The sequence below is a fragment of the Manis pentadactyla genome, chromosome X (assembly GCF_030020395.1).
Source record: "Manis pentadactyla isolate mManPen7 chromosome X, mManPen7.hap1, whole genome shotgun sequence".
Taxonomy (NCBI): domain Eukaryota; kingdom Metazoa; phylum Chordata; class Mammalia; order Pholidota; family Manidae; genus Manis; species Manis pentadactyla.
This window is the reverse complement of record NC_080038.1, coordinates 140499257-140643435: the sequence shown is the minus strand read 5'-3', so window position 1 is coordinate 140643435 and position 144179 is coordinate 140499257. Positions and strand designations below refer to the sequence as shown.

Here is a 144179-nt window from a genome sequence, read left to right as displayed (position 1 = left end):
AGGACTAAGAGAAAGCAGGACAAGTGGAGTCGAGGGACGGAGGACAGCAGGAAGGCCATTATCTGTCAGGCAGCCAGGGAATACATCCCTGATAAGGTGACATGTCAGGGAGACCTGAAGCAGGTCAGGGAGTGAGCCACGTAGAAAATCCCAAAGGTCCTGAGGCACAAACAGGCTTGGTGTGTTTAAGGACAGGCGACTGTGGCCGGAATGGAGTGGGCAATAGGACAAATGTCATGACGTGTCATACTGTACGGATGCTGAAGTGCGTATCCTTCAGCCATGTGCTGAAGGCCCTGGCAGACCATGGGCAGGAAGTCAGATTCTAGCTAAATGAGACAGGAAAACATGGAAAGGTACTGAGTAGGTTTATATTTTAAAATGATCATAACACTGGCTGCTGTGTGGAGGACAGGCCATAGGAGGGCAGAGGTATGGAAACGTACAGTGATGATCACTGCCTCCACACTTGAAAGAATAAAAATCAGAAACAGTTCACATGCCCGTTTGTGAGAATAGGTTAAAGAAACAGTGAGGCAACCATCTCCTGGACCACTAGGCAGCCATTTGAAATGATGAAGCAGAACTCTACGTAATAATTTAGAAAGATACCTAGGTCATACTGTTAAGTGAACAAAAAGCCCATTGTAAAACAAAATGTCTGTTAGGAGCCTTGTTTGGCTAAGAAAAGAAGAAAATATGTAGAGCTACACACACACACACACACACACACACCTATTTGTAGAAACAGAGAAAAGGGAATGTCATAGAACAAACTGGTAAACTACAGTAGGTATGATAATGGCTTCCCCAAAATACACACATCCTGATTCTTGCCTCTCTTCACCTGCTTATTTTGGCTAGAATTTATCTTACATTTGGTGCCGAAAAACCCGGGAAGGAGCGTGAGCGCGTGGCCCCAACTGGCCATCAGCAGCCCTGCCCCCTCCTTCCCTGACCCAGGACCTCAACCTGCTCTCTGCTGCATGGACTATTTTCCAGTGAGTCCCTCAGTTTCCCCTGGTCTGTCTCCCTAACTCCGTTTCACCTGGTCCATTCAAAATCGTAGCTACATCCAGGTCAGGGCATTCGGCCCACCCTCTGTGGGCATCTGGCCCACCCCTGGCCCTGTGGTGTGGGAGACGTCCCTACCCCAGGCCCCAGGACGTCTGTGGGCATCCAGGCCGCCCCTGGCCCTGCGGTGTGGGAGACGTCCCTCACCCAGGCTCCCTCCTGGATGTGTCCCCTGACTTGGTGCGCTTGGGATGCTGGGCACTCCTCTCAGTGGGATTAGTTGGGAGGGTGACACAGACATGGGGAACCAGCCCTCAAAAGCAGAGGTTCAGACCCCGTTGCAGTGCCTCATTTCTAATTTGGCTACTCTGTATTTGTCCTCAGAAGTTCACAAACAGAAACTAGTCTTTCTTTGCTCTGAGGCCAGGCCTCAGTATCCCTTGGACAATCAATCTCACTGGCCCCCTGAGGGAACTTTCAATTTTGGCCTCCTCACTAATTATTGCCTCTGGAGCAGAGAGTGGGGTGAAATCCCATATGTGCAGGCTTTTTGGACTTTGCGCTCCCGCCCAGACCTTTATGTTAAGTGTTCAACAACTCAGGTTCTCCTGGCCCAATCTCCAGTTAAAGATTGTCAGCCTCTTACTCTGCCCAGTCCTCCCTTTTCAGATCCGCTGGAGGACCTTAGTCTCCCACCTCTCTCAGCTAGCTACCCCCACACCTCTCCACCACCATCTTTAAGCTCTTTGTCCTCCCCTGTTTTGCTGCCATCTTCAAGTCCTTTGTTCCCAGCCACGCCACCTTCCTGCTCCTCTCCTCTTCCGGTGGCTGCATCACCCCCTCCCACTCTCCTTCCGCCTTCACCGCCCTCTTCCCCCACCAGAACATGCTCCTCCTGCCCTCTGGTTCCGGAAGCCACAGACAAGAAGCTAAAAAAGGAAAGAAAGCAATTAAATATCAGTAACTCAAATCTTTATACCAGTTTGTCTGTCTGTGTATATGTTTTTATATGAAGAGTGTTGCTAACTGTAGTCGTTATGTCTCAATTTGTATGTTTGTGTATCTAAGTGTGTAAATGAAAAATATTTTCCTACCTCCGGATGGTATTAATAAAAATTGATTTAAAAACAAGCACTTGTGAAAATTAGGCATTGTAGAACTTCCAGAAAATCTAATAAAAAATATTAAACATTAATGCTAATTTAAGTTTAACTGAAACGGACATGTCCTTATAGTTATCAGCTGCCAAAGTTTACTTAGTCATTTAAGTTGATGTTATCTGTTAAATATTTCAAGAAGATGCTTAAAGAAAAGCTTGACTTTACCTAATGTTTAGTAAAAGTTTTGTAAGTAAGCCAGCATAGTTGCTAAAAATAAGTAAACACGTGTAGCAAATAAACATCTTAATAATAATACTGTACTAATGTATAAGTGTATATATATGCAAACAGCCTGAGAATTTTTGTAGTAACCAAAATTCTTAAAGTTTGCTAAGTTGTATAGACATATTTTGTGCCTAATGAGAAATTGTGCTGTAAAGCACATTTCCAAAAATGATAATATATGTTCATAGATGTAGCAATCTGAAGAACGCTAATGTAACAGTTTACAGTGGCCTATTTTTCAGTGTTCACTGAAAGTTAAAGTAATAGTCTTAAGTTCTAATGAAAACTACTTAGTATAATAAGGAAAATATTTCTGTATGCTAAAGATGTGTGTTTTAATAAGAGAAAGTATAAAGAATGGAAATTTGTTTTGTTGAGAGTAAAAAAAAGTAATTGTTCTAAAGTATAGCTATTTATTTAAAGGGGGAGAACACTGAATGTAAAGAGAAAGTTGTAGAAAGCTTGTAGAAAGATTGATATAGTCATGCTATGTGAGATTAAAGCAAGTGAGTCTTGATATCAAGTACACAGCAAAATTAGAATCTTGTTTTCAGTTAAAAAGACAAAGTTTTCTTAAACTGTTAGTCTGCTCTTAATGTTGAAAAATTGCAAAAAGGTGCTTTTATCGCTAGTTAACTCTGATGTTTTCCGGAGGGCCCCTGGAACATATCAGAGGAATTTTTTTCTCATTGGAGAAAATATTTGGCTAATTTGGCTTATTTATCTGATATATATTTACCTAGAAAGCACTGTCAAAAGGAATGATGCTAAACTTTGTTACTGAATGTTTTGTGTTACAGAAATATCCAAATCTCCTTATGACAACTGCCTTACAGTAAGCTCTCATCAGATCTTTAACCATTGTCATTTGTAACTCTTTTGTCATTTATAGTCACTGTTTTATTATTCCTAAACTAGTAAAGAACTAGATTTCAGCAAAACAGGTATTGGTTACATAAGATTAAGTAAACTAAGGGATATGATTTTGTGACCTTTTGTTTCAAATGTTGCTGATAAAGTGTTTAAAGCTTTTTCTCTTAAGCTGACTGACAACAGTTTTGTAAATGACAATACCTTTATGAGCAGAATTGTAACTTTATCTTTCTCTCTACTTGATCCCTCCAGAATTTAAAAACTCTCAGTGACTATTTTTATATTTCATGGCAGTATGTTTATTTGCACAAGTTCAATAAGAATCTACTTTCTTGTAAGAGGACCAATACAGTGCCAGTATTTGAACTTGCACAGTCTGGACTCTGGATTCCTGGAGCCCAGGTCAGTGTTATTAACCCTACACAACATCCCATTGAGTTAGGACTCTCCATTTACTCACATCTCTCTATCCATCAGTAAAGCATAACATTTCTTGTTGGGTTTCTGTCTAGGTATTTGTAGTATCTCTTGCTGTTGTGATGTGGAGCACTTTTACCATGACACTTTCTAATTAGCTTTTGCTAGTATATGACAAAGCTATTCATTTTTATGTGGCCATCAGGCATTTCTTTGAGTGCTTATTACTTTCAATAGTTTTCAGGTTGATTTTCTTGGATTTTATAATTGGAAATGTATATAATGACAGTTTATCTCTTCCTTTCTGTTATGTTTTTATTTTTCCTTTTCAGTATCTTTCAGTTCTAATTTCCACTGTGATTCTGTTTTTGACACATTAGTTATTTAGAAATACACAGCTTAATTTACAAACATCTGATCATTTTCTGTTTATATTTTTGTTATTGATTTCTAGCTTAATTTTCCCAGGGTCAGACAATTTACTCTGCATGATTTCAGTCCTTTGAATCTTGCTTTAAAGCACTATATGTGGTCAATTTTGGTAAATATTCCATGGCACTTGAAAAAAATGTATATTCTGCCATTATTAAATGCAGTGTTCTATAAACGTCAATTAGATCAAGTCTGTTAATCATATCCACATGTTATGTATATTTACTGATTTTTTTAATCTGCTTATTCTTCAGTGGTTAGTTTAGCAGTTGCAGCATGCATTGTTAAGTTTCCCGAGTGTAATAAAAATTAGTACAGGGCCATGCAGGGACCTTAAAACACTTTAATTATTCTTTCCTACCACTTGTGCTATTTATGGTCAGGTGTACAAAGAATATTTGTATTTACATGACACTGTTGTGTTTGCTTGACAAAATATTTAGATTTTTCCCTATGGTAATAATTACCTTCTCCATTGCTCTGCATTCTTTCTTTCATCTGCTACCTTCCTCTTGGGATAATGTTCCTGCTGCCTGAAGAATACCTTTGAGGTATTTCCTTTGGTGCAAGTCTCGTGGTGATTAAATCTCCTGATTTCTTTTTATTTAAAAATGTCTTTGCAGAAGGTAACTTCATGAACAGAGAGCTCCAAATTGGCAGTTATTTTATTTCATTTCATTACTGAGATCTCATTTTGTTTGCTTCTGGCTTCTACTATTTTCATTGAGAAGTCTACATCAATCTTATAGCTTCTCCTTTGAAGAGGACGTGTCTTTTTTTTTTTTCTTCTGGCTGCTTTTAACATTTTTGCTTTGTCTCCGTGTGGGAAAAATTTTAACATTTCGAGTCTATCTCACCTGGCTTTAGTACATTTACATATCCTCAGGGGTGGAGAGAAGTTCATCTCCATACCAATGGGTAATTACCTGGGCAACCGAGGGCGTGTCTGAACATGGGAGGTCAAGGGGAGAGGCTTGCTTGCTTGCTTCTTCAGGAACAGAGGAGAGAGACGGCCCTGGACTGCAGTTTGTAAGCAATAAACGGGTTCTCCCTTTGACTGATTTCAGTTTTTAGAAGTATTTTACCCCAGGATTTCTCCCTGGACTTACACTCTGGTTTTCAGCAGTTTAACTGTGATGTGTGTAGGAGAAATTCTACTTGAGTTTCATAAGACTTCCTGAATCTTTGGCTCAATAATGTGTTTCATCAATTTTAGAAAATTCTCAACCTACATTTCCTCCAACACTGCTTAAGTCTCCTGTCTGGGGATTCCAATCCCATGTATGTTATATTTTTTTCACACTATGACACACTTTCTTACCTTCATTTCTGGATTTTCTGTCATGTTGCCTTTTTGTGGTTCATTGTGAAAAATTTTTTTCAGAATTATCTTCCTGCTTACTAGTTTTCTCCTCAGTTATACTCGATCAGTTCTTAAACCTATCCATTAAGCTCTTACTTACTGATTTCCATGAGTCTGCCAAAAGCTTAGCTCAACTGCTTAGCCTCCCATCCACAGCTCGTCAGAATCAGCACTTTCTTGGAAGGGTAAAGCCCCACCAAATGCTAGACGCAGAGCCCCTGGCCTGAGCTTCCACCCTCTCTGAGATCTTGGCCTGGCACATTTTCCCTGCCTTGGTAGCTCTCTGGTGAATTCAGAGGAGTGTTTTTAAATATTTTGTCTAGCTTCTCTAGCCATTTTAAGTGGGAGGGTTGGGATGGAGAAGTCCATTCCACCATTGCTGGAAGTAGAACTTCTCCATTATTTGGGAAGGCAGAATAGCTCCTAAAAGGCTTTGAATTGTGTCTGGCACAACAGTATGTTTTTCTTGCTTTTTAAATCATATACCTGTTCAGTTTCACTATATTCGATTTTTAGGAAAACAGATTTTGGTTTTATGGTTCAAGTCTGTTGTTATAAAAAACAACGTGTGGATTTGGGGCTGAGGTGGTTTAAAACTCTGTGATCTCTTGCCTTGGTGACATAGGAGGCCACATGTTCCAGGTGGAGCAAGACAGACGAGTAGCATGCAATCCACATCAGACTCTGTGAGAAGTCAACCTTAACTTTGTCCAGCCACTGAGATATCAAGGGTTATTTGTAACTGCAGCACAGTCTAGCAAATTCTGATTAGCACAGTAATTTAAATATTTTGGTACCTTAGTGAGACAGGGACTATGGGTTTACACAGAGTAGGGTGAGGGCCTCCAGAAAAAAAGAAAGCAAGATAATCCATTGTGAGATTTGCTTTGGCCTGCGGGGGTGGGGGTCCAGTTTATTTTTCTGACTTTACCCAGGTGCTGCTTTTCTTCCTCCAGCCCTAATCAAGTGATTTGGTACCTGGGCAATTTAACAAACAAGCCCAAAACAGCATAGCAAAAACAGGAAGGATTTCATCTTGAAGATAAGATTGCATTTTAAAACCCAATTTGTTAAAAAGTCAGTTTCCTAACATACTCTTTAACAGACAGTAACTCAGCCCATCTTGGGAGCAAAGCAGGCAGTCTTGAATGATATGCTCCCAGGCCAGGAAGCTGCTATCCTGGGAGGAAATTAGAGCAGTAAATTTCTTGTAAATAACCTGGAAGACTTATAAGAAACTTAATGTCTCTTCAAAGATAAACATTATGGGACCACTTAGCAGGTGTACAACCCTAGCCCTTTGTCTCTCAACCACCTATAAAGTCCCTCGACAACGCACCACCCCGGGGCTCTCCTGTCCCCTCCTGGCCTGAGCCAGGAGCTCTGTCTTCTCGCTTTCCCTCTAAATAAAAGCCTCTGCCTTGCTCTCCTACCTTGAGTGGTTGCGAAGTTCATTCTTTGACTCTGTGAAGAAGAACTCCAGCATCACTAAAACATGGTCAAATTTTTAAAGTTTCATGGATATTTAAAGGATGTTTGTATTCTTTGTCTCTTCTTGGGTGATCCGTTATTTTATAATTGTTTTGAATCTTAATTTAACTTTTAAAATATCTTTCCAGCACATCAAGGACTTTGGGGTAGAAAAGAACATGTACTCAAGTCCTCATTTTGATCCCACCTCTATCTTTTGTCTACTTATATTTTGAAAGAGTTTGCATTTTGTAACTGGAAATAGATGTTTTTATAAGAAACCAGGTAGTAAAAGTTACCTAGGCTTTATCATTTTAGTGCTGACCAAAGAAACGTGAGCTTTGTAAGTCTAATCTCTTTGTTGACAAGTCAGAAGGTAGTGAATTATAAACATGAAATTCCACCACCACCAACCCTCACCCCATCACTGCCTTCAGCTACATTCCTGTCTACTAATGACATCTCAGATAGATGTCCCAGCATTTAGGTCACTTGCAGCAGGAGAAACTCCATTGCAGGCTAATTTGGTCAACTGCAAATTTTAATCTCAGAGCCTCCCCTCAGCAAGTGCCATCTAGGCTTCTCCCTGTAGAACTTGCAGTGAGAAAGGAGTTGTCCTCTGACAACTACCCTCTCCCTTCTCTGGGGCTCCCTTTCTATTTACAAGTGCAAGTGATTTCTTAGTCCTTTGGAATATGTGCAAATACGACAATGTGGCCTTGTTTAGATCCTAGGGCTACTCAGAGCCATTGTTGACAGAGTTTGTCCTTTAGCCACAGATACAACAGGAAATCTTACTCAGCATACTTTAATGATATGCATCCCAAAGAAAAACTTAAAGGAATGAAGAATTCTCACTCTTTTGAAAGGCCATGATACCCACATATTGGCTTAAACCCCGAAGACTGTTGTATTCCTAGTACTGGTGATAGACATTCTGTATTCTTTCATTTGGGGTTTGACAGATATTCTTTTAAGTATGCGTGAGTTCCTGGTAGAGGCTAAGGTCCTAGAGTGCAGAGGTGCCAATTCAGATGAGGAGACCTACCTGAAACAGGAACTAAAGTTTGTGGTAAGGGATATGAAAGAAATACAAGTGGGGAATGTGAGAGAGTGAAGGAGCATGTGAGGCTACTTTAGAGCCATCAGGGAAGACCTCTGAGGAAGGATATTTAAGCCAAGATCGGAAGCATAACAAGGAGCCAGGAACTCAAAGGGCCTGGGAAAGAGTTTCAGAGAGAACAGTAATTGTGACGTAAGCCTGAGCCCGGAGTGAACTTGGTGTAACAAACAACAAAGAAGTGCCAGCTGGGCCGCAGTTACATGAAGGGCGCGGGTGCCGAGTTAGGCAGGGACTCGACCAGGTCCTTGCAGGCCGTGGGGAGAAATTTGAATTGTATTCCCAATGCTATGGGAAACCTTTAAAGGATTCCATAAGGTGCTAAAAATGGAGTGCTTTACATTGTTTGAAACGGTAATTCCAGCTGCTGCTGGAGACTGGAACTTAAGGAAGCAAGAGAAGAGGCAGGGAGCTCAGGACAGAAGCTGGCGCCGTGGTCCAGACAACGCAGTCTGGTGGCTGATACAGGCAGCAGCACCGGAGAGGAAGACAAGGGGGTGAACTAGATAGTCCAGAGATGAAATTATTGACACACTCACATATTTTCTGTGGAGGATGAGGACATGGCAGGAATCAAGGATGATCTAGGTCTGGGGCTTAAACAACTGGGTTGATGGTGGTACCATTTACTGAAATGTAAAAGATTGGGAAGGACTGAGATGGTAGCGGAGGAATCAAGAGTTCAGGTTTCCACATACCAAGTTGGAGAGGTCCGTGAGTTACTCAAGTGGAAAAATCAGGTAGGCAGTTGGAATCGAGTTATAAATTGTACGCATACACTGAGGCGATATTGAAACCCATGGCACTAGATGAAATCACACAGGATTAAAATGTAGTAAGAAAATCTTAGAATCCGCAACATGACTACAATATTTCTGCCCTAATTTTTGCAGAGTTATTTACAAGGAAGTCCTCATTAAAGAAGGAAACTTGGAGGAATTAACACAATAGGGGTATCATATATTCACAGAATCAATAGAATTATCTTAATTTTCCACTCAATTACATGGGGACATCTCCCACCCCAGAAAGATGCTACAACGTTCACTCTAACAGTTAGAGGGCTACATATAAGGCCAGAGCCCTTTCATGCTACAGATAGGTAGGAGACAGTTAAGTATTTTCCTCATTAAAGCCTGATGCAAAAACAAGTAAAAGAATTAAAATTTGTAACAAACATGAGTAAGATGCCTAATTGTACCCAGGTGTTTGTAGTTCCCTAAATCTTGCTCTAAATTATATCCTATTTATATTTAATATTTATGCTAATACTAGTTACTACTTACATATAGTTGATTCAATAAAGTGGCTCTCTCTATGGAAAAAAAATGTAAATAAGGGGAAAATCATGATAATTCTCTGTAATCCTGTTTATCATGTGAAGCTATTTATGACACGATACCATAACCAAAACACACTTTCAACTTGGTGGCATCTTATTCAAACTGCAGGGAAAGAAGGGTGAAAAAAACAATCTCTGGACTGTTAGTCTTGCATAGCAAATGGTGGATGAATTAAATTACCCATATCAAAGTATTTTCTAAAATGTTGGATCCCTCAAAATCCCAGATACCTGCTTTTACTGAGACAAAATACTTGTCTTACAAAACAATGGGTAGATTAGTGGTCGTGATAAGGAAAATATTCAACACAGCCGTCAAGGTCAGCAAAGCGCTTTTTTCCTCTGGTTAGCAAAGCCTTCCCAGCTCCCCCCTCCCCTCCTCCAGGCTCCTCTTTTGCCCTGTGCGTGCCCAAAGGCCACATATCAAAATTATAAAAATTGCTCCCCTTGCTTGTGCTCAGGGCTCAGACCTTGGGAGATGACTCCCCTCTGAGCCAGCTGGTGTGAAATAAAACCTCAACATGCCAAGACCTCCGAATGCCGCTTGGTTCTTCCGTCAGCGATCCAGTCCAGGTTTTCCAGTTTCTTCCATAACAGTTGAAACGGAGGTGGATACAGTAAAGAGCAAAAGAAAGTTCTTTGATATTTTTAAATGTTTCAAAGAAGTAATATAATAACTGTATAACTCTAACACTAGTCCCATTATGAGGGACAGGAGGGGTGAGACAGACCATTTTTCTTTTCTATTTTTTGTTGTTGAGTAGGCAGTGGCATTTCAGAGAACCAAAATGCCCGCTTCACCAAGCCTGGAAATCCAAACCACTTTTCATCTGTTGTCTTCCCAGACTTGAGTTTACATTACAAAAGCTATTACTCTGAACCCAGGTTTCTCTGCAGAGTGTAAAGGTATGCTTGCTTTCAGGGGGATATTTTCTGCCAACCATGAGAATGGCCACAAGTTGTACCATAAGAGCTTGGGGTTAGTAAATCCACTCTGTAGATCCAGCATGGTTTATTGAAACATAAACTGAAGGAATTTACAGAATCATTTATTTTACCTAAACCTTTGATCAGAACACTTCAGGTTTTACTATTAAACAGTGATTAATGTGATGGTTTGTGTTACTCATTGAGAGCACAGATTTGTAGACATATAATCCAGCAATCTCACTTCTGGGCATACATCCAAAGGAATTATAATCAGGATCTTGAAGCGATAGCTGCACTCCCATGGTCACTGCACTATTATTAACAATAGCCAAGACATGGAAGTAATGTAAATGTCCATCAGTGGATGACTGGATAAAGAAAATGCAGTATGTACACACAACAGACTATTATTCAGCCTTAAAAAAGGAAATCCTGCCATTTGTGACAGTGTGGATAGACCTGGAGGGCATTATGCTAAGTGAAACAAGCCAGACAGAGAAAGACAAATACTGCATGTTCTCACTTATATAATGAATTTAAAATAGTCAAACTCATAGAACCAGAGGGTAGAATGGTGGTTGCCAGGAGCTGGGGGTGGGGGAAGTAGGGAGAACAGGAAATATTACTCAAAGGGTACACAGTTCCAGTTATGCAAGATAAATAGTATCCTTCTAGGGTTCTACTATATAGCATAGCACCTACAGTAAACAGTAGTGTATTGTATACTTTAAAATTTGCTAAGAGGACAGATCCTATATTGTATTCTTATCACACACATCCACACACAAAATAATAATAATAATAAAGAGGGTGGAAGGAAACTTTTGGAGGTGATGTTTATAGCATAGCTTGTGGTGATAGTTCCAAGAGTGTAAAGTTATCTCCAAAATCATCAAGTTGTACTATGAAAACCTATATGCTAACAAGCTGGAAAACCTAGGAGAAATGGACAACTTCCTATAAAAATACAACCTTCTAAGACTGACCCAGAAACAAACAGAAAATCTAAACAGACCAATTACCAGCAATGAAATTGAAGGGTAATCAAAAAACTACCCAAGAACAAAACCCCTGGGCCAGATGGATTTACCTCGGAATTTTATCAGACATACAGAGAAGACATAATACCCATTCTCCTTAAAGTTTTCCAAAAAATAGAAGAGGAGGGAATACTCCCAAACTCATTCTATGACGCCAACATCACCCTAATACCAAAACCAGGGAAAGACCCCACCAAAAAAGAAAACTACAGACTAATATCCCTGATGAACATAGATGCAAAAATACTCAACAAAATATTAGCAAACCAAATTCAAAAATACATCAAAAGGATCATACACCATGACCAAGTGGGATTCATTCCAGGGATGCAAATATGGTACAACATTCGAAAATCCATCAACATCATCCACCACATCAACAAAAAGAAAGACAAAAACCACATACATGATCATCTCCATAGATGCTGAAAAAGCATTCGACAAAATTCAACATCCATTCATGATAAAAACACTCAACAAAATGGGAATAGAGGGCAAGTACCTCAACATAATAAAGGCCATATATGATAAACCCACAGACAACATCATACTGAACAGCGAGAAGCTGAAAGCTTTTCCTCTGAGATCAGGAGCAAGACAGGGATGCCCACTCTCCCCACTGTTATTCAACATAGTACAGGAGGTCCTAGCCACAGCAATCAGACAAAACAAAGAAATACAAGGAATCCAAATTGCTTTGGTAAAGAAGAAGTTAAACTGCCACTATGTGCAGATGACATGATATTGTACATAAAAATCCCTAAAGGCTCCACTCCAAAATTACTAGAACTAATATCAGAATTCAGCAAAGCTGCAGGATACAAAATTAACACACAGAAATATGTGGCTTTCTTATACACTAACAATGAACTAATAGAAAGAGAAATCAGGAAAACAACTCCATTCACAATTGCATCAAAAAGAATAAAGCACCTAGGAATAAACCTAACCAAGGAAGTGAAAAACCTATACCCTGAAAACTATTAGACACTCTTAAGAGAAATTAAAGAGGTCACTAACAAATGGAAACTCATCCCATGCTCCTGGCTAGGAAGAATTAATATTGTCAAAATGGCCATCCTGCCCAAAACAATATACAGATTTGATGCAATCCGTATCAAATTACAAACAGCATTCTTCAATGAACTGGAACAAATAGTTCAAAAATTCATATGGAAACACCAAAGACCCCGAATAGCGAAAGCAATACTGAGAAGGAAGAATAAAGTGGGGGGGGGGGATCTCGCTCCCCAACTTCAAGATCTACCACAAAGCCACAGTAATCAAGACATTTTGGTACTGGCACAAGAACAGAGCCACGGACCAATGGAACAGAACAGAGACTCCAAACATTAACCCAAACATATATGGTCAATTAATATACGGTAAAGGAGCCATGGACATACAATGGGGAAATGACAGTCTCTTCAGATGGTGCTGGCAAAACTGGACAGCTACATGTAAGAGAATGAAACTGGATCACTGTCTAACCGCATACACAAAAGTAAATTCGAAATGGATCAAAGACTTGAATGTAAGTCATGAAACCATAAAACTCTTAGAAAAAACATTGGCAAAAATCTCTTAGACATAAACATGAGTGACCTCTTCTTGAACATATCTCCCAGGGCAAGGGAAACAAAAGCAAAAATGAACAAGTGGGACTATATCAAGCTGAAAAGCTTCTGTACAGCAAAGGACACCATCAATAGAACAAAAAGGTATACTACAGTATGGGAGAATATATTCATAAGTGACAGATCCTATAAAGGGTTGACATCCAAAATATATAAAGAGCTCACACACCTCAACAAACAAAAAGCAAATAATCCAAGTAAAAAATGGGCAGAGGAGCTGAATAGACAGTTCTCTAAATAGGAAATTCAGAGGGCCAACAGACACATGAAAAGATGCTCCACATCGCTAGTCATCAGAGAAATGCAAATTAAAACCACAATGAGATATCACCTCACACCAGTAAGGATGGTTACCATCCAAAAGACAAACAGCAACAAATGTTGGTGAGGTTGCAGAGAAAGGGGAAGCTTCCTACACTGCTGGTGGGAATGTAAACTAGTTGAACCACTGTGGAAAGCAGTATGGAGGTTCCTCAAAAGGCTCAAAATAGAAATACCATTTGATCCAGGAATTCCACTTCTAGGAATTTACCCTAAGAATGCAGCAGCCCAGTTTGAAAAAGACAAATGCACCTCTATGTTTATCGCTGCACTGTTTACAGTAGCCAAGATATGGAAGCAACTTAAGTGTCCATCAGTAGAGGAATGCATAAAGAAGAGGTGATATATATACACAATGGAATATTACTCAGCTATAAGAAAAAAACAGATCCTACCATTTGCAACAACATGGATGTAGCTAGAGGGTATTATTCTCAGTGAAATAAGCCAGGCGGAGAAAGACAAGTACCAAATGATTTCACTCATATGTGGAGAATAAGAACAAAGGAAAACTGAAGGAAAAAAACAGCAGCAGAATCACAGAACCCAAGAATGGACTAACAGTTACCAAAGGGAAAGGGACTGGGGAGGATGGGTGGGGAGGGAGGGATAAGGGGAGGAAGAAAGAGGGCATTACGATTAGCATGTATAGTGTGTGGGGGGCATGGGGAGGGCTGTGCAACAAAGAAGACAAGTAGAGATTTTACAGCATCTTACTATGTTGATGGGCAGTGACTGTGAAGGGGTATGTGGGGGGACTTGGTGAAGGGGGGAGCCTAGTAAACATAATGTATTTCATGTAATTGTAGATTAATGATACCAAAATTAAAAAATTAAAAAAATTAAAATTAAAAAAATAATAATAAATAATAGATAAATAAATAAAAGAATATTTAGTGACATGTAAAGATGTTTATGTTCTATTAAATTAAAAAACATGATTTCAATTTTGTGTGTACCTACACACATAGACACACATACACACACACACACAAAAATAATATAATTTAAACCAAATATGGGATATAGATGTCTCTTGGTGGTAGCAATCTAGGTGCTAAAAAAAAATCATCAAGTTGTATACATTGAGTAGGTGCACATTTGAGTATTTCAGTCGTACCTCAATAAAGTGTTTTCTGTTTTTTGTTTTTTACAAGAGAGGGATTGGTAGAGCTGATGTTCTGTTATGACACTTCATATTGAAAGCCATGGCCAAGACTGAAGTTCTATTCTTGTCCTGATCCCTTCCTCACCTTACGGATCTCAACCCTACCCTGAAACTCACTTTCTGCATTCCGTGTACCACACACTCAGGAGTGTGCACATGTCAGTAACAAGGCCCTAATCTTCACCCAGGAGTAAAGGTGGGACATTTCAATGGTTTTCCTACACCTGCTCACACATCTATTTTCTGCTTCGGATTTTTCCAAATCAGATGGGAAAGATCTATGGAAGACCAAAGATGAGAAAATAAAAATAATAAGTAACACAGAAAGGGAAGACAGAAAAAGCCCCCCAGCAGGGATGGCAATGTGAACAAAGACAGCATTGGGAAAGAGCCTAGAGACTTGGGGTTGGGTCTTCGCTTTGTCTTAGATTCCATGTGAGATTTTGGGCAAAGCTCTACTGCTCTTTGCTGCTCAGTTTGCTCTTCTGTAAATAGAGACAGTAGTTTTTTTTTGAGAGGGCATCTCTCATATTTATTGATCAAATGGTTGTTAACAACAATAAAATTCTGTATAGGGGACTCAATGCACAATCATTAATCAACCCCAAGGCTAATTCTCAACAGCCTCCAATCTTACGAAGCATAATGAACAAGGTCTTACATGGTGAACAAGTTCTTACATAGTGAATAAGTTCTTACATGTTGAACAGTGCAAGGGCAGTCATATCACAGAAACTTTTGGTTTTGATCACGCATCATGAACTATAAACAATCAAGTCCGATATGATTATTCATTTGATTTTTATACTTGATTTATATGTGAATCCCACGTTTCTCCCTTATTTTCTTTTTTTCATAAAATGCTGAAGTGGTAGGTAGATGCAAGATTAAGGTAGAAAACATAGTTTAGTGCTGTAAGAGGGCAAATGTAGATGATCAGGTCTGTGCCTATAGACTAAGTATTAATCCAAGCTAGACAAGAGCAACAAAACATCCATGGATGCAGAAGATTTCTCTCAAAACGGGGGGGGGGGTGAGGTTCTAAGCCTCACCTCTGTTGATCCCCAATTTCTCACCTGATGGCCCCCCTGCGACTGTGCCTGTCTTAGGTTGTTCCTCCCTTGAGGAATCTTACCCGTCTCTGGCTAACCAGCCGTCTTCCGGGGCCATGAGACAGTAGTTTTTAATCCCTAATTTTTACCTCAAAAGTATTGTAAGATCCCAAAAGATGACATAAATATTATAAAAATATTTTGCAGACCATCAAGAGCCAAACCTATCTAAGGGATTAGGCAATTCTTTTGTTGTTGTTTTTCTCATACTCCACTTAGTTTCAATTCTTCCTAACATAGTATATGGAATAGTCCTGTGATCCATTCATCTAACAGCTTCTGACTTCCTTTATCTTTTTCCCAGTTTCTACTTCAAAGTGATCTTTCTAGGCAAACATGCCTTGAGGCCTCTTCAGGAGGCAAAAAAATGAGAGGAATATGATTATTAGATTATTTTGTGTTACATTGCATAAGGACATATATTGGTAATAGTCTTTCAAGTGTATACCCTGTAGGCCATACCCACATATATGATTAAATACAGAAACACAAATACATACATGCTTACACACATACACACACACATCCCACAGGGAGGTCCTTACCCTCCTTTTTACCCCTAGCATGTCACACAATAAAGGGTTACATGGTCCTTAGGAAGGAAAGTATGTCAATCTAGGTCACATTGTTAACTCATTCTTCCAGGCATTAGTTTACCCAGTGAGATGCTCCACCAATTTCACATGTTCTGTTTCCATTTTAATGTGAGTTGAGGCAGAGCTGAATTATCTTAAAGCACCTGCCAATAGGCCACTTAGTTTCATGTTCTTCACAACCCAGTGTTATCATTTAGAATCTGTTTTGTGATCCATTTATATAACGGTTTCTGAGTTTTCCTTCCACTTTCTCTTTCAAACTGATCACCCCAGGGGGTCACAGATTTCATCAAAAGTGAGAAGAGGAGACAGATTGTTAGATTACTTTGTGGCATGTCTCATAAGGAAACACCTATATCACTAATAATCCTTTGGATTTATACAAAGTATTTTGAAAACAGCCGAATGCTAGTTTACATGACCATAGGTATCACTTCCCTTCCCTTTATTTCTTTCTTTATCTGTAAATGGTGATAATATTGGTCATTTAAGCAACTTATGTGGGGCATAGCCATTCAGCCAATTAGAAGTTGACTTAGTCATTTTCTCATTCACCCCGTTCTCTCTCTTATCCATCTTATGCATGAGGATATCATGAAATACTTTTTCAGATGCCTTAATGAAATGCAGATTCACTTTGCTTAACATTTCCTTGAATGACAAGGATAGTAAAAAACCTCATCAAAAATTATAAAGAAAGAAGAAAATCAGATTGTTTGGAGTGATCTCTACACCATATCTCCATGCTATCTTCTCCTGATGGTCACCTCACTCCACAATTGCCCACAAAACATGTATTTCCACTTGGAGAAACAATTTATTGGAACTTCAAAGATACTGACAGGTATTTTCTAAAAATGATAATTTTCTCATTTTAAAAATAAAATCAGCTTTTCCCCAGTCATCACGTCTCCTCCACAAAGTTTCCTGAAAGTCCCAGAGAGGAGTTTACATCCACCAGGAGAGAAGAATTCAGAGGAAAAATCCCATGGATGCACATCCCCATCCATTCCTCACCTACCCTCAAAGGACCTCAGCTCCTCCCCAGGAGTCTCCTGGCCCTCCCAGGTCAGTGGCAGCACCACTGTGGATGTCCTGAGGAGCCTCTCAAGTCACTGAGAAGTCATGTGCACAGTTACACACATTTCATTTTCATTTCAACCATAGGGGGCCTACTGTATGCGAAGGTCCTGCAGACATAGAGTAACTCTATTCACAGACTTCACTGTCTAACATGAAAGACAAATACATGAGCAAATATATAACCCAGTTGTAAGTGCGTCTGAACTTGCATAGTAGAACTATGGTTTCAGTCTCTCAAGTTTATGGGCACTTCCATTATACCTAAGGGTGGGGCTAAGTATGGCCTGGTTTACTGTAGGACAAGATGGGTTGAATGGCACCAAGACCTGGAAAATATGCTGGATTAATGAGGCGAATCAGGTGCACAGATGGCAGGCCCTTCTATAGGTTCTGAAGGACAGTATGCTCTGGAAGGGAATGACAGCTATAACTTGGAGAAATGGGATGACAAGGGTCCAAGCCTAGCTAGATACTGAGTCTCCCAATAGGTGGCCCAAGTATAATGAAAGGAAATTTAGGGGAAATCAATGCTTACATTCCAAGAAAGCAAACTATCAGTGTCAGAGAGGTTCACTAGCAGGTGTCAAACCCCAGCCACCAAGCTGAAGTTCAAGGGAAGTTCTCCTGTTAGCAATTGCCCTGCTTACAGCACATGCTAAGCTAATAAAATTGACAGTTAAGCCACTATAGTTGGCTTCATTGCACATCTGGAAGGCTAACGCTTCCCATGGAATAGTAAATCCTAGCTCTAGAACTCCCTGCACATACCTCCTGAGGATGTAATGAGCAAGTGGTGGTTGCCAGGTAACCCTACAGGTTAACTTCAATGCCTGCAGCCACCATTCCTGAAATCTGCCCCAAGTTCTAGCCGATGTGAATGTATCCATTGAGATAACTTCAAAATTGAGTATGAGGGCCCCAAAACCTCTGGAAATAAGGATGAGAAGAGAGGGGTAAGGATTGCATAGATGAGCGGTTTTTATTTGGAAGGGGTGATCAGGGACCAGGAGAGGGGAAGAAATGGGGGGAGTGTGTAATTTGAATAAATTACCTCCAAGTCCTTCTTTATCACACACACATACCCCAATGAGAATTACTGGCAGAGTTGAATAATCTTATTCAATATCAAAATCTCTATCCTAGGGAATCAAAATGTTTGTCATATTTGGAGAAGGGACTAGAAAGATCGCTTTAGTTGGCCTGACATTCAGGGGGAGAACTCAAGTAACTCTTCAAGCAATTAAAACTCTAACCTTCACATAAAGTGTATAAATACTCCCATTTAACAAGAATGTGCTTACCAGCAAAGTGCTTACTGAGGCTTCAGCACCATGACTCAGATTTTTCTTTCAACTAGAAATTAAGTCCCAATTGGAAGTCCGTACAAACACTGGCGCGCCACATCTAACTCTCAGGCCCGCAGCTTTCTGACACAGTCCCGGGGGCTGCAAATATCTAAGGACATTTTCTGAAGGACTTATGAGGCTTATGATCATTAAACTACACTAAACTCAGATGTTTTGGAAGGAAAGCTCCAGCATGATTTCCTGGGGCTGGTCCCTGACATAAATGTACCGGTCTGGGAGTGACTTCTGTGGTACCGGCAGTGGGGCAGCAAAGGAGCTGAGTACTAGGCCTGAAGGGATCTACGAAAAGGGTCAGATGTACCTTCTGCATTCTCACCCCCACCCCGGACACTTGCTACTTTCTTCTGAACTCAGCTGAGAGGTTTATTATATTTTATACTTTTTAGAGTGTATTGTAATAAGAGGGCTTTTGAAGAACATTTAGTTGACCATATTCCTGGAATCATAACTTCAACACTTAAAACTTAAAAGGAAAAAAGTGTCTTTGTATTCTTATAAAATTGATATTAAACATTAGGATGTGGGGATTGTCATGTAGAATAACCCTCAAGAAAGGACTTCTTGCCCAGCTGCACACGTGCCGTCCTTCAGAGCCCACCTCACCATTCGAGCTAGCCACGCTCTTCACAGGAGAGCAACACAGTCGATGAAGGACCTTGCTGTTTCCATCCAGGATTCCTTCCCAGGATTCCTGTAAATAAGAGGCAGTATTTGCTTTTATCTCCCTTCTGGGCTGACAGATACTTTTTTGGGTCTACACTGTGGTCTGAAAGCTCCCTCTGCCCAGTTCTACTTCCCCCCTTTTCTTTTCAGAGGTACCACCCCACAAGCAACTTTTCATACCCCTACAACTCCTTTTGTACTCCATCCCAGCGTCTGCTTCCCATGGAACCCAAATTAGCACATGTATCATATTAAGAACTGGGAAGATTTTATGGGTAGACCAACTCCACAAAATCACCCAAAGGGAATGGCATAACACTAATGAAAAGTGGACAAATAACACTTTTATAAATGGGACCCCGAAGGGGAAAACTGAACTTAGAGTGGTACACTGAACTCTAAAAAGAATGGACTGAGAATGCACAGATGGGACTCTAGTACCTGTCCAGCTATTCAGCCCCAACGTCCACATGAACTGTACCCTTAGGCATGCTGTCGTCTCCTTGGTTATCTGATCTCAGCTGACAAATGAATATATGTGTCACCAGAAGGGGGGTCCAAAGGGGGTTCCTAAGGAACCCATGGACCCTTAGGCCCATAGGTAACTTTCATTAATCTCTGAGATTCTGAGCACGACTGAAAATGAATAGTGATGAAGACAACTAAAATTAAAATGTCATTCCATTTTCCTTTCATCAGCAATATCTGATGGTCTGAAAACCTATTCATTGATTGCAACACTACATGGATGATGTGATTTTATAAAGGATAAGCAAGAGAAAGATAACAGGATTAAAGACACATTATTTAGGCTATCCTTACCTTTCATGTTTGTCAGTTTCATTTCTAGAGAATAAAGATCAAGTAAGTGCCGCAAACCCTGTTTGAAATACTGGAGACCCCCACTGAGATCAGAGGTGAGGGTAGGAAATGACGCTTCTGCATTTCCAGATGAGTGAAGACAAAAATAGAAGAGAGCAAAGGGGAGAGAGGGACAGGAACAGGGGGAGCCGGAGCCGGAGCCAGAGCCCACCAGAGTTCAGGAGGGAGCTGAACCTGAGACTTGTCCTCACCAACTTGTCCAGGTCCTTAGAGAACAACAGACTTCAGCTTCAATTTAACGCAAATATACCCCAGCCAGGAATACATGTCACATGTGGAAAATGAAATGCAGTTTGAAAGCAAGAAAATATTGCAGAAATAAGAAAGGAGTAGGGAATTATAAGAGATAAGCATATGTTACAGATCTTTCTAAGTCTATAGTAAGAAATGTAATACTGATAGGAGGGTAATACTGTCACTGCATAGACAGTGGTCGATGTCTACCCTGTAATTTCCCCCATCTTCCTTCCTTCCACCACTCTGTCAAGAGTTAGCCCTCACCCTTGTCACCCTTTCTGATCAAATTCATACAAACAACTTAACACTCCCTTGGCCCCACCTCTGCTTAGATCAAGAACTTATTCCCTTTCAAGGCAGCCATCTGGTCCAAACCCTCTCATCGGACACTTGGGAAAAGACAGTCTCAAAGCAAAGATAAGACAGACTTGTCTAAGGTCATACAACCACCAGTGAGCAGATAAGTTAGGAATGGACCTCAGGTCCCTGTGGAGTTGCAACCTCACACCTACATGAAGGCTCCTTCATTTGTTCAAACTTACCTGCATGGCCCATCTAACTGCAAAGGGTCTGGGAAGTGTAGCTAAGCTGTTATCTAAGGAGAGAAGAACCAGGTACTACTGAATAGGTTCTATATACCACGCTGACCATTCCCAGCCACTCTTAATAGCATGTAGTAGCCATCCCCAACGGTTGGAGTGAAGGCAGCAAGGATATGAATATTATGCAAGGAATACTCATGTCCATTCCGCAGGATTTGACAATCCCAACAAAGTTAAGACCTGATGTGCCATCTCCTTCTCTCTCCCTGTTTGTCATCCAATCAGATGTAGGTAATGGCTTAAAACAATTTATTACTATGTTTGATGGTTCTGCAGATTGAGTGGGCTCAGCTGAGATTGCCCACACAGTTACAGTCAGATGTTGTGTGGGACTTATTTTCATCTGAAGGTTCAGTATCAGTTTGGTTAAATATCCAACATGGCTTCATACTCAGTTTCCTGGGGGCTGGAATGGCCGGAACGGTTGGGTGGTAGCCAGGCATCTCTCACCAAGCCGCTAACCTGAGCTTCCTTACAGGTTGCAGGTCTCAGTCAGACTTCTTGTGGCGGCTGCCTACGCCTAGAGGGAGCATTTCAAAGGAACAAACATTCTGAAGACAGCATTCCAAGAAACCAAGTCAGAAGCTGCAAGGCTTCTTTAAGCCTAGCAGAAGAAACACGGTCACATATGCCTCATTCTATCAGTTACCAAAAAATCACAAAGCCAATGGACACTCAATGAGAGGAATATGTGAAGCCATGAAACTTGGTGATATGGTTCACTGAGGAGCTTAGAGACTCATCATCAGTGATGACAAATATGTGCCAGTGATATGTGATCTATAATAGGAAACAGATATTTGGTTTGTGACCCCTGTTCCTGGCACACAGCTCCTAAATCCCTTGGAATTTTCAAAGTAAAGAGAACAATAAAGGTGTCTTTTGTTGCTTAACCAGGTGACTTTGTACCGCAGCTAAGGATGGGAGCTGGTTGCCAGTGGAATCAAACATGTAATTGAGAGGGTTGGAACTTCCAGTCCCAAACCACTACCCCCATCTCTGTGGGAAGGGAGGGGCTGTAGGTTGAGTGCAACCAACAGAGGCCAATGATTTAATCAATCATGCCTACGAAATGAAGCCTTAAAACCCCCAAAGATGGAGTTGAGAAAGCGTCCAGGTCAGTGAACATGTGGTGATTTGGGGAGAGTGGCATGCTCTGAGCGCACAGAAGCTGTACACCCTCGGCCACAGTTTTCCCTATGCGTCTCTGCCATCCGTTGTCCCTGAGTTATATCTGTTTATAATAAACCAATCCTCTAGTAAGACAATCACTCTACAGGGACTGGGGGGCGTCCTTACCCCACTGCTAACACAGGGCCTGCAAGTGAGCACAGGACCAGGGAGTGCCTGGGAATCATTTGTCAGGAAGCAGGGGTCTTAACTGCCAGCCTTACATGCCTCCCAGGTTCTTGAACACAGCAAGCACATTCAGGTGCCTGCATGTATTTTAGTTCTGTCAAGTGACAAATGAGAAGGAATCAGGAGCAAGAATTAACCAACTGTACTTTTATTTCTCCATTTCAGGACACCATCCACTTTACTGCTAATTTCCATCACTTTTGGGAGGGAGTGGCGAGGCCGATGCCATGTGACCTAGCTCCGGTCACAAACTCAGATGGAAAGTGTCACCATGTGTCTAAAAACGGCAATGCACTGAACTGGTAAACTGTCCAACATACATGGGATAGATGTCATTCAGAAACAGATACTGAAGCTAAATGCCCTTTCTATGAAAAGGAACAACAGGGGGAAACACACCAGAGGTAACAGAGACCCACTTCCATGGGGTCGGGGAGAACAGGAGCCCAGAGGCTCTAGCCCATGTGGTACCGAACCTGCGCTCCTTAGAGTGCTGGCTGCTCTCTCTCCTAGGCCAGAGGGAGAAGGGGCCTGACTGCATGCCCAGCAGAAGCGCCTGCCTGATGGGGGCTTGGCCTGGGCCTGGCCGCCCCTCTGCTCAGGGACCCTGTTCCTCATTGCTTCTAGCCTCCTCAGATAGGGACAGGAAAGAGCCTGTAGCCATGCTAAGGAGCCTGAGCAAAAACAGCAGGACCTGCATCTTGCTGGCCTCTGCGTGGGCAAGTAGAAGCGAGCAGGATTGCTGTCAGGAACCTGCCGGTACTCCAGGTACTGCTCCTGCACCCAGATCCCAGTTATGAGCTCCCTGGGCTCCCCATAGATGAAGTGCTCCCTCCCGGGGTACACCTTCCCAACACTCAGCAATTTCCACACTTCCTCCTCAGAAGCCTGGCCACCACGCAGGAGGATCACGCCCAGGAGCAGCACCAGGAGGCCGGTCTTGGGGAGGCGCTACTCTTCGGTCACCCCATTCCAGGTGAGGCCAAGGGTGGGGACTAGGACATAGGAGTGGCCACTGGGGTCCACTTCCTTCACATCCATGCCAAAGACCAGCTGCAAATCCTTGGAGGCTTGGCTGAAGATCACAGGGAAGTGGTCCTGGTGATCCTGGGTGACCCGCTCCAGCATCTCTGCCTTTGTGGTCAGCTCCTTGGCGCGGTACGTGAGGAGCAGGAAGGCCACCAGTTGGACCTTCTTCTTGCGCAGGGCATCTTGGAGAGAGGATCCCCTGCAGCCTTGTCCCCATGGCAGCTGGAGCTATGGGCGTGGAGCTCACTTCCCAGGATGGCTGGCCCGGCCTGGGGCGAGGGCTGCGCCCCCTCCAGGCCCTGGGCTTCGCTCGCCTGCTGCTGGGCCTCCTTCAATGGGCACTGCACACTCCTGGTGCCCAGAGGCATGCTGACGCTGCTCAGGGGAATGGCAGCCTGCAGGGGTGACAGAGGGGAAGTGGGCACCGGGGACCCTGGGGCTCTGCTTTGGGGGTGGGCTCCTGCCTCCCAGGGCTCTCCCCTGCTGGGTGGGCAGTCTGTCCATGCAGAACCCGAAGGATGAAACGATGGGGCCCTGGTGGTGTGCCAGCCGAGCCCGAGGATCAGGTACTGGAGGCTGAGGGGACGCGTCCCGTATGCGAGAGCCCTGGGGACACATACAGGTCGGATGCCCCACCTTGTCTCCTGGCTCAGCCTGGTCCTCCATGGCTCTGCGACCTCAGGACAGGTGCCTCAGGACTTCAGCTGCCGATTCCTGGAGTCCCTGCCAGAGGACACGCGCAGGCATTTCAGGTGAGTTCCGCCAGCCCAGCCCTGGGCGCCCCGTGCTGACAGGAGGGGTGGGCCTGCTTCTGTGAGGTCTCTGCCTGGCCAGGGAGGGTTGCCCCTCCAGGCTCGCTCAGGGTCTGCACCTCCCACGGATGCTGGCCTGAGACAAAGCTCTTGGAACAGGGCACACATGCACAGAAAGGATCAGAAGGAAGTGTGGGGACCACACGTACCCAGGCCGGGCCCAGGCTGGCAGTGCTTTGGGCATGGAGACCCTTGTCAGGGCCTGGGGTGCTGTCTCAGCTGGACTGAGTCCAGGCGAAAGTTATACGCCCTCCCATCCCTGAGAGCACCAACGGGACATGAGGAGGGGCTCAGCCTGACAGGCCCTGCCGGGAATTCCCAGGCCTCACAGCAGGGCCGGCCCTCTCTAGGTTCTGGGCATCGGGGTACACTCCCTGCTCCCTCAGGGTCCTCACAGTGATATTGGCAGGACCCCGGACTCCTACCTCTGTGGCGCCCCCGCCCCTCTTCAGACCTCCTGACCCGGGGCACTCAGACCAAGGTCCTCACCTTCCTGAGAACTCAGAGACATGTGTCATGAGGCCCCACATGCACACTCCCTGAACCCCAGCAGGATCCCAAAGGCTGCCATTAGGTCCGGCCCCTGTGCTGGTGGGGGGACTGTCGGCCTCCCGTAGGTCATCCCTTCACCCGTGCCGGGGCCTGCGCTTCCTCCCAGCCCCCACCGGGCATAGTGGGCATCTCCTGCTTAGACTCAGACCTCACGACCCGGGGGACTCTCCCCCTTCCCGCCCATGCGACGAAGGAGCGTGTGACTTAGGCCTTCCGCTCACTATTCATTCCAGGGCTGAGGAAAGAGGACAGCTGGACTCTCCGGAGTCCTTTCCTTTCTGAGTTGGGGATGGGGGTATGGCCGGTCCTCAGGGATGTCCTCACACTGACACGCGGCACAGCCTGGGACTCCTCCCTCTGCTGACATGACGGATCCCAGACCACCAGGGTACTCACCGTCCCCGCCCATGCGGCGGAAGGGGGAGCCTGCCTCAGACAGCCAGCCCTGCCCGGTCTCTGCACAGTCCCTCCTCCTTTCCGGGGAGCCAACCTTCATGCCCTCCCTCCTGCCAAGGCTACTCTTCCTGAGTCCCGGCAGATGCCGGGACTCCTCTCTGGCGGGACCTGGCTCAGCTCCCTCTGCCCCCTCACGTCGCCCCTCAGAACAGGGCCCACCTCCCTCAGAGGCAGAGACAGAGGTGCCAGCGCACCCCTTTAGGCCACCCCTGTCCCGGGTCTTCAGGGATCATGCCGGCAGGGCCGATTTCACGGTCCAACCCCTCTGGCTGGAGTGGGAGTCCCCTCAGCGTCTTCAAGGGTTTCCTATTCACCCCTGGCAGGGCCTGCAAAGAACCCTTCTGCTAACGTGAGGACGCATCCTGCAGGCCAAGGCCACCTTCCTGCTGACACCCGTCAGGAGCAAGTGTGGACGCCATCACTCCTCCTGACACCTGGCCTGGCCTCCCAGGATGGACCTCAGGGGCAGATATGCTTGGGGTCCCCCGTTTCCTAGACAGGGTCCGTTCAGTCCTCACCACGTTCCTGGGCACCCCTCTGTCCACCTGAAGCCACACTCCTCACACCACGGCCCTCACCTCTGGAAGAGTCCCCGCGGCAGGGGACAGGGAACACCTCATGTGCTTATCGTGCTCTGGGGCCTTCCAACACCCCGCCCAGGGGCCCTGCCGCCCTACCTGTTTGGGGTCTACGGTCCTTAGGTGTTCCTCAGGGTCCTCACCTTGCCTCCCATTTGGACCCGGTCCTCCCCTCTGCCGACCCCAGGACCTGCTCCTTATGCAAGTCCCCAGTGCCGTGATACCCGGATGAGGAAGTCAGGGCCAGCTGCATAGGTTCTGAGCACCCTGGAGCTTCCCAGGCAGGCCCTTTTCGGGGGCCCAGGATCCCTCAGTCCTGCCGCGGGCTCCTCATCATGACTTCCCAGCAGGGCCTGGGCCCTCCTGTCCGATGACCCGAGGGCCTGCTCCTTAAAGCCAGTCCCAGTCCCTCTGAGGCCCAGGGGAGGAAGTCAGGGCACACCGCGTGTAATCACTCCGCCCCGGGGCCTCCCATGGCTGACAGGCAGGGGCGGCTCCTCTGGGGCCCCTTCCCCTCCTCCCTCAGGGTCCTCACCACAACGCGCGCATGGCCTGTGATCCTCTGAATGTTGATGGGGGCCCGTCCCCTCAGACCAAGGCCCTCCCTGCCCCTGAGACACTCCTGGGTGATGTCTGCGGCCGTCCCAACAGGTCACTAGGCCCAGGAGTTCCCAGGGCGATGGAAGGCAGGGCCTGAGGTGAGCTGCAGGGGCGCCCTCGGCCCTCCCTCCTGGCCTCCCGTTGACCCCCGGTGGGTCTGTGCCCCCGCCCTCAGCCCACCTGGGGTCCCTCCTCAGACCGAGGCCTTCCCTCTCACAATTCAAAATGGCGGGCAGGGACATGGATGCGGCATGTGGGAGGCGGTGCTCAGCCTGAGGACCCTCCAAGGGCTTATTTGAGCAACGGCATGGCCCCCTTGATTCTTGGGTGGGGGCCCTCAGGCCTCCCCCGCGGTTCTACCTGGTGTCCTTGCGGGTGATGTGAATCCGGTGAGTGACCTGAACCTGGCGACCGACACCGAGGCCGTCCCGTCCCTCAGGCCTCCCTGGCAGAAGCTTATGACGTCACATCCGGAAGCCGGGTCGGAGCGCCCCCTGGAGGCTGCCAGGATGAGCGCACAAGGATTCCGGGGCGGGGTGGGGGATCCTCGCTCCTCCCCCTGGGCCTCCCGTAAACCCCGCCTTCTCCCACCTGCTGCAGCTCACGAGGCCCAGGGCTCTGCCTCCCCAGGTCCCTAGTGGATGTGGTGTGGTGGTGGGGTGGGGAGAGGTGGGCCAGTGGGGGGGAAGAATGGGGGATGTGGGGGGTCGGATGTTGGGTGCATGGGGGGAGGTGTGTGGGCGGGTGTCGGGAGGTAGGGGGTGGGGGTTGGGGGAGCTGTGAGGCGGGGTGAAGGATGTCGGGGCAAGCTGCATAGGTCCTTAGCACCCTGGAGCTCCCAAACCACAGCTGGATGAAGGTTTGTGGGAGCGGGGTGTTGGGAAGTCGGTGGATGAGGGAGTTGGGGGCCAGTGTGGGGGCGCGGTGGTGGGAGGTGTGGGATAAGTGGTGGTAGAGAGGTGTAGTAGTGAGGTGGTGGGGTGGTGACAGTTGGGGGAGTTGGAGAGGGGAGCGGAAGGTAGGGGTTGCGAAGTTGGGGGAGATTGGGTGCTGTGCAGCGGAGGAGGGTTGTGGGGAATGGGAATTTCGCTGGCTGGTGGGGGTGGGGGTTCGGGTGGGGGCTGAACAGGCAGTGGAGAGGGGTAGTAGTGAGGTGGTGTGGTGATGGGTGGGGGGAGGTGGTGGGGCACGGGGGAAGAGGTGTGGGTATATGTGGGGTGGGATGTTGGTGCGTGGGGGGTGTTCTGGGGGAGGTGTCGGTGGGCGGGTGGGTGGGCGTTGTGGGTTGGAGGGAGCTGCTGGTTGGAGGAAGGGGTGGGGGGAGCTGGGGGTTGGGAAGTCGATGTGTAGGGGCGTTGGGACCAGTGTGTGGGTGCGGTGGTGAGAGGTGGGGTGGAAGGGGCCGTGGGAGGTGTAGTAGTGACGTGGTGTGGCAGTGGAGTGAGGTAACTGGGGCAGGGGGGAGGGTGCGGGAAGGTAGGCGGTGGGAAGTTGAGGGTGTGGGAGTTGGGATGGTGGGGGGCAGGAGGAGGGCTGTGGGGGGTGGGAAGTTCAGTGGGTGACAGTATTTGTAATTGGGGTCGGGTGTTGGGGTGTAGTGCTGGGAGGTGGGGGGAAGGGGTGCTGCAGAGGGCTCGTAGTGAGGTGGGATGGGTGGAGCCGGTGCCCAGCCCAAAGACTCTGTAGCCAGAGGACCATCCCGGAACCTCAGGGCTGCTGGCACTGCGGAGCTGGCTTCCGTAACCACTGGCATCCTGGCGCACGTGGACCCCCACTCCTCACCGAGGGGGTTTCCTCCTCAGCCCTGGCATAACAGCCCTACAGCCCCAGGACAGAGGCAGGCTGGGAAGCTGCAGGGCCCCTGGCCATGGGGAGGGTCCAGGAGGAAACATCCCTTCCCTTGGGGTGGGTGTCTTCACAGCCAGCCAGACTTGAGGCACTTTGTGTGTGAAGGACTTCATGTTTCCTGAAGAGGCTGAGCGGGTGCAGGGCATTTGCGCAGGTCCTTGGGCCTCAGGCTTACCGCACATCATGGCCCTGTGGAGTGCCGTGATTTTCCCTCAGTCACCCTCTGTCGCTGCAAGAAAGACATTTCCGTTCTCTACCTAGTATGTGTGTCCACATACGCATATAAACAACATACATGTAGATAATATATGCGAGTGTGTTTGTGGTTCAGATGATGTTGTGCATATTGCCCGGTTTTTGTAAAGATGAACGTTTTAGAGCACTGTTAGGTGTGCTGATACATAAAGAGGGAGTTATAGAGGTTTCCCGTTTATCCCTGTCCCCACCCACTGCTACCTTCCGGAATTATCGACACAGCCACAGAGGGGCGCATTTGTTATCACCCATGAACTTACACTGACCGTCATGATCACCCAAAGGGCTCCCGCCTGGCCTTGTCAATTGCATGGCTTTGGACCAATGGATACGGACGCCTTCCATCATGACCGTATCACAGTGACGACTGTCACTGCCTGAAAATTCCCCTGTGCTCTGCCTGTTCCCTCTCCCCCCATGGTCCCGGGCAACCACATGGGTCCTCTTCCCGTCTCCGTACTCTCGCCTCTACAGACTGTCGCACGGTTGGGATCACGCAGTATGGAGCCTTCTCAGGTGGGCTCTTTCACTTAGGCACATGCATTCAAGGTTCCTCCATGCCTCTTCCTGGCTTGGTAGCTCATTCCTGTATGGCGATGAATCGTTTTCCACGGTCTGCATGCCCCACAGTTTATGTATTCACCTACTGCAGGACATCTTGCTTGCATCTATGTTTTGGCAGCTGTGAGTCAATCTGCTCTCAACATCCATGTGTAGGATTTTGTGGGGACGTAGGTTTTCAGCTCCTTTTGGTAAGTAAAACGGGGGCTGCAATGTACAGTAAGAGTGCACCTACTTTGGGCAAATCTGTGTTCCCAGTGGCTCAACCATTTTTTCTTCCCACCAGCAATGAAGCCACGTTCCTGATGCACACCAGCATTTGGTGATGTCTCTCTACCAGATTTTGGCCATTCCCGTAGGTGTGCAGTTATTGTGTGTACATGTGTGCTTGTGTGTGTATGTGCGTGCCTGCATATGTGTGTGTGTGTGTGTGTGTGAGTGAGACATCATCACCCGACATGTCAGGCGTGCCCATGACTAGGAGCCAAGCTGGGTGACGGCTGAGCCAGCCTGGGCACTTTGTAGAGCCTTCCACCAAGCACTGGGAGGCAGCTTCCAGCACATCACACGTGCACAGTCATGTCGCCAGGGGCACAAGTCCTCCCCTGGCTGCTTTCTGGGAGGAAAGGCAGAAACGGAATTACAAATCTTACAGGTACAAAGAAGTTTAGGACTGGAAGGAGTAAGTCAAGGTGTTTTTTGCCTAGAAAGAGGTGGTGTGACAGCAGACCCGCCGAGGCCAAGCTGTGCCGGGGAGAACTTGGACTGTGGCTCCAGGGCTCCCAGAAACATGCACCTGGAAGGCCGGGGGCAGGGGCGGTGCAGGAGGTTTCCCTTGGCATTCACTGGGTCCAGGTCCCCTGGGAAGAACCTGCCTCAGGGAGCTTTGGGGCGTGGCTTTTGGAGAAAGACCAGGGAGGGAGGGGGGCTAGGGCGGTCTTGAGGCCTCCCTATGGGTCAATTGCCACACCCAGTATATTCTCTGTGCCCCCGGGGACAGGTTTGCAAAGCTCTGAGCCCTGAGAGGAGCCGGCCTGGGAAAGGGATTGTCAGCATGGTGGCTTCCGGAGGCACCCTTGGTCCTCCCTCCTGGCCTCCTGTTGACTCCCGGTGGGTCTGTGCCCCCGCCCTCGGCCCACCTGGGTTCCCTCCCGAGTGGGTGGTTCACTCTCACAATTGATAATGGCAGGCGGCGGCATCAGTGTGGCATATGGGGGTCGGAGTGCCCAGCCTGAGCACCCTCCTGGGGCCTCCGTGGGTGACACCACGGCCCCCCCGAATTCTTGGGCTTGGGCCTCAGGCCTCCCCCGCAGTTCTACCTGGATTTGTTGTGGGTTGACCTGAATCCGGCCTCCGAAGACACCGAGGCCCAAGGCCCTCCCCGCTCAGTGGTCTCCCAGGCGGAAGTCTGATTAAGTCTCATCGGGATGCCAGATCTGAGCATCCCCCTGGGGGCTGCTAGGAGGAGCGCACAAGGATTCCGGGGGGGCGGGGGTCCTCGCTCCTCCCTCTGGGCCTCCCTTAAACCCCTCCTTCTCCCACCTTCCGAGGCTCACGAGGCCCAGGGCTCTGCCTCCCCAGGTCCCTGGTGGAGGTAGTGTGGTGGGGTGGGGAGAGGTGGGGCGGTGGGGGTATATGTGGGGTGGGATGTTGGTGTGTAGGGGGAGGTCTGGGGGGCTGTCCAGAGGTGGGTGGGCGGGCAGTGTGGGTTGGAGGGAGCTGAGGGGTGTGGGGAGTGGAGAGGGGAGAAGAGGGTTTGGAAGTGGATGGGTGGATGGGTGGGAGCATTGGGGACCAGTGTGTGGGTGTGGTGGTCGGGGGTGGGGTGGATGGAGCCATGGAGAGGTGTAGTAGTCAGGTGGTGTGAGGGTGGAGTGAGGAGAGGTGAGGCAGGGGGAGGGTGTGGGAAGGTAGGCGGTGGGAAGTTGAGGGTGTCGGAGTTGGGGTGGTGGGGGGCAGGGGGAGGTCTGTGGGGGGTGGAAAGTTCAGTGGGTGGCAGTATTTGTAATTGGGGTCGGGTGTTGGGGTGTAGTGCTGGGAGGTGGGGGGGAAGGGGCGCTGCAGAGGGCTCGTAGTGAGGTGGGATGGGTGGAGCCGGTGCCCAGCCCAAAGACTGTAGCCAGAGGACCATCCCAGAGCCTCAGGGCTGCTGGCACTGCGGAGCTGGCTTCCGTAACCACTGGCGTGGAGGAACCTTGAATGCATGCGCCTAAGTGAAAGAGCCCACCTGAGAAGGCTCCATACTGCGTGATCCCAACCGTGCGACAGTCTGTAGAGGCGAAGAGGCGAGAGTACGGAGACGGGAAGAGGACCCATGTGGTTGCCCGGGACCATGGGGAGAGAGGGAACAGGCAGAGCACAGAGGAGCCCCCCCCCGGCCCTGCGCCCGGAATCCTTGTACGCTCCACCCGGCAGCCTCCAGGGGACGCTCCAACCCAGCTTCCGGATGTGATGTCATTAGTCTTCCGACTGGGAGGCCTGAGGGACTGGACGGCCTCAGTGTCTGACGCCGGATTCAGGTCACGCACAAGGACTCCAGGTAGAACCGCACGGGAGGCCTGAGGGCCCCCGCCCAAGAACTCAGGGGGCCCATGCTGTCGCCCTAAGGAGGCCCCGGGAGGGTCCTCAGGCTGGGCACTGCCACGGCATGCCACACCCATGTCCCTGCCCGCCATTTTGAATCGTGAGCGTGAAGGCCTTGGTCTGAGGAGGGAACCCAGGTGGGCTGAGGGCGGGGGCACAGACGCACCAGGGGTCAACGGGAGGCCAGGAGGGAGGGCCGAGGGCGCCCCTGGAGCCCACCTCAGACCCTGCCTTCCATCGCCCTGGGAACTCCTGGGCCTAGTGACCTGTTGGGACGGCCGCAGACGTCACCCAGGAGTGTCTCAGGGCAGGGAGGGCCTTGGTCTGAGGGGACGGGCCCCCATCAACATTCACAGGATCCCAGGCCGTGCGCGCGTTGTGGTGAGGACCCTGAGGGAGGAGGGGAAGGGGCCCCAGAGGAGCCGCCCCTGCCTGTCAGCCATGGGAGGCCCCGGGGCGGAGTGATTACACGCGGTGTGCCCTGACTTCCTCCTCCGGGCCTCAGAGGGACTGGGACTGGCTTTAAGGAGCAGGCCCTCGGGTCATCGGACAGGAGGGCCCAGGCCCTGCTGGGAAGTCATGATGAGGAGCCCGCGGCAGGACTGAGGGATCCTGGGCCCCCGAAAAGAGCCTGCCTGGGAAGCTCCAGGGTGCTCAGAACCTATGCAGCTGGCCCTGACTTCCTCATCCGGGTATCACGGCACTGGGGACTTGCATAAGGAGCAGGTCCTGGGGTCGGCAGAGGGGAGGACCGGATCCAAATGGGAGGCAAGGTGAGGACCCTGAGGCACACCTAAGGACCATAGACCCCAAACAGGTAGGGCGGCAGGGCCCCTGGGCGGGGTGTTGGAAGGCCCCAGAGCACGATAAGCACATGAGGTGTTCCCTGTCCCCTGCCGCGGGGACTCTTCCAGAGGTGAGGGCCGTGGTGTGAGGAGTGTGGCTTCAGGTGGACAGAGGGGTGCCCAGGAACGTGGTGAGGACTGAACGGACCCTGTCTAGGAAACGGGAGACCCCAAGCATATCTGCCCCTGAGGTCCATCCTGGGAGGCCAGGCCAGGTGTCAGGAGGAGTGATGGCGTCCACAATTGCTCCTGACGGGTGTCACAGGAAGGTGGCCTTGGCCTGCAGGATGCGTCCTCACGTTAGCAGAAGGGATCTTTGCAGGCCCTGCCAGGGGTGAATAGGAAACCCTTGAAGACGCTGAGGGGACTCCCACTCCAGCCAGAGGGGTTGGACCGTGAAATCGGCCCTGCCGGCATGATCCCTGAAGACCCGGGACAGGGGTGGCCTAAAGGGGTGCGCTGGCACCTCTGTCTCTGCCTCTGAGGGAGGTGGGCCCTGTTCTGAGGGGCGACGTGAGGGGGCAGAGGGAGCTGAGCCAGGTCCCGCCAGAGAGGAGTCCCGGCATCTGCCGGGACTCAGGAAGAGTAGCCTCGGCAGGAGGGAGGGCATGAAGGTTGGCTCCCCGGAAAGGAGGAGGGACTGTGCAGAGACCGGGCAGGGCTGGCTGTCTGAGGCAGGCTCCCCCTTCCGCCGCATGGGCGGGGACGGTGAGTACCCTGGTGGTCTGGGATCCGTCATGTCAGCAGAGGGAGGAGTCCCAGGCTGTGCCGCGTGTCAGTGTGAGGACATCCCTGAGGACCGGCCATACCCCCATCCCCAACTCAGAAAGGAAAGGACTCCGGAGAGTCCAGCTGTCCTCTTTCCTCAGCCCTGGAATGAATAGTGAGCGGAAGGCCTAAGTCACACGCTCCTTCGTCGCATGGGCGGGAAGGGGGAGAGTCCCCCGGGTCGTGAGGTCTGAGTCTAAGCAGATGCCCACTATGCCCGGTGGGGGCTGGGAGGAAGCGCAGGCCCCGGCACGGGTGAAGGGATGACCTACGGGAGGCCGACAGCCCCCCCACCAGGACAGGGGCCGGCCCTAATGGCAGCCTTTGGGATCCTGCTGGGGTTCACGGAGTGTGCATGTGGGGCCTCATGACACATGTCTCTGAGTTCTCAGGAAGGTGAGGACCTTGGTCTGAGTGCCCCGGGTCAGGAGGTCTGAAGAGGGGCGGGGGCGCCACAGAGGTAGGAGTCCGGGGTCCTGCCAATATCACTGTGAGGACCCTGAGGGAGCAGGGAGTGTACCCCGATGCCCAGAACCTAGAGAGGGCCGGCCCTGCTGTGAGGCCTGGGAATTCCCGGCAGGGCCTGTCAGGCTGAGCCCCTCCTCATGTCCCGTTGGTGCTCTCAGGGATGGGAGGGCGTATAACTTTCGCCTGGACTCAGTCCAGCTGAGACAGCACCCCAGGCCCTGACAAGGGTCTCCATGCCCAAAGCACTGCCAGCCTGGGCCCGGCCTGGGTACGTGTGGTCCCCACACTTCCTTCTGATCCTTTCTGTGCATGTGTGCCCTGTTCCAAGAGCTTTGTCTCAGGCCAGCATCCGTGGGAGGTGCAGACCCTGAGCGAGCCTGGAGGGGCAACCCTCCCTGGCCAGGCAGAGACCTCACAGAAGCAGGCCCACCCCTCCTGTCAGCACGGGGCGCCCAGGGCTGGGCTGGCGGAACTCACCTGAAATGCCTGCTCGTGTCCTCTGGCAGGGACTCCAGGAATCGGCAGCTGAAGTCCTGAGGCACCTGTCCTGAGGTCGCAGAGCCATGGAGGACCAGGCTGAGCCAGGAGACAAGGTGGGGCATCCGACCTGTATGTGTCCCCAGGGCTCTCGCATACGGGACGCGTCCCCTCAGCCTCCAGTACCTGATCCTCGGGCTCGGCTGGCACACCACCAGGGCCCCATCGTTTCATCCTTCGGGTTCTGCATGGACAGACTGCCCGCCCAGCAGGGGAGACCCCTGGGAGGCAGGAGCCCACCCCCAAAGCAGAGCCCCAGGGTCCCCGGTGCCCACTTCCCCCCGTCACCCCTGCAGGTTGCCATTCCCCTGAGCAGCGTCAGCATGCCTCTGGGCGCCAGGAGTGTGCAGTGCCCATTGGAGGAGGCCCAGCAGGAGGCGAGTGAAGCCCAGGGCCTGGAGGGGGCTCAGCCCTCTCCCCAGGCCAGGCCAGCCTTCCTGGGAAGTGAGCCCCACGTCCATAGCTCCAGTAGCCATGGGGACGAGGCCGCAGGGGATTCCAGGGCCTCTCTCCAAGATACGCTGCGCGAGAAGAAGGTCCAACTGGTGGCCTTCCTGCTCCTTAAGTACCGCGCCAAGGAGCTGACCACAAAGGCAGAGATGCTGGAGCGGGTCATCCAGGATCACCAGGACCACTTCCCTGACATCCTCAGCTGTGCCTCCTGGTCCTTGCAGCTGACCTTCGGCATTGACGTAAAGGAAGTAGATCCCAGCAGGCACTCCTATGTCCTGGTCCCCACCCTGGGCCTCACCTGGGATGGGGTGACCGAAGAGCAGCGCCTCCCCAAGACCGGCCTCCTGGCGCTGCTCCTGGGCGTGATTGTCCTGTGGGGAGGCCGGATCCCTGAGGAGGAAGTGTGGGAAATGCTTAGTGCCAGGGGGGTGTACTCCGGGAGGGAGCACTTCGTCTTTGGGGACCCCAGGGAGCTCATCACCAGGGTCTGGGTGCAGGAACAGTACCTGGAGTACCGGCAGGTTCCCGACAGCAATCCCGCTCGCTTCCACCTGCTCTGGGGTCTCAGGGCCCAGGCAGAGGCCAGAAAGGTGCAGGTCCTGCTGTTTTTGTTCAGGCTTCTTAGCACACCTATAGGCCCTTTCCTGTGCCCATCTGAGGAGGCTAGGACCGATGAGGAACAGGGTCCCTGAGCAGAGGGGGGCCAGGCCCGGGCCAAGCCCCCGTCAGGCAGGCGCTTCTGCTGGGCATGCAGTCAGGCCCCTTCTCCCTCTGGCCTAGGAGAGAGAGCAGCCAGTGCTCTAAGGAGCGCAGGTTCTGTGCCACGTGGGCTAGAGCCTCTGGGCTCCTGTTCTCCCCGACCCCATGGAAGTGGGTCTCTGTTACCTCTGGTGTGTTTCCCCCTGTTGTTCCTTTTCAGAGAAAGGGACCTTAGCTTCATTGTCTGTTTCTGAATGACATCTATCCCATGTATGTTTGTAGCTTACCAGTTCAGTGCGTTGCTGTTTTGTAGACACATGGGGACACCTTCCATCTGAGTTTGTGACCGGAGCTAGGTCACATGGCATCGGCCTCGCCACTCCCTCCCAAAAGTGATGGAAATTAGCAGTAAAGTGGACGGTGTCCTGAAATGGAGAAATAAAAGTACAGTTGGTTAATTCTTGCTCCTGATTCCTTCATGCCTGTCATTTCACAGAATGAAAGTACATGCAGGCACCTGCAGGCACCTGAATGTGCTTGCTGTGTTCAAGAACCTGGGAGACACGTAAGGCTGGCAGTTAAGACCCCTGCTCCCTGGCTCATGATTCCCAGGCACTCCCTGGGCCTCTGCTCACTTGCAGGCCCTGTCTTAGCAGTGGGGTAAGGATGCTCCCCAATCGCCATAGAGCAATTGTCTAGGAGCTGGTGTCCTGTGAGGAAGGTGGGAGGAACCTTTAGTAAAGGAAGGGGTGAGCAGGCGTGGCTGCAGGGGAGGGCGTGCAGTCCCCATGCCCCGAGCTGGGCCATCTGCGGCTTTGGTCGCTGCCATTCCTCCTGTGAGATCCAGTGCAGTGAGGCTGGGTGGGGGCAAAGCCAGACTGGCAGGTGGTGAGCCATAGGTGTGAGAGGCTGTATGCATTGGGGAAGACGCCTGAATTTGACTGCATGCCCCCTAATTGGAAATGCTTGTCGCATTTTATTGATGAAACATGCTTTTTGGCTGATGAGTTATTTCCTGTGCCATTAAGGTGCAAACTCTCTAGTCTGACCTGCATAACATAGAAACAAAATCCCAGAGCAGAGTGGGAGGGGCTGGCATGCAAAGGACATCCTGCTTTCACCCAAGTTCCATCACATGCCCGGCACTGTGCAAGATGCTTTACCTGTGTCAGAACAACCCTGCCGTCCTGCAGGCCAGAGCTTGTGTAAACCACTACTTCACACTTGGGGAACCCGGGCTCACAGGGCCTGGTTGTTTGCCCAGGATCACATGGCTGCGTGACAGGGCGGAGACCAGACCCTGGTCTAAATTCTCATAGGGTCCTGCTCTTCCCACCCATCCCAGCCCGTGGCTGACCTTCTGACTGAGTTCATTTCTCATTATGGCAAGATGTCTCTCCGGTGGCAGAAAGTGGGACCCTGAGGCCCCGGGTAAAAATAGGCCTGAGGAAGGAACGCAACAAGGAGAATCCAACACAATTTGGGGATTGTCCGAGGTGTGTTGAGCGCTGACTTCCAGGTGAGGCATTTCCCCCCCAGTGCCAGCTCTTTCCTGGGTGACAGTACCCTTCCCCTGGTCTTCCCTTAGTCACTGCTGCCTCCTCTGAAGGCTGCACAGGATCTCCTTAGCCCGTGTGATATTGCAATTATTTCTGTATTTTTTGGTGTGTGACCAGGGCTCCTGACTCACGGCTCCCAGAGCCGCCCTAATTTCCTAAATGTAGAAAGTGATGAAGGTGTGCCTTGTTACTCTGACACAGTGGCTTTCGGACCCCACTCAAGGATGGGGGCTGGTTGCCAGAAGGGCCAACCACGTGTTTAGAGGGTTGGCCCTTTCAGTCCACCCGCTGACCTCCAGGGAGGGGACAGGGGCTGGAGATTGAGATCAATCTCCAAGGACCAATGATGTGACCAGTCCTCCCAAGTAACGAAGCCCCCAGAGAGACCCAAGAGGACAGGTTTCTGTGAGCTTCCGGGTCAGTGAATGAGTGCAGGTGTGTGGAGAGGTGGGGAGGGTGGACCACGTGGAGACGGCAAGAAAACCCCGCGTCCCGTCCCACATCCCTTGGCTTATGCAGCCCGCCAGCCGAGTTCACATCCTTTTACAACAGCATTGCCTCCCACTCAGACTGGGGCCGCTGCTGTGTGGCCTCGTGCTGCTCCAGAAAGCCCCTGGCTTTTTGCGACCCCGAGCTCACAAATCCTAATCGGCCTGCTTTCCCTGGAAGGAAATCCCTGAAACTGTACACTGTGGGCTTTTGCGGTCTCGTGCCAGCTATGCTGAACGGAAGCAGGCAAAGCACAGTGGACAGGTCTTGGGCTCCGGGACTGTTGCAGACTGGGGACAGCACCCTTCTGTGGATCCACATCTGTCAAAATGTCCTGGAGGCTGTCCTGCGCCGTCCGGGTCCCCAGCGGATGCACGTGATGACGGCGGGTCCTCCGGTGGGAACAAGCGCGCCAGAGCGGCTCATGGGTGCTGCACTTTGAAATCCTCGCAGGCGACTGCACCCCTGACGTGGGATGCCTGCCGGAGCTGCACGTGGGGCAGGCCCACCGCAGGGACTGGGAGCCCTCCAGGCACTGCACTCCAGAGAGACACACCCGACGGACACCCCTTCGGGGTGTTCCTGTGCCGTTGGCCTGTTGGGCAGGACTAGCCCCGGTAGTTGCCCCTTGCAAGGAGGACCGGCCACCTGCCTCCCTCGCGCTCTCCTGGTGCCTGCCCCAGGCGGTGGGAGTGTCAGTTGAGGAGGCTCCAGAAAGCCATCCCCCTTTTCTCCACCCCTCGCTGGATCAGCGATCAGGATGGAAAGGGTGGTGTAAGCCCCTTTAGGAAATGGGTGAAAAGTCAGGCTTTCATCCTAACTGCTTTCTGAGCGTGACGGGCCTTTCTTGCTCCCTTGTATGACCACGTTTGTCTGCGAAAATGCTTTTGTGCCTCTTGCAGACGAGGGGGGCTGGGGGAGAAGAGGGGCGATGAGAGCAATGTCAACTCTGATTGCTCAACGGGGGATGGACCGATTTTGTCACCACGGAGGAAACAGCGAACCCGGACACCTGGGCAGCCGCGGGGTGGGGGGAGGGCTTGGCGACCTCGGTTATTCCAGAACTGCTCCTGGTGGCTTTTCCCTCCTCCGGGGGGAGAGCTCGCCCTGCCATGCCTTCTTTGCAGGCTGCCCCATGTGCTGCTGCGAATCCGGATGGACTGCTGGGCCCGGGAGCACACCGACTCAGACCAGGCCGGGGCCCGCCCAGCAGGGTGTTGGGGGGGTTCCACTCAGTTCTGACAAGGTCTGCCCGAGACAGCATCAGACCCCACAGGTCAAAGTATGGGTCCCACTGCCCACCCCCGCCCCTTGCAGAGGCCAGTCGTGAGCCCACTGTCCTTCTGACCCACCGGCTATGATCAGAGGCCCCCAGGAGCCTTCGTGGGGTTCGACTGATGTGCTAGATGGGCTGACAGAACTCCGAGGAACAGGTTCCTGTTGGGGAGGAAACATTTTCCTCTGCCCTGCAAGGTTCTCCTAAGCGGGTCTAAGAATGGAATCGACGTGAGACAGATGAAGACAGATGAACCAGAGAAGGTCAAACTGAATTACGTAGAAGGGGGAGTCCACAGACAGTGGGGCACAAGGAGGCCTGGCTGCCACCCCGGGCTAAGGAGCAGGCAGCGGGGCCTGGCCCTTCACAGGGAAGGAGGGCAATTCACCGGAAGATGAGAAAGAGAAAGAGTAAAGGTCTGATGAGCAGGTGCTCGCGGGGCCACACGGCAACAACGGGACCTGTATACAAGAGGAATTTCAGCAGACTTTGCTGGGCTCCTCCCTGTCTACCACCCCAGGGCATTTTCTAACGTAGTTTTCTAGGGCACTAGCCCTCTTCCCGGAGCAGGTCCTCCAGCTCAACTGTTTTCAGGCAGTTGGCCGGGAGTGGTGGGCGGGGGGAGGGGGGGGAGGTCAAAGGCTCTTCCTGAGTCTTTGGACCTTCCTGCTTTCAGCCGAAATAATCTGCAGCCAAAGGGGCACATTTCAGGGAGGCCTGTCTTTTGGCCCCGATAGTCTCCAGGAAAGATTTCTAGAACACTGTTCTCTCCCTGAGGGAGCAGTGTGAGTCATCTACCCATGTAGACAGGCAGTGAGGGAAGGCACCTTCTCCATGAAAGTAAAAATAATAATAAAACCAATTAAAAGTTAATGTGTTTTATTATCATCCTGCATCAACAATTCTAAACAATGTCAGTGGTTAAAAAGCCTCTTCTCTGGAAAAAAAAATCGTTTATGGGGCTATGTTCTAAATAGATTGCTATGACTACTGTTAAATTGTAGTAATAGATATAAACTTCAGTTCAGCACATTTTAATTACGTATCTTTTAATCGACATTGTATTTACATGGAAGTTAATTGAGAGAACTTCCAGCTTTACAGGCAATCCCCAACACTCGTGGACCCAACAACATATGCTCGTCTTTGAGAATAAACTTATCACACTTTAAAATCAAGCTCAGTTCAGGTACAGTTCATGTCTCCAAACACTTGTGGTGCTCCACATTCCTGTGTTTAAAACAATGATAGCACAGTGATTGTAGATGAAGAAACAGAACTTGAATTTCTTGGGCTCTGTAGTTTATTATACCACTTATAGTTCTTAATTGTGTTTAAAATTCACAATACTGAAACAGTGTCAACTGCAAAGTATAATGTGACTTTTGGTAAGTGTAAATGTTAGTTCATACATGAAATAATATTTCATTCATGAACTATTTTACCCAATTTGAAAAACCCTTAATATTGAGTTGATCCCTCTTTGTAGATTGCTATTCGTCTCATTTGTAATTTTTTATTAAACTATGTTATTATTAATTACTGCAACAGACCTCTATATAGAAATGTTTGTTCCCCCTTATTCCCAAAAGATTCATTAATGTAATTAAGAAGTACTAACCCATTGCTTTTTTTTTTTGCATTCTAATATTTATTTTACTATTTATTTATTTTTCTGGTATGATTATATATATATGTATGAAGTTCAAAAAAATTTTTCATGCTGCCTACATTTCTCTTCTGGCCATTTATTTTTATTTCTTGAATGTAACGATTATTACTGAAAACAACTGTGTCACATAGAAAAAAGAGGTGTTAAAAGGTGATCCACTCCAATATATCTGTTGTGAGAAATGCTTGGCATCCAGTGAAAGAAACTGCTATGCTACCTTTGCTGTAGTTGAAAGGCTGGCACTGAGGAAGTCACTTCCAGAAGTGCTGATTCTAGGAAAACACAACTGTAGCTGGGATCTAGGGATTAGGAACTTGCTGCCTGAACTGTTGATTACCAATCCTCACCAGCAAAATAGATCCCTGGCATACCACTCGGCTCCCAGTTTGGAATTCAGGCCTAACTTAATTGTGTCTGATTGGTAATTCCTAATTCACATCCCAAACCCTGTCTGCTAGGGAATTTGGAAAATGCGGGTTTTACCTTTCTAGCTTCTGCAGTATAGGAGGGTGTACGCACAGAGACTGGATGTGGAGCAAGACACTACTGACTTCAATAGCCTCATACCCAGCCTGTTTGGGGCTACCACCATTCAGGCACACGCCACATCTGATTGTCACTCTATCAGCTCCTCCCACTGTGCCTTTTAAAATTTCCATTTAATGTAAGAAATACTCTAAATCTTCACACTTTTCCTTCTCCCTACCATCCTTCCCCATGAATTAGCCAAGTTTCCCTTCCCACTGATTAACCCCTCCTGGGTCCATCACTGGCTCTGGAAACCCTCTTCAATGGATGCTTCTCCTCCTTCTACTTCCAGGTAGAGAGAAGGGATCAGTAAATTCCTTTGACCACTTTGCTACCCCAAACCAGGGTTTTAACACTTGTGGTCAACCTTGTCTCTTGGAGCTCCCATTATCTGATTCTACTGTTCGGCAGAAAGACAGACATGAGCAGGGTGGAGAGAGAATAAAGCCAGTAAAGCGCACTAAAAGGGACTCAGAGTTAACCAGATAAAACCAGAGGCAGAAAAAACTCACAGTTAATTAGTTAAGTTTCAAAGGCCAGGAGTGACTTGGAATGTCCAGATATTCCCCAGATGAAAAACAATTCCCCAGATAAAGAAAATCATCAGCGTGCAGCCCATGTCTTCACAGTACCAATTTAGATCAGACTTCTAAGGCCAAAGATTGTCAATCAAGGATTTCTCTGCTGTACTTAATGAGGTAGGGCAGGGAAATGGGATAAGGGGCATGCCATTGTAAAATCTACTTAGCCTGTAAAAAGGGCCCAGCTTATTCTTCAACTTAATCTATGGGCTCTCCTTCCTCTTCTTCCAGCCCCTTAATCAATTAAGTAACTTTGTAACCAGGACAGGAGGTAGACCTCCAAAGTGTAAATGAACGTATGCGGATAAAGAACTCCGAGATCCAGACCAACACAGTCACCTAAATAACCCTATTCTTAAGGCAAAACTTTAAAGGAATTATGAATCACCCGTACACATCATGCCTTATGCTGACCCCTACCCAAAAAGCCCTATAAAACTGCAAACCCTAAATCCTTAAGCTCACTTCCTGAGGTTGCCCACACTCCCCTTTCTTCAAGTGTGTACTTTCTGCCTTAAATGAAGACCCTTCACTGCTCAATTTAGCTGTGTTTTGTCTCTGCACTCTTCCAGCAGTAAACGTCTGTGGGTAAAATTGTAATATTTCTATAATATCTCGCTTGGCTTTAGTGCATCTGCATATCAATAAGCATTCCTCAGGGGTGGAGAAAGTTCATCTCTGTATCAATGGGTAATTACCTGGGTAACCTACGGCTTATCTTAACTTGAGAGGTTAGGGAGAGTGCAGGTTTTGCTTCCACCAGAGCAGGAAAGAGAGAGGGCCCCAGACTGCAGTTTGTAAGCAATAAACAGGTTTTAAACTTTATTTCTCCCTTTGACTGATTTCAGTTTTAGAGATATTTTGCCCAAGGATTTCCTTTCCCCAGAGTTACAACATCTTTGTTATTTTGCTATTTCATTCTATTTTCCAGACTTAAGCACAGGTCTTCACTCTGTCTGTGTTCTACTCCAGATAAGTAGGAAGGGGCTACTGAGAGCTCTGATTTGGACTTGCAAGCTCCTGTTGCTTGGGTGACCATACAGGACTGCAGCTGTATGATCATGCTCTTTAGTAACCTGCCTGCCTAACCCTAGGCAGGCCCACTTGTTACTCTGTACAGAGTGAAATAAAATTTACTTTGCTTTCTTGACTTTGTTTTCATTCTGACTTCTCTGCATCTCCAAACCAAATTGCTTCCCAACAATACCACCACTTCATTTTCTGCATCTAAATGGCCTAAATTCCAGAAAATTATATCTTCCACTTCTCTGACTTTCTTTCTATCTGTCCTGCCAGTGGGTTTCAGCCCCAGGCAAGTTCACTATGGATTCAATGAGACCAAAAGAAATGACAGTGGAATGTTCTTGGGGTGAAAGTGTTTATACCCAACTTTATTCCCATGGTGGCAGGTCAATCACCAGAATTCCGTTCACTCAGAGCGAGTCTGCACACAGCAAGCCATTCTCTGCCTCTGGACCTCTTTGCCTCTGCAGCCATCTCAGTCTATCCTCTGTGCTGCCACCACTCCAACCTCTGTTTTCTTGTAGCCCTGCAGCTGTGCAGCAGCCCAGAGCACTGGGTGGATTTCCTTATATAAAGTCAATAACAATGTATAGTCCACACGTGTACAGTGAGCTAGCCAACCAGGGCCAGGTTAGAATCCTGGCCACAGGAACCTTTACTTTCTCCACACCATCACAACTCTTGGCCATTGTTGTTGGAATGAAAATGGCTACATGGCTCCTTCACCTTCCAATTTTCAAATCTGAAGTCCCCTGAAGTATTTATCTGCCTCAAACTGTTTGCAGCATTTGTAACTATTAACTTTCCTCTTGCCCCGAGGAGAGCTATCTGTCCCTATTGGACTGTAAGCAATATGAGAGCATGGCTCTTGTTTGTCTCGTTTATTGATGTATTTTTAGTGCCTAAACAGTGAGAACCACATAGTATTCACTGAATAAATGTATTTTAATGGAGAATTGCTGTGGCAAAGCACATCCTCATGAGTTTCTAATCCTCATTGCATTGGCATTCTCCAAGATTTGGCCTACTGCAACCTTTTCTTTGTGTTCTCTAGCTTTTTTCATGAGTGATAGTCTTGCCTGAGGGGGACTGTCCCAAGGCAAGTTCACTCTGGATTTGGTGACACTAAATAAGAACAACAGAATTTAGGGGTAAAAGTTTTATTCTCAGGATGACAGGTTTAGTGCTGGAATCATGTCTGCCTGTGGAGCAGTGTACACAGAAGCCTGTCTCCATCCCTGCCTCTGGGCAGAGCACTTGGTAAAGCTCTTTATATAGTAACACCAACTATAATGGCTCATTGACACTTGTGTAAACATTAGCCTAGCAGTAGGCCAATTATATCATCAAGTAGTTTAGGGTTAGGTGAGGATCCTGGTCATAGGAATTTCATTTTCCCTACAGTGATATAGTTACTTCCATTTGTTCTGAGATCACTTTTGTGCCACTGATGCTTTGTGATTCAGTGATATGCCATCTTTATATTTCCAGCCTCTTCCCTTTGTTGGAGATCAACAAAGTAAGCTCAGTGTTCTTGCTTGTAGGAGAAACAGCTGAAATAAGTCAGAGGCTCTGCATTCTGGGAGCTGCAGTTTAGTATAGGAAACAGGCATATAAAGTACAGTTTTAAAACAATGTGATGAATGCTCTTAAAAACAAAGGTGAATGTAGTGCTGTAGGAACACAGAGGACAGGGCAAATAATTCAGCCTAAAGTTGTCAGTGAGAGTTACTGACAAGTGACATTTTAATTTGGGCTTTGAAATTGAATAGAAGATGTCCAGGTAAACAGGATGGGAAAGGTATTTTTCATGGAGGAGTCTGAACAGAGACTCAGAGGAATGAAAGGACATGACAGATATGGTATGTCTGGCACTCAGGGATAAACATTCTGCCACATCTAAAGGTATGTCCAAATCTGACCTTTAAATCTTTTCCTCCTAAACCAATACCTTGTCCTGACTTCCCTTTCCCTGTGCATGTCCTCATCCTTCTCCTGATCCCTTTGACTTAAGACCTTTAGGTCATCTTGGATTCTTTATCACTAATACCCAATTGGATGACTGTTGCTTTTGTTTCAAAATACTCCTCGGTCCCATTCCTCTTTTCTATTCCTACTTCAGCAGTCCTGGCTTAGACCCTTATTTATCTTCCCTTGAGCAGAAAACATTTCCTGAGTGATCTCCTGACTAACTGGGTCTCAGTTCTAATCCATCGTACTCACTGCAGTCAAATGATCCTTCCTACTTAATTTCCGTTGCTGGTTCCCGGAAATCTGCAGGGTAACTGAGGATAATAAATCTGCTCCCTCCTTCAGGAGCAGTCTCTGTCTTTGGAGCTTTTAGATCTCCACCTCCTGGTTTTCCTACATGCCTGACCATGTTTTTTGTTTACTCTGCTGGATCCTCCTCTTCCAGGCCTTCTTCTCTTGCCTTCCTCACTCTGCACTGTCTCTGCCAATGACGTCCTGCACTCCTGCAGCTGACTTGCCATTGTGTCCCAATCACTTACAAAATCGCAGTTTAGATCTCTCTTCTGAACCCTACTTAAGCATCTCTGCTTGGATAACTTATAAGCATTTAAACCTGTTCACATCCAAACTGAATGATTTTCCACCACAAGCCTCCACTGTCTTCCTGTTCTCTATCTCAGTTAGCAGTACCATATTGCATCAGTTGTTCAAGTGGAAAATCTGGGAGTCTTTCTTGATTTTTCCATATTCATCAATCCCATTTATTCAATGAAAAAAAAAAGCTCTCTATTTTAACTCTGAAAGTATGTGTGATGGTTTGTTTTATGTGTCAACTTGGCCAGGCTATAGAGCCTAGGCTTTCAATCAAATACTAGTCTAGGTGTCACTGTGAAGGTAGCTGTGGTTAGCATCTACAATCATTACCCTAAATAATCTAAGTGGGCCTTATCTAATTAGTTGGAAGGCTTTAAGAGCAAAATCAAAGTGTCCCTGAAGAAGAAATTCTGCCTCAAGATGGCAGCATCAACTCTGGCTTGAGTTTTCAGCCTGCTAGCCTACCCTATGAATGTTGAACTTGCCAGCAGCCCCCTTAATTGCATAAGCCAATGCCTTAAAATAAATCTATCTCTGTTTTTATATATCCTAGTGGTTTTGCTTCTCTGGAGAACACTGAGTGATACACAATGTTTCTGTTCCACCCTGTGCTCTGTTTCTGCTGACCCCTTCTTTATCTCTGGATTCCCCAGTCTCCTTTCGCCTCTTACTGTAGTCTTACCAAGTCCAGTCCATTCACCACACTGTGGCCACTGTGTATTTGTAGACATGCAAATCAGATCGTGTCACTCTCTTGCTTAATACCCTTCAACAGCTGGTGATTGCCCTGACAACCCAGATTCCTTTCCCTGGTTCATGGTCCCTGAGAGCCACCCTGCTCTCTGCCTTGCTTGCCAGCCCACCTACCTCTTGTACTTCTTCCTCATTCCCATATTATGGCGGCCATACCAAGTGTCCCCAGGCTCATTACAGTCTCTCCTGCCTTTGCATATACCTCCCCTCCTTGTCCTTTAGCTAACTCCTCCTCCTTCTGGCCATAGCTGAAATACTACTTCTTCAGGAGACCTTTTCTGGCCCCTGGACCAGGTTTGATCCCCTTCTTATACTTTTCTATATGGTTAGGTTATAATATCATTAATCCTATAGTGCTTGAAAGTGAAAAATGGAATTCACAGTTAATTCAGAGAAAGTGAAAGATATGCTGGATGCTTACCGCCTCCTCCACTTACTGTTTGGGAGCTTTTTAAGACATAATAGCTTGACGTAGCCATACATCTTCTTGGTGGCTTCTCTGTGTTTACATTGACTTGGAATTCCTCTGTTAAACCAACATGCTTCCAAATCTTGCATCCAATTTCATCACCCCATCAATAAGGTGGAAGAGTGGAGAATGGCTGTTTTCCCCCTCTGGAACTGGCAGAAGGACCCAGTAGGTCACCAGGAACATGATGGCTCACAGGCTCGACTGGCCTTCTCACTGCAGATGCTTTGCTTTTCCCAGGATGTCGCCCTTTCTAGGAGGAGAGTTCATAGGTGACTTACTGAGCTTGTGGGTGAGTTGTATTTGTTGCCATTGGATATGACTTTAATAGCTTCACCTTGGGTGGATTAACAGCCTGACTAAAGAGTGAGGCTATTAGCAGCAGCGCATGAGTCTTTGCCATGTCTCTTTCATTTGTCAAGGAGCAGAACGCTTTGTTACCAAAAGCACCACTTGAAGCCCCACCTTTATGCAGAGCAGCCAACACCAGGGGTTGTCGGCACGCGCCATCATTGTAACAGATGGCTTAGTGTTGCACTGAGTTTGCTCACTCATCGTGAAACAGATTTCCTTGCATGGTATCTCTGGGTAAAACTGAAGGCTTATCTGAACCTGAGAGGTTAGGGAGAGGTCTTGCTTGCTTCTGAAAGAGCAGGAAGAGACAGCCCCAGATTGCAGTTTGTAAGCAATAAAGGGGTTTTAAACTTTATTTCTCCCTTTGACTGACTTTGGTTTTAGAGGTATTTTGCCCCAGGATTTCCTGTCCCTGGAGTTACAGTATCAGATCTCAAAACTGATACTGAAGTCCCCACTGAGCCAGTAGCTCAGGCAAAGCAAGTGTTGCTACCATGTCAGTACCTACTGAGCGAGCAGCCATCTATTCTTGCAGTTGGCTTGACCCCAGTTGGAGTACCATTTCCATTTCACATTTTTTGGCCTGTTGTCCTTGTTCAGTTATTAAGCTCTGGTTCAGTTTCAAACCACCCATCTATACTCTGCTCTGTGAGGCTGAGGCTGGGGCTGGGGCTTTGCCCGCCACATTTTTCCTTCGCTAGTGCTGCCTAGTAGGTTCTACTGATAAGAGGCTCTAGCGGGAGACTGGAAGACCACTTGGTCACTCTGGCAGGAATGGTTTGCTCCAGTAGCAGCAGCTGAATTCAATTTCCAGATTCCCCTCTGCCCCTTCCTCCTCCCAGAACCAGTGGCATCACAGCTCTTCAGAGACACCAGCCTCAGCCAGTTGGCTGGCTCCCCTCCTTAGTGGTCTAAGTCCCAGCCCCATGGCAGTCTGCCTGCAAGTAAACAAGGCACCTGTAGGCTGCCAGTGCCCCTTTCCTGGAGGTCTGGGTTCTCTTTTGAGCCTTACCCCTTCATTTTCCCAGGCCTCCGGATGGCAGATGCTTCCTATAGATCCCACCTTTGTTACCTTAATGTTCCTATTTCCATTTTCAGTCCTTTAATATCTGTTTAACCAATCTCTATATTAAATTCTCTGCTAAAAATCACTGGTATGGAAAAAAAAATCACTGGTGTGATTTCTGTTGTCCTAGCTGGACCATCACTGATACTCTCAATTCATAGAATTTGGTTCAGTGACAACCCATTGCAGGATGGGGATGCTGGCTGGATCTGAGTCATACTTCTTCCTTTGGTGAACAATCTGTCCCCACAAAGGCCAATACTTGCCATACAAAAGGCATGTACCATTCAGTAGTGGAGAGATGACCCACTCCCAATATTGGCAGAGTCTTATTGCCAGAGTTGTCAGATGTGAGACTGGTCACAGATACTTAAAACTCCACGGAATGAGAATGAATTTGGGGGTGGGGGCAGGTATTGTTTTACTGTTGCCTAGATTGCTTCTGTGGCTTCTTGCTGCAGGGGTGCCTATACCAGTTTGGCTACCAGTCTGGTGACAGTACAGATTCCTGGATAATGTTCCTAGGAGCAGGATATGCTGCCTCTGATACCCAAAGAGGTCAAACAGGTCACAAGGGCTCCCTTTGTGTAGCTAGTGTCTGCAAAGCCAGCAGTTTTTCCTGACTGAAATATCTCTTTGGGTGGCTGCTTGTACAGCCCCCAAGATACAAACTCAGTGGCCTGGCCCTGGTCTCTAGTCTGCCTTGAGGCCCTGCCCTCTGTGGACAGCTGTGCTTAGAGAGCAAGCATTATGATGAGAATGCTTTCCTCGGTGAGGGCCACTATCAAACTGTCATCAAGATAATGGAATGGGCTTGCTCAATTCATTACTCAAACACTGCAGTCAAGTATCACCGGGTAAGTTCGAAATGCCTGAGGCAAGACAGTTTGTACTCGGCTAGGTGAAAACAAAAATTTTTTTCTTCCTAGAGAAATCTGGAGGGCACCAACAATGTCTAAGCAGTTCTGTCCAAGAGTAATAAAATGTGAGTCACATATGAAATTTTAAAGTTTCTAGCAATCACTGTAAAAAAAAGTAAGAAGAGACAGGTGTAACTAATTTTAGTGACATAGTTAACCCAACAGGTCCAAATACTATCATTTCAGCATTTAAATAGAAAAATTAAGATATTTTTCATTCTTTTTCAAGGTGTTTTCAAAATCCATCATGTATTCTATCTACATTTACAGCACGTGTCAATTCAGACCAGCCATTTCCAGCACTCAACATGCACGTGTGGTTACTGGCTGAAGAACTGGACAGTGCCCCTCTAGGGCCACATACCCAGTGCCAGTAATGGCTGCAGTCAGTTCAGTCACCTGTTGGCATATCAGGTGCTTTGAGTGCCACTATTAAAGCCATAATGAGCTGCAATCAGGGGCCATGGTCACTGCATTTATTCACTGCCTAAACAGGGCTGGGAATTGGAAGACAGTGTGGCCTAACACTCCCTTCTCACAATAGAATAAGCCTGTGTTTTCCTTCTCACCTACTGGTCTGTGATACCGCTTCAACCCCACAGTCATGGTAGGTTTTGGAAATACAAGAGGTTGTGCACTCATCAGGAGGGATGGTGAAGCCCACACCCACCCAGCAGGTCAGTGTACTCTGGACTGAGGGAGCCAGTGTGGCCACACCAATTATGCAGTCCAACAAAGGCACTGTGAACACGGTCTCATCAAAGGGGCCAACGGCCCCTAGTCATTGTGTCGATGGTCTTGGCAGTTAAGTAAAACCAGTCCCAAATCCTGCCAGGGAAATTCATTTACTGTGGACCTACCAGTCCAAGAATGACACTTCCTTGGGCTCTAGTGTCTGCTCAGTCCAGGTCTGCTGAATCCTCCCCATGCTTAAGTTTCGGGCTTCATGGACTAGGGCAGAAAGTCAGCAATCCCCTTGAGGAGGGTAGCCTGGGCCCGGGGCCAAGTCTGTTTTTAAATGGACTCAAATCTGGATTAAAGGGCCCTCTAGCAAAGGGGCTAGAAATCAGCCTCCTGTCCTGTGAAGATGGGGATGCCTTTAGGAGTCTTGTTTCAGCATTAGGATGTGGCTAACCACTTAACTTCCTCCTCAGGACGCCTCTCCAAGGACTTTTGGAGATTTGCTGGCCAAGCAGTGGGGAAACCAACAATCCCGCTGGCCAGAACCTCCTCGCATCAGCTCTCTATAGGGGTCCCCCTAGTGCCTGCTTTAAAGCCAGTCATTTTTTTGTTTCCTGCATCCCTGTCCTCTTTGTAACCTCCTTAGACTGATTTGGGCTGCTTACCAGCCCATTAGCCTCTCGGCTTTTCCCATTTATCTCTACCCAGCAATCCCTGTATTCAAGACACAGAGCTGGGACATGCTGCCTAAAGGGAGCCTCAGAAGGAAGTCTAGAGTGGTTCTCTTCTCCTTTTTCATTTTTACTGAGACTGGGGCACCTTAGAGAGTCCTTTATCTCATTTTCCCCATTTTGGTGGGGCCTAAATCAGCCCCAAAGAATTGTCCTAACCTTACTCCCTGGCGGGTGCAAAGTTAAGGATGTCCTTGTACAAGATCCCATCAACTTTCCCAGCATTTTCTGAGTTAAGGTCATTTTGTCACAAGTTATCTCCACACCCAGGACTTTCATCCCATGCTACAAGGCAGCTGTGACCTCAGTAGGGATGTTTTACTTTGCACTCAATACTTAGGGAGGTCTCTGTGGCTAAGTGAATCTGGTTTCCCTGAGCATCCAATTCAAGTACAGGGCAGGCACATGTGTTCTCCCCCAGTATTGAACTAGCGAACTTATCCGGCAAAAGGGAGTCTGGCCATTAAACCCTATGCTGGGCATTCAATGCACTCACTTCATGAATGTAGCTTTTTCATCATGTAAGCAGTTCAAATCTCAAGGGTCTCCTGTGACCATTGTTAGGAGTCCAATTCCCTGTAAGGGTACTGAAGCCCCTCAGGCTGTACCTCAATCCACCTCGACCCCACTCCACAAGTCCCCGGGTGGTATCCTGTGCAATGACAGGTTTCAAGTCTGAGGTTAGGTTCACCTACTGTTCCAATGGTACTTGGGGCCAAGTTCTTCTAACTTCTTTTTCCTTAGGGCTCACAGGGCTGGCTGCATGGCAAGAGAGTGCCAAGTGATCAAACTGTTTCAATCTGTCTTACACAGAGGACCTTCCAGGATTTCTGTGGCCATGAATAAGCATCTCAATAACATGATCACCAGTGACTTCAGTTCTGCCAGGTTTCCCACCAGCCCTGGGAGGGATGTCATCTATCCCTGGTATGGCTGCTTACACCTTTTGCAATTTCCAAAAGACCAGAGCTGGAGAAAGTTAGGAGTTCGTCTCATGTTGGACACCATCTGAGAAGCAGTGGGTGAAAATGAACAGCACACAAGCATGCAAAAGGAAAAGGTTTTAATGAGTGAAAATGGCAAGGGCCAGCAAGAAGAGCCACACAGACACCTCCATTTTCTCATGCATAAAGATATGCAAAGGCCAGGACACTGCTGGCTGCACCTTGGGGCTGGACTCTAGGGGTTGATTTCTTCCCTAAGAGTCTACCCTTCCACAGAGCAAGCCTGACAGCAGTGTTGCATGCAGAGGATCAAATCAGGGGTTCGTGCCAGCTTGAAGGGGAGTTAAGGCTGCTAGCACCTTTGACCTTGTGGGAAGCTGGATTTAGACTGTGGGACAGAGGAGCCTCCAGGAAGTTGTATTTCAGTCCAGTCCCTCTTGCTAGCTGGTTACTAGGTAACTTGAAAGAGCTCCAAGTCATGGGGAAAACCTATCTGTCCCTCCACCCTTAAGTGGAAATCTGATCATTTAAAAAACCTCAAGGGCTCCCTGAAGTTCAACCTCATAATGTCCTCCATGTCAGTTATCTCATCTCTTTTCTCTGCCTCATATTGTCTTAGCCACACTCAACTTTTGTAAGCTTCCTGAACACAAGACTTTTATGCCTATATCAATGCTGCCAGCCCCTTTACTCCTGGCTAATGCGTCCAATCTGTCTTCCTTAGGTAAAATTTCACTCCACCCAATAAACCTTTTACTGACTCCATGCCACCTCGATCTGGGTTGTTTCTGTGCTCCTAGCCCAACCTGTGCATCTTTGCACTTCCCGTACCATATGCTAGAACTGCCCATCGACATATTAAACTCTCCCACTTGACACCGAGCTTCTTGAAGGCCTGAAATATTATCTCTGAATCCCTAAGAAGCTTGTGAATAGAGCGAATGGTCAATATTTAATGAGAAACAGATGAAATCAAGTGGGTGGTCCATTAATACACTCTGTAGCTTTCTCCATATAAAACATGAACACTTTATTAATATGTATAAAACTTTGGAGTTTGGCCACCTTAGCAACCATTTATTTAAACCATGAAGAAACCGAAACCTGGAGGTGAAATGACTGGACCAAATTATCACAGAGACATTCTCTGCCCTGGTCAACTGTGGAATGTACCTTATGATTCTTCACTTCTCACAGCAGAACTCCGTATGTCCCTGTATACCATGTGGGATCTATGTTACACTTGCAACTTTTAGTAGTATATATTCTTTAAGCAATGGTACTACTCTGTTCTTCGATGCAATAACTTACAGGTTTTGATCTCCGGGGAAATCTGTCAAAGATGCATTAGTATTTACCAAAAGAACTTTAACAAGTAACACTGGCATTCTTCTTTCCCTCTCAGCATAAGCCATGCAAGCTCTGTATGACACTGAATAACAACACCCCTAATGACCAGGACTCTGTGACCATCCTCTGATGACACTTAAACCTTCCTTCAGTTCTCAACCTACCCCTGCAATCAAGTACATGATACACAGAAATTGGTGGAAAGACCCTTAAACACTCAATTTTGAAGCTTAGTCTTTAATCGTTTAGCAAGTGCAACTTGCAGACTTTTAATGCCTCACCCATTAAGATAAAACTCCTTAGCATAAAAAATGGCCGGTTTCTTCATGGAAAACTCTTGAGAGAAACATAAAGAAAATTTCTCAATATCCCCACTGAACACACAGAAGAAAAGAAGCTCATGACTTATACTCTGGTACCTGTTAAGCTTTCTGAGCAATCAAGACTAGAATCTGGTAATGGCTATTTTAGAATAACTGCTTAGCAGAGGCATTAGAGGGTCATGAGGGAAAGATGCTGTGTATGGCCATCAAACAAACTGGTCCAATAGGGATCAAACCAATATACTGCCTCTAAAGGCACCATATTCCTAAACACCAAGAGATCTAAGATCATGATCAGATGAGAGAAATATGGCTCTGAGCAAGCCAAGTTGAGTCTCAAACCTGCTACTGCCAACAGACTAGGCTGTTCATGTGTAGCACTGAAAACCGTGAAACTAGGAAAACGCAAGCAAATTACTTAAGGATTGTCATCTACTTACCACCTCCAATAGACTGTGCTCAGTTCTTTTGGCTCTGGAAGAGCTCGGAACCAGACAGAATGATAGCAGAGAACCAGAAAAGTACCAGAAAGGAGGTGGGGGGCAAAAACCAAAAACAACCCATCAATGTAGACAAGACTTTCATGCATCATTGGAGCATTTTGGAGTCTAACACTGGGTAGAATTTGGTCACCTCTCCACTTCTACCCTCTTTTCTAGGCCTGTGCCAGAGTTCCTTGAAGAGACCACAACGGCCAATTCAGGTACATTCTACCTACAAACCTGACATTTATTTAATTACAGAGATATTGATATTGTAAGACTTTTCTGCCTTTTTAAACTATACACATTAAAATATTTTCCAAACGGCAGGGTATGTTTATGTGTGCACAGACAGGAGTATGTGTTTAGTATTATTTATTGGCACTCTATGTAATTAATGTGCTAAAATCTTATAACTGGAAATATGGAGAATTATTTTTGCCTTTGAAGGACACATAAAAGATTACTTGCAAGGCATATATATATGCTTCACATGATAAATAACTTTTCCCCCACATATTTTATAAAATTTTCGTTATACTTAGAAATTTAAGACCAAGAGCAAACATCTGTCAGACTAATTTTTTGCTTTTTCATAAGTGCAACTTTTTAATAAAAATTTACATCTAGATAAACAATCTTAAGATTTTTGAAACTTTAATAAGATTTTAAAAACATGACTTTGAACCGAAAACATACACGTTTAGCACACAAGTATTGTAATATGAATCAACTCCAACTCCATTTGAAAACATGTGAATCAAATTACAGTTTTAGAAGTTAGTAATTCACACTTAAGCAAGTTAGCGCCTTGCTGAATTCAGCCTTTGTAAAAAAGAGACTTAGTGCATATTTTATGGCACAAAGTGCTTTTGTACCATTTTGTTGATTTTTTTCACCTTATTAAACAAGATCAAATTCTTGAAAGTTGGTAGGTAACGGCTAACTTCCTATAACATGTGAAATTTCCAATGGTAACAGTTACACTTTTTTAACAGAACACTTTCTATAGATTTCTTTTCCTATCTTAAAGTTTTAAAAGCAATCATTTGTAAGGATTGCATCAACATCAATTTAGCAGAGGAAGATCAAACTTTATTGAAACTGCTTGCATACAAAATATATTGCACTATAACCAAACAAATGTCAACATAAAATCCAATCTGTTGTCGCTAATATGTACAGAGAATATTGCCCAAGAGCAGTTACATTACAAGGTCATTCTACCTTGGTTAATTATCTACAGTATTTTAAACCAAACAGCTTACAGATGATGTGTGCAAGGTACCAATTTCTGTTTTCAATACTATACATTCCCAGAATAAATAACTAGAAATCAACATTAATGTTTGGCAATACTTTTAAAAGATTTTTTTAATATTCTTGAAATCATGTGCAGTTTGCTGCCACTTTATATGCTTATTTGTATGCAAGGAAAAGTAACTATGAAATGAAAATTCAAAGAAACAAACTCACAAAACACATCAGAGGCAGAACTTCGGTTTGTACGGCTCTGTACAGATTCAGTGGTACCCCAACTTGGAGTTATTTTTTAAGAAAAATATAACATCTTATAGTGAAGGTCCTTCACATATTTTTCCTTAGTAAATTTCATTCATTTTAAAAAAAGAAGACTCAAAACTCAACATGTCAAAAAATTTTAAAAAAATGAAAAAAGGTATTATTTGATAACCAATCCTAGTTTGGTTTCCAACTCTGCTTATACATTAGACCTAATATTGCAAAGTTTATAAGACATTTAATCTGCTTCCAATGTTTCTTAGATAAAGTACCTGTACTTCACAGGATCTTTATGCACACATGGAAATGACCTTCCCATCACCACAAAATAAGCTGGAAATCAAAATATGAAATATGAAAAACCTCACAAAACTTGGGGAGAAAATTTAAAAAGCCCTAAGTTAAAACTGGTCATCAGGCCAAAGAGCAGGCATATCCTACTAACTTTCGACCAGGAAGATTTGTTCCCAGCTGAAAACATTTTAGCCTCTTGCAAATGAAAAGATAGTTCTTCTCCTGTCTCTACAGAAAAATTACAAATCCCTCTTAACACTATTTGTCAAACTTCAGTGCAACAAAACAAAAACAAAGATAAGCCCTATTCTTTATACTGCCTAACCTGATGTTCATTGTAAGGAAAAAAATATGGAAAGCATGCATCCTATAAAGTACTAATTTTTGACAGGGTTTGCTACATCTTTAACATTTAGTGTTTCCAACTTATCTTCCCTGAACTCTGCATCCAAATATAATATTCCTACCTGCCAAGATATAAAAAAGGCACAGATCATACAACTTTTTTTTTTTGCTATTGAAAATGACAAACGTCACATCACACACATCTCAAAGTCCACTAAAATATTGGAAAAGTGGACCAGAACATAAACTGACACAGGACATGAAATGATATAGTATTTCATGAACTTCTGAGATTGAAAACAGAAGTCTAATATGATTACCATAAATGCTATTTATTCAGAAAAACTGTAATGTACCAGGTGAGTTATAACCCAAAGCAGGAAAATGGTCTAAGTTAACAAACAGTATCACTGTTTGGTCCTTTAAAAAATAAAAAAACTGAAATCCTGTCCTGAAGTTCTACATGTACTTAAAAGCAATGTTTCAAAATTTCAAGGTATCTTTTTTGTGCAAATCTGAAAATTGTTGCTTATGGCCAATACCAAAAAAATAAAATCCTTAACAGAATTTGTGTTCATTTCATGCCCTGTGCCATCCTGCCTACTATTTGTCTTTGGCCTAACAAAGTTTCTAATATGGAATAAGAATTATGGAAATGATATAGGAAATACAACTTCAGAATTATGCAATTTAGGGTACTCCATTCACAAGTGGTTGTTGACCATCCACGCTGTCTGGCTTTTCCTTCTTCTGGTTACGATCTTTACCCGTGCGCAGCCGATTACCTTCACTGGAGGTATTCTGTAATGTTTTAGTGTGGACACTCCTTTCATTATTGCAGTCAACTCTGATCTAAAACAAGTTATAATTGTTATATACACAGAACACAGCCTATTGTAATCTGTAATTGGCCTGACAAGAAATTTAAGTCTGAAGTGTAAATTACATGTTAAAATGGGAAATGGGGGTGAGAATAGAGCAAGTGCAAGAAATTAAGGTCAGGTAGGATCTTTATTTGGTTTATTATTTTAAAATACTCTTCTTTAACTGGAACACACTGGTCATCTCACTGCATCTAAATTTAGATAAAAAGTCACAATCCTACCGTGTCTTCTTCTAAGCAGAAAAAAACAGTGAAAAACAAATAGTTAAAATGAATTACTATTATTGATTACAAGACATACATGCCTACACTAGAGTTCAAAAGAAAGGGTAATTCTTCAGAGACTGAAACCCAGAAGGAGGGACACAAATTAATGCCTTTCAAATTTCTGACTTTTCCAGGATTAAGAACTCACTTATTAACCAGCTTTTAGTTTACACCTTTGTATCTATCATGGGTATGTTTAAGTTTCTCTATACTGAGGGTTCCCATTGTCTAGCAGAAAAATATGAGCATTGGTTTCTAGTAGCCTGCATTTCGGTAAGGCAAGTCAGATGATCATACAACATGAATTCTGTCTGAAGGATACGAATGGTACAGGGAAATCTGAGGATGCTAATGTGTGGAAAGACTGGAATCCCAGGAAGAGCATAAGGATGAATGTAATTTAAAAAATAACATTCTAAGATTTATACAATATTCTAAGTGCTAACACTGAACACTTAAAACACTGCTAACAGAATTCTATATGCTGTGCAAAAGGAAGATAATGATGACCAATGGACTTTAAAACCACCACAAATATTGATCTGCTTTAAGGGCAAATGCCACGTATATCCCAAAATGGTTCACTGTATTTTCAGTGAATTTAAATGTTGGGTCCGGGTGTATGTTTTAAATGTTTGGTTGTCAAGGGTTCAGTGCTTCGATTTAGACCTATTTCTCATAGTTACACAGAAAACACAATCTTTTAGTTCAGCATTATTTTAATTACAAATATAATTATAAATATGTGTCCTTTTAACCCATGTGCTCAGATTGCCACATTCATCAAACATGTTAGCCTAAGTGAGGAGTTCCAAAATTGGTACGTACATGCCTTATATATTCATAAAGCACATGTCCAGAAATCTATCTAGGTCTAAGGTCTTTTCTATGCTGGTTCTTAAGAACTCACCAATAGTTAACACATACTCACAACTGCCATGAATTCTAAGGAATATTCTGTCATGAAGCTTCTTCTCTTAAAAAGTACCTCTCATTAATCTTGGGTGCTGATACCAAACCGACCCATAGTCAAGAAGGAACCTTAACTACTTATATGAAGAGTTAAGAGTTGAAAAAGGAGAAAACAACATGAATTCTGGGGACCAGACACCAGGGTTTGAATATACTCCACTGTATGCTAACTATGTGACTATGGGGCAAAGGGCTGAATCTTTCTAAGTTTCAGTTTACTCACCCAAAAAACTGAATAGCAAAACTACTTACCTCAGGGGGCTGCTGTAAGATTAAATGAGATAAAACACACACAAAATACTGAGCAAAGGTGTCTGGACATGTTCGGGAGTAATTTTAAAATTAATGAACAAATGTTTCCAGACAGGTGATGACCAACTGAGATAGGATTCTCAGAATAGAGGCTGGCTATAAACAAGCAGCTGCCTGATTAATTATGTGCTAGTCAAGCATCATTGGCCTGGTCTATCACAATTATTACCTATAAGAGGGATGCCTTCTTTTCCTTTCCATTCAAAGAGGATACCCTATACCTGCAACTCAGGGGAAGAGGGACCCACAGGGCTTACTCAGGTCTCTCAGTATATTCCAGGCTGTTCTTTCCTTGGGTAAGTAGGAAGACCACCAGTGGGATACTGAAGTTATAACGTGGCTGTCAGAGTCTTCACAAACACTTGGTCTGCATATCTCTAGAGAAATCTTTGTATACTTGTCGCAAAGGACTAAGAATTACTCACAATTGTAATGTTGAGAGGAAAATACTCCATATATATTAAATTCACAACCTTTGAACACGTTTAAAAATAAAGTAAAATAAACTCATAAATCTCAAACCACTATAATTCAAACAATTGAGATGAAAAGAGACACACAGTTTACCTGGAGGGATCCATCCGCTGTTCTTCCTTTAGCCTCTCTTGGATTACGTGGACGATTATCTGTTCGGGAGTGATCGTCATTTCCTATGGGGGCATTTTTTAAAAGGTTTGACAGTTACTGATTTTGACATGCTTTAGACGTTCTTTATTTCCACACCCTCAATTTTTAGACCAACCACAGAATCTAAAACATCAAGAACCTAGCAATTTTACATAATGGGTAATAACCTAGTATGCTACTAAGAAACAAAGTACTTAGAAGGCATTCAATTCTGCACCAACTGTGTTAACAGGTCAACCTGAGCTAATGATCAGATATTATGTTTAGAATCCCCAAAGAAGCTGAATTAGTTATCAGGGTTTATTTACATATTCTACACAAACTGTAAGGAAAGCTGTCTAATATTCTGTTAATTATTGCATGAACCTTTCCTACAGTGACTAGTACAAAACAGGAGAAATGGGGTCTTAGTAACACGTCATTGAATGACTAAGACTTTTCAAAGCACTTCAGGCAATTGCTGAATTCCCCTTTATATCATAACAAATGCAAACTCCTGTACCTTTGAAGCCACCTCCACGTCCCCTTCCTCCCTGTCCTCTTCCTCCCCCGCCACGCCGTCGGCCGTCTCCTCTGCGCAGGAAGTTCTCCCTCTCTTCCTCTGTTGGAGCTAATGACCAATCACTGAGTTCATCTCTGTGGTCAGATTCTGTTTCAGAAGCATTTGATGCTTCAGAATTAGTTCCTATCGAGAGTTAAAAGTTATATACCGTTGTCCGACTTAAAAAAAAGTTAACAGAAGCTTCCAGAAATGTTATGGGGGCAATCCAATATTCTTCCCAATTTATAAGCCCACCAAAGAGCATTATCACCTTCCATTTTGTAAAACAAATGATCTTAAATTCAAAATGAAGGGATTTAGAATACTTGAGGTAATTTTGATTTTAAGCATTTTTGGTTTTCATTTAAAAAAACAAAGGCATTTTTTTAGCCATTTAAGTTCAAACCTGAGTTTTAGCCACATCATTAAACAGCTGTGCTCCTTTAAATATCTGTACTCTCTGGAGGAAGGGTTGTCTACAACAGTCAAATGCAATACCTTGATAAACAAAACCTCTATAAAGAGAGTTCCTTTTAACAAGGTTTGGCCCAGGGACAGAGGGGAATGCACACATTTTGGTCACTTCTGAGAGAGTGGCAAACAAGGCCACCATGGCAACTGTCTCAGGAAAGGTCTCTTGTGGGATCAGGGACTGGACCTCACTGAAGGGGGAAATGCTTGCCTGATGCTTGGTTTACAACCTTCCCTCCCACTCCCACTGGAATAACTTATCGTTAATAAAGGAATTATTATAATCAACTCATTATGCCTGAGGGGTGAGTCATTGACAGAGGGGTGGGCGTGGGGAAAAGAGCTCCATGGTGAGGCAGGACTTCAATAGCAGAAAGAACAGACTGTTGGGAGAGGGTTAGGGGTTAGGTTCAAGGTTGGCCTTAGGAGTAGATGTGACTCTCCCCCACTCCAGAATATCAACTCTACTACCTCTCTCTCTTCCTCTGTTGGAGCTAATGACCAATTATAGCTTCACCATTATAGCTTCATTCCTGTGGATCTTGAAGGCTTTTCCATCTTAAAGAGGTCCTTTTTGAAATGCAAATATTTGTGAGATGGATTACACCTTATACCATCATTAGCAAGTTACATAGTAGATACACAGTTGAGCAAGAAAGACTTAGGCACTGACAGGTGGGGACAGTGTTCAGTGGAAGGTACTGGGAGAGAAGAAAGAAGCACTGACAGAAGAGCTGGAAGGCAAAGAGAAAACTTCGCCTACTTCTCGCCTGTGCCTAGGGCTCACTTTGGCCATGCCACTCAAAATCACCTTATGAGCCACAGGATGCAGACCCCTGATTTACACAGTCCATCCAGCAACTATGACCAGCACATGCCTGACAAAAAATGAGCCACAGTACACAAATGAAAAAAGTTTTGGCTATACAGTAATAAAATCAGGAAAGGCCTTAGGAAAGTCGTCAACACACAAGGGCTTAAGCAAATTCATCCCCAGTCAGAACGTGTACAGAACTCACACCTGCCCTGTGAACTCTATGTGTTATTATCAGGTTTTTACTCTGTATGTATGTCTCTGTAACACACTTTGATACACTGTGAATTGGACACCATGTAGTGAGAAATTGTTATAATGGGGTTCTAATGAATATTAGAGATTAGCAGCTATTAAGTCAAGGAACAGATAAAGTTACTGAGTAAAATGCTTAGTTTGTACCTGAAGTATATCCAGGACCGCGTCTGCCGTGCCCCCTATTTCTGTAAGGTCTACTACCTCGACCCATTCCTTGACCATCATCAGTCACATAGCCTTTTTCCTTATCTGTACGATTTGGTGGTGGTCTAGAACTAGCTCCAATCTGTCGCAACTGCTCATCAATTTGTAATCTCTCCAAACGCAACTGGTCTACTTCCTATTTAAAATATACAAGATAACAGTAAAAATAATTTGACATTTTACTTAATAACACCTTTCTCCTTTTCATCAGATAAAAAGTATACTGGAAATACTCCGATTTCAGTTCTAAATTTACATAAACAGTTACACAGAATTATCAGGAAATTGAATGGTCTCCATTTAAAAAGAAAATTACTATAGTTAACAGATTATTGATGTCCAAAATTAGAGATAAAACAAAAATACTCAGCATTAAAATTATACTGATCAGAATTTAAAGTTGTTTGATTTGGCATGATTATCAACTGAATCAGCTAAGGCACAGACATGCTAGTTTTTGGGACTTCTTGATGAGAAGCTATTGAATAAAAGAACTCTACAATCTATGAATACAGATAAATGACACTTCAGGTTTAACCAGTTAATCTTAAAGGACACATCGTAAATGATCTTAATTGAAATATAGGTTTGCCAGTTAATATCTTTCTTTACAAAGCTCCGAGTTTGGACCATCTTTGGATGTGATTAGAAAATTAAGGAACCATTATTTTCAATGAACAGAAAATACTCCTATTCCTTTTGGGGGTGGTAGTGAGCAATATTTAATAGCTGACCAAAAAGTTAGGTCTTACATCATGCCTTGAGAGAAAGACAACAGCTCTGCTAGAACAAGTATGACAAACAGTATAAATTCAATCCATCAAAATATATATCTGGGGTCCAGTGACAGACCCTTACACACAGTGCTTCCAATTATGTTGGGTTCTGTCAAATCCAGATGTAGCCTTATTTCTAATCCTTGTCCTTCCAATCTACCCATAAAAATCTCATTTACTCGCTATAGGGAACCGGAGCCATAACTATAGTAGTACTGGGTGTCTCAGTCAAGTAGAGGCCATCACAGGGACTGTCTACATGGACAGTCACTGGAGAAAGCCCCAGTAAAGCTAAATTCCTAAAATCTTGGTGGTGGCAGCTTCTGGAAAATAAAGGACAGGCAAGGACCTAGGTAAGTTTCATTTGTACTCTGAAACAGAATTTCTGTTTTACAAAGGACTTGAGCAAAGTAGAGACTGCAGCTGAGTGAGTGGCTGACTCCAAAAGTAGAGTGATACTCATGGAATGGGTATATCTTGCAAAACAGAATGGTAGTCCAGGTTATCCCACTGGGGCAAAGCGGTCACCTTTTGGTGAGAGATGCCAGGCCCAATCAAGGGAAGACCTGGTGATGGAAAGAATGGCCAGCAGCACAGCTGAGATAACCAAAAAAGATATTTAATTGTGAAGAATGAATATAAAGATCTAAGAAAGAACATTAGTCAAAAGAACAAGGGATTGATACAATGCAACCCTAACTCTCTTTCCATAATTATTTAAGCTAAGAATAAGAGGAAAAACATACATAACATATTACACCTAAAAGCTACTTTAAAAGACAAACAAATGAGTAAGTAAGTGGGTTTCCTACCCATGCAAACCTTGCTGGATGAACCTTCCCACTTTCAATTATTAACTGGCCACTGTAAGAATGAATGAAATACATAGCTATTGCATTTTTTCTTCCTTATTTGCATATAAGTAGAAATTATTTAATTTTCTTTCATGAAATCAAAAAAATTCTTAAGATACCATCAAATAAAATACAAAGTTGGATTGCTTTTTAAATGCTACTTAGTGCTAATCACTTTAAAGAAGAAATTATAAAAGTGACATGGATAAGATTCCATTTCACTGAATTATAGAACATTTTCACTAAGAGGAATTTAAAAAAGCATGTAGTCTAGGGAAGTGACTTGCCTAAAGTCACACAGCTAGCTCACGCACAAGAGAGACTAGAAGCAAATGGCCTAGCCTGTAGCCTCCTGGTTCCTGCTTTCCAGTTAGCAATCTGAGCAGGCTAACTGTACAAACACTAAAATGAGCACTTCCAAGAGAGCACAAATCATTTATATTTTGTATAAGAGAGTCTAGAGGAAAATATCAAGGGTAAACATGTAAACAGAGAACTTCAGGAAACACTGGGCTCATCCTTGATAAATGACATAAAAGGGACAACACAGGCAAGTGTTACAGACACAAAATTTGGCCTGGAAAAAACTCACAAAGGCTGGGAAGGATCAACTGGATGAAAAGGCTATGTATAGGATTACCTAAATTGAGTGTAAGGGTTTAGCAGAATAATAATGGGAAATAGGGGAATCGATTGAGAACTGGGTTATCGGTTCTTAAATTTATGATGGAAAACTGACTCATGTTTTCAGAAGGAATAAGCTAAACTCAATGAGTACTTTCTCTGCTAATTTTTATAGGTCATTGAAAATGTACAAGCTAGAAAGAATCTTGACTTCTAAAAGAATGACCACAGAGTTTTTATATTTTAGTCCAAAAGGATTAGAAGTTTAAAGTTCTTGCTGTTCTCACCTTTAAATAGTTCAGGTGATAATCCAAAAGAACAGTGGCATTAGCAATGCTGTCCTTTGTTCCCACAAAAACAAATGGTACCATACCCTGAAAAAGAAATGGCAACAATGATCCTATAAAATCAATGATGGATTAATCTGAAAAAGTATAAATTATAACTAAATTCCTAGCACAGGGTCTTACAAACAGCAGATACACAAATGTTTGTTGAAAATATAAATTAGTACATGAAAAAAAAAGTAATTGGCATATTTTACACACCTGTGAGGAAGGACAGATCAATAAAGAGACTCCTTAAATTCACTAGGTCATTATGCTTTAAACACTACTGTTAAATGTTGGCAAAGTCACAAAGCTTCAGTATGAGATGCATAAACAAAACAAATACTTTAAAATACTCTAATTCAGTTACTACAAGATTAATCTAGTAAATTCTTTAAAAGAATTCTAAATTAGATAGTAGGGTACAAAAGTAAAAACTAAATCAATTTTGCTAACCAAGTCAATAGAATATAAGCAAAACACACAGAATCAGGATAAAATAAAATGCACTGAATAATTATTCTGTGAAGAAAGAAACAAGTACATCCATGAGCATGAAACTTAGCATTCTTAATACATTTCAATAATGCACTCCAAATACTATAAAGGGCTAAATCATAAGGACCTTCTTTCTATGCTTTAAAATAAGGAAAAATTTTAAAAAGGAGTATATGAAAAATTTATACTTCTAGCCCATCAGTACAAATGAGAAAAAAACTATTTCTTGTCACAAGTTATAGGGAAGCGTAGGCCAGTTGTACAAAACTAAGAGCTGGCAATATAACATTCAAAGTTAAGAATAGTTCAATATTTTGCTACTGAAGAAACACACATGGTTACTGATATTCACAAGTGACCAACAAAAACCATACAGTGGCTTTGATGTGGATGTTATTATAATTTTCTAGGCGAAGTTTCTAGGTGTGAGAAGCCAAGAAGCTGTCTCTTTAGCAAGTACCACTCTTTTAAAAAGAGCATTCATTTGAGAGGTGTGGCTACTGCTGGGCTGCTTTTGCTTGCTTGTATTCGGTACACAGCATCTTAAACATATGTGGGGCCGGAACAGTTTTTTTCTTTTTCCTTCCACATGAACGTGGCTGTTAATGGGGAACAAAACTGAACAATTAGGAAATACTGCTTGCAGACTGACCTTCCATCTGGTAGGCAAGGCACTGTTTCCTAGTAGCAGTGACCACCTCAAGAAATCAGGCACTACTGAAAACCCATGGGCTTCCTATGAACTTTTTTTTTTGGCACAGAGTGATATATGAACTACAGAAATAATCAGGCCTATGAGTTAGACCCCTTTTTCTCAAAAACATTTCTTTTGGGTTTTTTCCCCAATTGACTTTGCTACAAAGCAGTTAACCATATTATTTTCCAAGATGTCATATGATGAAATACTGTATGACCTTCTCTCTAGATCACATATGACCAAAATAAGCTTTAAAACCCTATGTCACAGACTTAGTTTGACTTAGGAGCAAGTAATTTTAAAACATTCTTTCTTGCAACATATCTAAACTGTCGGTATACCCAAGTGCCACTCTAATTTAAGCATATTGCTAGTGGACCAGAATAGTAAATTAAAACAAAGGTAAGAATAGAATGGTGGCCTTTACTATGGATACCAGGTAAAATTGAGTTCCTGTTCTGGGATGAGAAATGGGCTGCCCAGCAGAGAGGAACAGCCAATCTACTTGCAGTTATATTTCTCTTTGTAAAATGGCATTTTTACTTTTAATCTCTTGTGAGTCATAACATTCTCCCCATAAACAGTTTCTATGGGCCAGGAAGAGAACTCACAACGTGGCTGAGAACAAGTGAACATCTCTGTAGTAAGTGCTACAGTAGGGTTGGGAGCACAGTGGAGCACAGAAGGGGTCAAAGCTCTTCAGGGGAGGGGACATGTGGAAAGCACACAAGGAAAGCTGCACAAGGAATAATAAGGTAAAAGGAAGGTGGCAAGTTGGAGAAGGAGAGCTCCAGGTAGAGGAAACATACACATATGTCTAGAAGCAAAAAAGAGTAGTGTTCAGAGAGCTCTTAAGTACTTCACTGTGGCTCAAGCTTCCCTAGACTGCAAGGGGGAGGAGTGGTAAGAGATGACACTGGACAGGTGACTGTGAAAGAACAGCCTTGTAAGCAATAGTAAGGAATGTGAGCTTTCCACCCAGGGCAATGGATCCACATACCCACAAACACTTCTCCACCATTCCCCAATCATCAGGATGATTATTATTTGTAGTCTTTCTTAACAAGGGGAATAAACATTAAAATATAAAATTAAAATGTATTTTTCAAGGAATGTTTTCCTACCTGCCAAGCCTTGAGTTCAGGTTTCTGGGATTCCCCTGCTACAATTGATGAAACCACTAACACCTAAAGCAGTATAAGGAATGCAAGTGATGTCATTAACTATAACAAATGATACACAGAAGCCTGAACGCAGGACTTTCACTGCAGGACTTCTAAACCCATTTCTAAACACTTAGGTTAGTTCCAATATTTGAAAACCAGTTTCTAAAATAATGGCTTTAAGTAGTTAACTAACTCATATAATAGAAGGTACATTTTGAGCTACTACAACCTGCAAAATTTCAAGAGATAAAGCATGAAAAAATAAAAGTCCACCCTCAAAAGAAAAATGTGACCATTAACTTGCAATCCCATATTTTATGTTTACAGTGTAAGATTTGTCACTGTGAATAAACTGAAAAGTAGGTATATAACTTTGGCTTGTAATATCTCATAAGCTGGCAATCAGATTTGAAAAAAAAATACAACATGAGTAGCCTATAAGCCTAATGAGAGAAAACACCCGAAACAGCAATTGTGACATCTGGGTTGAAGAAATTACTTTTGGTATAATTCAAAGTGACAAATATTTCTTACCCTCTGGACTTTCGTACTGTTAGGTTGAGAAAAATGAGCATTGCTTTCCTTTATATCTATATGTTTTTTTTCTTCTGACGGAGTAGGTCCAACTCTTGAGTTACTGGAAGGTAGGGAATTTGGTGGCATATTTTCCTTGGTAAAAAACACAAAACACAGAAGAGAAAAAAGGACTGATTTTTAAGACTTTATTTAGCTCCATTATTGTACCAATGATATTTTAAGAATATAAACTATTATAAATATTTCTGGCAAACAAAATTACAGAATGCAAAAATTATTCAGTAAACATCCCCCCTCCCCACCAAATTTAACTTCAGCCAAAAGCATCTTTCACAAAAGAAAAGCTAGACAATATGTGAAAACCATGGCAATCTGAGGGAATTTTATTCTACTGGAGAGCCCACACCATACTTTTAGAAGTCACTATCAAGAAGTATATATTCATGAAAAAAAGTGAAGGCTATAAATTTAAAGACTGAGAAGAGATGCTATGCTCAGATAAAAATTTGAAACATATAAAAGAAACACACACACACACACACCAACTAAACAAGCAAAAGGATGAACACCAGAAAACCTAACAGTTTTCCAATTTGGTCTCTTGTCACTAATATTAATATTTGGAAAGTGCTTTACACCATTTTTGTACATGTATGACTACCCATTTTAAAGATAAATAAGAGTTAAAGGGATTAAAGTGACTAATCCAATATCACAGCATTAGAGGACACATTAGGGAAGAGAGACCATTATCTACAACTATAAAATTAACTGGTGTGCTTGATCAGAATTTTACATTCACATTATGTGCATATTACAGAGGCCCCAAAATTACATCAAACAAAACAATCAAAACCTTGTACTTTTATTAGACAAACCAAAACCATATGCACTAGGAACATACCTCTTCTTGTGGAACAGTTTTCTCATTTTCAGCCTCAATTCTCACCCTTACAACTCCTGACTTGTCCACAATCTCTTGAATCAGTTTTCCATTTTTTCCTATTACTTTGCCTAAGTTAGGAAATGAATAATTCATGTTTGATTAAAAAAATGTACCTCAAAACTAGTAAACACACCCCACTGTAAACCACCTTATTATTTCTCACACACACACACACACACACACACACACACACACACACACACACACACACACACACACACACACACACACTAAACTGGCTTGTTTCATTAGGTCGTCATTATTTAAACTCCTTTGGTTAGGTATTAGAGTTGACTAACACTCATCAACTGACTGGCTAATTTGAATTTTTAAGGCAGTTCAAAGACAGGCTCTTATTTTGCATAAAAGCATACACTTTCAACTTGCTGCTACAGGGGTGTGTATCACTGCAAAGTTCTGTAAAAGTAATTAAAGGACAGATAATAGAAAATACATTCATTTCTTTATTCAACAATTATTTAAACTCCACCTGTACTTGATTTAAATTTCCTTCTTTGTCCATAGTAAGTATTTTTAGAATTTTATTATGGCACATTTATAAAAGATACTCTAAGTTTAAAGTCGCTTAAGCAGCTATACATACATCTGAAAGAAGTGCACATTCCTCAGGCCAGTGTGTTAACAGACTCTTGCTGTGCTACCACTCACAAATTTTATCAGTATATTCAAAGGTGAAGGGATTAGTCACAGAAGATTAAGAAATCACACTTCAAGAGAACTCAAAAACACAACAAAAAGGTTTAAAATCAATTCAAGGTTATTATTCAACAACATCTGTTAAAACTCCAAAGACCTCTAATACCAGTAATGAATAGGCACTTGATTCTTTCCCTCATTTTATAAAATGCGATCATATACTTGATTGGGAAATGACTGCTTTCATAGCTATCACCATGCATTAGCATAAAGCAAGACATTACAAATAACTACTGATTCTAATCTGTTAATAACTACTGATTCTAGGAATCTACATGTGAATTACACCCAATTCCAAGGGTTCCCCCAAGCTACCTAAAGCACCCTCCCACTAGCGAAGTTTATCATGTACTTGCCCCACCATGTCAGCTAAGGCAGGAATGGGGGAAAATCTAGAAGAGAAAATTTGCTTTCAGCCAGTCCTAGCTAGAACTCCAAGCAAGCCCTCTCACAACAGGATCTTGTGGTTCTTTTAATTAACACAGCCTTGGCACCCTTGCTGTGTGTGGCAGCCTCACTCACCCCCATAACCTCTTCTGACTCGTCAGGGAACAGAACTGTCACCTCTAAATCAGGACTCTCGATCTAGCTCCCTTCATCAATTATTTCTGCTCTTTTCTTCAAGTGAAAAGTGGTCGGAGGGAGGAGAGAGGTTACATGGAGTCTTCTCATTTTTAATCTATTAAAACTTATATTTTCATGAAATCAATGCTGATTTTAATAATGGTCTAAATGAGTCAGCAAAAATAAAAATGAGATTTTGGCACATATTTCCATTAATATCTTAACTATCCTGAGTACCATGTGTTTAACTATAGCTGATAGAATAATTAAACCAATTCTTTGGAAAAGTGGGCAAAGAACAAGCAAATTTTAGGAAAGAAAGATAAATCAGTGTATATACTAAGAAGAGTTTGTGAAAAATAAAGAGATCATAAATCATATTGCAGGACTAAAAGAGAACTCATGCAATACTGATTAGACATTTCCCTGAAGATCTGCATTGCCAAATCTTACTACATAAAAACATTCCTGGTGTTGGAGTACACAATCTATAAAACATGATTGCTTTTATTTTACTAATTAGAAACAAAACAAAAATCAGGCTGACTGTATTTCAGCAGGCTTTCCCATGAAAGATAATTTCTGGGGCCCTCTTCTCTCCAGGTACTACTACAAGGAGCATCTACTTTTAATAGTAAATAGTTCAATTTTACATTACAACAATTATTTCCAAATCCCAACTGACAGCTTATTATAATTCTGCTCTACTTAACTGGATGGAAGTGTTGTAAATAGGGGAAGAAAAGAACTAACATTTACAGAGTCCCCTCCCATGTCCAGACTTAGGTTGTATGTACCTATACACCTATACTTATCTATACCTTCCTATTTAATTATCACAACAATCCAGGGAGGTGAACACTATCACACTTGTCTTACAGGTGAGGAAAGCCAGACTCAGGGGGGCTGAGTCAGTTGTACAAGGTCAAATAGCTACCAAAAAGTAGAGGACGACCGAAACCCAGACCCAACTCAAAAACCCAAGAATCTTCCCCTTGCCCTCCTGTCACCTCCAAAATTAACTTTTTAAATGAGTCTGACACATTAGTTTCTGTTTGGTAACTTCTGAAAAACAAAAACAAAAACCCCATCTATTGGCTATATTCTATAAGAATTTCTAAATTTAAAATAATCTAACTATAGAATGTATGCAACTGTGTGACAAACTATAAAGAAGAGGAAAGTAAATCTCTTATAACCCCACTTATCCTGAGGCAATCAGGAGAGTACTATGCACATATTTTCTACACATGCAACTGGTATATAATTTACTTCAGTAACATTACATAGTTATGTTCTTTAGTTGCCTGCTGTATACAGTTGAATGAATAATTTTGTATTGTTTTACTAGTATTTACACTTTATTTTCAATCAAACTAATATTCTTTGGGAGAAAAATACTATTGCAAATACAAGTATTTTTTAATGGCACAGAATGAGGCTTATAATACTATGCTGACAAAAAACACAGGCCAAGTAAGACTAAAACTATGTGAACAAAGTCCACAAGAAGGCCTTATTTTCTCATTCTGTAAACTTTCTGAAGGGTAAGCATTACTTTTTACAATCAGTCATGACATCAAGTTTAGAGAATAAAAAAAATGTATAGGCAGTATGTCCCAATTTTATTTATAAATTAAAAACATATGCAGTGTTCCTAATAAAATTACATCTCATTTTGATATGTTCTACTAAAGATATCTACAGCATTTGAGAGTATATGCCAGTACTCTTAACGATGCTGGTCATGAAGTAACTGCACTCAAGTCAAAATAAAGAACTACTGTTGGTGATGAAGAAAGCCCCAGAGATATTCAGAGTTAATTCTAGCTTTGGAATTTATTCGATTTAAGCAACCTACATTCAAATCTTTAACTCAGAGATAATTAAGAATGCTATTATTTTATAGCCCCATTAGAGATCAAATACCAATCTACTCCAAAACATAAAACCCCCAAATGTCACTCATTTTGAAAAAATATATTTAATTTTAGGATATATAGAATATACAGTGAAGAGGCTATGCAAAATTTATCCTTCCAGGTACTAGCAAGTTTGAACTATCAAAGCAGTATCTTTTGTACACCTTCTGAAAATGTAATCTTTTGGTTGCATTTACCAAATATTTCCTGTACATTGTAACAACATACTGTATTTCAAGGATTAAGCTTTAATTAAATGACTGGAGTGAAAACAGAATTCTATTTGTTGGTATAAATTCACCTAACTTCTGCTTTTGTAACATATGTCAATAGCAATTTCTGACTTACCTACTAAGTTCCTTGGAACTTGTATGACATCTTCTGCAAATTCAAGAAAGCTTCTAGCCTTTTTCACTGCATCCTGATCCTAATAAAAAGAGGGAAAAGGGGAAAAGAGTCAAGACAAAAGATGAGCCATCTGAAATACTGGTTTTAATTTTAGAAAGAAAAACTATTTAGTAAACGAGTTACCTCTCCATAAATATGAAACGTGCAGGTATCTTCATCTAGATCAATAGCGGTGACCCCAGGCACTTTTCTAGCTTGCTGAATATTAGCACCATGAGTACCAATAGCTAGACCCATCAGATCTTCTCGCACAATAAACTGTTCATGAAATCTTGAGGCAAGCTGCCTTGAACTCTGAAGAGAAATGCACATCTGATCAAATATGTTTTATTAACTATTAAGACAACTGTATTTAGGTCAGCCATGTAAATTACCTTAATCCTGTATATCAGGGGCCTATAAATTAGTTTCAGTTGGAAACTAACAGGTTTTAGAAAATACCTCCCACAGCCCAAGTACGTTTTAGGTTAATAAAGGTCTATGCCATTTGATATAGTTTTATTAATAGGAAAGGGCTTGTTGACAATTTTCCAAGGTAACTTCTGACCTATTTGCAAGGCTGCCTTAGTTAACCAGTGACATTGACAACGTACACTAAGTAAGAAGCAGATCAAATGTTCCCAAATAAAAACCAGCTCAATGGGTCTGACAGACTCATTGTTATTTAAGTAAAAAAAATGTAATAGCACCTTTAAAGGAAATTATACTCACTTCATACTCATTAAAGGATTTCGGTGTATATATATATTACACATAAAATACACACACACATATGTATATATTTCTGGAAACAACATCACTAGATACTGTGGTCTAGACATCCATCTGATGAAATTATGACATTAAAATGATACCCTCACATTACCCCCCCCAACCTGAGGACAGGACTCATAAAAATTGTTGGTGCAGTAATTAAATTGAGTGATTCCAGAATGTCAAAGATTTACAACTTATATATGGGCCTGCAACCTAAAATGAGATCAGTCTGTAAGACCTTGTGATCTGGATCCACCAGGTATAACAAATCCTTTCAGATATTCAGTAATGACTGAACCAAGTTATGCTCACACCCCAAACTTGTGGACAATCACTCTCTTTAAATAGTATTATTAAAATTTACTGTTTAGTTCTAGCCTGCCATTAATGAAAACCAAACATATTAGTGGCTCATGTTGAAAAATATAAATTTCTTATCTGGATATGTGGATCTCTTTAATATTAGTAGTGAGGAAAGACAGGCATGCACACTAGTTTCTCATTATTCAATGTACCTGATAATTTGAATGTATAACTATTGTAAACAACTTAAAACGTATACCCTTTTTGTAGATTACAGTAACAAAATGTGTCAAATATTCCTAGGACTTTTCAAGAAGTCATGTTTTTTGAGTCCTGGTTCTTTCACCTGGTTCACTCTTTTCATTGATAATTCACTGGTAAATGGTAAGCCAAAGGTATGATAAAAGACCATTTAAGAAGAATTAGATGTTTAAGAAGAGGGATATGAGTATATTTCCATAATATTCATAGTGAAAGTAAGGAGGCTATTTTAGCCTTAAAAATGATGAGAGAATTGCTAAAGAAACCACAAACTTGTGAACACAGGGACAACAAGGAAGAATGAAAGTAAAAACCAACTGAACAGACCTCCACGGTCATAAGGAAAACAAAGTAGCAAAAGGAGATATGAGTATCTCTTCTCCTGCTAAGTGTTCAGTAATCATACATCAAGTTGGAAGGTGGCAAGCTTCATAGGGTTTTACAAGAAGTTTGGAACTTCTTTTTTTCTTTACTATTTCAACTGCATGGTGTTTTCCCTCTAATGAAGTGACTAATGATGAGGAACTCTGGAATTTGACAGTAATATACTTGAGTAGGCGCATTAAACTAAAATCCATTTAGTTTCTGTGATAATGGATGAAGTACTAGATAGTTATCAATGAAAATAAATGTATGGCAATGGAAATTATTGGAAGATTAATAAAAGATAAAATGCACCTTAAGAGACGAAATAGTAAGTTAGGAAAATAGCCTCTGGCAGGAGTCTGAAGACAGGAGTTTTAAAGAGTGACAACAAATTAGAATGAGAAAGTTCTATACCCTTTTAAACAGAGATAAACATAATAATGAAAGGAGTATGATTAGATATTTAAATATTTTCTAGTACTTTAATGATAACATGTTACATGGAAGAAAGCATTATCTCATTTTATTAGCAGCTTAGACAGACTTCTAATAAAAGTGAATTGATCAGAAGTTCCTTAATGTACATAAACTGCTGCTTAATTCTGAAATCTCAAGCATGAAAACTTCACTATGATTATGCTTTGTACAACTTTCAAAATATAGAATATAAGGAGTTGCTAAGAAACAGTAAATAAAGGACAATCTGCCCATGTTCAGGTTTTGTAACTGCACAGTTATCATTTCTAGATAGGCTTATGAGCAGTGCTAGGGAAAGCCACATACCTCTAGCTGCTTACTGGCTTCTTCATTCCTCAGCATCAGAGACAGCTTAGTGCGTAGACTCCGAAAGTGCATGTCAATCAGCATGTGTGCTCGCTTTGAGGTGACTTCACTGATAGACTAAAAGTTATAAATTAACATCATTATTATCAGAGCAAATGCTCCAAGTGAAATACACCAAAATAGACAACTCAAAAACACTCACCAAAATGACAAGCTGATAATTTTCTGGATCGTAAGTTACAGAAAAGGCGCCAACAGCCTTTTTAAAGTCCTTATGTGCCGATTCTTTGGCACACCTAGAAATAAGAACATCCATTGTGAAATTAAGATGAATGATTACCAACTATTGGTATAAATATATACATTGAGATTTGTACTTAGTGTAATTGTGGACTCATATGAAACTTGATTTACGCAAAATATGCTGTATCCATTTGAAAGTTTACCACTTTGCTGTAAATTTTTGAAATACTCAGCCCAATCAAGTGTTGGAATTAAAGGAAAAAAACAGTTCCACTCTTTATGTGATTACTGGTGGTTTTAGATTACCAAGGGTGACATATTTAAGGAGAGCCACTCTCCTTTACAGGCTTCCTGATTTCAGAGATGTGCGATAAGCCAGCAATTTACTTGAGTCAACTGTTGAAAACTTTTGGGGATAGCTACAGGGTATCAGATTTTGTGTTGTTGCTTCTTGTCTCAAGAAAAGTTGCTGACCAAGTAAAAGGAAAGAAATGTGTATGAATCACAAAGCACAAGAATTTACACACACATGCAATCTCTCCAATCAATATGCAGTATATCTATGTATTCTGACCTGCAAGTTAATGTTTATCTAAAGTTTGACACATCCACATCAAACTTATTATACCCCCTTGACGAAATCTTTAAAAAATGAATCCCTTATCCAGAAAGACTTCTAACTATTATTTCAGATCAAGGGTTCCAAGATAGAGATGACCTTTCGAAACTTGTTTAGTTCTACTTACTATTTATCAGAAAATATTAGCTAAAAGGGAAAAAACCTGGTAAAGTATTATCCAGAAATTGATTTGTGACTTCTAACAGAAAATCTGCAATAATCAGTTTCAAAATCTTAAAATTCTACAAAGTTCATTTTAGAAAACAAATCTACATTAGTCATGCATCTAGCCAAGTAAGTTTAAATAAGTATAATGTTGACTTGATTGTATAGCTGGAAAAAGCTAAACACATTTTTCCCACTACCTTTGCAAACCATTCTTGTCAAAGTTCACTAAATTTAAAAATTGATTTACATTATTTTAAGTGTATATTCTTTTAAATTAATTGCATATCACTTGTCTCAGGATTTTTTGCGTATCAACTTACATTTGTCTTAAGTCTTCTGGCACGTCCAATTTGATTTTGTGGAAAGTATCTTTTGTGGCAGGTTTGTTGGGATTAACAGATCGTAAACGTTCAATTGTGACAATTTCATTGTATGTAGCATCACATGCTGCATATTCTATCACATAAAACTGAGAGAAGTAAATAAAAGTCATTCCTGGTCATAGTGCTTAAAGTAAGAACAGTAAGCTATACCTATTCAGTTATTTTTGAATTCTCTAGAGGGAGAAAAACTCTACTTGATTAACTAAAACACATGTAACATACTGAACATGTAGAGGAAACATTTTAATAAAATGACTCAAGTTAGATGTTATTTTAAAATAGAAATCCAGATTGAAGTGTAGTACCTGGATTTAAAAAAGAGAAATGTAAGAAGAAAATTTTAAATATGCATTCCTACCTCACCCTTTATCATCCTCACTTTAGCTAACCACCAACAGCAAGGCTCTTTTTCATTTGCTCTGGAATAAACCTACATAAAAATTACAACATAAATATTTCATGATTAACATCATTGAAAAATCTGTGGAATATCAGACATCAAGGAAAATTTCTTGAAAAGACCCTAAGTGTCTTTTAAACCCATATACCATGTACTTTATACCAGATTACACCCCACCAGCTAGACACAGATATATAATCAGCAACTACCTGATTACCAGGGAGAGCCCTGTAGAAAACCCTTTTCTGTTTCTCTGTTTTCCTTCAGTAAAGTCAGTACTCTGCATAGGAAAGCTCAGGAACAGCCTGACCATCCAGAAACCTAGGCATTCTCTCCTTGGGTACTTTATGAGCTAAGAAAACCTATCTAAAAATGAACAACCAACAAAGTTGTTTTTGTTGTACTCTAATAAGCAACTAAGTGGTTGGAAGTTACTGACCCTGGCCTTACTGCCTGGCTGCATGGTCACTAAATGGGTAAGATTGCCGACCACTCAGGCAACTAAGGATACCACCCTGGCATTCATGTCTCCTGGGGACTAAATGGAAAGATCCTTGGTCACTCTCTGATATCCTGTCCCCTTTCCACTAAAATGGGTAACTCCATGCTGGCAGGTCTCTGGATACCACCTTCCTGCTCTCATGTACTGCATATCAGTTCTTCTAACCAATTTCTCTGGTGACTTCAAAGTTCACTTAAGATGTGTAGCATGGAACCTTTTGTGAAGATACCAACAAATCAGGATTAACAAGGAAAAGAGACAACACAGTACACATAGAGAGAGACAAATATTCAGAAGCAGAAAGGAGGAGCATAGTGGATAATGGGGATGGAGAGTAGAGGACAAGAGAGGAGAGGTACAGAGCCTAAGACTGACAAGCGACTTAAGGCTCCAACTTGAATTTCTTTTACAACTTAACAGTTATACAATACAGTGAACAAATACAACTTAACTCAGCCTGCCTTTCCCTCTTGCCCCCATCACTTCTTTTCAACTTTGCTCCAACCAGCCCTAGCCAGAGAAATAACTTTAGTTAATTGTTATGTAATACAATTGGGTCATCCTGGTAACAACATCTCATTGGTCCCCACCTGTCATGCAATTAAGCTGGGAAAAAAGCCCCCTATATCTATCACTACTATGAGCATTCCTGATACAGACCCAAAGACCTGGTGTCTTGCCTCTCTTTTATAACCTAAGTTAATGGTTATACAATACAGTGACTAAATACAACTGAATTTAACCTACCTTCCTGTCTTCCCACTATCAATTCCTTCCAACACTGCTCTAACCAGAGCAATAACCTCAATTATGTGTTACTGTTAGGCAATACAGTGAGTGAGGTCATCCTAGCAACAGTGTCTCATTGGTGGCCACCTATCATTAGACTCAGTTGGAAAAAAAAAAGTCCCCTTTATCCATCCAATCACAATTAGGAGTGGTCCTGGTAGAGACAGACCTGAAGTCCCGGTCCTTGCTTTCAGGAAGCTTGTAGTCTCCTGGGGAAGTGGACAGCTAAGGGTCCTCAAGCACATAGAGTGTTTGTATTCTCTACCGGGATCCCTCACAAAACCAAGCCCAGTTCCTTATCCCAAGTGGGTGCTGAGTACATTTTTGGTAAAAAAAAAATAATACTTTATCCTATTTCTACTTTAAAATTATAGAGAAAAGAATGCAGGCCTGGTCATCCAGAAACCTTCCTGGAGCACTTCCTAAAGGAGAACTATCACTTTCCATCCTCTCACTTTTTTTTCTTCCTCAGACTTACATATGCCATAACATTAGCTATCCTCACTAGAATGTGACCTCATCAAAGGCAGGTGACTCTTGTGTTTCAATGTACCATCTGTACCTAGCACAGAAAATAAGAATTCAAGGACCTAAGAATTTACGCTACCTGAACAAAGGCCTACTTAGCTGCTTCCTGCATACCACAAATATTCATGCAGCTACAACTATTAACGAGGCATTGTGAAGAAAGAAGAGAAGCAGCTTAAAATGGAGTATGTGAAAGGGGAGGAAGGAGAGGATATGACACAAACCAACTACAACATTAAGTAGACTCAGACCCCGTTAGTGTCAAAACAATTTTAAGTGGCTAGAGAAACCACAAACAAAAACAATGTTTTTGTTGAAGCGTTACATCTCCATAGCACCTTTTGGCCAAATACATCTATGGCACATGAGCAGGTGGTTCACGGCATGCTCTGTGAAAAGATGTTTTACCTGTATGTGGATATACTAAAATTGTAAATAGGTTTTTAAAAATATACGAAGAGGATTTATTGCTACTTAAAGAAATTCTAGGATGCTGTTCTATTATAAGGCATGATTTTTTTCCTTTGTAAAACTAATTTTCCTAATCCATTTTGCTTAAAATGAGGATACAATTGTAAACAATGTATTATTTAAAGATTCAGAGACTCAAGGGAGAAAAGAAGTACTAGTGGACAAAGGAAATCAGGGGTGACTTTCAAAGATGTGCCCTGAGTCCTGCTCAGCCAGCCATTTTTGGGCATCATGTGTTACTTCAAATAATTGTTAAGATGGTTCAGTCAAAACCACTGTCCGTCACAGTTTTAATTCTCAAGGTAGTTTAAACAGTGTTAAAGAAAAGGGGTACAAAAGGCACAGGCAAATCAAATGCCCTGCTCCATCAGTGCTTAATAACTTGATGGCAGGGGAAACTTACCTCAACTTCATCACTTTCATTTATATCTTTATTATAACCTACAGGTGGTGGGAATCTCACATCATGGAATGGAATCTGCCTCTCTGGCTGCCAGCTGTAAATAAGCAAACACACAATTATTTAACATGCTTTTTGGTTCAATGGAAACAATGACCATGCTGCTGTCAACTTTTGGTTAAGTGTGACCCTGGTTTTCATTTCAAGAAGCAAAGGCTTTAAAACTGTCAGTGTTTTACTGAGTGGGGCATAATTGTAATAGAGAGACATTTCAACAAAGTCGGCATGCAGCACAGAAGCCTTGTAGTTCTATTTTGAATTTTTCTCTAAACATAATAGACCAACATTACAATTTTCCAACAAAGTTTTTCTTCCAGTAATTTCTGCCTCTAAGAGTTCTAAACGTAAGGCTACAACAGCAACTTCCTTTGATGCTTAAATATGTTAGTATCAGTGTTAGTAATATCATCACCATATTTCTACTTGCAAAAGAGTTTTATACACATTCCAGTGATTACAGAGACTGATCCTAAATGTCATCAAATTCCCAAGCAAAATGGGGCAGTCAGCACATTAGCAATTCACAACTCACTTTTCCCCCTTTAAATTTTAGATCCCGCGAGGTGGTCAATTCTTGCCATGGATAGCTGGCTGCTGATCAGTATGACGTATCAGCATGCACTGGCCTGGTGGGGTCTCTTAAACCACAGAAACCCGATGGAGACAGCCTATGGGAGTTCAGTAAGTTGCCTATGTTTTTTAATTTAAAATGATATGGAACAATTTTGAAAAACACCAAATTATTCTTTTATATCCACAATGATATAAAGTATTAAAAGACAAACTTTGCAAAAACACAGGGTTCAAAAGCTTGGAGCAGTCATTTCTGGGTTTTTGGCCAAAGGGCTTTCTTCGTAGGATCCTACTGAGAAAAATGCTAGTTTGTTTTGTTTTTAAAGAAGAGCTATTATATAAAATAGTAGGGTAGGGAATTAAGTCAGAATTTGTGGAAATCTGAGTAGGGCCTATATCAGACTGAACTGTTTCTATGAATTATTATACATACTTGACAACTATAAAGTTTTTAAAAAGTCTTTACTTCAGAAAAGCCTCTCTATACTTACTGAAAATTAGTGACTTTTAACATGTTATACAAATTCATTGCTAGATTTGATTTATTAAGCACATAATATAATTTTCTTGGTTTCAAAGAAAGAATTAAGTCTTAAGTGTACAGAGACAAAAATTCAAATACTTTACTTAAAAATATGAAATATGGAAGGTAAAAACAAAGCAACTAAAATAATCTGGTATTATAATAATAGGACTTTCTTAATGATTTAAAGGGAAGAAAATATAAATATAGTCTGAAGTTCTGTAAAACAGCTTTTTAAAAAAACATAAAAAGAAAAAGGAAACAAACAAGGAAGGACAAAGAAGCTACTCTGGTAGGGACCTATCAGTTGTAGTAATGTGCTCAAACCCAATGTTGAACTTCAAACATACTACACAAATATGAGGAAAAACAGCTGATCTACTATTTCAAATTCCCAGCATGACAGCTAGCTTAAAGAGAAACTTTTATGGAGCTATGGTACAGTAGAGAATAAGAAGTTCAAAGACAGAAACAATTTTAAGTTCACAGAAACCTGAAAACAAAAGAGAGAACTGATATGATAAATCAGTGTATAAACTAGACATTCTTAAGTGCATAGAGGAAATGAGTGTTTGCTTAATACTTTAGATTAAGGATTACAGGAGAAACTAAGAGTGGCAAATAAAGATAACTCTCCCTTCATGGGAAATAGTGTTTACCTAGTGATGGGAGCAAGCAGATAAGAGTATAATTACAAGAAAAGAATTCCTCTCTAAGGTATCAAAGTTATCCGTTAGAGGTGGGATGCTGCTGTTGAGGGCATAACCATGAATACTTGAAACAGCAAAGAGGCAGATTTGGGCACTTTTGGCTCTATGTGTTCAGAGAAAGGTATTCTATTATTCAAACTTGTATTTTGGACTGAGATTATTAGTCTAGAGCTGATAAGAGGGTTGGATAATCTAAATCCCTTTATCTGCCCACCCTAAATGCCTTTCAGGTATCTGAGAATTCTTTGTCCTGTTGGTAGCTAAGAGAATCTGTTAACAATCTAATTACAGTATGCCTGTGTCAGATACTGTATTTTTATAATATTTATTGAGATATAATTCACATACCATATAACGCACCCTAAGTGTATGTACAATTCAGTGGATTTTACTATATTCACAGGTATGTGCAACCATTACCAGTCCATTTTAGAACATTTTCATCACCTCAGAAAAAAGTGCTGTACTTTTTAGCTATGGCTACCCCCATTACCCCAGCCCTAGGCAGCAAACTAATTATTTCTCCTCTTTATAGATTTGCAATCTGCTCTTGATATACCATTAATTCTCTTGGTACATAAAGCCAAAATCTTATAATTGTTGACCATTCTTCAGAGTTCAGTAAAACCCAAAGATCATGGTCTTATCTACATTGTGGCTAAGGAGTTCGTATGTTGTACTTTAGAATCCTGAGTGGCTGCTCTGAAAAGAGCTTTATTAGCATTAAATCATTTAGTAAAAAGACTTGTTTCCCCCAATAAAATATTAACATCTACACTACTGAAGCCTTCTTATAGCTAATGTGCCTACGCTTATAAATATTATTTATTTATTTGCCTAGCAGAAGAAAGCAGAAAAGGTCTGTTACCACTGTTAAATTATATGTTCACGTATAAACATATGACACAGATAAAAAATAAGTTAATGGTTAAACATGATTATTTCCAATAAAATATACTAGACAACTAAAACCACTGATTTTAGACTTTTCATTACAAAACACATTGATTTTACCAATACCCATGAATCCATTCATTTACATCTTTTAACAGTTAAAAATATTCCTATCTAAACTCTCAGTTACTAATATAGAAGAATCTGGTTTCTTTCTTCATATTCAAGGGGACTGAGATGTAAGGGTCAAGATTATACAAAAGGGATCTCTGAGGTCATTAGCAGGAACAGTCATTCCACTGGTTTAATATTGAGTTGTTCAGAAATTTCCTGGTCAGTAGCATGAAGATTCATTCCTGAAAAACACTCAAACTAGACTTGAATTTTTTCAAACAAGGAGTAAAAAGAATAATTAGCATAAAATACTGAAGAACCTAAACATTAAAATTGTATCAAAATACTTACTTGTTTTCAAATGCAACTGTTATTGAGTCTTCATGAACATCCTTTACAAAGGCCTATAAGAAAAACACCACAGATAAAATCAACTCCTAAGCTTAAAGATTATTTTTGTTTTTAAATTGTACAGAGATATCAAACATTTTATGTTTAAGAATAAAATTGAGCTTCAGATGAGGTTGTCAGTTTGTGAGGATCACTCATTCATGAGTCATATCTATTTTTAGCCACCTACTATGTGTCAGGTTCTCAGAATACTGATTAATTAAAACAAAACAAAAAAACTGCTCCCGAGTTCAGCATCTAACAGGAGAGACAACTGAAAATTACAATGCAGGTGGTGAGTAGAGCTGGAGGTATATATTAGGCTAGAATTATTGGAAACTAAGAAACTTGTTCCAGAGCCATATGCCAGCCAGTATAGATCTGCTATATCCTATGTTTTCTCCTTAACTAAATTTTAGGAGAACACATTATTAAATGACTAAATGCAATCTCAAATCTATATACACACAAGTACACTAAATTTTCTTTAACAACAATATGCTGCTAACACCACTAAAAAGCCCAATTACCAGCTTTTAATTAGACTCTCAATCTCACAGGCACGTAGAGAAAAAAGTAGTAATATAGAGGTTTAAATTTTCTAAACCTGATGATACAATTGCTAATCTTCAGAAAGACATAACAAAAGTAATAGCTAACTAATTATCAAGAATTCTTTAATCAGCATGCTGTCCGTAATTCTATAAAATTAAGTTCTTAATAGGTGCAGGAAAGGGTTTTATTGTTTGTTTTGACAATTAGAGGAGTAAAGTATAAAGTAACCGAAGGGGCTTTATATTTTAATTCACTGAAAAAAATGGCTTGAGAAATTTAAGCTTTTTATTCAATTTGTTCTGGATATGTTCCTGTCCTTGCATGGTTTTTTCCTGCCAGCAAGATTATGGCCAAACTCCTCTGGTTGTAAAAGGCCCTTGATGACCTGGCCCCACTGTTCACCTCTCCAAGCTTCATCTTTCACATCCTTGGAGGATGTGATCCAGCACCGTTAAACTCCATAAAGGCTCTTCCTTCTTTCCTTCCTCTCTTCTCACCTAGCTATCTCCTACTGTAGGTCTTTTAGGTTTCAGTTCAGTTGTTAGCTCCTGTGGGAAAACCCACAGACTAGGTTAAATTCTATCCTCCTACACTCTAAGTGTACCCCACTATATTACTGCTCATTTTCCCACTAACAGTAAGCTTCCTGGGGGTGGGTGATAGGTCTTAACTTTATTTACTGTAGGACTTCAGAGTGCCTACTAAGAACTCAATGAATAGTCATTAAGTGGAGGACCATTGCTGGTTCCAATCCTAGTCCTGGAGGAAAGATAGGAGTGTGGTGGAAGTGGTGGTATGTTGATCAGGGAAGACACACTGAAGAAGGCAGGTTCCTATCAAACTTTAAAGATTGAGGAAGAATCAGAAAACAAAAGGGAGTGGAGGATGGGAAGGCACACAAGGTGCAGGCAGCGACAGGAACAAAGGTTTAGACCTGGAGAAACAGCCTTGGGTGTGGAAAAAATAAACCCTTTGTGGACAAGGAAGCTGAGACACTTCAATGGGGAAAAAGAAAAAATGTTTTCAACAAATGGTGCTGGGACAACTGGACATACCCGTGAAAGAGAATAAATTTTGACTCTTACCTCATACCACATACAAAATCAACTGAAAATGAGTCAGAGACATAAATGTAAGAGCTAGAACTATAAGGCTCTTAGAAGAAAACATAACAGTAAATCCTCATGAACTTTGGTATTGGGAAGATTAACTGTTGAAATAAGGTCATTATTCTAGAAGCATCTGCCTAGAATAGTATAGCTTCTTTTTCTTTTTTTGGAGTGAGAGTTTTGATTTATTGAGAATGGTAATGAATTAAATCCATTCTTCAACATCTGCATACTCAATAACAGACAGTTGCTAGTGAATACCTCGTAAATGTGTTAAACAAACAAATGATTTGATGCAAATGTCTTGGTAAATGAATATGTCTTCAAGGATTTTTTAAAAACTGAAATTTACCGGGGCGGAGCCAAGATGGCGGCGTGAGTAGAGCAGCAGAAATCTCCTCCCAAAACCACATATATCTATGAAAATATAACAAAGACAACTCTTCCTAGAATAGAGATCAGAGGACACAGGACAACATCCAGACCACATCCACACCTGCGAGAACCCAGCGCCTCGCGAAGGGGGTAAGATACAAGCTCCGGCCCGGCGGGACCCGAGCGCCCCTCCCCCCAGCTCCTGGTGGGAGAAGAGTAGGCAGAGCGGGAGGGAGAGGGAGCCCAAGACTGCTGAACACCCAGCCCCCGCCATCTGGACCAGAGCGCAGACACAGTGCGTGCGCAGGGCCCTGGATTCTAGGGAAACAGGGCAGCAAGAATGGTGAGCGGGTACCGGAGGTCTGGCGCCAGAGGACATAAGAAAAGGGAGTGGCCATTTTGTTGTTGTTGTTGTTGTTGTTTTGTTTTGGCGAGCGCTTTTTGGAAGTCTTAAAGGGACAGGACACCCAATACTAGGGAAACAGGGCAGCAAGACCGGTGAGCGGGTATTGGAGGCTGGCGCCAGAGAACAAAAGAAAAGTGAGCAGCCAATTTTTTGTTGTTGTTGTTGTTGTTATTTTGTTTTGGCGAGCACTTTTTGGAAGTCTTAAAGGGATAGGGACCCCAATACAGGGGAAACAGGGCAGCAAGACCAGTGAGCAGATGCCTGAGGCTGGCGCCAGAGAATAAAGAAAAACGAGCGGCCACTTTTTATTTATTTATTTTTTTAAATTAAAAAAAATTATTTTTTTTTCTGGTCATTGTTTTGTTTTGGCAGGTGCTTTTTGGAAGTCTTAAAGGGGCAGGGCGGGACACTTAATCCAGAGGTAGGGAATACGGGGATCTCTGGGCACCCCAATCCTCTGGGCTGCAGGGAGCACGGAGGCCCCTTACGGAGATAAATAGCCTCCCGGCCGCTCCCCCTCCAACGCAACTCCACCACTTTGGAGCAGCAGACCAAGCCAGGCCATGCCGACAGCAACAGCGGAGACAAACTCCATAGCAGCCGGGCAGGAAGCAGAAGACCTGTCTGTGCCAGCTACGCAGCACAAGCCACTACAGGTCGCTGTTCTCCCAGGAGAGGAGGGCCACAAACCAACAAGAAGGGAAGTTCTTCCAGCCGTCACTCGTCCCAGCTCTGCAAACTATTCCTATCACCATGAAAAAGCAAAGCTACAGGCAGACAAAGATCACAGAGACAACACCAGAGAAGGAGACAGACCTAACCAGTCTTCCTGACAAAGAATTCAAAAGAAGAATCATAAACATGCTGACAGAGATGCAGAGAAATACGCAAGAGATATGGGATGAAGTCCGGAGGGAGATCACAGATGCCAGAAAGGAGATTACAGAAATGAAACAAACTCTGGAAGGGTTTATAAGCAGAATGGATAAGATGCAAGAGGCCATTGATGGAATTGAAACCAGAGAACAGGAACGCATAGAAGCTGACATAGAGAGAGATAAAAGGATCTCCAGGAATGAAACAACGTTAAGAGAACTGTGTGACCAATCAAAAAGGAACAAGATCTGTATTATAGGGGTACCAGAAGAAGAAGAGAGAGGAAAAGGGATGGAAAGTATCTTGGAAGAAATAATTGCTGAAAACTTCCCCAAACTGGGGGAGGAAATAATCGAACAGACCACGGAAATACACAGAACCCCCAACAGAAAGGATCCAAGGAGGACAACACCAAGACACATAATAATTAAAATGGAAAAGATCAAGGAAAAGGAAAGAGTTTTAAAGGCAGCTAGAGAGAAAAAGGTCACCTATAAAGGAAAAACCATCAGGCTAACATCAGACTTCTCGACAGAAACCCTACAGGCCAGAAGAGAATGGCATAATATATTTAATGCAATGAAACAGAAGGGCCTTGAACCAAGGATACTGTATCCAGCACGACTATCATTCAAATATGACGGTGGGATTAAACAATTCCCAGACAGGCAAAAGCTGAGGGAATTTGCTTCCCACAAACCACTTCTACAGGACATCTTACAGGGACTGCTCTAGATGGGAGCACTCCTAGAAAGAGCACAGAACAAAACACCCAACATATGAAGAATGAAGGAGGAGGAATAAGAAGGGAGAGAAGAAAAGAATCTCCGGACAGTGTATATAGCAGCTCAATAAGTGAGCTAAGTTAGGCAGTAAGATACTAAAGAGGCTAACCTTGAACCTTTGGTAACCACGAATTTAAAGCCTGCAATGGCAATAAGTACATATCTTTCAATAGTCACCCTAAATGTAAATGGACTGAATGCACCAATCAAAAGACACAGAGTAACAGAATGGATAAAAAAGCAAGACCCATCTATATGCTGCTTACAAGAAACTCACCTCAAACCCAAAGACATGCACAGACTAAAAGTCAAGGGATGGAAAAACATATTTCAGGCAAACAACAGCGAGAAGAAAGCAGGGGTTGCAGTACTAATATCAGACAAAATAGACTTCAAAACAAAGAAAGTAACAGATAAAGAAGGACACTACATAATGATAAAGGGCTTAGTCCAACAAGAGGATATAACCATTCTAAATATATATGCAACCAACACAGGAGCACCAGCATATGTGAAACAAATACTAACAGAACTAAAGGGGGAAATAGACTGCAATGCATTCATTCTAGGAGACTTCAACACACCACTCACCCCAAAGGATAGATCCACTGGGCAGAAAATAAGTAAGGACACGGAAGCACTGAACAACACAGTAGAGCAGATGGACCTAATAGACATGTATAGAACTCTACATCCAAAAGCAACAGGATATACATTCTTCTCAAGTGCACATGGAACATTCTCCAGAATAGACCACATACTAGCCCACAAAAAGAGCCTCAGCAAAATCCAAAATATTGAAATTCTACCAACCAACTTTTCAGACCACAAAGGTATAAAACTAGAAATAAATTCTACAAAGAAAACAAAAAGGCTCACAAACACATGAAGGCTTAACAACATGCTCCTAAATAATCAATGGATCAACGAACAAATTAAAATAGAGGTCAGGGAATATACAGAAACAAATGACAACAATAACACAAAGCCCCAACTTCTGTGAGACTCAGCGAAAGCAGTCTTAAGAGGAAAGTATATAGCGATCCAGGCACACTTGAAGAAGCAAGAACAATCCCAAATGAATAGTCTAGCATCACAATTATCGAAATTGGAAGAAGAACAAATGAGGCCTAAAGTCAGCAGAAGGAGGGAAATAAAGATCATAGAAGAAATAAACAAAATTGAAAAGAATGAAACAATAGCAAAAATCAATGAAACCAAGAGCTGGTTCTTTGAGAAAATAAACAAAATAGATAAGCCTCTAGCCAAACTTATTAAGAGAAAAAGAGAATCAACACAAATCAACAGAATCACAAATGAGAACGGAAAAATCATGACAGACTCCACAGAAATACAAAGAATTATTAAAGACTACTATGAAAACCTATATGCCAACAAGTTGGAAAACCTAGAAGAAATGGACAACTTCCTAGAAAAATACAACCTTTCAAGACTGACCAAGGAAGAAACACAAAAGTTAAACAAACCAATTATGAGCAAAGAAATTGAAACGGTAATCAAAAAACTACCCAAGAACAAAACCCCCGGGCAGAACGGATTTACCTCGGAATTTTATCAGACACAGAGAGAAGACATAATACCCATTCTCCTTAAACTTTTCCAAAAAATAGAAGAGGAGGGAATACTTCCAAACTCATTCTATGAAGCCAACATCACCCTAATACCAAAACTAGGCAAAGACCCCGCCAAAAAAGAAAATTACAGACCAATATCCCTGATGAATGTAGATGCAAAAATACTTAATAAAATATTAGCAAACCGAATACAAAAGTATATCAAAAGGATCATACAACATGACAAAGTGGGATTCATCCCAGGGATGCAAGGATGGTACAACATTCAAAAATTCATCAACATCATCGAACCCATCAACAAAAAGAAAGACAAAAACCACATGATCATCTCCATAGATGCTGAAAAAGCATTTGACAAAATTCAACATCTGTTCATGATAAAAACTCTCAGCAAAATGGGAATAGAGGGCAAGTACCTCAACATAATAAAGGCCATCTATGATAAACCCACAGCCAACATTATACTGAACAGCGAGAAGCTGAAAGCTTTTCCTCTGAGATCGGGAACTAGACAGGGATGCCCACTCTCCCCACTGTTATTTAACATAGTACTGGAGGTCCTAGCCACGGCAATCAGACAAAACAAAGAAATACAAGGAATCCAGATTGGTAAAGAAGAAGTTAAACTGTCACTATTCGCAGATGACATGATATTGTACATAGAAAACCCTAAAGACTCCACCCCAAAACTATTAGAACTGATATCGGAATACAGCAAGGTTGCAAGATACAGAATTAACACACAGAAATCTGTAGCTTTCCTATACACTAACAATGAACCAATAGAAAGAGAAAACAGGAAAACAATTCCATTCACAATTGCATCAAAAAGAATAAAATACCTTGGAATAAATCTAACCAAAGAAGTGAATGACCTATACTCTGAAAACTACAAGTCACTCTTAAGAGAAATTAAAGGGGACACCAACAAATGGAAACTCATCCCATGCTAGTGGCTAGGAAGAATAAATATCATCAAAATGGCCATCCTGCCCAAAGCAATATACAGATTTGATGCAATCCCTATGAAACTACCAGCAACATTCTTTAATGAACTGGAACAAATAATTCAAAAATTCATACGGAAACACCAAAGACCCCAAATAGCCAAAGCAGTCCTGAGAAAGAAGAATAAAGTAGGGGGGATCTCACTCCCAATTTCAAGCTCTACTATAAAGCCATAGTAATCAAGACAGTTTGGTACTCGCACAAGAACAGAGCCACAGACCAGTGGAACAGACTAGAGACTCCAGACATTAACCCAAACATATATGGTCAATTAATATTTGATAAAGGAGCCATGGACATACAATGGCAAAATGACAGTCTCTTCAACAGATGGTGCTGGCAAAAATGGACAGCTACATGTAGGAGAATGAAACTGGGCCATTGTCTAACCCCATATATAAAAGTAAACTCAAAATGGATCAAAGACCTGAATGTAAGCCATGAAACCATTAAACTCTTGGAAAAAAACATAGGCAAAATCCTCCTAGACAGAAACATGAGCGACCTCTTCTTGAACATATCTCCCCAGGCAAGGAAAACAACAGCAAAATTGAACAATTGGGACTATATTAAGCTGAAAAGCTTCTGTACAGCAAAACACACCATCAATAGAACAAAAAGGAACCCTACAGTATGGGAGAATATATTTGAAAATGACAGATCCGATAAAGGCTTGACGTCCAAAATATATAAAGAGCTCACACGCCTCAACAAACAAAAGTAAAATAATCCAATTAAAAAATGGGCAGAGGAACTGAACAGACAGTTCTCCAAAAAAGAAATACAGATGGCCAACAGACACATGAAAAGATGCTCCACATCGCTAATTATCAGAGAAATGCAAATTAAAACTAAAATGAGGTATCATCTCACACCAGTAAGGATGGCTGCCATCCAAAAGACAAACAACAACAAATGTTGGTGAGGCTGTGGAGAAAGGGGAACCCTCCTACACTGCTGGTAGGAATGTAAACTAGTTCAACCATTGTGGAAAGCAGTATGGAGGTTCATCAAAATGCTCAAAACAGACTTACCATTTGACCCAGGAATTGCACTCCTAGGAATTTACCCTAAGAACGCAGCAATCAAGTTTGAGAAAGACCAATGCACCCCTATGTTTATCGCAGCACTATTTACAATAGCGAAGAATTGGAAACAACCTATATGTCCATCGGTAGATGAATGGATAAAGAAGATGTGGTACATATACACAATGGAATATTATTTAGCCATAAGAGAAAACAAATCCTACCATTTGCAGCAACACGGATGGAGTTGGAGGGTATTATGCTTAATGAAATAAGCCAAGCGGAGAAAGAGAAATACCAAATGATTTCACTCATCTGTGGAGTATAAGAACAAAGGAAAAACTGAAGGAACAAAACAGCAGCGGAATCACAGAACCCAAGAATGGACTAACAGGTACCAAAGGGAAAGGGACTTGGGAGGATGGATGGGTAGGGAGGGATAAGGGTAGGGAGGAATAAGGGGGGTATTAAGATCAGCATGCATGGGGGGGGTGGGAGGAAGGGGAGGGCTGTACAACACAGAGAAGACAAGTAGTGATTCTACAGCATTTAGCTATGCTGATGGACAGTGACTCTAAAGGGGTTTATAGCGGGGACCTGGTATAGGGGAGAGCCTAGTAAACATAATATTCTTCATGTAAGTGTAGATTAAAGATAACAAAAAAAAAAGAAAGAAAAGGGGGATTACTCCATGATAGGCTAAAACTAACTGTAAATCAACGATTAATGCATGCTTTAAATATCTTTAACTTTGATCACTTAAAGGGTGTCAGATGATTGGCTATGGAGGTACACTTTACTGATAATATTCCTTTCTCTTAAAAAAAAAAAAAGCAGTTCCTGTGTGGTGACCTCCAATGAGCTCTACACAATGGTATAAAGGGCAGATCAAAGTGTGGGCAAAGGGTCTGTTTGTGTTTATACAGAGGATCAAAGCCTAATTTGGCTACCCAGAAAATGAACTAAGATGCGATATGAAGAAGAACTTCCAACATCAGCACTCTCTGGAAGAGTCATACCAGAAGATGATCATCAAAAAACCTCAACAAAGATCCAGGCGATGCTGCAGTTGTAACTGCATTCATCCCACCGGTTCCTGGACTTGCCATGGGAATGAGGAAGGAGATATCTAAACTGGCCTGTGCATACAGTAAAACAACAAATTTGACTGGATCTACACTGTTGGAACTCAACCAAGAATTAGGAGCAGTGCAAGTTCTAGTGCTCCAAAGTCTTACAACTACAGACTATCTACTGTTAAAAGAACATATGGGATGTGAACAGTTCCCAGGAATGGGCTGTTTTAATTTGATTTCTCTCAGATTGTTCAAGTATAGTTGGACAATATCCATCATATCATAGACAAATTTTCACAAATGCCTAGGGTGCCTAACTGGTTTTCTTGGCCTCACTGGAGATGGCTGGTAATTATAGATCTGCTTTGGTTATGTAACTGTATTCCTATTATGTTAATGTGTGTGTGCAATTTAATTAGTAGTTTAAAACCTATACATGCTTAAATTACTCTACAAGAAGATATATCAAAGAAATAATCTTCCCATGTTTTCTTCCGTCTGCTACCTCTATAGCTTTTCTTCTTCCTTCCTAATTACAACCCTTAAATAGAATTCGTGCCTCATATAGAATTTACCGAGTATCATAATTCCTCCAAGTGCTAAAGATACCTCAAGACAATTGCTGGGCATAGAAGCCACAGGGCATAAATCTGCAAAGAAGTAAAAAGCTAACCTTTTCAAACAATATGGCTTCTCTCTCACTTACCAACTGTACATCTCCCTGTATGGCCCCGAAGATGACTGGTTAGCCAGAGACGGGTAAGATTCCTCAAGGGAGGAACAACCTAAGACAGGCACAGTCGCAGGGGGGCCATCAGGTGAGAAATTGGGGATCAACAGAGGTGAGGCTTAGAACCTCTCCCCCCACCCCGTTTTGAGAGAAATCTTCTGCATCTGTGGATGTTTTATTGCCCTTGTCTAGCTTGGATTAACACATAGTCTACAGGCACACACCTGATCATCTACATTTGCTCTCTTACAACACTAAACTAAGTTTTCTCCCTTTATCTTACATCTACCTACCACTTCAGCATTTTATTAAAAAAAAATAATAATAATAATAATAAAGGGAGAAATGTGGGATCCACATATAAATCAAGTATAAAAATCAAACGAATATTCATGTTTGACCTGATTGTTTATAGTTCATAATGCGTGATCAAAACCGAAAGTTTCTGTGATGACTGCCCTTGCACTGTTCACCATGTAAGAACTTATTCACTATGTAAGAATTTGTTCACCATGTAAGAACTTGTTCATTATACTTTAGAAGATTGGAGACTGTTGAGAATTAGGCTTGGGGTTAATGATTGTGCAGTGAGTCCCCTATACAGAATTTTATTGTTGTTAACAACCATTTGATCAATAAATATAAGATATGCCCTCTCAAAAAAAAAAACTGAAATTTACCAAAACATCAAACTAAAGCAGATCAAATATTAGGTGTTCCTAAGAAAAACAATGGCAGGTGAGGCAGAACCCTGGGAAACATGTATATGGAAGCTACATAAATGGAGACACCAAACTTCTGCAATTAAGCTAAAAAGATTAGAAGCAAAGCTATGTTAAAAGAAATTTTCCTTGTATGATCAAGGAGGATTATAATGGAGTCCAGGTGTTCTGCTATACCCAAAATGGCTGTCATTATCATTTCTAAGTTAAGAATGTGTATATACTTTTATAGTTGTTGGTTTAAAGGGGAGAAAATTCACATTTTCTTCCCATCAGTTTGATCTTGCTTATTTTTCCTCAGCTATATTTAAATCATGAACATTTTCTACAGCATATTTTGAGAAGTACAGTTTAATACTCACCATGATGTTAATACTAGGTTTCCTAAGGGCACATGCTCCCAGTGCTTTAAAGGGTTGTTTGCCTATTATTTCAGTAACAGAAAGGTTTGATTTTGAGTTAAAGCTCCAAGAATTGGTCATTTTTAGTATCACAAACTAAGTACCAATAATTATGGAGAATGGGCAACACAGAACCCCCACCCACCCACCATTTCTCCTCTGTCTGTACACGATAACTAATATCAAATCAACAATCTGTTTTTTGGGGGTAGGTTTAGATTAAATACTAAAATGAAGACTCCTATTAGGTAAATATACTTATTTACCAAGAAGGACCACTGCTTCTGTCTTCATCTTTGTCTAAAGTACGTTTGCATGTCTTGGCAGTACTTAATATTAGTTCCTTACTGTGTATTATATGCTGAAAATGTTAAGTCCTTTAGTCAGATAAGAGAACATTATTAACAAATGCTGGCAAGGATGCGGAGAAAGGGGAACCTTCCTACACTGCTGGTGGGAATGTAAGCTAGTTCAACCATTGTGGAAAGCAATATGGAGGTTCCTCAAAAAACTAAAAATAGAAATACCATTTGACCCAGGAATTCCACTCCTTGGAATTTACCCAAAGAATACAAGATCTCAGATTCAAAAAGACATATGCACCCCTATGTTTATCGCAGCACTATTTACAATAGTCAAGATACGGAAGCAACCTGTCCATCTGTAGATGAATGGATAAAGATGTAGTAAATATACACAATGGAATACTATTCAGCCATAAGAAAGAAACAAATCCTACCATTTGCAACAACATGGATGGAGCTGGAGGATATTATGCTCAGTGAAATAAGCCAGGCGGAGAAAGACAAGTGCCAAATGATGTTCCTCATTTGTAGAGTAAAACAACAAAGCAAAATTGAAGGAACAAAACAGCAGCAGACTCACAGACTCCAAGAAGGGACTAGTTAGTGGTTACCAAAGGGGAGGAGTGTGAGGGTGGGTCGGGAGGGAGGGAGATGGGGATTGAGGGATATTATGTTTAGTACACATGGTGTGGGGGTCACAGGGAAGACAGTGTAGCACAGAGAAGGCAAATAGTGAATCTGTGGCATCTTACTACCCTGATGGACAGTGACTGCATTGGGGTATGGGTGGGGACTTGATAATAGGGGTAAATGTAGTAATCACATTGTTTTTTCATGTGAAACCTTCGTAAGAGTGTGTATCAATAAAACCTTAATAAAAATTTATAAAAAAGAGAACATTATTACAGCTGAGTGTAGAACTATTCTCATTAAATCAAGTGTCTTTCCAGTATTATTGCCCTTGTCTAACACTGTGCTATCCACCACAGGAGCCACAAACTGAACTCATATGCAACTACATTTAAATCAACTACAATAAAATAAAATAAAAAATGTCTCACTTCCATACCTACCACATTTCAAGTGCTCAAAAGCCACACATGGTTTAATGCCTACTAAGTGGACAGTGCAGGTAGAGACCATTTCCATCACTGCAGAAAGTTCCACTGGATGGCACTGATTTTAAAAATTTAGAAATGTTGGGGACTGTTTTCAAACCCACCTTTTAAAAAGCACTCTAAAAATCAGTCTCATTACCTCACTGCTATATTTTTACTTTTTTCTATTTGCCAAAAAGTTACTGCACAGTATAATCATACTCATTCACCACATTTGCCTATTCCCTAAAATCAAACACTCCCTCAAAGGAGGAAGATCTGCAACTGTTGTGACTATTAAAAACAAAAAGCTTTCAAAGACTTTAAAGCAATTCTGGATAGTGTGTCAGAAATGGTTTGAGTAATCATCACTGCCTACCAGGGCCACTGCCTTTGAGTTAATGAGGCTTATCTGTATATGGATGTTTGCATGATAGTTCCAAAATCAGTAATTTTTAGTCACTGTATGCATATTAATTGAATACAGAAGGCATGGATACCTTCTCTTGCTCCTGTAACAGGTGGAATAAAGAAACCCATCAGCTGCCTCTGGCCTGCCCTCACACCAAAGCCTCCTGTGACTTGTAAGGCCTTTTACAAAACTGTCACTTTCAGCAAGAGTCCCATCTTCCAACTTCTCATTATACTTTCTCCAATAACCCTGCCCCTCCCTTACCCCAATACTCATATCCTACCCTTCCCTGGCCCCTCCAAAGCACTATCATCTCACCCATCATCAACTTGGAAAACTATTTTGCTGTAATCCCTACCTACTTACATTAACAAAGTTGGTTTTGGGGGAGAAAATGGGTTCAGGGGATTCCTGAGAGGAAAGTTACAAAAGAAGGCAGATTGAATGGGTATGAATGAATATACAAAGGGAGCTGCACAGTACTGAGTGAGAGCTAGGACTCTTGTAAGAGTCAATAAATTTAATGGTTAAGGGATCTTCTGTGAATAAGACCTACATTCAAAATCTTGGTTCTACTATGTAATAGCTGTGGGACTCTTCAGGAAGTGGCCTCTGGACCTAAGATTCCTGGTACAAGGAAGGAATGGATACAGGGGAACTGGACCTGCCTTCTAAGGCTGTTGCAAGTAATAATGAAATCACACATGTCTAGTGCCTAGCATAATGCCTGGCACACAGTGGCATTAAATGAGAGGTAAAGCAGAGAGGGGCATATTTTATAGAAGACACAGAACCATAAATGTCCTTGCATTTGAGAAAGTTACATCTCAACAAAAGCACACTTAACAAAGATTTAAAAATTGGGATAGAAGAAAAGGCTGTTTCCTCAAAGATAATAAATACTAAAAGGTTATTTAGATTGAAGAAAAATAATGTGATGAAAATACTTAGGGTTTGACAAAGGTGTTAAAGTGCAGTTAAAGACAGACACAGGCTCCTCATCAGGGGACATCACAAGAAAACACAAAATCATTGTGGGATCCCCAACTTATTGGCGACTGCAACAAAGAGGCAATCACAAAATTATACTTCAAACATTACATTACCAGGATTGATGAAACTAAGAAGAAAGTCCATTTCTATTTTGGTAAACTCTTACTCCCCCCACTCCGCCACATATCTCTTAGCTTAGTAAACTCTCTCACAAGTATGAGTCACTTCTCACAAGAAAGGTTACTGTGCAGAAAAATTTCAGTGTAAGCCCCTAACCACCACTGAACACAACTACTACAGTGTTGAAGACAGCACACATGGTGCAATGACAATTCTCATTAGGGAGAAGTTAGAGCACTGCAAAATATCCCTCCTAGAGAAAATCTGTAGGAGATAAAGAGTATATGGACTAATGAAATGGAATAAAGTATGATTCAAACCCAAGGCTTCACACTTCGAGTGAGGTTTTGCTTTTTCATCCTTGGTATGTGAGCACAACCAACATAAGGGAATGAACAGCAGAAAGGAAGCACAATAAACCTGATCAACAGCCCTTCCAACAACTGCGCATATCCAGGAGTACTGGACTTCACTTGGGCACTTAACACAAATTCGGAGAAAAATGCACTCTTTCTGGTTTGCCCAGACCCAAAGACAACACACAAGTACAGAGAGAGCACTATTAGTTATTAATTTTCCTGTGTGTAAGTATTCTTACCTTTGAATACTTCAGTTAAGTGGTCCCAAAGTAACAAAAGCAAATGTCAGAGCAGGGTCAAAGATTTCTAACTTCATCTTTAGTTAAAAGGTATTCATATGGAGAATTATGTTACGGTGCAAGAGTTAATAAAAGGGAAGCTGATACATTTCATGACATCTTTGTATCAACAGTAAAAAATGGTAACATAAGCTTGCAACTCTACTTATAGACTGTTAAGGTAGGGTTATAGTAACAAACACAACAATTGTGCTGAAATAAAAAAATGGGCAGGATAGCAAATCTAATTCATTTCTCCAAGCTAATTCTATCATTTCAGGAAAGTGAGACTACCTGATCTCAAATCCCAGATCCCACCCTTACCAGTTCTGACACTTAGTAGCAAGTCACTTACCTCATCTCTGTACATCTATGGAATCTTTAAAATGGGAACAGCAGTACCTCAGAATTGTGGGAAAGGATTAAAAAACAGAGGTCAAGCGCCTAAACAGTATCTGGCACCTAGAAAGCTCTCAGCACTTGTTCAGTTATCACAATCATTCATGATTGCAGTAATCTCAGAAAGCACATCACCATGGTGGGCAGGAATCAGAAACCCAATTATTATACCACTGAATTTTGCATTAAATTAATAATTTGGAGGTTTTCAGAATGCGTATAAGGTTGGAAAACATGCAGTTCAAAAGGGGAAAAAAGATGCTTCCACAAAGATACTAAATACTAAAAAGGTTATTTAGACTCCGGGAAGAAAAGATGTGGTTGACCTGAGTAATTCACTTCTTTGAAGTTGAGAATAACACTCATACACAAAATTAAAACTAGAGACTTTAGGGAGAAAACATGAATAGTGTCTTATGCAAGTTTATTTGTAGTAAAACAATGATTACTAGTGGGCTATGTAGCTAACACAACATGTTTGGTCACTAATGTCTTCATTTAAAAAATTCCCTCTTGATTGTACATTTTGTCATATTTAACATTTAGCTCTATAACATACTTGCCAAATAAAAGCCTGCCTTCAGATACCAAACTTAAAAACATAAGATATATTAAAATATAATCTAATGATAGGAATGCAACTTAACATTTATGCCATACTAAAGAATTAGCTACTAGTCACTATATTTTCAGAGAATGAAAAAGGCATTATATATTATGTTTCCAACATATGATTTATCTATTTTTAGTAATTTTCATACTAGTACACAAAACCTAGGAATGACATACATTCTACATCTAAAATGGAGTTAATTCATTACCATTCTCCATACATCAAAACTCTCGGTCCAAAACAAAAAAAACACTATACTATTTTAGGCAGATGACCCTAGAATAAACACTTCATTTCAACATTATTCATTTAGGAAATGCTTTGTAATGATTTTGTGAAGTATATATACATCAAATGTCTTCGTGACTTAAATAAAGCTCTGTAAGTTATACACATGACTTTTTCTAAGTCAAAGAAATACTCAAACATAAGCATAGTAGCTCTGACAATTACTAAATCTAATTTTCAAGTTTTTAACAAACGCCAGAGGGAAAAATAGAAATGAGCTGTTACAATATTAAGGTGTAGGGTTCATGATTCTCTTAATTCTGAATCCTGAGCTTGAGTTGTTTTTTTAGAAAAAGAACTCAACTATTCCTAGCATATATCCTATCCAGTTTATACTGCAGACTTGGACCATGTGCTCAGATGGAGAATTGTCCCTTGCAATATGGTGGTTTGACGTCAGGCAAATCAAAGTCTGAATTCAATTATACTGAAGTCATTTGAGTTGTTTAGTTTTAAAGGCTTTTCTATCACTTTACTGAAGCAGGTTCCTATTTTTTTTTAAATAAATGTAACATTTTTCCATAACAGTTCATTTTTATTGGTCTTTCCCATCTTTTTTGCTCATCCCACTGAACAAGCAACTCAATTTACTTTTGCTTTACTTTTATAACTCACAGCAATACTATGAGTCCTATGAAAATGTAAACCTTTTTCATTTACAGAAACTATTCTTTTCCACCAATACAGACCATTTGAGATTTTCTTTAAAAAAAAAAAACCTTAATTAAGTAAACATAACAGCAATTTCTCTACACAAATTGGTTCAAGTTTCACATTTCCCCTCAAGGAACTAAGGGACAATTCATTCTTTTTTACATACCTTCACACTAAGCAACTTTGTTAAAGAGCAAAACTAGGGAGATTAGTAACAAAGATAGAAGGCATTTATTATATTCCAGTCAGTTTGCAACCAAAATCATGAGAGCAAATGATAGGTTGCTGGAATAGAATAATAAATCCTTCAAAACCAGGATGTGCTACTTGTCCTCTATAGCAAACTCCACGGAAAGACGGAGTTGTGTCCAACCTAAGCTGTGATCAGAGGTCTACTAGAATATTGCTCAACCTTCAGCCAGATTGTATTTATTAGACTTAGTGCCACAAATCTAGTGAGCCAAACTACCGGTCTAGTGACCATAACAATTCTACACAAACTAACCTGCAGAAGTTACAGAACACTAAAATAAATGCAAGCAAAATTTTGACTGCAGAGTCAACTGAAACAATTTTATATTGGCGAGACTGTTAAGAACATAAATGCTGGGTTATTTTTTTCCTTCTTTTATGGCCAAAGGTTTTTATCTTTTTGCTGTACGTATGGAATAGTTTGCATACTTTACTCACTTATGAAACATACCGATCTCCATAAAACTGGTAAACACATAGTTGTTTATTTTCCCATAATCCAATGAGTCTCGTTTGAAACGTTTCCTATAAAAAATTTGAGGATTGTGTTGAACAGTAATAGGTAATTTTCACGGTTTCTTCCATATGCACCTTTTATTGCCAAAATACTATGGTAAGGTGCAATACACGAGTTACAGAGGGACATTCAAGAGGAAAAGAGAATTTATAGATCACTAGATCTACAGTATGTACCAACAGACACAGTACCCATCCATCCATCAAAATATTTTTAATACTCCTTTTGAACACGCTAAGGTATTGCTTGATCTGCAGTGGTGGTACTTAAAAAGGAAAACCCACAGTAAAATCATGCGTGCTTATTTAAAACCTCAACAATAGAGTCCAGTACAACATTACACAGAGAAGACCGTCAATACCAGCAGCACAAAACAATTATTTCCATTCACTTTTAAAAATTTCCTAGTAATAATATACTCTTAGTCAATTTCCTCAAGTTTCAAGACATATACTCTATTCAGGCCTTTGCAAGGTTAAAAATAGTTTTTTCTTAAGTTAACAGAGTTGCTAATGATTTTAGACGCTGAAGCATCTGTATTCCAGAATTTGCCCACATTTGTAACAAGGAAGGAGGCTGTGAATAGTCAAGATCACCAACTTCTTTAATTCACTACTCGGATATGTCAGGGTCTTCTGGAAACTTTTGGATCTAAAATCTCTTCTGAAATCCACAAAGACAAGCCACGAAAGATCAGTTGCCACTGTGATTTGGAGCTGACTACTAGCTTCTTACTATTCTTTCTTCACACCCCTTGCCCCGAACAGTGGAGCTCTCCGAAGTCCCAAAGCTGGACCGGAAAGGAGAAGCCAGAGGAGCTCTAAATCCCTTTTCGCAAGGCAGGAGGCGACCAGAAGGAAGCGCCCCCCGCTCCTCCGCAACTAGCCAACACGTCAGGCCCGGATCCCACTGGGAGAGTGTATTTAGGAAAAGAGAAATAAGACGTCGCCGTCACTTCGCGCGGATCCCGGCCCTTCCCCGCCGGGGTCGCGTACCTGCTGCCAGCCCTCGCCCATCCCCAGCTCTCCCGGGCGGGCTTCGGCCCCCGGAAGGGCAGCCTCTTCTCCTTGCCCGCTTCTCATTCCGAGAGTCGCCGGGCCTCCAGCAGGAGAGGCATCTGGGCTCGAGGGGCTTCCTACAGGCCCCAGGTCCGGTCTTTCCCTCCCAAACATCATCCCGCCCAGCGCGCCCTAGCACCGGGCGCGGCGCTCCAGAAGAGGGCCCCAGGCCTGCCTCCCGCCGAGGCCGAGAAGAAAAAGGAGGGAAAGAAGGGCGAAGATGGGGCCTGCCCTGGAGCCAAGTACCTTGTAGAAAGCGCCATTGGAGCCTCGCACTTCCACCACCAGCTCCTCCATCTTTTTGTCGGCCCTGCTCCCGCCGGGAGCCCGCCCCCGAGAGGTGGGCTGCGGGCGCTCGAGGCCCAGCCGCCGCCGCCGCCGCCGCCGCGCTCCCGCACGCCCCCCGGCAGCGGCGCCGTCGTCACCGCCGCCGCCCGCACTCGCCGTCGGCTCGCCGCCCGCTCCGAGGCGGCCCCTCACCGGAAGTGAAACCGAAACAGAGCCGAGCGCCTGACTGAGGCCGAAAGCTCGGCCGCTCCGCGTGTAAACAGTGAATCTGCGTCACGTGACCGATGCCGCCCCCCCCCTCCCCCCGCGGGCTGGGCCCTTCGGCCCCGCCCTCTTTCTCCTCGCGGGCCCTGGAGCGCGCGCGTGCGCGCTGCTGGCAGCCGGCCGTGAGGCCGGGCCGCACGTAGGGTGCGCGGGCTTAGCGTGCGCGGGCTCTGCGGAGAGCGGGAAGGCGGGAAGGGCGGAGACAGGTTGCGCTGCTGCCGGGAGTCTCCCCCCTTCGCCTCGCTTGGCGAGGGCCAGGACCCTCGTTCCTGTAGAGGGCAGGTGGAGGCGTGGGAAGGGGCCTCCTGCAGCAGTCAAGTGTATTCATTTATCCGAGTCCGGGCTGGGTTGGGTTGGAGGGTTTTTTGTTTTTGTAAGTGGGGCAGAGCCCGATTAAGCTGAAGGTGGAGTGGGGTCAAGAATAAAGGTGAAGAATTAGATTGAAGACTTTGAACAAGTAACAGTGGCAACCACGGTGAGCCAGGCTTGTGTGACGCTTAGAGGCAGAAGGTGAGAGTAACGCCGCCCCCCTCAAGAGATTTTGGGCTGTCGCGCATACATCCTGTGTCCTCTGAGGCACAGTGCATTGTGTCAGGACCTCTGGAAATGTTACTCCTCCCTCACACCCAGCAATGACCCATATACTTTCCTTCCCTCTACTCAGTTTAATACTTTTACTTCACATAAATTTTAAAAAAAAAGGCGGTCAACACTTGTTAATTTCATCTCTACTGTATTAACTACCAGATAATACCAGATGGTATGTACCCGGAGGGCGATACGGGCATGTCTGTAACAGTCAGGTGACTTATGTACAGGGGCTCATGCTCCTACTTCCTTGCAGCTCTCCCGTTACCCTCCTCAAAACAAACCCCAACTGTTTCTCATTTCAGCTTCTGCACAGTGCTTGTATCCACCATGATCTAGGTTTCTTTTGGAAGGCTTGTATCCCACTAGGAAGTTTATGGAGTCCCTACCATACACCAGGCACTATACTAATTGCTGGTGAAACACTAGTGAAGGAAAAAAAAAAGAAAGAAAAAATACTGCTAGCATTGAACTTGAAACCTAGAGGCATAGATGAACATAAATCAAATGATCAGAAAAGGTCAAGTTGCAACTGTATTAAGGGCTATGAAGAATGGAATGGGTACACCTATGATAGTCGGACAGGACGCAGTCTAGGGTGGGGGTGGGGGTTGGTCAGAGCTGGGAAGTGACTCCAGCTGGAATGTGACCAATGAGAGATAATTGGCAGCACTGAGTTGCTCGCTGTGGGGTGAACTCCCCTAGGCAGGTGCCCTAGAATGAGAGGCATCCTTGGACCTCCAGTTCCCTTCCCACTCCATCCTTAGCCAGAGCAGTTGTGTTACTGCTGGTAGTGCTCCAGATTTAAAGCAGCAGATCAAGGGCAGCATTCCTTAAGGCCACAGTAAACGGAATGTTCCACTGGACTAGCTTGTCTGGAGGAGTCATGGGATTCAAAGACTCCAGTAGGGCTGAAAGAATCTCACCTTAGACTGGATGGGAGCGGCGTATGCCCTTTAACCTCAATGTAGTAAAAGGGGACCGATTGGTTAGAATGATTATAGCTTCCACGTGTAGGGTGTTGCTCAGTTTACCGAGGGCTTTCAAATATTATCAGGTCTTCACAACCACTACAAGTCACACCAAACCTGGTCCTGTTCCCTGAACCTATGATGCACTTTCATGCCTTCATGTCTCTACACACGCTTCCTGGCCCCCAGAAATACCTTCTCCTTAGGGTTACCAGATGGATTCCTATTAGCTAGTTATTTTATCTCAGGTGCAGATAGTTGAGTTAACTTTGCTCCTCAATTCTCAGCACGTTGTCATCTTCAGTCCCTGCCAGCCCCCCTCTTATTTATGTTACTTTATATTGTTTATATTATTTTTCCTCATCTTTCTCAATTACCACTCTGATTCTTTTTCTAGACACCAACTGCAATGTATTTGATATAGATCCTTGACAATTCGAGACATGCAATGTTTTGTGTATGCCTTTTACATTTACAGAGATGGTATTGGACTGCAAATCAGTTTCTCACACTGCCTTCACTCCACACTAGGTCTTGAGCTATATCCACATTGTGTGTACACCTAGTTTTTTGCTTCTAATTGCTTCTGAGTATTCCATAGATTTTACTGATATATTTCACTAGTGACGGGAGTCTGTTACTGCCAACTCACTGATGCCACATTGTGGTGAAAACCCTGGTGAATGTCTTTATGAACCTTTGCAAGAATGTTTCTTTTTCTCTTACAGGACTTTGTACATGCTTCCTGCTTCTCACCATGCTGCTTAGCATATAGCTGGGACTCAGAAAGTGTTGAGTATCTCTCCTATGATATGTAATAATGTGCCTGAATTACTTTTATTTCTGTTTCCCTCACTGGACTGTGAGTTCCTTCTGGGCAGGAAAGATGTCTTATTTATCTTTGTGTCCCTGGCACATTCAAAGTGGTTGATTTTAGGAACTGTTTGATGAATGAATACATGCCTATTCTCACTAGCTGTATGTACTGTGACTTAGTCTTGCTCACTTAACTCTGCATCCCGGCCTTGCTCTGATCTTTAGCTCTCAAAATGCCCTCTTTCAAGACAGCTCAGGTCAGACATGGGCTCATCCTGCTCATGAACCTTCTCCTCCCATATTCTTCTCTCTCTCCGTTACTGGCAACCCCTTCTTGGAGTTAGTTGTTCAGGCCTAAAACTGAGTCATTTTGAACCTCTCTTTCTCTCACACATCTAATCCATTAGCAAATCCTTTCAGAGTCCATAATCTATTTCTCCCTACTTGTACTGCTAAAACCATGGTCTATTCTCTCTTACCTGGGCTCTTGCAACAAGTTAGCTGATCTCGCTGCAGCCAACTCTTACCTGTGTTTATTCTCAACACAGAGAGTGACCCTATTCAGGTGTCAGTCAAGTCACTCTGCCACTCAAAACCTTCCAGTTGTTCCCTAAATGCTTCAGGGTAAAAGCCAAAGTCCTTATTTATTCTGGCCTCAGTGCCCTGCACACACTGCCCTTTGTTATCTCCTTTATCTCACCTTCTGCCTCCCTCCTCCATCACTCCATTCCAGCCATACTGGCTTCCTTGCTCTGTCTTGAAAATACCAGGCAGTTTCTGTCTGTCTGTTCTCATTGGAATGTAAGCTCAGTGAGAACGGAGATTTTTGTTTCTTTTATTCACTGCTTGTCCCCAGCACCTACCACAGTGTTTGGAACAGAGCAGGTGCTTACTAAACACTTATTTGAATTAACAAATGAATGAATATATCCTGAGGACCCAATTCGGGTCAAGTCTGTTGCCATGCCTCTATTCGAATGATATTGGAATAAGGCTGCAGCATCTCTAGCCTTCCTTTGGCCCCTCACTTCCATTATATTGCTGCCTGTTGTCTTTGCATTGATTTTTACCGTGTTGCTTCCTGCTCTTTTGCAATTTGAGCCCTCTGAGTCTTTTTCATGCTCAATCCCAGCTGAAATGCTCTTTGTCTTGCCAACTCTAGAAATCCTATGTACCCTCTAGGACACAGCTAGAGCTTCACTTCTGTCATGACACTTTCTCTGACAATTTCACCTCCCTGTGACCTCTCCTTTGAACTAGATATTGTAAATTTGTTAAGAGTTCTCATGTTTTCTAACAGTTTTAGATTTACAGGAAAATCGAGCAGATAGTAGGGTTCTCATATCAGTTCCCTGATACCTCCCTCCTGAGTTTTCTGGATTGTTAACATCTTGCATTACTGTGGCACATTTGTTATCATTGATGAGCCAATATTGATACATTATTATTAACTAAAGCACATAGATTACACCAAGGTTCACTCTTTGTGTTGTACAATGTATGGGTTTTGACAAATGTGTAATGTCATGCATCCACCTTTACAGTATCCTATAGAGTGGTTCCACCACCCTACAGATACCTTGTGCTCCACCTATTTATTCATCAACTCAACCCCTGGCAACCACTGATTTTTTTTTTTTTACTGTCCCCGTAGATTTGCCTTTACAGAATGTCTTATATAGTTGGAATCATACAGTACGGAGCCTTCTCAGATTGGCTCATTCACTTAGCAATAACGCAGTTAAGGTTCCTCCATGTCTTTTTGTGATTTGATAGCACATTTCATTCTGTTGAGAAATATATTCCATTGTTTTATATATCATGGTTTGTTGATCCATTCACCTATTGAAGGACATTTTGTTGCTTACAGTTTTTGTCGATTATGCATAAAGCTGCTGTAAACATTCATGTGCAAGTTTGTGTGGACATAAATCTTCAACTTATTTAGGTGAATAACCTAGGAGTGTGACTGCTGGTTGGTAGGGTGACTATGTTTGGCATAGTAAGAAACTGAGAACTGTCTTCCAAAGTGACTGTACCATTTTGCATTCTCACCAGCAGCAAATTACTGTTGATCTACATCCTTACAAGCATTTGGTGTTATCAGTGTTTTGAATTTTGGTCATTCTAGTAGGTGTGTAGTAGAATCTCATTGTTGGTTTAATTTGCAATTCCCTAATAACTTCAGATGTTGAACATGTTTTCATATGCTTATTTGCCATCTGCATATCTTCTTTGATAAGATCTCTTTTCAGATCTTTTGCCCATTTTTTAATTGGGTTGTTTCTTATTGATGAGTTTTAATAGTTCTTTGTGTGTTTTGGAAACCAGCCCTTTATCAGACTGTGTTTTGAAAATATTTTCTCCCAGTCTATGGACTGACTTTTCATTCATGTTACATTGTCTTTCACAGAGAAGTTTTCAATTAAAAAAAGGTCCAACTTAACAGTTTTTTTCTTTCGTGGATTGTGCTTTTGGTATTGCATCCCAAAAGTCATCACCAAACCTAAGTTCACTTAGATTTTTCTCCTATGTTATCTTCTAAAAGTTTATAGTTTTGTGTTTCACATTGAGGTCTCTGATCCATTTTGAGAAAAAGCTATTGTATCTCCATTGAATTGGCTTTGCTGCTTTGGAAAAGATCAGTTGGGTATATTTGTATGACTCTTAATTCTGGTCTTTCTGTTAATGCACATTGGTCTTTTTCTCTATTCTTTCATCAATACCACATTGTCTTGATTACTATAGCTTTAAAGTTTTAAAGTAAGTCTTAAAAAAGCTGGGTAGAATATGTCATCTGACTGTTCTTCTTCAATATTGTGTTTGCTATTTTGAGTCTTTTGCCTTCCCATGTAAACTTTAGAATCAATTTATTAATATCCACAAAATAACTTGCTGGGATTTTGATTGAGATTCCATTGAATCATCTATAGATCAGATGGAGAAGAAATGACATCTTAACAATATTGAGCCTTTCTATCCATTTATATCTTTGATTTCTTTAATCAACTTTAGTGTTCCTCACATAGATACTATACATATTTTTTGTGAGATTTATGCTTAAATATCTCATTTTTGGTGCTGATATATATGGTATTGTGTTTCCATTTCAAATGCAAACTGTTCATTACTGATATATAAATCTCTAACCACTGCTTTTGCTGCATCCCATAAATTTTGACAAGTTGTGTGTTTTTTTTTCATTTAGTTCAGAATATTTTAAAATTTCTCTTGATATGTCTCCTTTCATCCATGTGTTATTTAGAAGTGCATTGTTTAATCTTCAGATATTTAGGGATTTTCCAGTTATCTGTTATTTGATTTCTAGTTTAATTCCATTGTAGTTTGAGAGAGATTTATATCCTTTCAAATTTGTTAAGGTACCTATTATGGACCAGGGTGTGATCTGTCATGGTGAATGTTCCATGTGTACTTGACAAAAACAAAAATCTGCATCCTGCTGTTGAATGAAGTAGTCTATAGATGTCAATTAGATGGAGTTGATTGATAGAGCTGTTCAGTTCAGCTATACCCTTACTGATTTTCTGCTTGATCACTCTATCAGTTACTGACAGAGGGGTGTTGAAGTCTCCAAATGCAACAATGGATTTGTCTGTTTCTTCCTGTGGTTCTATCAACTTCTGCCTCATGTATTTTGACACTCTGTTGTTGATGGTATATACATTAAGAATTTTTTTTTATCTTTTTGGAGGTTTGACCTCTTTATCATTATTAATGCCCCTCTTTAGCCCTGAGAAAATTCCTTGCTGTGAAGTCTGCTTTATCTTAAGTTAACACAGCTACTCCAGCTTTCTTTTGAGTAGTGTTAGCATGGTATATCTCTCACCATCCCTTTACTTTTAATCTATTTGTGTCTTTAAATTTAAAGTGGGTTTATTTTAGACAACATATAGTTGTGTCCTCTGTTTTAATCCATTTTGACATTCTCCATCCTTTAATTCATGTATTTAGACCATTCACATTTAAAGTGATTATTGATATAGCTGGATTAATATGCTCTGTTTGTAACTGTTTTCTATTCATTGCACTTGTTCTTTGTTTCTGTTATTCTTTTTCTGCTTTCTCTGGTTTTAATTGAGCATTTTATATGATTCTATGTTCTCTCCTCTCTTAAGATATTAACTATATTAAAAAAAATTTAGTGATTTTCCCTAGAATTTGCAGTGTACATTTACAACTAATTTAAATTTACTTTGAAATAACATTTTACAGCTTTCTGGATAGTTCAGGTACCTTATTACAAATTATTCCCAATTTCTCTCTCCTGTCATTTCACTTCATTTATCCATATACTATAATCACAAAATACATTATTGCTATTATTGGTTTGAAAAGACTGTTATAGCTATTAGTTCAATTAGGATTAAGAAAAATGAGTTCATTTTACCTTCATTAATTCCTTCACAAAAGCTCTTCCTTTCTTTTTGTAGATTTGAGTGTCTGACCTGTGTCACTTTCCTTCTCTCTGCAGAACTTCTAACATTTCTTGCAAGGGTATATCTGCTGTCTACAAATTATCTCAATCTTTGGCTGATAAATCTTTATTTCTTCTTCACTTTTGAAGGATAGTTTCACTGGATACAGAATTCTAGTTTTTTCCCCTTTTCAACACTTTAAATGTTTTACTCTGCTCTCTTCTTGCTTGCTGGTAACTCCCTTCCACTATCCCCTGACTTATTTCAAGTTGTCCTTTTGTCTTTAGCTTTCTTCAGTTTGAATATGATATGCCCAGGTGAGGATTTTTTGGTAGTTATCATGCTTGATGTCCTCTGAGCTTTCTGGAGCTTTGGTTTGGTGTCTGTCATTAATTTTGGAAAATTCTCAGCCTTTGTTACTTCAAATATTTCTTCTCCTTTATCTGTCTTCTTCTGATATTCCCACTGTGCACTTGTTATACCTTTTGTAATTGTTCCAAAGTTCTTGGATATTCTTTTTTTGTTTTTTTCTTTTTCCATTATTTTATTCTTTTTGCATTTGCATTTGGTAAATTTCCATTGATATGTCTTCAGGCTCACTGATTCTTTCCTTAGTCTTGTCTAATCTACTGAAGAGCCTATCTAAAGCTTTCTTTGTTTCTGTCACAGTGTGATTTTTTAAATTTCTATCATTTCTTTTTATTCTTTCTTAGAGATTTCATCCCTTTGCTTACACTACTGATTTGTTCTTTTCTTATACATACACATTTTTATTATTTCTATTATTAAACAATAAATTTATAGAAAAATTTTGAATATAATGTAGAGATCTTTTTTCCCCTGAATTTAGGAAGTAAGTTGTTGACTGAATGCCCATCACTTCTGAATACTTCAGTGCATATTTCTTACAAGCAAGGACATTATTCTGCACAATGACAATACCACCATCCAAATCAGCACGTTAACATCAATAAAATACTACTATCTAATCCTGATACTCTATTCAAGCTTGGCCAGTTACCCTGGTGAAACCATTTATGGCAGATGGGTCCACTCTAGAATAATATTTTTATGTTTAATTACCATATATCTATAACATTTCCTTGGTTTTACCTTGATTTTCATGGCTTTGACACATTTCAAGATGATAGAGTTATTTTGTAAAATACCCTCAATTTGCATTTATCTTCTATTTTAATCTATGTTAGATTCAGTTTATACATCTTTGGCAGTAATACTGGAGAAAGAATGCTATGTCTTTCTTACTGCATCCTGTTTCTGTTTGTGTCATTACTGCTGATGTTCATGCAAATATTTTTCCTCCTCAAATTTCCACTAAAACTACAGTTCTGAAAATACTGAGGTACATGGGCAGGAAAAACAGGATTAGAGACCATAGCAACATTCAGAAGCTGGAAACCAGTTGTGCATATGGTATCTGATTTCAACTACTGATTTGTTCTTGCATACTGTCTACTTTTTCCATTAGAATCTTTAACATATTAATCATAGTCATTTAAAGTTTCCTATCTGATAATTCTAAAGGCATTGTCATATTTGTCTTGTTCCTGTACTTACGTTGCCTCTTCAGACAGTTTTTTCTTGCCTTTTAGCATTCCTTGTAATTATTTTTTGTTGAAATTTGGGCATGCTGCATTGGGTAATAGGAACTGAGTTAATTAGGCTTTTCATTTTGAGATTTTATGTTAATTTGGCTAGGAGCTGAGCTGTGTTTAATGTTTGCTTCAGCTGTAGGTTCCTGCTGCTTCAGTTTCCTCTAGTATCCTTGTTGTCTCCTTTGTTATCTTTGGGTTTCCCTGAGGAGAACTCTTTCTTACAGAGTCTGTCTCTAAACTCCCTTAGTTCTAAGCCACTATCATACTGGAGCCTTGTTGATTTGGTGGCAAGGCATTAGGAAGGGGAAGCGTTCTATCATTTTATAATTAAGTCTTAGATTTTTAGTGGGCCTGAGTCCTCGCCTATGATCTCCACTGCTCCAGTTTTTTTCCTCTCTTTAATAATACAGGAAATTTAGAAGGGGCTAGCACTGCCTAATCATCCCTCTTCCAGCTTAGTCAGGGCTCTGGTAAGGTAATTCCCCTTGGAGGGCACGCCTGTGTTATGGAGACTGCTGGATGTATTTCAAAATGGTTGCTTTCCCCCTCCTCCTACAGGAAATAGAAGGGAATTTTTCTCTGATCTTCACTGTGAGAACCTGGTGGGGTTCCTGAAGGCAAAACCCATGAAAGTGCAGGCCTCCCCTCAACACTGGTCCCCCAGGACTTTTCAATTCTCAACCTAGTCCACACCTAGCCTCAAGCAAGTCACCAAAACCACCGTTTTAGCGTTCTTACCAATAATTGGCTCCAGCCACTTCTGCCTCAGGCAATCTAATCTCTGCTGTGATTCTCTCTGTTCACGTGTCTTTCCACATTTGGGGCTGGCAGTTTGCCCCGTGACCTCAGTTTTCTGGGTCAAAGAAAAGTCATTGCTTTTCTGTTTGCTCCATTTTTTCCTTGTTGTGAGGCCGGGAGTGACACCTTCTAAGCTATCTACATGTCAGAGATGGATATTAGACATTTGAATTGGAATTTCTCTTGTACTTTGGGGTTGAGTGTCAGGATTCATATTCATAGCCCAAACATCACCAATAAGCCTGTACAAGTAGAATTATTAGCTTTCAAGGTCAGTTCACTATCTAGTTCATAGCTGCTAGAAAATAACGTTATTTTCTCTTTATCCTTTAAGAACAAATGAGCATGCAGTCTGTGGTAGGCTCTGTGTTGGCTAACTCCATGTCCATTCCGAGCCTCATTCTCCCTTGCTTGCCTCTGCGCTAGAGGCTAGAAAATTTAATCCACATGTTTCTAGCCATTCTGCCATTGGAGTGGCCACATGGCATATTTTTTGTAAATCAGATGTAGAGATAACTTTACTGGGAAGTTTCTGGGAAAGTGTTTACTCTTGTGAGAAAAGGGGACAACTTAGGCTGATGTTGCCTCTTCCTCTCTAATGCCTGCCTTGACTGGGGATGTGATCCCTAAAGCTAGGGAATCCATGAGGGGGTGGCCAAGAGAATCACAGCGGCATCAGTGAACATTTGCCAGAAGCCACCTACCACCAGATTCCTTGTGTGAGAAAAATGAACCTCTATTTGATTAAGCCTTCCTTGGGTGGCTTTTCTGTAGCTTGTAGTCATCTCCACTTCTAACTGATGGAGCACCTAATCTGCATGAATCTGAGGTACAAAGCCAAAAAATGAGTCTAATTGATAAACATGGAGGGAAGAGCAGAAGTAAGTTTGACTACGATGAGAGTAATGCTGACACCCAACTATTCAGAGAACTAAGGCAAAGATTAGTCTTAATGTTGAAATACCAAGGACTAGAGCTTTGCTGATTTGCCATTGTTATAATCATGTTACATGAGCTGTGGAGGAATGTTGAGTCTGTGTAGATCAGAATGCCAGTGACCAGTAGTATGAGAAAGGGGTGCTTTTCAAGGTGGTGGGATTGTAGCAGTGTCCCAATGTTACACATATGGAACCAACCCAGGGATAGATTTCTGAAGTTTTCTGAATCAGGGGTAAGAGGTTCTGCCTTAGCCAGTCTTCTTGAGCAAGTTGTTTGATCTCTCTGTGCTTCAGTTTCCTTATCTGTAAAATGGGAAGAATGATAGCATGTCCCTCATTGGGGCATTGTGAGCATCAAATGAGATAGTCTATGTGAAGAGATTAACCAGTGTCTGCACACAGTGTTGTATCAGTAAGGTTGAAAGGGGATTGTGGACCTAGCCCTCTGCTTGTGTTGCCATCACCAGCCACAGACTCACACAGAACATTGCCTCACTCTGGGGAGCAGCACACATGACTAGCTTGTTCCTCTCACATCAGGGAGAATTCAAAGAGGAGCTCTTAACGCCAGGGCATGAAAACGTTTCTAAGCTGCAGTGCGACCTTGGTTTGATCATTCATTTGGGCTCTATAAGCCACCAAAGTTAAGTGAAATTTAGCCTGAAGGGCAGTAAGCCAAGTCCTTTGAAAGTGTGGATTTGGTTAGTAAGAATTGTGTTTAGAGTTCTTTCAGGAATTGACTACACATGGAGGTGTGTGTATCCTTTCTGAAATGTGGAATATTGTCTTTCCCCAGTCTCCTGGCATTTGTCCTCTTGATATCTCAGGGATTATTTAAGTGGTTAATTAGTTACTGGGTCTGTGTCACTGTTTTCTGAGGAACTGGGTCTGTCTGCAAGTGTGGCTCTGTATATCATTACACTTACATTTGATTACATAGCACTTAAGCCTGACAAATACTGACATGAACAAGTAAAGGGTCTTATTTTTTACATTAATTTATTTATTATCTTCACGTAACAAGAAGTCTGCAGCAGGCAGTCTGGAGCTCCCTTCTATTTCCCAGTTACTATTCTTGATGTTCCCATGCTTGCAAGTTGACTGCTCCTTCTCTGGGCCTTGAGTTTATGTTTTATGCAGGAAAGAGAGGAAAGAACAGTGCATAAGGCACACACTAGCTGCTCCTTGTTTTATTTTTAATCAGGAAAATGCTAGCTTTCTCAGAAGCTTCATTGAGTAGACTTCTGCTTACATCCCTTTGACCAGCATAATGTCACATGGCCACACAAAGCTGCAGGGAAGCCAGAGGATTGTTGTTTTTCAGCCAGACACAGTGCTGCCCAAAACAAAACTGGGTTGCTTTTGGAGGAAGAAGAAGAGAATGGCGTTGGGTATGCAGTTAGCTGTGAGTGCCACATTCTGCATCCACAGTGCCAACTGTGGAACAGTAATAGTTGGGGGGCCCCCAGCTGACAATTGCAAACTGGTAGACAGAGCAGGGGATGTGGATAGAGTGTAGAGGTGTTTGCTCCTGGTCTCTATGAAAAGCTTGCCTGTTTTGAAGGAGTAAACAAGAGTCCAGCCTCAGAAAAAGAACCTGTGATTGTCATATTATAAGGCAACATTCTAGAGCTTTCTTGCTTCTCTCTTTATTGACAAACCTGCCTTTTGAGAATTAATGGGAAGAAATATTTCCCATAACGTTTAGTATCTAGGCAGACAGGGCTCAGGCTCTTCCTGTAGAATTGACATAAAAATACTTAAACCACTTAAAAATTAAAGGGACAAGGAAAGACTGAGGAGTGGTGATGAACCAAAATAAACTAAAAAGACATGATGGCAAAACGCAATGTGGTATCCTGGATTGGGTCTTGGAAGGAAAAAAGGAAGACTGTGGAAAAACTAGTAAAATCAGAATAAAGCCTGTAGTTTAGTTAATAGTGACGTGAGGAAGTTGGTTTCTTAATTGTGACAAATGTAATAAGATAATATGATCTGTTCATACTAGGGGAAGCTACATGAGGGTTTTATGGGAATTCTGTATTATCTTTATAACATTGTAACTTTTCTGTAAATTGAAAATTATTCCAATATAAAAAGTTTATTAAAAACTAAGGGACTAGAATGAACGGGATTCAAATGTACTATGAGCCTAAGGTATTGTCACAGCTAGAATTTAGGCATGGCCAGAAGACTGATGGGAGGAAGACCTACCATGAGATGTTTTTCATGAGGGATGAAATGCCTTTTAGAAAAGAACTTATATTTGGAATAGAGAAATCTAGCAAATGTGCAAGGACTGAAGCCTCCATGGGACAGGAAGACTCAGTCTAAGTATAGTGCAATATCAGTCATTCGGAATGTGTCCTGGCTCTAGAATCCCTGGCATCACCCTGGAATTCTAGAGTAAGGGAGCAGTAAAAAAGCTCATAAAGCTGTACTCCTGGGCATGTAAGATGTGTCCTTGGGCCTGAGATTTTCTCTAAACAATGGACACAACACCAGCTGTTTGAGCAGCAATGGGAGTATGCATCTTTAGTTTGCTCATCACAGGACCTTCAGCACTGGGCTTGAGCATCAGTGGTCTAAATGGAGGACAGAGGTATTTGTAGTCATGCTTTCAGTTGGCAGTGGTAGCAGTTTCAGTGATAGGGGATTATTAGTACAGAATAAGTGGGAAATAAAAAGTGCCACAGGACCCAAGAATACTGGTTCTAGGAGAACACATGCAGCACAGCCAGGGGACTCAACAGAGGATTTTTGCAAAACTAAGGAGGCTGACAATTACTCATAATTGTACAAGAGAATGTCAGAGAAATACTAATATGCAAATATCCCTGGGACTCTGTTTTTATGCCTAGGTTGGTATGACTGGACAATTGCATTTTATACGAGAATGCATTTTGCAAGGCCTCACTGTAGAACTGAGTGCTGTTTGCTGAGTTCTTTTAGTACATGAAATCTGACTCATGGATGCTGACCAAAATACAATATGATAAAAAAAGGAAATGAAAATCAGTTTGGCATAAAAGATATGTATTTGAAAATGCTACTTTCTCCAACTAAATGGTGGTATTATTTTGTAAGAAAGAAAATAAGCTACATTTTAAACAGACGATTATTATCCATGGAAGCTGACCAGTTAATTATTCAGGAGAAATTCCTTCTTCAGCACTAGGGTTTGGGGCTGGTATAAATCTGATCACTGACAGTTAAGTCTTATGATAAAAAGACTGTATGAAGAATCCCCCAAATGTTACAAATCTTGTAGTTTTAAAATCAGAAGCTTCTTTACATAATGAATTTCTGAAAATGCTTGCAAGAAACCTGGTGGAAAATCAGGCAGAGTTTTAAAATTGAAAGTTAGTTTATAGATTGAAATTATGAACTCCCTAACATTAGTGGAGTTAGAGTCTTGGAACTGGAGAGGGAGAGTGTGAACATATAGATCCCAACTCCAGTCACTCTACCTCTCTTGAGGCAAACAGATGCTGAGACCTCCAGCTGTGGGGTGCAAGTTTTAAGCGTTGGGCTTTCCAAGAGCTCCAGTGGAGAGAACTGGGATTGGACTTTCTCCTTCATGGGCTGCAGAAACACCTGGAGACCAGCTTCCAGGAGTCCTGGGCTGAGGGGGAGAATGCCATGCATCCTGGGAAAACCTTGGTGGTCAGAGCAAAAGTGATAGATCTTCAGTGGCTGCTTGCCAGGGACTGGCAATCTATCTGCTTCCATATTCTTGACCTATGGGGCTGAGTCTTTCTCACACCTCCATCTGGAGGACTGTCTCAGTGTAGGACTCTCAAAAATCCAGAACTGAGCCCCAAACAGGGAACAGCAACATCTATAAAATAACCAGCTCAGGGGCCCAGTAGCCAGAAAGGGAGATCCATCAGGACATAACCAGGTAAATGACCTGCTAGCGAGAGCAGGACAACTTGAATAAAAATAACACGAGCATTTGAGGAGACGCAAGAGCAGCACAAAGGAGAAGTCTGAAGCATGACAGTTTGACTTCCCAACTAAAAATTACAGTAGCTGAATTGAAGTCACTGTTGGGATCCAAATTTGTGGTCTGGAACATCAACTCAAAACACAAAGGAAAAAATAGAGAGAGATGGAAATCATGAGAGAAAAAGACAGGATATTTGGAGGACAGACATGGTAGATTTAATGTGCAAATTGATAGGAGTTCATGGAGGAGAAAAAGGAACAGGTGGAGGAGAGTCCACATGCAAAGAAAGGAAAGAAGAAAGACCAGAGTCTATAGATTGAAGGAAGTCACCAAATTCCTGACTAGGGCAGTAGAAGAGTCATCTATTGGAGATGGACTTTCAGGACACCAGGGCACTGACTGCTCCCTGCCCTGACTGGTGCCAAGTTCCAGTCAAGAACTGGGAGAGCTCAATGTTTGTAAACACGGCCTTGAAGGAAAGCACCCAAATTATTCAAATTTCCCAGAAGGTGATATGAGTTTGTGAATGAAAGGACAGTGGCACAGCAACAATTCAGCTACTGTCTGTACTCTGCGGCAACCCTACCTGCGTGGACAGTGCCACCAGCAGCTGCACCCACAGGTGGAACTTATGGGACTTAGAAGAAAGGGAAACACCATGGCAAATTCTTCTGTATCTTCTCCTGTGCTGTGGTGGCTATTAGGGAAGCTTACCAAATATTTCTAGTTATCTCCTGTCCTGGGAGAATGGTAGTATCTTACATTTCTGCCCTCCATTTCTTTAGTCTATTTTATTTCTTATTTATGTATTTTTCATAGTAAAAGGGAGTTGGAACCCATAAGAGAAGATGTAGAGAAAATGGAATTTCCATGGCCAGGAGTCTTACCTGACCCTGGTCTGCTTGCCCACTGCACACATGCAATGCTTGCAGGTGCATGCTTGCACACGTGTGGGCAATGGGTTATTATTGAGTCTATATAAAGAGCTCTGCCCAGTGCTCTGGGGCTATGAGGCAGCGGAGAGGCATGGAGGCAGAGACTGGCTTGCTGCCTGCAGACTTGCCCTGAGGCGGATGGGATTCTAGCGCTGACCTGCCATGATGAGAATAAATCTGGGTATAAACCTTTTTTACCCCAAGAACGTTCCATTGTCATTTTTCATTCTCACTGAATCCATAGTGAACTTGCCTGGGGCTGAAACCCTCATTTGGTGACGTCAGCAGGATTTGCTGCAGAGTAAAAAAAAAATGGCATAAGCTACTCTCATGAGAGGGGTACTTCAGCGGGCTGTCCTTATGGCTCAGGAGACACTCAGGTATCCCCCAGTGGGTATGTGGTCTGAGGTAGCTTGCTCCCTAGAGGATTTGGCCCCTCCCCAGGGCTGGGGAAACATGGACGTGATGTCTGAGGATATGGAGTTGGCCCTCAGAAAAACAGGAAATTACTTAAAGAAACAGAGGGCCCATGAGGCAGTGGGAACTGTGGGTTGGCTTTTTCTCACAGTGTTAAGAAAGGCCATAAGGGAGAAGGACATACTCTTGTAAGAAACACTAGATGAGGCAGTATGAGAATGGCAGCTATGTGGTGCCATAGAAGAGGTAAAAAATCTGTTGATGACTGAGAGAGTATCACTATGATGTGCTGTGGAGATGGTAAACAATGTAATGGTAGCACAAGAAGAGATAGCATGAGAATGCAGGCTGTGAGATGCCGTGGAAGAGGCAAATCTGTGAAGGAGAAGAACATACTCCTGTGAGAAGCACAAGAAAAGGCAGCATGAGAATGCCATCTGTGAGGCATTGAGGTGAAGGTAAGAGAGCTGTTGAAGACTGAAAGAGCATCACTGTGAGGCACTATAGAAAACATAAAGGGTTTAGCAGAGGAGGCACTTGGGGAAGCAGCAAGAAAGCTGCCAACAGTCCAGGAAATGGAGGAGGAGCTGGAGAAGGATGAGGGGATGGGGGTGGTCTCAATTGAAAGCCAGTTGAAAGCCCGCCCAGTTTTAGTCAAGAAAATAAAGGCACAGCAGCTATGAGTTCCTCTGGGAGAGGTACAGCCCCCTCTCCAGGTTGTGGAGCACTCTGTGCTTCGCTCCTATACTCAGGCTGAGCTGGTGGATTTGGGCTCCTGGTTTTGGCCAAAGACCTCGGAGTTAATATCAGCTTGGCATCTGTGTCTTTGGGATGTAGGGGTCGATAGTGTGATTCTGTCCAGATCAGAGATGGGAAAGCTGGCTTCCCTGACAGTTCATCCTGCCTTGCAGCAGTGACTACAAATTGCACATCAGACCCCAGAAAAATCACTACCTCCTTGACTGGATTATGGCCACTCTTCACCCTGTGTGGCCCAATCAGGGTGATTTACCATGTTCTCCTGCTAGATGGCAGATGTATGCTGAGCTCTAAAGGGAGTTAGGCATGAAAAATGCCATTTATAGTTCCAGAGAATTATGGCCCAGATGAGGAATCTTTTAGTGTGGGGATGAGAAATGTGGTTCTTCAAACAGCATCCCTGTCCTTCTTTGGGACTTTAGTGGCCATTCTTGCCTCTCACTTAGGGCAACCCATAAGTGAATTTACCTGTATGGTAGCAGACTTGGGAGAGGCTGAAACAATAAGAGCACAAAAGGGAATATGGTCTGCTACTCAGATGTGGGTTGATTTGATACAGTCAGGAGCAGACAGGAAGAAATTGGATGGGAAGTCAAATAAAATTGTACTGAAGCTATGGCAACAATTAAAACCAAAACAGTAGTTCTGGCCTCTGAGGACCAAGAAATGGAACATGGAGAGAAATTCACAAGTCCAGCCCATGTATCTGCAAGACATCCTGCTGGAGAGTGAGCTGACACTGCCCAGACTCTCACAGGAAGATGATTGGGTGTTACAGTTTGATTGAGGGGAGGGTCAAGGCACTCGCCTTGGGTGACTGGGTGGGGATTGGAGGCCATGGGTTGAAATATCAATTCATTGGTTCCCAGAGAATTTTCAGTGTGTCCTGGCTCTGGTAGACACATGAGCTGAATGTTCACTGATTTATGGCAACCCTCAGCAGTTTCCTGGGACTCCCACTGTTATAGGTGGATATAGGGGTAAGGCTATCAGAGTGAAACAAGCCCAAATGCTGTTAGGAACAAAGCATCTACCCCAAAGGAGTGTACTGTGTAGATCTCTCGCATCCCCAATATATCTTTGAGATAGATGTCCTATAGGACCCATGGTTGCTGACCACTGCAGGTGAGTTCACACTGAGGATATGTGTGGTGAAGGCAGTTCTGAGGGGACATGCTAAGCACCCACCTGTAACTTTGCTTGTGCCTCAGTGGGTGACTAATACCAAATAGTACAAATTGCTTGGGGGGCATAAATAAATTGAAGAAACCCTCCAGGAACTAGAGAAGGTGGGTATTGTAAAATAAAGCCCACCCATAATCCTTTCAATTCCCCAATGTGGCCAGTGAAAAAAGCCTGATGGCTCCTGGCCTGTGAACATTGACTACAGAGAATTGAATGAAGTCATACCCCCTTTACATGCTGCCATCCCTTCTATTGCAGGCCTTATGGACAGCCTCAGTTATGAACTACGGATATATCATTATTTTGTAGATCCTGCTAATGTCTTCTTTTCCATTGACATTGAACAGGAAAGTCAGAAACAGTTTGCTTTCATGTGGGATGGATGGCAATGGACTTTCACTGTCCTTTCACAGCGATACCCCCACAGTCCCACCATCTGTCACAGAGTTGTAGCCCAGAACTTGGCAGCATGGAAGAAACCACCAATGGTGTGGCTGTACCATTATTTTGATGATATGCTCACATCTGATTCTCTTTCAGATCTAGAAGATGCAGCACCTAGACTGCTGCATCATCTACAGGAGAAAGGATGGGCTGTGAACAGCACCAAGATTCAGGGACCTGGTTTGTCAGTCAAATTCTTTGGGGGTTGTCTGGTCGGGTAAGACTAAAGTTATCCTGGAAGCAGTCATAGACAAAGCCCAGGCCTTCCCTATCCCTCCGTGTCTTTGTTACAGGAGTTTTTGGGTCTTCTAGGCTACTGGAGAGTGTTCATTCCACACTTGGCACAAATTCTGAAGCCCTTATACCATTTGGTATGAAAGCTTTGGATGGGACTGGGATGAGACATGTGCATCTGCCTTTACTACAGCAAAGCACACAGTCAAGGCCATGCAGCCCTTGAGTGTAATAGACACATCAAGAACCTGTGAGCTGGATGTTCATGTGACTGAAGAGGTTATGGCAGGGGTCTCTGGCAGTGGTTTGAATGAACTCACCAACCTATTGGATTCTGGTTGCAACTCTGGACAGGAGCAGAGGTATGGTACACCTTAACAGAGAAATAATCAGCTTCTGTGTACCACACCTTTAGCTATGGAGCACATCACCAGAATGGCTCTGATAAAGGTAATAACAGCTATCCCATCGTGGGGTGGGTACGAGACTAGACCCAAAAGCAGTGGAGTGGTGTGGCCTAGACACCTACAATGGCCAAGTGGGGCGCATACCTAAAGTAGTGTAGCACCTTCTCTACTAGCCCCTTGAGTGAAGAACTCCAACACTTGTTGGGACCAGTGAAATATACAAGTGAAAGGCAGGAAGAATTTGCTTTGAAGCCATTAGTAGCAGAGTGCCCTTATTGGGAGGGAAGAGCCCCTGTACCCAAAGATGGATGATACACAGATGGCTCCAGCCATGGGCGGTCCCCAAAATGGAGGGCCATAGCTTTCCATCCTAAGACTTTCCATCCTAAGACTGAGACAATATATAGATGGAAGATATTGAGGAGAAGAGCAGTCAATGGGCAGAGTTGCAGGCAGTGTGACTTGTGATCATTCAGGAGCCCTCCCCACTAGTTATCTACACTGACAACTGGACCATCTATCAAGGCTTGACTCTGTAACTACTGACATAGTACCATGCTGATGGAATGGTTAGTCACCAACCCCTTTGGTGGCAAGAGTTGTGGCAAGACTTATGGGCCTCCAGTCAGACTAAAACAGTTACAGTTTATCATGTGACAGGCCATTTGCCACTGGCATCCCCAGGAAATAATGAAGGAGATGAATTGGTCCAGGTACATTGGCTAGAAGGAAAGCCTGCCTCTGATGTGGCCCAATGGTTACATCAGCATTTGTTGCATGCAGGGCAGAAGACAATGTTGGCTGTAGCCTGTTGGTGGGGCCTGATTTGACCTTTGAAGAAGTTAGCAGAGCCTGGAAAGAGGGCATTGTGTGCTCTAAATGGGGCTTACACGGAGTCCCACAGCAGCTTTGGATGATAGCTAAGGGGCTGATGCCCCTCAGCAGGTGGCAGATAGACTATATTGGACCTCTGACCATGTCAGAAGGGTACCAATATGCCATGACTTGTGTGGACACAGCTACTGGACTTCTGGTTGCTTTTCTTGCATGTCGCGCAGACCAGCAAATGACCAATAGGCCTGGAGTGTCTCTTTGCAGCCTATGGCCAACCACAGGTAATTGAGAGTGATCAAGGCACTCATTTTCTTGGACATGCAGTACAAGAATGGGAGCAACAATTAGGGATCAAGTGGAAGTTTTATGTACCATATAATTTTACTATGGCAGGCATGATAGAGAAGTACAACGGTTTGTTAAAATCTGGCCTGAAGACAGATACCAGTAATCTCTGGAGATGGTCAGTCTGCTCATGGATAGTGTTATGACATTTGAATGAAAAGTCCTAGAAGGGGGCATTGAGCCCCATAGACATTCTAACACACATTGCTGCCTCTTCCCTATACAAATGCAAGTACAAACCAAGGAGGAATCATTGAAGCTGGAGTTTGACCACCAGAATAATATCTTGCTACCAGCACCTACTGCAGTAAACCCTGGACACTCCATTGAGTGGATGTGGTCTTGGACATTTGGACACATGGCCCAGTGATGGCCCACACTTCTGGCACCTTGGGGCAATGCCTGGAGGCTGGTCTTCTATGTGTTTCTGGAGTAATGGCAGAGTTGCCCCCAAAGATCAAGGTTTTGTACCCTAAATGGCTGGAAGGTAGGAGCATCTTACCAGGGAGATTTGCTTTATTATATGGCCAGTGCATGCCCCTCCAGTAGCACTATGTACAGAACCCTCTGTAACCTCTACAGGGAGAGGGGTGAAAATATGGTATACTAGACCTGGACAGGACCCCTTTCCTGCCTTGGTCCTATCACAGGACCACTCTTTTGCATACATTCTACCTGATGGACAAGATTTGCCTATGTTAGTGTCACTAAAACATGTGTCTTGTCACCCTTAAGGTTAATCTCCTCTCATGTCTGTGTGAATGGGGCACACACCCTAGTAAAAACTGCTGCCTGCTGGTGTGTGAACAGAAAATGTGATCATGAACTCATCTGAGTAGAACTGGTTTGGGTACAGCTGGAATGACCACTTGGTAGCAATCAATCTCCTCAGGCTTGAAGATTATCATAATTTCCATTGTTATCTGTATTATGATTTTTGTTGTAGCCTCTGTTGCTGTTGAGGAATCTGGTTACAATGCTCCAGCTTTCTCTCACAGGGACCATTGATGAAGATTGAGAGCACATAGATTGTGAGGTGAGAATCTTGGGAGGGTGGAGTGAAGAAAAATGGAGATTCCATGGCTAGGATTCTCACTTGACCCCATCTGGTCTGCTTGCCCACTGTGTATGTGCAATGCTCACAGACAAATGCTTGCACACATGTGGGTAGTGGGTTATTATTGACTGTATAAAAATCTCTGCCTAGTGCTCTGGGGCTGCGAGGCAAGGCTTAGAGGCTTGCTGCATGCAGACTTGCCCTGAGGCAGATGGAATTCTAGGGCTTGACCTACCACAATGAGAATAAATCTGGGTATAAACCCTTTTACCCCAATACTGTTCATCTGTCATTTTTCCATCACATGTAATCCATAGTGAACTTGCCTGGGGCTGAAACTCTTAGGTGAGACAGAGGGAAAGCCTCATATTCAGGCAGAGGCCTGGATCGGTGTCTCAAATGGGTGCCCAGGTTGATACTGCAGCTGCTAACACTGGAAATTAGGGATGTCCTGAGGACCACCTTGTGACCTCATTTGTTGGGGTCATTTGTTTCAGGCTGGGATTTGAGAGCAACCAGGGCTTTTAGAATTAAGAAGTAGTGACAGCAGAGATGAAAAAGCCGTACTCTTGTAGAAATGGTATCAAATACAGAGATGACAAACCAGGGGTTGAAACATACCTGAAGTTTTAAATGTAGGAAGGAATCAGAGTAATACCAGTGAAGTTTAAAAAGCTTTGTTTTTATTAACTTTCCCTGAGGAACTGGCTAAAGAGGAAATGGGCTTTAAGTTAAAAATTGTTTGTTAGAAGTAACTCTTTTAAAATGCATACTAAACCTTTCCCCTTTAAAGGCAGCTGGAATCTTTGAGCTCTGTGATTTATGTAAGTGAATTCTTCTGTTTTGAAGTGATGGTCAGAGGACAAGGATTCAGAAATGATCTTTCACATGGAATGTGACCTTCCAAAAAAAAGTGTATATATAAATGAGACATGAAATTTCCATTGGTTAGTGGTATGAAAAGCAATTTCTGTCTGATATTTTGCTTTGCTTAGAAGATGAATGAGTGTATGTATGCATTTTGGTCATGTAGATCAGATGATGTTTGGACTTTTAATGAGTATGAGCAATTGATCTTTAAGTTTCAGCATTCCACAATGGTCTGTGCTCTCCACGTGGTCTGAACTGAAATGGCCTTGGTACAATTTACCTAAAGGATTAAAAGATGTATAACTTTTAAAAATGAAGCACTTTATTTTAATTCAGGAAAGATTTTATTTAAGGGAGAAGATAATCTTTCTGTAGTGGGATGCAGCTGAGATGGGGAGAAGGGGCAGCTGTTATCAATTTATCCAAACAGCTGTTATTGAATAGTTTGTTTACTTTTGTTTTCTTCCTCTTAGAACATTATAAAATTTTGCCTTGAGGCTGAGGTATCTGAGCTGGAAAATAGAGAATTTAGATTTTCCCTTTAATAAAAGTTGGGGAAATGCAAGTTGTAAAAGGTGGAAGGGATGTGAAATGGACAGTATCAGACAGGATGAAATCAATTGTATTTGCTGTGCAAGCAGTAGTTCTGGCATTGGACACACAGGAAAGGAGAGAGTAGGAAGGGGAAATTCAGCAAACCATCTGACAATTCCCACCTCCCCACCCTGCCTGGTACAATGGGCTTCTTCTTCATGCATAGCCAGAGCCAGCCAAGGGGAAAGATGTCATGAGTCAGACAGGCCAAGAAGGTCAGACAAGACCTTATGGAAGAGAAGCTGCACTCCTCAGCTCCAGGGCTCAGAGAAGAATCTGAGCACAGGCACAGGGAAGATGTAAAATTACAAAAAACCCAACTGTTTAGAAAACTGAACTCTGGGGAGACTAGCTTGACTGAGCCCGGTCCCCAAGCCAGAATGCTGCTGAAAGCAGGTGCTGATTAGATATGCAAAATGAGAATTTCTAGTATTACCAGCCCCTAGGAAAGGATTAATCTATGGCAGTTAAATTCCTGAAGAATACATTACTGGCCCTGGTCCCACCCAAGTCTGAGTAGTAATTTCAACCCCTGGTTGGCCTGTTATAGTTCTGGGGAAGCCATATCCCTTACTTAAATCTCTTATGGATTGTACTCAACAGATTACTTGGAAGGCATGGACTTTGCACTTTATCACTGTGGTGATAGAGAAGTAACTACGGAGTGCAAAATTGGGTTATTTTGTTTCTTTAGGTTGTTTTTAATTATTGAAGTGTAATTTATATAAAGTACAATGTAGTCATTTTAGTGTATGGTTCTATGAGTTTTGACAGATGGTCACAGTTGTACAACCACAACCTCTCCCTCTCCCTCCCAGCCCCTGGCAACTACTTTGATCTGTTTTCTTTCCCTACAGTTGTACCCTTTCCAGAATGTTATTATTAATGGAATCATACAATATGTAGCCTTTTGAGTCTGAGTTTTTGCACCTAGCAAAATGTATTTGAAATTCATTCTTCTTGTTGCATGTGTTAGTTCATTACTTTGTATTGCTGAGCAGTATTACATTGCATTCATATGTACGTGTACCATTGTTTATCCACTGGCTATTTGGAGGCCATTTGGGTTGTTTCCTATTTTGGGAGATTATGAACAAACCTGGTATAAAAACATTTGTGTGGAGATATTATTTGTGTGAAGACAAGATTTTGTTTCTCTCAAGTAAAAAGCCAGGTATGGGATTGCTGGGTCATATGGTAAAATGTACATAACTTTATAAGAAATTGCCAACCTGTTTTCGAAAGTGACTGTACTATTTTGCATTTCCACCCTCAGTGCATGTTGCTCAGCTTTTTTGTCAGCACTTGGTACTGTCATTTTTAAATATAACCATTATAATAGGCATGTAGTGATAACATATTTGGGGTTTAATTTGTACTTCCCTGATGAGTAGTCACTTTGAGTTCATGTACTTATTATCCATTTGTATATCTTTTTGTGTAAACTAAAATCTTTTGCCCATTTTGAAAATAGATTGGTTGTTGAGGGTGAAAGATAGCACTCAAAATTGCAAACCAAAAAGATAAAAGGAACCCAGAGTATTAATAACATCATAAAACTGCCATATCAGTTGGGCTATCTATTACCAAATTTACTTTTATGCATGTGAGAGGAAATAAGCCTCTGTTTTGTTTAAACTACTGTCATATTAGTTCTCTTTCTAGCAACTGAACACAATTCATGTCTGATACTTAGAGGATTTGCATAACATAATAAAGAGACTTGAGTTAGTAGCCATGTGTAGATTGGTAGGCATATTTTGTGGGGGTAAGGAAGGAAGTAATTGACACTATCAATCATGAGTTAGTTCATAAAGAAAGTTGCAACACTGTTTCAAAAGTAGTTCCTTTACAGTATATATTCACTTATCCAATTTAAATAAAATTTCAAATAAATAAGATAAAGATGACTTATCTACTTAGATATTATAAAACGCATTCCTACATTATCTCTGGATCAAAGAAAAAAATTAAAAACTATTTAGAAAGCAATGGGAGGAATTCATACAAAATAAATATTCTCAGAGGAAAATTCACGGCCTTAAATATCTATATTTAAAAAAAAGAATGATAAAAATAGAGAAACTAAGTACTCATCTATGATATGTTAGAGAACAATGAAAGAAATCAGGAGAAACTAAGACAAGTAATTTAGAAAATCAAAAGCTAAAATTAATTAGAAAACAAAAACAGTAGTGGATCTGGATCACATAAAAATTTCTTTGGAAATACCTGCAAATTAGATAAATCCTTTGCTAGACTGATTAAGGGAAAAAGTAGAAAAAACAAAAACTTAAAATTCATAAGCAGAAAGGAGGCATAAACTCATGTTACATATAATGATAGAATTGTAAGTCGATACTACATACATGTGTTTGGCAGCAGATCTAAAAATGTAGAGGCATTACTGATTTCTTTTTAATAGATGATGACCAAAATTGACCTAAGTAGAGGTGGAAAACTGGAAAAGATCAATTTCCTGCAAGAGATTGGAAGAATGATTTAAGATGTCCTATGGCAAAATTCACCAGAGAATGTTGGATAAACTATTACAAACATCCTATTAAAAGCATATCTGAGCTCAAAATTAAATAAGGGCAATTTTTAGGGAATAAGCCAAATGGAGCTGAAAACCAGAAAGGTAAACTGGTGCTGGGGCTGAAGCTATCACTGTCATGCTTGCCAATTTCAGTAACAAAGGCTTTAGAATACAATGTCTGTGCCAGGACAGGACATAAGCCCTTGAGACTCCATAACTGGGGAGTTGAACTGAGACCCCTGCATAAAGGAAAGTACTCTAAATGAAAAGTAAAGTAGAAAATTTTCATCTTCCAGGAAATGAAATTTGTCTGCTTCAGCTAGGGATCTTGGTGGTGCATCCACGTGTGTACTCCTTCCCCCAGAGGTAGCTAGTATCCTGAATTTTGTGTTTACACAGATCTCTGTTTATTTTTGAGCTTTACATAAATGAAATACTGAAATAATCTTGTGACTGTTTTTTCCACTCAATATTGTATTTATAAGATTCATTCATATTGCATGTAGTTATAGTGAATTCATTTTCTCTGCTATATAATAAATATTTCATTGGCTAAATTTATGATGATTTGTCTATATTCACCTGTTGAACATTTTATACTTTTTTCCATTTTTATTTTGTGCTATTATGAACTGTGTAGGTATGAGCATGGTGGACAGATGTGAGAACACACGCACACACACAATATTCCTAGGAATAGAATTACTGCTTCACAGAGTATATGAATGCTAAACTTTATAACATAGTGCCAAGTTGTTTTCCAAAGTGTACTGTTTGTGTGTCTGCCAGCAGTCCCCAGTGATCTGCATCTTAACAAACATTTGGTATTATCAGATTTCTTAATTTTTGACAACCTAGTGGATGTGAAATGATTAATCTAATTATGGTATAATTTGTATTCCTCAGATTATTAGTGTGGATGAATATCTCTGTACATGATTATGTGCCATTAATTTTTCTTGTATGAAATGACTGTTAACATCTCTTGCCCAATTTTCTGGTTGTTTCTTTTCTTATTGATTTGTAAGAGTTCTTTATATATTCTAGATATTAATATTTTAATATTAATTAAATCAGATTTATTTCTTGCAAATATCTCCTCCCAGCTTATCACTTACCTTCTTTTTTGATGAACAAAAGTTAATAATTTTAATGGAGCCAAATTTGTCAATATTTTCTTTAATTGTCATTGCTTTATGTGTCATTTAAGAAATACTTCCTTAGTTTGACTTTATAAAGATATCCTCCTACACTGTGTTTTAAGTTTTTAAAAATTTTGTTTTTCTATTTTAAAACAGCAACTGATATTTGTGTATGGCATATGATAGGATATCCAATTGTTCTAGCACCATTTGTTAAATAATCTATCCTGTTTCTGTCACACCACTCCTGATATACATCATTTCTATATATTCATGAGTCTGTTTCTCTATGCTCTGTTGTTTCACTTTTCAGTTCTTTATCCCTATACCAATATCACATTATCATAACTTACGCATTTGATAGAGCAGAGGTAAACCTTGGACATTCTAGAGCGTATAAATTTTAGAATGCATCCCTTGAGTTCCTTTAAAAATCTGTTGAGATTTTAGTTGGAATTACATTGAATTATGGATCACTTGACTATGAACAAGATGTCCCTTTCCATTTTTAAGATTTTCTTTAACATCTAAAGGATTTCAAGGCAATGATGACAGAGCATTAAACCAAGCACTTGGTGCTTTTAGGTTCTGTGTGATTGCACAGGTTGCATGCCCAGGAAGCCAGCCCTGTCCACAATCTACCTTCTATATTGTCAATATTGCTTGTGCTTACATTCTGTCCAAGAGATACTATCAAAAGTTGATAGAAGTATAAATAGACCTTTAAGTACAATATTTAAAGTTACCAAGGTAACCAGAGAAAGAACTAAAAATAGCCAAGATTAACAATCAGGAAGATGAGAGAGGGCCAGAGGGATTTTGTAAATTAAGTGCTTCTTTCATAGAAGGGCTATCAGGGCATCAACAGATGCAAATCAAGAAATGGATGTCTAAGTATATTATCCATACTTCCATAAAATTAAAAAGAGAAACAGTAAAAATGGATTACTTTTGAGAAGTGGGTTTAGGGTTGGGGTGGGGTGACGTGTCTATAGTCTTTCATCCTAGGATTTTCTGTACCTTTTGGTCTGTTGCCATTTATGTTCATTACTTTAATAAAATTTAAGACAGGGAAAACTGCTTTCTGTTATGTGTTGTGATAAGCTAATATGCATTAATTACCATAATTCATTCTTAGCTGATTGTGGACAGAGTAAATCTGATTGCTTTTTGAATATGAAAATATAAAGTTTATAATGATTAATTAGACCTAGATGTTCCCTTATTCTTATGAATTGGATATTTATAACAATGAAATATCCATATATTTTACATTCTTAGAAATGATTTGATCTGAATAGATGTTTACTGAATAGAAGGAGATTTCATATTATTAGGCAGTTGGTATTTCCAACTTCCATATTAAGTGTAACTTTCTGTCAGACAGGATGAACTCAGACTTTTTCAGACTGACCTGCTATATCTAGAGGGCATTTTCAAACCAGTTCTGAGTTTTAGGCACTATAGAGAAGTGGTTAAGATTATGGGAACATAGGGCTGGAGGTTCAGACCTTGGTTCCTCTACTTACTAGCTGTTAGGCCTCTGGCAAATTACGTAATAACTCTCTCTGCCTGTTTCCTCCATTCTAAAATGCAAACAATAATAGTACTCACTACATAGAATTTTGTGACTTGATAAAATATATAAAATACTTACCAGTGTCTGAGTCAAAACAGCTCTGTAGTTCCTATAGATCACAGGGAATATGTGCTTTAATATACTGTTTATTTTGAGACAATTAGAATTCTCTACTCTCTTTCCTTCCTACTAGTTTTGTCTCTATTCCTCCTTCTCTTTTTTTCTCATACCTTTTTTAATTTTAACAGTATTTGATAACAGTATATCATTGATATACAATCTTATGATGGTTTCCCATAAACAATACAGTGGTTCACCATTCACCCCTATTATCAAGTCCTCACCCCCTCTATTGCCATCACTGTCTATGAGCATAGTAAGATGTTATAGTCATTAATTGTCTTCTCCATGCTGAATATACCTTTCTTTTAATCTAAGAAGTGATTACAGAAGCTAATAATTTTATGTATTTTAACTTTTTTGAAAGTGAATTCCAAAGAATCATGGTCTGGTGATTAGAATATTGTTTTTTTTTTTTAGGGCATCTCTCATATTTATTGATCAAATGGTTGTTAACAACAATAAAATTCTGTATAGGGGAGTCAATGCTCAATGCACAATCATTAATCCACCCCAAGCCTAATTTTCGTCAGTCTCCAATCTTCTGAAGCATAACAAACAAGTTCTTACATGGAGAACAAATTCTTACATAGTGCATAAGTTCTTACATGGTGAACAATACAATGGCAGCCATCACAGAAACCTTCGGTTTTGCTCATGCATTATGAACTATAAACAGTCAGTTCAAATATGAATACTCATTTGATTTTTATACTTGATTTATATGTGGATACCACATTTCTCTCTTTATTATTATTATTTTTAATAAAATGCTGAAGTGGTAGGTAGATGCAAGATAAAGGTAGAAAACATAGTTTAGTGTTGCAAGAAAGCAAATGTAGATGATCAGGTGTGTGCCTGTAGACTATGTGTTAATCCAAGCTAGACAAGGGCAATAAAACATCCACGTATGCAGAAGATTTCTCTCAGAACAGGGGGGGTGAGGTTCTAAGCCTCACCTCTGTTGATCCCCAATTTCTCACCTGATGACCCCCCTGCGACTGTGCCTGTCTTAGGTTGTTCCTCCCTTGAGGAATCTTACCCGTCTCTGGCTAACCAGTCATCTTCCGGGGCCATACAGGGAAATGTAAAGTTGGTAAGTGAGAGAGAAGCCTTATTGTTTGAAATGGTTAGCTTTTTATTTCTTTGCATATTTATGCCCTGTAGCTTCTATGCCCAGCATTTGTCTTGAGGTATCATTACCACTTGGAAGAATTATGATACTCGGTAAATTTGATATGAGGCACGAATTCTATTTAAGGGTTGTAATTAGGAAGGAAGAAGAAAAGCTATAGAAGTAGCAGGTGGAAGAAAACCTGGGAAGATTGATTATTTCTTTGACATATCTTCTTGTAGAGTAACTTCAGCATGTATAGGTTTTAAGCTACTACTTAAATTACGCACACACATTAACATAATAGGAGTATAGTTACATAACCAAAGCATACCTGTAATTACCATCCATCTCCAGTGAAACCAAGAAAACCAGTTAGGCACCTTAGGCATTTGTGAAAACTTATCTATGATATGGTGGATATTGTCCAACTGAACTTGAACTGTCTGAGAGAAATCAGGCAAATTAAAACAACCCATTCCTGGGGAATGTTCACATCCCTTATGTTCTTTTAACAGTAAATAGTCTGTAGTTGTAAGATTTTGGAGCGCTACAATTTGCACTTCTCCTAATTCTTGGTTGAGTTCCAACAGTATAGATCCAGTCAAATTTGTTGTTTTACTGTATGCACAGGCCAGCTTAGATATCTCCTTCCTCATTCCCATGGCAAGTCCAGGAACTGGTGGGATGAGTGCATCTACAGCTGTAACAGAGTGTGGATCTTTGTTGGGGTTTTTTGATGATCATCTTCTGGCATGAGTCTTCCAGAGAGTGCTGATGTTGGAAGTTCTTTTTCATATCGTATCTTAGTTCATTTTCGGGGTAGCCCAATTAGGCTTTGATCCTCTGTATAAACACAAACAGACCCTTTGCCTACACTTTTATATGCCCTTTATACTCTTGTGTAGAACTCATTGGAGGTCTCCACACAGGAACTGCCCTTTTTTTTTTTGGTATCACTAATCTACACTTACATGACGAATATTATGTTTACTAGACTCTCCCCTATACCAGGTCCCCCCTATAAACTCCTTTATGGTCACTGTCCATCAGCATAGCAAAATGTTGTAGAATCACTACTTGCCTTCTCTGTGTTGTACAGCTCTCCCTTTTCTCCTATACCCCCATGCATGCTAATCTTAATACCCCCCTACTTCTCCCCCCGCTTATCCCTCCCTATGCACCCATCCACCCCAGTCCCTTTCCCTTTGGTACCTGTTAGTCCATTCTTGAGTTCTGTGATTCTGCTGCTGTTCTGTTCCTTCAGTTTTTCCTTTGTTCTTATATTCCACAGATAAGTGAAATCATTGGGTATTTCTCTTTCTCCGTTTGGCTTGTTTCACTGAGCATAATACCCTCCAGCTCCATCCATGTTGCTGCAAATGGTTGGATTTGCCCTTTTCTTATGGCTGAGTAGTATTCCATTGTGTATATGTATCACATCTTCTTTATCCATTTATCTATCGATGGACATTTAGGTTGCTTCCAAATCTTGGCTATTGTAAATAGTGCTGCAATAAACATAGGGGTGCATCTGTCTTTCTCAAACTTGATTGCTGCATTCTTAGGGTAAATTCCTAGGAGTGCAATTCCTGGGTCAAATGGTAGGTCTGTTTTGAGCATTTTGATGTACCTCCATACTGCTTTCCACAATGGTTGAACTAACTTACATTTCCACCAGCAGTATAGGAGGGTTCCTCTTTCTCCACAGCCTCGCCAACATTTGTTGTTCTCTGTCTTTTGGATGGCAGCCATCCTTACTGGTGTGAGGTGATATCTCATTGTAGTTTTAATTTGCATTTCTCTGATAATTAGCGATGTGGAGCATCTTTTCATGTGTCTGTTGGCCATCTGTATTTCTTTTTTGGAGAACTGTCTGTTCAGTTCCTCTGCCCATTTTTTAATTGGGTTATTTGTTTTTTGTTTGTTGAGGCGTGTGAGCTCTTTATATATTCTTGATGTCAAGCCTTTATCGGATGTGTCATTTTCAAATATATTCTCCCATACTGTAGGGTTCCTTTTTGTTCTATTGATGGTGTCTTTTGCTGTACAGAAGCTTTTCAGCTTAATATACTCCCACTTATTCATTTTTGCTGTTGTTTTCCTTGCCCGGGGAGATATGTTCAAGAAGAGGTCACTCATGTTTATGTCTAAGAGGTTTTTGCCTATGTTTTCTTCCAAGAGTTTAATGGTTTCATGGCTTACATTCAGGTCTTTAATCCATTTTGAGTTTACTTTTGTATATGGGGTTAGACAATGGTCCAGTTTCATTCTCCTACATGTAGCTGTCCAGTTTTGCCAGCACCATCTGTTGAAGAGACTGTCATTTCGCCATTGTATGTCCATGGCTCCTTTATCAAATATTAATTGACCATATATGTCTGGGTTAATGTCTGGATTCTCTAGTCTGTTCCATTGGTCTGTGGCTCTGCTCTTGTGCCAGTACCAAATTGTCTTGATTACTATGGCTTTATAGTAGAGCTTGAAGTTGGGGAGTAAGATCCCCCCTACTTTATTCTTCTTTCTCAGGATTGCTTTGGCTATTCGGGGTCTTTGGTGTTTCATATGAATTTTTGAATTATTTGTTCCAGTTCATTGAAGAATGTTGCTGGTAGTTTCATAGGGATTGCATCAAATCTGTATATTGCTTTGGGCAGGATGGCCATTTTGACGATATTAATTCTTCCTAGCCACGAGCATGGGATGAGTTTCCATCTGTTAGTGTCCCCTTTAATTTCTCTTAAGAGTGACTTGTAGTTTTCAGAGTATAAGTCTTTCACTTCTTTGGTTAGGTTTATTCCTAGGTATTTTATTTTTTTTGATGCAATTGTGAATGGAGTTGTTTTCCTGATTTCTCTTTCTGTTGGTTCATTGTTAGTGTATAGGAAAGCCACAGATTTCTGTGTGTTGATTTTGTATCCTGCAACTTTGCTGTATTCTGATATCAGTTCTAGTAGTTTTGGGTGGAGTCTTTAGGGTTTTTTATGTACAGTATCATGTCATCTGTAAATAGTGACAGTTTAACTTCTTCTTTACCCATCTGGATTCCTTGTATTTCTTTGTTTTGTCTGATTGCCGTGGCTAGGACCTCCAGTACTATGTTAAATAACAGTGGAGAGAGTGGGCATCCCTGTCTAGTTCCCGATCTCAGAGGAAAAGCTTTCAGCTTCTCGCTGTTCAGTATAATGTTGGCTGTGGGTTTATCATAGATGGCCTTTATTATGTTGAGGTACTTGCCCTCTATTCCCATTTTGCTGAGAGTTTTTATCATGAATGGATGTTGAACTTTGTCAAATGCTTTTTCAGCATCTATGGAGATGATCATGTGGTTTTTGTCTTTCTTTTTTTTGATGTGGTGGATGATGTTGATGGACTTCTGAATGTTGTACCATCCTTGCATCCCTGGGATGAATCCCACTTGGTCATGGTGTATGATCCTTTTGATGTATTTTTGAATTCGGTTTGCTAATATTTTGTTGAGTATTTTTGCATCTACGTTCATCAGGGATATTGGTCTGTAGTTTTCTTTTTTGGTGGGGTCTTTGCCTGGTTTTGGTATTAGGGTGATGTTAGCTTCATAGAATGAGTTTGAGAGTATCCCCTCCTCCTCTATTTTTTGGAAAACTCTAAGGAGAATGGGTATTATGTCTTCCCTGTATGTCTGATAAAATTCCGAGGTAAATCCATCTGGCCCGGGGGTTTTGTTCTTTGGTAGTTTTTTGATTACTGCTTCAATTTCATTGCTGGTAATTGGTCTGTTTAGATTTTCTGTTTCTTTCTGGGTCAATGGTGGAAGGTTTTTTTTTTCTAGGAAGTTGTCCATTTCTCCTAGGTTTCCCAGCTTGTTAGCATATAAGTTTTCATAGTATTCTCTAATAATTCTTTGTATTTCTGTGGGGTCCGTTGTGATTTTTCCTTTCTCGTTTCTGATACTGTTGATTTGTGTTGACTCTCTTTTCTTCTTAATAAGTGTGGCTAGAGGCTTATCTATTTTGTTTATTTTCTCGAAGAACCAGCTCTTGGTTTCACTGATTTTTGCTATTGTTTTATTCTTCTCAATTTTATTTATTTCTTCTCTGATCTTTATTATGTCCCTCCTTCTGCTGACCTTAGGCCTCATTTGTTCTTCTTATTCCAATTTCGATAATTGTGACATTAGACCATTCATTTGGGATTGTTCTTCCTTTTTAAAATATGCTTGGATTGCTATATACTTTCCTCTTATGACTGCTTTTGCTGCGTCCCACAGAAGTTGGGGCTTAGTGTTGTTGTTGTCATTTGTTTCCATATATTGCTGGATCTCCATTTTGATTTGGTCATTGATCCATTGATTATTTAGGAGCGTGTTGTTAAGCCTCCATGTGTTTGTGAGCCTCTTTGCTTTCTTTGTACAGTTTATTTCTAGTTTTATGCCTTTGTGGTCTGAAAAGTTGGTTGGTAGGATTTCAATCTTTTGGAATTTTCTGAGGCTCTTTTTGTGCCTAGTATGTGGTCTATTCTGGAGAATGTTCCATGTGCACTTGAGAAGAATGTATATCCTGCTGCTTTTGGATGTAGAGTTCTATAGATGTCTATTAGGTCCATCTGCTCTACTGTGTCGTTCAGTGCTTCCGTGTCCTTACTTATTTTCTGCCCGGTGGATCTATCCTTTGGGGTGAGTAGTGTGTTGAAGTCTCCTAGAATGAATGCATTGCAGTCTATTTCCCCCTTTAGTTCTGTTAGTATTTGTTTCACATATGCTGGTGCTCCTGTGTTGGGTGCATATATATTTAGAATGGTTATATCCTCTTGTTGGACTGAGCCCTTTATCATTATGTAGTGTCCTTCTTTATCTCTTGTTACTTTCTTTGTTTTGAAGTCTATTTTGTCTGATATTAGTACTGCAACCCCTGCTTTCTTCTCGCTGTTGTTTGCCTGAAATATGTTTTTCCATCCCTTGACTTTTAGTCTGTGCATGTCTTTGGGTTTGAGGTGAGTTTCCTGTAAGCAGCATATAGATGGGTCTTGCTTTTTTATCTATGCTATTACTGTATGTCTTTTGATTGGTGCATTCAGCCCATTAACATTTAGGGTGACTATTGAAAGATATGTACTTATTGCCATTGCAGGCTTTAAATTCGTGGTTACCAAAGGTTCAAGGTTAGCCTCTTTAGTATCTTACTGCCTAACTTAGCTCGCTTATTGAGCTGTTATATACACTGTCTGGAGATTCTTTTCTTCTCTCCCTTCTTATTCCTCCTCCTCGATTCTTCATATGTTGGGTGTTTTGTGCTGTGCTCTTTCTAGGAGTGCTCCCGTCTAGAGCAGTCCCTGTAAGATGTTCTGTAGAGGTGGTTTGTGGGAAGCAAATTCCCTCAGCTTTTGTTTGTCTGGGAATTGTTTAATCCCACCGTCATATTTGAATGATAGTCGTGCTGGATACAGTATCCTTGGTTCAAGGCCCTTCTGTTTCATTGTATTAAATATATCATGCCATTCTCTTCTGGCCTGTACGGTTTCTGTCGAGAAGTCTGATGTTAGCCTGATGGGTTTTCCTTTATAGGTGACCTTTTTCTCTCTAGCTGCCTTTTAAACTCTTTCTTTGTCCTTGATCTTTTCCATTTTAATTATTATGTGTCGTGGTGTTGTCCTCCTTGGATCCTTTCTGTTGGGGGTTCTGTGTATTTCCGTGGTCTGTTCGATTATTTCCTCCCCCAGTTTGGGGAAGTTTTCAGCAATTATTTCTTCTAAGATACTTTCCATCTCTTTTCCTCTCTCTTCTTCTTCTGGAACCCCTATAATATGGATCTTGTTCCTTTTGGATTGGTCACACAGTTCTCTTAACATTGTTTCATTCCTGGAGATCCTTTTGTCTCTCTCTATGTCAGCTTCTATGCATTCCTGTTCTCTGGTTTCAATTCCATCAATGGCCTCTTGCATCTTATCCATTCTGCTTATAAACCCTTCCAGAGTTTGTTTCATTTCTGCAATCTCCTTTCTGGCATCTGAGATCTCCCTCCGGACTTCATCCCATTTCTCTTGCGTATTTCTCTGCATCTCTGTCAGCATGTTTATGATTCTTATTTTGAATTCTTTGTCAGGAAGACTGGTTAGGTCTGTCTCCTTCTCTGGTGTTGTCTCTGTGATCTTTGTCTGCCTGTAGCTTTGCCTTTTCATGGTGATAGGAATAGTTTGCAGAGCTGGGACGAGTGATGGCTGGAAGAACTTCCCTTCTTGTTGGTTTGTGGCCCTTCTCTGCTGGGAGAACACCGACCTCTAGTGGCTTGTGCTGGGCAGCTGTGCGCAGACAGGGTTTCTGCTTCCTGCCTGGCTGCTATGGAGTTTATCTCCGCTGTTGCTGTGGGCGTGGCCTGGTTTGGGCCTCTGCTCCAAATGGGTGGAGTTGCTTTGGAGGGGGAGTCGCCTGGAGGCTTTTTATCTCCGTAAGGGGCCTCCCTGCTCCCTGCAGCCCAGGGGTTAGGGTGCCCAGAGATCCCCAGATTCCCTACCTCTGGATTAAGTGACCCGCCCTGCCCCTTTAAGACTTCCAAAAAGCACCCGCCAAAACAAAACAACGACCACACACACAAAAAAAATTTAAATTAAAAAAAAAAATTTTTTTGATTAAAAAAAAAAAAAAAGGTGGCCTCTTGTTTTTCTTTATTCTCCGGCACCAGCCTCAGGCATCTGCTCACAGGTCTTGCTGCCCTGTTTCCCTAGTATTGGGGTCCCTATCCCTTTAAGACTTCCAAAAAGTGCTTGCCAAAACAAAACAGGGAAGAAAAAAAAAAAATCGTCGCTAGCTTTTCTGGTGTCCTCCGGCGCCAGGCCACCGGTGCCCGCTCACTGTTTTTGCTGTGCTGTTTTCCTACTATCCAGGGCCCTGCACTCTGGCCCGGATGGCTGGGGCTGGGTGTTCGGCAGTCCTGGGCTCCGTCTCCCTCCTGCTCTGCCTATTCTTCTCCCGCCGGGAGTTGGGGGGATGGGCGCTCGGCTCCTACCGGGCCGGGGCTTGTATCTTACCCCCTTCACGAGGCGCTGGGTTCTCTCAGGTGCGGATGTGGTCTGGATATTGTCCTGTGTCCTCTGGTCTTTATTCTAGGAAGGGTTGTCTTTGTTATATTTTCATAGATATATGTTGTTTTGGGAGGAGATTTCCGCTGCTCTACTCACGCCGCCATCTTCCGCCCCTCCCCTATTGTTTGTTTTTTAACTCCCCTGAAAACCCTAGTTGATTCTGTGTCCTCCATGGTGAATGACATAAACAAAAGCAATTTTGGAACAAGTGTTTTGATGGCTCCAAATCCATTTAAATTGACCTCAGATATATCTAGTAATACATGGTTTATTTTATTCTTTATTCTGGAAACAGTATGACAATTAGCTGCAAAGGTAAACTAACATTTTGAAAACTTCTTTCCTCTGAGTTACTGTAGTGGGGAAATACATACCTGTAACTTACTATTTGCTTATAAGAAGACTTAAACTTCCATTTGTGAACCTGGCTTGATAAAATTATAATTATGCAAAGATCTTCTGCCTTGCATTTTTGTACTTGAAAATTTGAAATTATGCTTATAAATTAACAAATAATTCAAGTCCTACATGTTCTTTCCTTTTCCTTTCCCTTCCTCTCCCCTACCTCCATCCCACTGTCTTTCCGTCCTATCCCTGTTCTTGAAAGAAAAATGCATATATTCAATTTCCAAAAGAAAAATGCCAAAGTAGAACCTTACACTAACCTGAGTCTCACATAAGCTCACTGTTCACCAGCAGTGTTTGAAAACATTATTCTCTTTTAAATCTGAAAATATACCCTGAGGACAATACATATATACAGAATGAATAGTAAATTATAATGATTATGAAATAATGTTTGGAAATTTTAAGTGATTCCAATTACTAACTCTCCTTTGATCATGTCTTCTGCTGTACACATATCTGAGAGTTCACATTTAGGATCTATGCCATTTCCAAAAATAACACTGCCTTTTAAAAAATAACTTTTGTGCACACATCACTAATGTTGAATTACAAATACAAAATTACTTGATAGACTAATGGGATCTCTCTCTCTAGTCCCTCAAAAGATCTCATTGAAATGTGAATAAATCCTGAGGGTAAAGCATTTATACTTATTTGAATTTTTTGAGTGCTCTAGGAATACTTACTACTATTGGAATCTACCCTTGGAAGACTAACAAAGTTAGCATATTCTGGTGATTACTGTCTATATGATTATTCGCCTCTGAAATGGCAATGTAATGAATTATTGAATTAGTTAGGACTCTCGGTTTTAAGTCACAGAAACTTATCTCAAATGAACTTAAGCTAAAAAGGGGATTGGTTGGCTCACATAACTTTGGAAAGCCACAGGTTAAGCTGGTTCCATTCAAATGATATCATTTCAATTCTGTCTTTCTCTTTCCATCTCTTGGCTCTACTTCTCTTAGTGTTAGCTTCATTCTCAAGTAGACCTCTTACACTTGACTGCAAAGACAGCCCCTGGCAGCTCCAGGATAACATTGTCCCTGACTTACAATCTTAGAAGAAGCCCTTGCATAACCAGTCTATATGTCAGTCCCTGAAAAAGAGCTGGGCTTGGCTTCATTTGTGCAATGTGTCTGTCTGTGAACCAAGCAGCATGCTGAGGAATAAGGGGTACATTGACTGACCTGGGGCAAGTACGGTCTCCTGAAGTAGGGAAAGCAGAGTTGTGTGACGATGGATAGTCTCCCCAGTGGGGCAGTGGAATATTCCCAAAAGAAAAGCTATAGGGAAGAAAAGAAGCTTGAAGAATCTTCCTTTTGACTTCAGTGTTCTGAAATTTCTTAGTGAGATGACTTAGTGTGGTTCTGTTTCATCCATTGGATTGGATATTTAATGGTCCTTTTCAAGTTGGAACCTCATGTCCTTCAGTTCTGGAAAGTTTTCTTGTATTTTGATATTCAAAAGTTTTTTCCTATAGCAGTTTGTATTTTCCAAAGATGATGATACCAGTATATACCCCATCCTACACACACTTCCTGCAATGTAACCTTGACATTACTCCAAGGAGTGGTAGAGTCCATATTCCCTTCCCTTGAGCATGAGTGAAACATTGTAACTTCCTCAAACAGCAGAATGTGGCAGAAGAAACATTGTACATCTTCCAAGACTAGGTCATAAGAGGAAATATGACTTCTACCCAGGTCTCTTTTTCTTTCTCTTTCAGAACACTTATTCTTGAAATCCAGCCACCACACTGTGAGAAAGTTCAGGCCACATAAGTGTACCAGTGTACATCCCCAGCTAGACTTCAGTCAACAGACAGTACCAATCATTAGACATATGAATAAGCCTTCAGATGATTCCAGTCCCTAGACTTGGAGCCTTCCAGCTGAGGCACAGACACTGTGGATCACAAACAGTTCCCATTTTGCCCTTTCTGAATTCCTGTCCCACAGAAACCACAAGAGATAGTGATTATTGTTGTTTAAGTCACTAAGTTTTGGGGGAACTTGTTTGCAGTAATAGATAACTAATACACTTTCCTTGTTTTTCTCTATTCTCTTTACTGCACAGCTATCATTTTCAGGTTGTAGCTCTTCAACTGGTTCTCTGATTTTATTTTTTTCTTTGGCTATTTTGTTTCTTTATCTTTTTGCTCCACTTTCTGGGAGATTTTCTCAATTTTATATAACCAATCCCTTTACTGAATTAAAAAAATTTACCATAATGTAATTTAATTTCCAGGAGCTCCTTTTTTTTTTATGTTCCTTGTTGACAGCGAGCTCATATATATCCTACTTTTTCATTTATCTCTGATATTATTATATAATTTTTATAACAGCTGAGACAATTCACATACCATGAAATTCACCCTTTCAATATATAAAGTTCAGTGGCTTTTAGTATATTCACAGGGTTGTGTAATCATCATTATTATCTAGTTCCAGAACATTTTCATCACTTCCCCCAAAACCCTGTATCCATTAGCAGTCTCTCCCTGTTCCTCCACCCCTCATCTTCTGGCAACCACTAATCTGCTTTCTGTCTCTATGACTATGTCCATTCTGAACATTTCATATAAATATAATCTTACATTATATGGCCTTCTGTAGTTCCTTTCACTTAGCATAATATTTTCAGAGTTCATTCATGTTGTAGCCTGAATCAGTACATTAGAAGTGTTTTTCCCCTCTCCTTTGTGTATTACCTCTGCTTTCTATTAATCTTTTTTGTTTGTTTTTGCTTGCTTGCTTTGGATTTTTTCATGTTGGATGTCTTTCACAGCTGTCTGATTATCCTTGATGTTTGCTGATGTTTAAGAATAGCCGACCAAGACGAAAAGTCAAGTGGAAGCTCTGAGGATGTGGGTGGGCCTTATTTAACTTAGAGGTTCACTGCAGAGTGGTACTGTATGAGTTTGCTAGGGCTGCTGTAACAAAGTACCACAGAGTGGGTGGCTTAAACAACAGACATTTATTGTCCCCCGATTCTGAATGCCAGAAGTTCAAGACGAGCTATCAGTAGTACTGGCTTCTGAGACCTCTCTTCTTGGCTTGTAAATGGCCATTTTCTCCCTGTGTCTTCACATGGTCTTCCCTCTGTACATGTCTATGTCCAAATTTAATTGGATTAGGGCCCAGCCAGATGACCTCATTTTACTTTAGTTACTTCTATAAGACCCTGCCAAATATAGTCACATTGTGAGATACTGGGGGCAGGACTTCAACATGTGAATATGTGTGTGTAAGGAGGACACAATTCAGCCCAGAACACGCACCTTTAGGGCTCTTATCTTGTGATGATCAGATTTCTTCTAAACCTTGGCCTGGGCGGTATAACTCTTGTCCCCACAGCTCTGTGAACTGAGTAGGGGAGGAGAAATGAAGATCTTAGCAATACCTGAAGCTGTCTGCTTTCAGCCACAGTTCCCTCAGCCCACCACTGTGGCTGATGCCTTCCTGTCTTAGAGACCTGTTTTACCTTCTCCAGAAAATAAACATTCAGCTCCAGCTGGGGTTAGGGAAGGGATTTAGAGTTTTAACTACACCCTAAATAAACTTTCAAGTGATCTTTCCTTTCATCTTGCCAGAGGTATCTGCTTTCAACTAATTAGATTATAATAAGGGTGGGGGTTCTGCATTGTAAATTGGGGTTCCTTACTATCAATATCCATTCAGGATTCAGCTTTCTTGGTTCTACTAAGTCACCGTATATAAATGCTTTCTAGCTTCTGAAATTGTGTTGCTGTTCTCTCTTCTCCCATTATTTTCCCTTGTCAGGCTGTACGTTTAAAAGATCTCTTTATTGTTTAGTGGAGTTTCAGGAAGAATTAAAAGCAAATGTGGGTGTTTAATCCATCATCTTTACTCAGAAGTCCCACACATTTATATTTTTAAATGAGCTCATGCTATACAGACTGTTCTGTAATCTGCTTTTATCATCAAACAAATTCTAGTGAATATTTATGTTGTTTCCATGTCAATAAATAGAAATCTACATGAGTGGTTCTTAAGCTTGGCTGCACATTGGAATCACTGTGCGATGGAGGCGAGGGAGCTTTAAAAAGTACTGATGTCTGGGCCCCACCTCCAGAAGTCCTGATTGAATGGATATGAGGTATTGCAGGGCTGGGAGGTAAAAAATCTCCCCAGGCAAATTAAACATACAGCAAAATTTAAGAACCACTGACCTACATCATTGCTCATCATGACAATATGGTATTCCATCGAAGCCATGGAGAGCAGTGCATTTAAACAAACGCATTTCTGGACACACAGGTTGTTTAAAATTAATGTTATAAACATTATGATGTTGTGAACATCTTTGGACATAAAACATTCTCTATATTTCTGATTATTTTATTGGCTAAATTCCTAGAGGTAGGATCACTGTCTCAAAGGATATGAATATTTATCAGATTTTTGGGTACAATTTACCATAGTTCTTCCAAAGTGGTTTGGCCATTTCAGACTCCCACCAGTGGCATGTGAGAATCCTTGTTTCCCCACATTGTAGAAATACTGTGTACCATCATTCACAAAATCTAAATATTTGAAATATGTAATCAAATTTGAAAACTGAAAAATAGTATTGCATTGCTATTTTATTTTCTCTGATTTTATTGTATTTTTGTTGTGGTATAATGTACATAACAAAATTTACCACTTTAATCATTTTTAAGTGTACAGTTCAGTAGCTTTAAGTACATTCATGTTGTTGTGCAATCATCACCAATATCCACCTCCAGAACTTTCTTATCTTCCCAACCTGAAACTCTGTCCATTAAACACTAATTCCCCATTCTTCCCTCCTTCCCCCCAATCCCCTGGCAACCACCATTTTACTTTCTGTCTCTGTGAATTTGACTATTCTAAGTGTCTCATATAATAAAATCCTAAGATATGTGTCCTTTTGTGACTGGCTTATTTCTTAACGTAATGACTACAAGGTTGCTATTTGATTTTTAACATATTTTATTACTTGTGAGGTAAAATAACGTTTATGCTTATTGTCTACCTGTATCTCACTTTTTGGATATGAATTGCTTAATTATATGAGGAACATCTGTGAGGAATGTTTTCGGCTCAAAGTATCTGAAACCCTCATTAACTGTGGCTTAAACTAATAAGGTTTCATTTTTTCTTCACACAAATAGGAGTCTGGAAGTAACCAGCTGCTGGTGTATTGGTTCAGCAGTTCAATAATATCATATTTGCAAGACAAGTGCTCCAGCTTTAGTCATCCCATCCTTGTCCGAGGCAGGAAGATTGAGGTAAGGACTATGTGTGATATCTGTACTTTAATCAAGAAAACATTAATTTTTCTAGAAACGCCCCTCTCCTCCAGCAGATACTTGCAAGACTGTGTCACATTACTACCCCTAGTTGCCAGTAACACAGGCATGAGATAAGGGTAAGGAATATTTGCTGGGTTAGACAATCAACAGTGCATGGTCCTTTGCTTAGTTATCTATTAGAATCTTTTTCTTTTTCTTATTGATTTGCAAAAGTTCTTTGATTATTAACAATATTAACCCTTTTTTGTGTGTCACATTTGTTTGACAAATATATTTTTCCAGCTTATTTAAGGTCTCAACATACAGAAGAATGATATTTTAAAATTGTTGTTAGGTTCATACATAATTTATTTTATGGTTTCTTCTTTTGTTCTTGTGCTTACAAAAGCCTGGCAAACATGACTATTTCATATTTTCTTCTAGCTCTTTCATGATTTCATTTTAATTTTAAAAAGCTGGAGTGGTACCTTGCTTGAGTTCTTAGATGAGACTGGGGAAGGAGTGATTCAGGGAAGAGGGTGTAAAGGAACAGAGAAAACAAGTTTACCACCATTGAGTATGGGAAAAAAAACCCAGTCCTGCCAACTATGCAAGAGAGTATCTCATGTTAAAACATTTAGTGGTGGCAGCTAAAAAAGATAGATAAATGGATAGATTCTTCAGGGCCTCTTGAAAGGCAAGAAATGTTTTGTGGCAAACAAACTTCAAATGCTGATTGGATAGAATCTGAGACAAATAAAGACCCTCACTGGATTTCAGAAAGGAGAGGTGAATATGAATATAAATGGGAAGGCAACCTAAAGATCAGTTTTGCAAGCAGTCGTGCCATGACAAACCCTATAAGCCTATCCAAAGTTTGCTGAGAGGCACCATAAAAGTATAGCTGGAACTGCCCTCAGCACAGTGGTCAAAAGTAGTTTTTATGAGGGTAGAGGAAAAAAGGAAAAACAGCCTGCTTAGTAAAGCTGTTTCCTTATTCTGCATTAACCTAGGGCTGGACACTTCTCTTTGTGCCAGACGAAATTACATTAAGATGACAGCCCAGCCCTATATAATAATGAGAAAGTATACAAATATACAAGACATTTTAGGCTTAGAAAAAAATATCTTCCCATATGTTTGCATCTAATCCCATCTGCTTTTGATATAGAAAGATGACAAACTGAAATTGACAAAGAACTTCCCAAATTATTTTTCTCTGCCCCAAATAGAAACTACAGAATGGTCTAAAGAATAATCTTGTAAATTTCCACCCCCTGGCATGAAAAACAGTGACATCACAGTGTTTTCCAGTTATCTTGAAACTGCAAGACTAAATTTGAGGAAAAAAATAGTATATGATGATGCAGTATTTCTCCGTGTTTATTTGTCTTTCCGGTGTTGGATAGATTATTGGGTACTCAGATTCATGGCTGTTTTAGTAGAAATGAATAGATTTGCTGAATGTTAGCTTTAAGAGGGGACCTTTGAGTTCAATCACTTCTTTACTACCCTCTTGTTAGCATTTGTTATACATGGTGCCTGTCCTTTACGACTTTGGTTCACTTCAGAGGTGCTTGTTCATAAAGGCAAAGGTAGAAAACTGCAAAAACATCCATTTAACTAATTATTCCTTCCCCGTTGGTCTTTTCATGGCACTCAGTATTTCCACAAGAGTTGAGTCGTGCTTGTTCTCATGTTTCAACCAAGTATATTCTTGTCTGCTGCGCTGTCTGCTTCAATTTCAGGTCATTTCAGGAAATTACATGAATTGAGAGCTTTGGTCTTAACTTTCAACCTTCGGATCACAAGTACACATATTTTCACTTTTCTTTTCTTAGTACGATAGCCCTTGAAAAAATGGGTTAATTTGACATCATACTACATGCCCACCTTATTGCATTTGCTTCTCCCACAGGATGCCATTAGTGACTAATGTTACAGGCTTTGCATAATCTGTTTCTTTCTGCTTTTGTCCTAATAGTTCTCTTGGTCACAGCTAGATCCAAACAACAACCGGCGTTAGGTGACTTATTCCTTTTTGTTAACATGGTTTTTCCGGCCATATAAAAGAGAGGCTAGGGCATTTTAATAACCAGCACATAATAGAGAAAATTGGGACTTATGATTCACAAGGGTATTAGCAACAGGTCTCTTTTTGTGTTGTGTTTGCCAAACTCCTCAGTAACTTCTTCAGGTGCTGCTTTGTGAAATCCTGCAGAGCACATGTGGATCTTACATTTACAAAGCATTTCCAACTGTGGGCTTTGGGCTTTGTTGGATCTAATTGCACATCCTCCAATACAGCATATACGCACTGTAAGTGTACATTTTCCATGCACAGCATCCTTATGAACCTTATATCTGCAAGCTCTTGACCATTCTGCCTTTTGCTCACTGGGGACTTTGGAATAGATGGAGCTTCTGTTTCCTGATGCTTTAAGCAGGCTCCACAGTGCTTAACGATACAACATGTATCATTGGTTTTTAAAATACAATGTTCAGCCCAGAATGATCCTGCAGTATTAATGATCATGCCCTAACAATGGAGAAGCAACTTTCCATTCTGGAGAACTGGTCACTGTGTGTGTTCTACTAACAATATTAAAGAGATCATCTGTTGAGGAGATGGCCACAGCATGGGAGATCTGTGAGATGGTAAGGGTTGGGTGGGGTGTCATTTACTTGCTTAGAAGAGAGTTGAGTCTCCTTAGTGCCTCTATTTATATTTACGACCTTGTTTGCAAAGATGAAATTGAACAGTTGCTGTGGATTGATTCATTTCATGTAAGCCTGCAAGATACCACATAAGTTTCATGATGATGGATGGACACTTCAAGAGGATGGTCACTTCAAGCCTTGTTTGGTGGCTTTCCTTTCTAATGGCTTCATGGTCTTTAGGCTTGATTGGTGGTGGTGTTGAGCTCCAGGAAAAAGAAAGTAAGAGGGGAGGGAGGAGGAAGCTTGAGAGACAGATCAATGCTTCGGTCCTAGTTTCACTAGGTTTGTTCCTCAAAGCTCTCATGAAAGCAGACAGCAGGTAAATGCTGAACTATACCATGTGCTCACAATTATGTGAAAAAAAGTATGCATTGCAAAACAAGGGGAAAAATAAACCAAAATGTTAACAGTTGTTATCTTGTGGGTGGGAATAGAGTTGACTGGCTCTTTTTTT

The 144179-nt window shown here is 42.0% G+C and overlaps 3 protein-coding genes across 19 annotated transcripts; 1 reads left to right on the top strand and 2 right to left on the bottom strand.

Annotated features, from left to right (window-relative positions):
- Window positions 1-23011: 23011 nt before the first annotated feature.
- LOC118913344 (melanoma-associated antigen 1-like) lies at window positions 23012-23628 on the bottom strand (the record flags this gene model as incomplete). Its single annotated transcript, XM_036887280.2, is given in 2 exon segments — window positions 23012-23139; window positions 23142-23628. Coding segments are annotated over 2 exon segments (615 nt in total), but the record flags the coding sequence as incomplete, so codon positions are not given.
- An 11189-nt stretch (window positions 23629-34817) lies between these two features.
- LOC130681825 (melanoma-associated antigen 10-like) lies at window positions 34818-35600 on the top strand (the record flags this gene model as incomplete). Its single annotated transcript, XM_057495402.1, has 1 exon — window positions 34818-35600. A coding segment is annotated over one exon (633 nt), but the record flags the coding sequence as incomplete, so codon positions are not given.
- An 18204-nt stretch (window positions 35601-53804) lies between these two features.
- Window positions 53805-99571, bottom strand: FMR1 (fragile X messenger ribonucleoprotein 1). 17 transcript variants are annotated; one of them, XM_036887260.2, is made up of 18 exons: window positions 99264-99567; window positions 80968-81020; window positions 78335-78470; window positions 77746-77839; window positions 75011-75082; window positions 74590-74738; window positions 73442-73535; window positions 73240-73356; window positions 70894-71064; window positions 70711-70789; window positions 67118-67227; window positions 66211-66345; window positions 65635-65697; window positions 63274-63360; window positions 60673-60868; window positions 58947-59129; window positions 58385-58467; window positions 53805-56235 (listed from the first exon to the last, which is right to left on the bottom strand). In XM_036887260.2, exons 5-18 carry the CDS (start codon window positions 75023-75025, stop codon window positions 56074-56076), a joined length of 1644 nt encoding a protein of 547 aa, XP_036743155.1. In that variant the 5' UTR covers window positions 75026-75082; window positions 77746-77839; window positions 78335-78470; window positions 80968-81020; window positions 99264-99567; the 3' UTR covers window positions 53805-56073. The 17 variants fall into 17 exon arrangements, with proteins under 17 accessions (XP_036743155.1, XP_036743146.1, XP_036743149.1 ...); XM_036887251.2 differs by lacking the exon at window positions 78335-78470 and having other exon boundaries at window positions 53805-56184; window positions 99264-99570; XM_036887254.2 differs by lacking the exon at window positions 78335-78470 and having other exon boundaries at window positions 53805-56184; window positions 58947-59093; window positions 99264-99570.
- Between the last annotated feature and the right edge of the window lie 44608 nt (window positions 99572-144179).

Excerpts from the sequence above, each read along its gene's own strand:
- FMR1 (XM_036887249.2), bottom strand. The coding sequence starts at position 99,314 with ATGGAGGAGCTGGTGGTGGAAGTGCGAGGCTCCAATGGCGCTTTCTAC. Across the intron at positions 73,536-74,589 it reads CCAGAAGACTTAAGACAAAT|GTGTGCCAAAGAATCGGCAC; the intron begins GTAAGTTGATAC and ends TCTTATTTCTAG. Across the intron at positions 73,357-73,441 it reads ATTATCAGCTTGTCATTTTG|TCTATCAGTGAAGTCACCTC; the intron begins GTGAGTGTTTTT and ends TATAACTTTTAG.